Source organism: Xenopus laevis, chromosome 4L, assembly GCF_017654675.1.
Source record: "Xenopus laevis strain J_2021 chromosome 4L, Xenopus_laevis_v10.1, whole genome shotgun sequence".
NCBI classification, from domain to species: domain Eukaryota; kingdom Metazoa; phylum Chordata; class Amphibia; order Anura; family Pipidae; genus Xenopus; species Xenopus laevis.
In genome coordinates, this window is record NC_054377.1 from 103,470,967 (window position 1) to 103,592,862 (window position 121,896).

The 121,896-nt window shown below is 37.8% G+C and overlaps 2 protein-coding genes across 6 annotated transcripts; both read right to left on the reverse strand.

Moving 5' to 3' along the window:
• Positions 1 to 30,406: 30,406 nt before the first annotated feature.
• faslg.L (Fas ligand L homeolog) lies at positions 30,407 to 33,645 on the reverse strand. The gene is given in 4 exon segments (NM_001137578.1): positions 30,407 to 30,798; positions 31,826 to 31,882; positions 32,269 to 32,314; positions 33,394 to 33,645. Coding segments are annotated over 4 exon segments (747 nt in total).
• Positions 33,646 to 61,932: 28,287 nt separating this feature from the next.
• Positions 61,933 to 114,248, reverse strand: suco.L (SUN domain containing ossification factor L homeolog). 5 transcript variants are annotated; one of them, XM_041590550.1, is made up of 24 exons: positions 113,874 to 114,248; positions 99,917 to 100,022; positions 99,226 to 99,327; positions 98,872 to 99,014; positions 93,988 to 94,125; positions 93,199 to 93,352; positions 92,270 to 92,384; positions 91,381 to 91,502; positions 89,727 to 89,794; positions 87,822 to 87,929; positions 85,794 to 85,899; positions 81,367 to 81,387; positions 80,952 to 81,007; positions 78,570 to 78,661; positions 77,535 to 77,600; positions 75,672 to 75,752; positions 74,662 to 74,752; positions 72,329 to 73,453; positions 71,103 to 71,190; positions 69,926 to 70,030; positions 68,689 to 68,843; positions 68,137 to 68,228; positions 66,937 to 66,992; positions 61,933 to 65,253 (listed from the first exon to the last, which is right to left on the reverse strand). In XM_041590550.1, the coding sequence occupies exons 1-24, from the start codon at positions 113,921 to 113,923 to the stop codon at positions 64,810 to 64,812; spliced, it is 3,684 nt and encodes a 1,227-aa protein (XP_041446484.1). In that variant the 5' UTR covers positions 113,924 to 114,248; the 3' UTR covers positions 61,933 to 64,809. The 5 variants fall into 5 exon arrangements, with proteins under 5 accessions (XP_041446484.1, XP_041446483.1, XP_041446487.1 ...); XM_041590549.1 differs by having other exon boundaries at positions 61,933 to 65,256; XM_041590553.1 differs by lacking the exon at positions 81,367 to 81,387 and having other exon boundaries at positions 113,874 to 114,247.
• Between the last annotated feature and the right edge of the window lie 7,648 nt (positions 114,249 to 121,896).

Sequence of the window (121,896 nt, forward strand, 5' to 3'; positions counted from 1 at the left end):
TTGTGAAGAAAACGAAAATACTTTATCCAGCAGAGTACTATCAGCTGAAACGAATCCCGAGGGGCCTGCGAGTACATTTGCAACCTCCCCTGTTCTCGGATAATCTGGAGTATTGCAAGAAGTTTGAGGGCATTTTGAACAAATGTTCTCTGGACATAATTACTCTCACGATTGAGCAGATACAGAAAGAATTACTCACGGTGTCGGAACAAGTGAGTACACTTGAAACGCAAATTACGCAGATATCGAGCCAGGAGGAGTGGGCGGAAACCAAGTCGCAAATTGAGAGCATCTCAGAGAGGTTCCGGCTGGAGCTCGAGACCCGGAAGAGGGATAAGTTCTTGCGTGACGCAGAAGATTACAATAGTGGACGGGTATACCGGTGGATTCCAGGACGTTCATACGCTACTCCGTCCTTCTTTCGGGGCCGCAAGACGCAGGCGCGACAGCCACGTGGGGCACGCCGCGACGGACGGCAGGAGGTCGGACGCAGCAGTTCAGGGGAGACGTCCTCACAACGCGCTTCGGATTCCTCCGGGTCTTCGGCTTTTTTAGGCGACGACAGCGCTCCTTCAAGCAGCGGGGAACGCGAAGGGGGCGCCCCAGAATCTGGCGCAATAGCTGCGACCAAACCACGGCCGACGAGAGGCACTCACAAGTCAGCACCCAAGAAGGGACTTCAATCGTGATTAATATCTCCAAAAAGGTACTGACACAACCTGAACTGAATCTATTGCAGAAGGGTCTATCCTTTTGTCCATCAACTAAATTGGATACCTTTTCTTTAGACATTGATTTGCAAAGGTTTTATAGACTCTTACGTTTAAAGGTTCAGTTCATGGACAAGGATACTAGAGGGACTCAGACTACTGTTGGAACATTAACTCCACAACAATTTGATTTGTACAAAAAAAGTAAATATCTTCCCCCCACTTCTTTCCATCCAGTTGAGACCTTTATATCTCTGATGTCTAGGGATATTAATCACTTCATACAAGATCCTAAGGGGTTAAGAAACATGCGGTATACTAACAACTTAACTAAAATTGAACGGGAATCCCTTAAGGCATTAATGGAGGATAAGGATGTGATATACAAACCAGCGGATAAGGGGGGAGCATTAGTAATTCTAGATAAGGAATACTATATACAGGAGATAGTGAGCCAATTGAGCAATACAAATACCTATGTATCTCTTGCCAAGGATCCCACAGATGAAATCACTGGGTTAATATCTGAGGTACTGTCTCGTTATCTTGGGCAGGGTGTAGTGACTGATGATTTAAAGGATTATCTCACGAAGGAGTTTCCATGCATACCTGTGTTCTACACCCTTCCCAAGATACACAAGAATTTACAATCCCCACCGGGGCGCCCTATAGTGACTGGTGTTAATTCAGTCTTATCCCCTCTATCTATTTTTTTGGATAAGGTTTTAGCGCCTTTTGTTCAATCAGGCGAATCATATGTTAAAGATACATCCCATTTTTTACGCCTGATTCGCGACATTGACTTGGGAGAAGGTACGGTGCTATTAGCAGCATTTGATGTTAATAGCCTGTACACCTCAATACCGCATGACTTAGGCTCAGAGGCAGTGCGGTTAACCCTAGAGGGTACGCAGTACAATATGGCGCAGATTGACTTTTTCATGGAATTATTGGCTTTGGTTCTGCATAAGAATTATTTTTTGTTCCAAGATACATTCTTCCTCCAGGTACAGGGGACAGCCATGGGGTCCAACGTCGCCCCCACATACGCCAACATATTTATGAATTACTTTGAACGCAATTTTGTATATAACAATGAATTATACAGAAGGCATTGCATAAGATGGTGGCGCTATATTGACGATTTGTTGGTGTTGTGGAGGGGTGACGTTGGATCCCTTCTTGAGTTCAAAGCACACATAGATACCTGTGTTCCTACCATAAGGTTTACCCTTACCTACAGTGAAGAAAGGGTAACATTCCTTGATACTAGTGTGTATCGTAGGGGTAGGTGCCTTTATACGGACCTGTATGTCAAATCTACAGATCGCAACAATTTATTATGCTTTGACAGTGCACATCCGAAGGCTAACATTTCCTCTCTCCCCAGATCTCAAATGTTGCGAGTTAAATGCATAGTCACAGAGGAAGAACAGCTCAATATACGGTTGGATGAGATGACCATGAAGTTTACACAGAGAGGCTATCCTAGACAGATACTTGATCAGGAGGTAGCCAGAGTGAAAGATTTGGATCGTGATTCCATCATACAGGAAAGGACACGTGATATGTCCAAAAGGACACGCATACCATTTGTACATACTTACCATCCGTGTACTCGTAAAATTCACCATATCATTTACAAGCACTGGCCATTATTGCGTAAGGCTTATCCCACTATTCCTGATTTTCAGGAGCCACCATTATTATCTTATAAACGCACACAGAACCTTAGGGATAGATTGGTTAAGACAGATCTTGGCACCCACAAGGTACAGGTACAGAGGGTATTGGCTCCCCTAAGGAATGGTATGTTCCCGTGTGGGAGATGCAATCAATGTTCCAGTGTGATACGTACCAATGTGTTCACGCATCCACAGACAGGGAGGAAGTTTGAGCTGCGAGGACACTTCACATGCGACACGGAGTATGTAGTTTACATGCTCAAATGTCCATGTGGCCTTGCTTACATTGGGGAAACTATCCAACCCATACGTGATCGCATTAGTCAGCATAAGTCCACGATCCGGAAAGAGGTACTTAAGTTACCGGTTCCAGCTCATTTTCACTCAGCACGACATTCCGTAGCAACCCTCAGATTCCTTGTGCTGGAGTCTATTGCCCCCCCCACGTCGGGGGGGCAATAGACTCCTGCAACTCCAGAAACAAGAAAAATTTTGGATACATACTTTACAAACACTATACCCAAAAGGGTTAAATAGAGAGTACGACTTGCATGCTTTCATATAGTGAGGTAATTAGATAATCTATGCGGATAAGGTGTAGGTTGGGACACAGACACATCCTTAGAATATATGTGGTAATAACGTGTTAAATATTTCTGTTACATATTTTGTGGTTTATGTTCACACTATGATACAATGGACTAACCTATTGGCTGTTTCTATGTATATACCTGGATGTTAATGGTCTATTATTCTGATTTTGTTCAAGAGGTCATATACCACACTTAAAATTTATACCACCCCCTTGGGGGCGTGTTTACAGCTGTAACCCTTTATAAGGATGTGAAATCATTGTAACCTAGATTGCTTGATAAAGAAGCGGGAGCTTCGAAACGTTGCATATTCTTGCATATTTATGCTGGATAAAGAATTTTCGTTTTCTTCACAAGATAAGTTGTCTGGACTTTTTTTGTTTACTATACACTGTGTCCTTAATTGGACTAAGTCACGGACTGGTGCACACTCCACTCCATTTTGTTTGAATATATATATATATATATATATATATATATATATATATATATATATATATAGTATCTGTAGTGTGTGTGGCATAGTAAATTTGTAAATCCTTTCCATGTCAAATTGTTCCGGTTGAACATTAATTAACAAAAAAGCAATTGCTATTTTTCTTCCCTTGACAGTAAAATGCTAATTAATGATGGGTGAATTTGTCCCGTTTCGATTTGCAGAAAAATTTGGCGAAACTCGCGAAACAGCGAAAAATCTGTGAAACACATTGAAGTCAATGGGCGTCAAAATTATATTGACGCACGTCAATTTAGATGCCCGCAACAATTTTTATTCTCGCGTCTATTTTGTCCAAATGCATTAAAGTCAAAGGGGGTCCAAATAATTTTGATGCACGACAATATTTTTTGCCAGTGAATTTTCACTGCAGTTTTCGGCACCAAAACATGGTTGTTTGCCGCAAATTCGCACCTGCCGATTTTATTCGCATTCACTAATGCTAATTAAATGCATTTCACCATGTTCTTTTTACTCAGAATGAAGCATTTTCCCCCCATAATTGCATCCAATGGCGTCCAAATAATTTTGATGTGCGACAATATTTATGCGCACGACTATTCTGACGAGGGTGATGCAGCAGATTATTTGCCGGCGAACTTTCGCTGCAGTTTTCGGCGCCAAAACTAAGTAGTTTGCCGCAAACTCAGGATGAAGCATTTTCCCCCCATAATTGCATCCAATGCATCCGAATGTGATCAACTGGCCTTGTGCTTTGACACAAACAGTTTGCAATTGGACTGATCTATTTTTTAATAATGTTGTTAATTTTTTTTTTTTTAAAAGTGTTGAGAAGTGTGGATGCAGTCATTTTTGGTGCTTGGCATCTAAATATAGTCACACCCAATACTTTAGGGGCAATTTTATCATGAGTTTCGACAACTGCCACAGTGACAACCCACAAAAGTAATAATTAAAAGAATTCGATTTACATGGATTTCAACATCAATTCAATACAATCAGGGGGCCCCAAAATTGTTTATTGTGCCTGACCTTCAGAATATTACCAAATTCCCCTTCTGTTTGCCAACTTGTACTTTTTCTCTTGCAAATAATATACTTTATAAATCCCTTCATTCCATTTGCTGTGCGTATAGACACAGTAGCTCTAGTGGTGTTAGGCAGGCATATTGCCACTGTTTGAATGTTTTAGAGTAAATCCTTTAAAAGTCCGATTTTTCCTGTCAAACATATATTAACATGACATTAAAACTCTAACTAAACATTGAAAATATGATGGTTTCAAATTGGAAATTCTGTTTATGGAAAGTAAGAAGAGGTGACTCCCCAGGATTATGCAAATAGGAATATCAGTCCCTACTGAATAATCTAGAAGAATCGTCTGGAACCTGGCTGATATTCAATTTCATTTTTGGTGTCATTTACTACCCCAATACATCAGAATGTGCACAATTGGCCTTTACGCTTTGATGCTAATACATTGTAGTTTGCAACTGCACTGACGCATTTTGAAAAAATATTTTTAAAAAATTATAAAAAGTCTGGCTACGGTAATGGCTGTGGTCAGCACCTCTTTAAGTAATGGACCGTCCCAAAGCCTATTCTGCTGCTCAACTGCGTAAGGAATGAGAGAATCGCAGTAGAGACACACTCTGTGTGTGTTATAGAGACTATAAATGAACCTGTGTATAGCTGTGTAAATACATTCATTATTGAATCTTATAGGTACAGGTTGGCTGTGGGTTTTGCCTACAACCATTCTCTCTTTGCCACAAAGCACATTAACCCATACAGTTCCTTGCCCCGCTTCTCCATTGAATCCCCCACCGATTCAATGTCCTCTTTTACCTTTTCCCTTCTCATTCTGCTGAGTTACCCCCACACTCACCTCTCCTTCTCCATTAACCCTTTGCCTCACTCTATATATATCTGTATAGATAGAAATAGCTATAATATTATAATATATATTTTTCTGCCCAATCCACTGCTCCTGTCCTGTATCCACCTCATTGTTTGTTTGATTTTTTTGAATGACTTATCTTTTAACCCTTCTGCCACTCTGGGAACAAAGCAGCTTTCCCCTAGATTTAAATAGAATGTATAAACATAGATTCTATACTAGTGACATTTTGTTGTGCACAGCCTCTTCCTGCTGTTGTTACTCTACATGATGAACAGTAGAACCCCCATTTTACATTTTTCAGGAGGCCAGAAAAAATGGTGTAAAGACAGGGAAATGTATTATGCATTATTAATGGGTGGGGCCACAAAAAATAGGATAACATATGGAAAAACTTAAAATGAGGATATGTAAAATGGAGGCTTCACTGTTTGTATCCAGCTGTAACTAGAACTCTAGAGGAAATAACATTCTACTAACCGCTGGCTAGTAATTTTGTTAAGAAAATAGAAAATATCAAATGCTGTCCTGGCAAACAAAGAGTTTGTGTCACTAATATAATGGTAATGCTGTACATGTGCAACAATTGCTATTTTATCTATTTATAGAAAAGCTGTTTGTGTGGAAACCAAAATATGGGTACAAGTAATTTGTGTACAGGTATGGGATCCCTTATCCGGAAACCCAATATCCAGAAAGCTCCGAATTACGAAATGGCTCCCATAGACTCCATTTTATCCAAATAAACCAAATTTTTAAAAAAAGATTTCCTTTTTCTCTGTAATAATAAAACAGTACATTGTACTTGATCCCAACTAAGATATAATTAATCCTTATTGGAAGCAAAACCAGCCTATACGGTTTATTTAATGTTTAAATGAATTTCTAGTAGACTTAAGGCATGAAGACCCAAATTACGGAAAGATCCGTTATCAGGAAAACCCCAGGTCCCTAGCATTCTGGATAACAGGTCCCATACCAGACCCAAATTTTCTGCGGACGCCCATGAATGCTTGACAGCGAAGCGTGAGCATCAGCCCCAAAGGTTGTTCTCCAGGTGAAGTTTATTTTACCTAGCTACAAAAAGACATACCTTAACCTGGTAATCAAATATCATATAACAAAGAGTAAAAACTAGAAACCAGCAATGATCCCTGACTAGAATATTTGATACCTTTTATTTCTTTGTGCTTAGCAACTTCTCTTCTGTCCTTTAGTAAACCTGTTATACATTCCATTACCAGCCCAGACCTACACCATGCAGCTTCTAAATCAAATTCTAAATTCATATGCAAAGGTACAAGATTAACTGTTCTTAAATCAAGACAACTTCTTTGAAAAGCTTCTTTAAAAGATTTGATTTGATACAGTTACCCCATTTGTAAATATTAAATTTGCTTAATTTTCGCTTTGCAACAGTTTATTCATTTTGGGTACATGGTGTTGTTTTTAAGTAAAATGCAAAATGTGCTCTCAAATGACAAACGCTTTAGAAAGTGCAAATACATTCCTAGTCCCCTTATATCTACTAACACAGAGTACTGTGCCTGCAGCAGAAACAGCACAGGGATTGCATCTCAAGAAATGGTTGGTTTCAGAAGGAAATGCTTCAAGCGGGGGACCGGGGTGCATCTTAGAATCTACTGAATACAGTGAGGGTGTGGTATACTGCTGCTTTGCCTCCTACCCTAATTGTGCTGGTGTGAGCTAGAGGAATATATGAATTGTTGTTATTCTGAATCAATGCGGGAAGTAAACCTCCGACACATCCCACCAAGTATCCTCATTAGATGGGAACATACAGTGAAGAATCTGGGATAGCCTCAAATAGTTCAGATATCAAATAGGAATACAAATTATAAAAATGCACATGATTTTACCTGGATAGCTACAGTAAAAGACAGAATAAACAAAGAATCATGTCGTAGGGCTTAAAAGACCCTTTAATGGCTATAAATGGCTTTAAAATGCCTGTATAACACTGCTGGTAGCTGTTTTTGGAGTGTGCGCTTCCCTACAGGCCTTATATCTTTCTTTATCATGTGATCTTTGATATTGCTAGCTTCTGAGTATTATATGGAAGTCATAATGCAGCAGTGAGGATTTAAAATATCTTTATTTGGCATAAAGGCGAAAACCTGTAATATATATCATATCTAGAAGAAAAAATATCACACTTTAGAAACATACAGGCAGGTTAACTGACTTCTGATTAAACTGACCATAACGTGTAATAGGGACTTAGATTGCAAGCTCCACTGGGGCAGGGTCTGAGTAATGTACAATCTCTTGAATAGTTTGATGTTTTTTTTAAATAAAGGATAATTATAATATCATACATATGCACACACACACACAGCCATCCAGCAATACACAGTATCAAAGAGAGATTAGGGATTGATTTACACACCTTTATATGCCCTAAGAAAGAATATTATAAAACACAAATATAGATCTTCTCCAGTAATCTCGCAGATCTGAACCATAGTTATTTGTGTGTCAGGGTTGAATCAAACTTGTCCGCTCTGAAGAGGCAGAGTTCTTTTAGACAGACTCAAAGATTAGGAAAATGTCATCTTGCAGGTAAAATCATTTGCATGTAGATGTCATTTCACTATAGTTTAAGCAACAAGTGTGGGTGTTATGAGTCATACATTGCATGTGCTGATCTTTTATGCTGAGACCACACAGGGAAGCCCCAAGGACTAGCTTTAGTACAGGCATAGGCAGAGCATATCAGCAGCACTGCAAAAGTGCATCCTATTCTTATATTTTTATTGTCTATATTGTCTTATAGGCTTACTATTATTATAAAGCATAGCACACAGAATGATCCAGGCACACTTGAGTCCTGCCCACCAAAAAATTACTATTGTAGGGACCCAAAGGGTTAACAGTCCCTTTGCAAACCCCCTACTGGATGGTAATTTCCTAGCTGCTCCCGGTACCTGTATCTAATTAACTAATTGAGATTGCTTTGTTATTGGCCCATAGTGTTAGTGACCACTTTCTGTCACACACTTGCCTTGGGTGCCAAAAGCCCAGCCCAACCTTGTTGATTGAAAGGGTGTTTTTTCAACCTACTGGGGACAACCAGGGAGTGCTATTGAATTACTTTACAAGGTACATACTTATGGGTTAACGGATGAAAACTATATTTAAAAAAAACCAGAAGATAAAGTATGATATCATAATTATCCTACCACTCCATTGCTGGCATGGTTATTTATTTGGAGATTTCACTTCAGTCTCAATAAGTAAATCATGATCAACATTTGATCATGAAAAAAATAATTGCACCCCTATTATTTCCCCTCCAGACCCAGTGGTGGACACTGTAAGCAGTTTGAATTTCGATTATGCTAAAACTAGCTTTTGCTTTAAACAAAGATTATTGGATCAGTAAATCTCCCTAAAACATGTCCTTGTATCTGTTTTATTTTTTTGTTTGTCTGATGATCTGTACTGACTGCAATACCACAGTGACTCCTTGCGGTGAAGCAGAGTGTTAAAAATCAATTATATACATAACTGTTCTGCTTCTGTGGTTTTCCTCCCACACTCATAACATGCAGTTTATTTGGCTCTAGGCTCTTGATGGTGTGTGATCGGGGAACTTGTATTTTAAACTCACTAGGACTGAGAACGGTGTGAATTATTTATCTCTATAAAATGCTGCCACTATATAGGAATAATAAAAATACAAATATATAGTTAAGAGGTGGGTAGACCCTGGATTTCAATGGGGGTAGCAATTTGCTTTTTGTGTTTGTGCAGGGGAAAAAAAGACAGGTCCAAGAAGCGATCATACTGAGGTAGGGGGCCCTAAGCAAGGAGTGTACATCCAACATTGAATTGCTGCAGAGTGTGTGGCAATAAGAATTAAGAGCCATTCAGGCTCATGCTCCACCAAGATCTGCTAACAGAACTACAAGTACATTTAATTTCATGCCAGTTAGTGTAAAATTAAATACCTTATAATAAAGTTGCATCATTTAAACTAATGCTGAGCTTTACAAAAAAAAATCTATATGTAAAGTTTATTTATAAATGTATACGCCAACATTAACAGGGAATTGAATCCAAGATAAAACACTCCAATGGAGTTTACAAAGCTATGTAACCGTGTAGAAACAGGGACAGCTTGTTCAGCTGTTTAGAGCTTAAATATCTTCTGCAATTTTACTACCAATGCTGGTTTTTATGCACATTAACTAGACTTGATGTGGCTTTTTATTTTTGACTTGGGTATTTGAAGCTCATTCAAAACTTACAAAAAGACATTTGCAAATGCACCATGCTAAAATGGATGCAAAGTTGTGAGTAAATCAACCCTATTTCTTAAATGTACTTGTACTGAAACACCCTTTTATGCCAGGTGTTTTAAATGGCCGCAAGATAAAGAGGAGAACAAATTTTGGCTTCCAGAATCATTGATGCTGTAAAGAGACAGACAAAGAAGTCAAAAACTATGAACAGAAGTTGCAAAGAATGTGCATTAAAGAAGATGCTGACTTTCTAAATGTCATTAAAACACTTATCTGCTCTATAAATCAGCTCTGTGGGTGTGAATGTGAAGCTACTGTATGTGCATATACTGATTTTGACAGTCTCATTTCCAGAACAGAATTGGGAAGATGTAGATTACAATCTTTTCATATAATCAATACTGTGAGGCGGTGACTATTGCAAACTGTGTTATCACACTTGTAAGGAGGTGAAATTTAAAGGGATACTGTCATGGGAAAAAAAAATTTTTTCAAAATGGATCAGTAAATAGTGCTGCTCCAGCAGAATTCTGCACTGAAATCCATTTCTCAAAAGAGCAAACAGATTTTTTTATATTCAATTTTGAAATCTGACATGGGGCTAGACATTTTGTCAATTACCCAGCTGCCCCTGGTCATGTGACTTGTGCCTGCACTTCAGGAGAGAAATACTTTCTGGCAGGCTTCTGTTTTTCCTTCTCAATGTAACTGAATGTGTCTCAGTGGGACATGGGTTTTTACTATTGAGTGTTGTTCTTAGATCTACGTGGCAGCTGTTATCTTGTGTTAGGGAGCTGTTATCTGGTTACCTTCCCATTGTTCTGTTGTTTGGCTGCTGGGGGGGGGAAAAGGGAGGGGGGTGATATCACTCCAACTTGCAGTACAGCAGTAAAGAGTGATTGAAATTTATCAGAGCACAAGTCACATGACTTGGGGCAGCTGGGAATTGACAAAATGTCTAGCCCCATGTCAAATTTCAAAATTGAATATAAAAAAATCTGTTTGCTCTTTTGAGAAATGGATTTCAGAGCAGAATTCTGCTGGAGCAGCACTATTAACTGATTCATTTTGAAAAAAAAATTTTTTCCCATGACAGTATCCCTTTAATTTTTATTTTGGTGTAAATAGTTACGCAATGTTCCAGTTCAACCAGCAGGTGGTGCCAAGCCCTAAGTTTGGCATGGAGAAGAATTCTCCTCCAGGAGCCTATAAAAGGGAGTGCAGAAGTAGGCACTTCCTCTTTTGGCTGCATAGGGTTGGCACCTGTCCAGTTTTGATCTAGACAGCCCATTTTTTTGAAGGGCTGTCCGGGTCAAAACTGCCTGCTTGGTTTTTCAAATTAGGAAAAACTGGCAGGATTCCCTATGATTGACACGGCGTTCGGCCAATTGCTAATTGCCACATCATAACCCTGCCCCTGATGTCACGGCTCCGACTCAGCATTAGTGAAATTTCTTTATATCCTGCTTCAGTTCTAAAAATGTAAAACTAATGTACTACCACTGTAGTAAATTAAGGCCATGTGCACACTGAGCATTGGCTCCACTGCTCTCAGCCTGTGTTATGCACCTTCTTGTAGCTACACAGAGCACAGGTGGAGATGAGCCCAAAATACGCAAAGTCAGGCATTTTCAGGCTAATCTTCTCTTCTGGTTATTGTAGCTACAAGCAAACAGAACAAGGGAGCGGAGCCACTTCTCTCAGTCTGCAGAAAAAAACGCATGCTGAGAACAGCGGAGCCAATGCTCTGGGCCTAAAATGAAGCTTTAAACTATATATTCTTTAATAGAGGTAACAGGGTTACTCTATTTGTAAGGGAGTGGACCGTGATGTGTGCAAAAATGATTGAAATGTTTGTATGATAACTGGTTGTGTGAACGGAAATTTTGAAATGTGTTTGAAAAGGAATTAATGTGCAAAATGTAATTTTTTGAAACCACCACTAGGTGGAAGCAAAGGAAAAAGGGATTAAGTGTAATATTCACCTCCACCTCTAGAGGTAAATAGAGGCAAAGCCGAAACGTTGGGGCGATTCTCCTCTCAGGGCAGGTGTATCCGCTTCCTTTATCAAATTGCTGTTTGACCATATTTTGAGTGGTATGTATATTTGAATCTCTGTGTTTTTCTGGCATGTTTTGGCCTTGACTTATGTATGTGGTTTACCTCTTTTTAAATATATGATTATTCAAATACCACTTGGTCTATTTATTTGGAGTGCAGGCCCTTCTTGCTAATACAAATTCTGTGTCTGGCCTTGTATGGGGGCTTTCTTTGGGCTTAATTGCACCCATAAGTTAATTATATTATATGTATTTTATATTAGAGTGCCCTCCATCTGAGAATATTTACTATATTTCCCTGCGATTATGCCAAATCTCTTCGAGCAATTTATTAATTTAGTAATTTATTTGCAGTGATTCAAATGTTAGTGAAGGGATGGCATTTTGGAAGAAGTATTAACCCGGAGTAGTGCAGATTTAACTGCGAGCGACATAACTCCCAATGTGTGTGTGTACTGCTGGTGTTTATACAGGAGGAGGTAAAAATGTTTGTCAGCAGGGGAGCTCCATCTTAGGGTGGTGGCACATGGGGAGATTAGTCACCAAGCGGCAAATCTTCGCTACTGCGGGAGATAATCTCCCCGCCATGCCTTCCCACCGGCAAGAATGCGAAATGCCAGTGGGATGGCATATGTGACAATTTGTTTTCCGAAGTCGGCCGAAGCGATAAGTATGCCATCGCACCAGCGCATTCTTGCCGGCGGGAAGGCATTTCAGGAAGATTAATAGCCCAGCAGTAGTGGAGATTTGTCGCTTGGCGACTATGAGGCTGTTCTGTAAACAGGGAGGACGGTAATTACCCTATGAAGTCTATAAAAGGTAGTTGGCCCAAGTTTTTTTGGCTGATGAATGTGGGAAACTGATGATCCAAAGAACATGAGGACCAATATCTCAAATAGTAGCCCAGGTGGAGAATCTAGTTGAGCAGCCAAGGATCCACCAAGGAGGAAACAAGGGGTTAGTGCTCCTGCAGCACATGCCAGCAAGCTTAACAGTGACAGAACTGTTCCTTATAAACTGTTAAGACTAGTTCCTTATGAACTGCTAACACAGGACCACTTTGTTTGTGCTCAACCCAGAGCCAAACACCAATTGACTAGTCTCAGGAGGGTGACCTGTAAGGTGGCAATGTTAACTTCTGGTGCTGCTTAATTGACTTGCTGAGAACACAGTGATGGAAGGTCTAGTGAAACCTGTGAATAAATTATGTTATTGAGTTTACCTGCAAAACCTGTGTGGTTTTCCAATATACTCAATACTAGGTTTCCTGTAATGTTGCTGTGTACTACAAGGGCTTTATTTAGCCATTATTACACTTTATTTAACGGCAGTATATTACATTAGTACTTCATTAACAACTTATTGATGGCATGCTAAATTGCTTTTTCTGATCCTATCAAAGACCTACCTAGGACCTGAATAGACCCAGACCTGGTAGGTCAGTTGCCCAATACAGGTTTTAATGGCAGCAAATCAAACAATGGTTGGTCTAGTTATCTCTGAGGCTATGGGCACACAGGCTGAAGGCTCTGGCTTTTGTCAACTTGCATATTTTTTTGCAGGCTGAGAGAGCAGATCTGCTTCTCTCAGCCTGCAAAAATATGCAGGCTGACAAAAGCCAGAGCTTTCAGCCTGTGTGCCCATAGCCTTAAACCATTGACTGTAACTAACATCTGCACTGTTCCATGCACCTTACAATTTGAATTGGAATCTGAGACAAGAATTGGCTTTGTGTAACTAAATTTAGCCATAGATAGATATGTCTATCAATGGCCATTATGTTCTACACATAATGGGCATAACTGGGGTATCCCAGGGACATCCCTACTTCTCAAACTTCTAACCCTAAACTTGCAGCAAAAAAATAACCTATTGCCTGTTGCAGATTAATAATCTACAACCAGATAATAAGATATTACACTGAAACTCTAAGGCAAATTTATAAATCGTAGTTATACTAATGCTTTAGCAGAAAATGTTGGTGTTGGAACCCCCTGTTTATAGATCTCAAAAGAGCTTCTATCAATAGTGGACAGTGTAGTTATGTTCTAATGATTCTTCCAGATATTTTTTTCCAGTTATAAATTGATCATTATGGATGCTGAAGGATCAGTGTGGCAAAGGGGTAAAAAAAATACAGTATATATATTTGAAGTGTTTTTTTATTCAGTTTGTACTTTTGAATTAAAAGTTAACCTTATAAATATGCAACAAGTTGGGAAAATATGTAAACTATGATTTATTTTCCAACATAGTCCATTTTGTGAGTACATGACTGAGATTTACTATATCACTAGTTGTAATAACAATCCACAATATCTCCATTAAATTTCAATTCCATTTTACATTGATTCTATTTAGCGCAGAAACCCACCTTTCTTTAACATGAGTTTTTCTCTTGTTTCTTCTACTCTGTTTCTTGGGAAATACATTCATAAGGCACCAATGCTATAGATTTCCTAATCTCGAATGTACTCTATTTTCTGTAGGACGGCATCTCACTGCGTTGCATTTTCAGTGCCGTGTTGTTCCCGCTGGGGGAGGGTGAGAACTGGTGGTTAGTAAGTGTTGAAAGACAAGCACAGTTATCATATTGAGCAGACACCTACAGAAATGGAACATCCCTGTCAGCATGCAGCAGTCTACTATTTGTTCATACTCCTTCACATTTTTCCCCAAAAGAAGGGGAAAAAAAATACAAAAAGTGAACTGAAATAAAATGGAAATAGGTTTATTATCTATACTTGGTTATATTGTATATGTTTATATATATATATATATATATATATATATATATATATATATATATATATATATATATTTATATACAAACGGAATAAAATAGGACCAGAGGGTCCTGCTCAAAAGAGCTTTCAATCTAAAGGCTTATGGAATATTTGAACATATGAACATTTCTGATCAGTCAGGGGGCATTGAATATGCTTCTCTATACAGTTGAGTCTTTAGGGAGCATTTGAAGATTTGTATTGAAGATGAGAGATAGGTCATGGCAGGGAGTTCCAGAGACAAGCCAAAGATCGAAAAGGAGTCTTGCAGTTGGGCATAGAATGAAGTGAAGTTTTTCAAGTTCAGAAAATTGGTTGCTAAGGTCAAAAGTACCTTAGCAACCATGCATTGATTTGAATAAGAGACTGGGATATGAAAAGGAGAGGGCCTGAATAGAAAGATAAGTAATAAAAAGCAAAAAAAAACCAAGCAGTGCAATTGTACTTTTACAGAGCATTTATTTTAGACGGGATCAGTGACCCCCATTTGAAAGCTGGAAAAAGTCAGAAGGCAAATAATTCAAAAACTATAAACCAATGAAAAAGTTGTCTAGAATGATCCATTCTATTACATACTAATAGTTAACTATTAACTTTAAACATTTGTTATCATTATATTTCCTACACAAAATCCATTGATCAGCTGAGCCATGTGAGTGCTTGGTAAAGGCAAGGGCAAAACCCAACCTACTTCCCCTCTTACCCGTTTTCAAGGCCTAAACTACCACTTACACCTTTTAACATTCCTATGGAAATAAAGCATTGGCCACAGCTTTATTGTACATACAAAAATACAACATCTGAACAAATGTAAATGTTTACAACATGAGAATAATTATCACATAAACATATTAATGTGATAAAACGTAACGGACCTGTTCCCTGAGTCACTGGCAATGTATCCCCAAGTTGCACACTCACTGTACCAGCCACCAGACGTATATATTCCCAGCATGGTGGGTACGCAGGCCTTTGTGCCAGACCTCCATAAACAATAACACCCACATTGCTCTCAGAGAGGAATTTACCAGCAAATCCCATTACATGACCAGCCTGAATATCTTCAGATTCTTTTTACCCCCTTCACCTTCATTACAAGGGACCCGCCACAGTATGTGGACTTGCCTTCCTCAAGACAGCATACTCCACCACACCTGCAGGGCAATCTTAAGGCACTCCTGCAGGCCAAAGTTAAATACATAAGTACCCACCTCATGCCATCCCTGTTACGATATGCTACACCCTCTTCCAGCAACCTATGTCTAACCACCACCCCACCCTGGAACCTCACAAACTTAGACATCACAATTTTTACCTTCACCCGGATCTCCTGGATGATTTCTTTCGTGGGCACTGAACCCAAATCATTCCCCCTATGTGTAAAATCAGCACGTCTGGTATTCCCCACACTCTCCATAATCCCTCCACCTTTGGAAGGACTTGTCCCCACAACATACCTCCACATCCATGCCAATGTTCTTCCACTTGATGTCATGGCACCCCCAAATACCTACCCAAGCCTTGCCTGAGCTCTTTTTTCAGCCCACACCACATAGAAATGTCCTAGCACCCAAACGATGCAGCGCTCCTCGCCTATAAAGAACAATAAAACAACCGAACCTGATTGCCCCCAAGTCATACCCAAAATCTTAAATTCACACTAAAAGAGGCCTAACATGGGACCTAAACCTATTGGATTCCCAATGTCAGATTTTTTTGATTGTTGCTTCCCCGAGACACCACGTTGCCTCAGTAGAGACCCCAATCCCGAAGGAGTGGGCTGCATACTTCTTGTGAGGAAAACCCATGCCAGCCAAGCATTTCCAGAACACCATTATAAACTGGAATTAGGACAGCACTGACCCATCCTCGTGTACATGCAGCAACCTCCTGGCCTACCTGTGCACTTCTAAAAGACCATGACAACATTGCACGGGGCACGTATTAAAACACTTGACCTGATATAAGTTCACAATAAGCCCTTCACGGGTCTGTCTGTTTTTGAATTAAGAATAGTAATGCGTAAGCTGCATGTACACGAGGATGGGTCAGTGCTGTCCTAATGTGAATACCCCCCTCAAATATTTTTGACACACTCACTGTTTCCCCTATCCTAAATGCCCTTAAGAATGCCAAGAAAAGCTATCTTAAAAAGCTTGATTTCATAGCTTGACTTACCTATATAGCCACTATCTGATCTAATAAGCCCCCCAAAATTGCAAATGTGTCTGTAACATATTTGACTCTGTTCCTTCGTAGGCCCTTAACTACCTGGCGGACAACGAAGCAATGAGTAAAATATTTCCAGCCCCACATTTTGAATAAAAAGGACAATGCAACCATCACCTCGACACCTTGCTGATTATTGTATATGAGCAGTCTTCCCCCATACTGGCCAAAAACCATAGCAACATGTCAACGCTCTCTGTATCCCCTAGGGGCTTGGATACATATCTCTCAAATTCAGCCCATTGGTTCCACACCCTGCAATACGCCTCTCAAGTAGTTGGAGTCAAAGAGTTCCTCAGCCAACTAGCAAATGGGATACTCCAGAGATCCTCTGAAAATGGGGAGGGTTCCCATTGCTCTCCAGTAGCCAACTGCCCAGGCCCGGATTTGTGGCAAGGCCACAAAGGCGCTGGCCAAGGGCAGCAAAATTTTCAGAGACGGCATGCCGATCAGCAATCGGGCATCGGCAATCCTGTTAGTTTCTCCCGGCACATGTCGAGCCCTTAACCTTGATTATTGGCAGAGAAGTAATGTTGTTATTGGCTAAGACCACTGCCATATTGTCGGAATAGAAAATCACCTTCCTATTAGCCTATCCTGCCCCCCAAGTTTCTATCGTCACCACAATTGGAAATATTTCCAAGCAAGCCAAGATGTTTGTCAAACCAGTATTACGACAATTGTGAGGCTATTGCCCCACACACCAGCTACCCTGGAAAAAGGCACCAAAACCAACTGCACCTGAGGTATCTCCCTACTGGACTGAGACTCTCAAAGCCACAATGAACAACCATTAAATTCTGCCAAGAACCTTTGCCAAACTTTTAAATCCACTTTATGATGGGCTCGCCTACGGTTGAACATCCTTCCCATGGGTATGATCCTTCAGGCAAAGTTTTAATTCTCCCAAAAGGGACTATATATATATATATATATATATATATATATATATATATATATATATATGGTGTGTGTGTGACAAGACCAAAGACAATGCATATTGCGTATTGAATAAAATAAAAAAATAAAGTTTCACATATACTTTCATCAGATTTTGTTTTTAGATAAAAGGTATTTTCTAAAGGACTCCCTTACACCCACAACAAAGCATCAAAGGGTTTGAGTCACTAGAAAAAGTGCTTTGCTACAAAAAAACAGGGAACGTTCTGCTACGAGTGCGATAAAGACGGAATCCAAAATAAGTGATTCAACTGTACCAACCACCATCATACAGCTATGCAAATCTCATGTTGTTATAGACTTTCAGTGTTTCCATAATAAACTCCTCAATAAAATAAATGAATAGCAGGGCCTGCCTAGAGAAATAATTAGGAACCGATTTTTAGTGGGTGTCCATGAATCCAATCTTGCCCCTGGACTTCCCATGTGCAGTGAGGACATCCAATTGTTATTGTGTCTATACTGTTTGTATAAAAAAAGAAAAAGATATGGGTAGCATGCAATCAATATAATCAATACATTATATACAGTAATTAAGTGGAATAGCAGTAGAGGGGCACTAATGATGCCAAGTCTAGTCAAGACTTAAATGAGCTCATGCATTTAATCATTTGCATATATGTGCTTCCATGTGTCATTTTAATGATCTTAAATATTTACCAGATATGAAGGTGCAGCAGCTAGCCATGAATAGGTATGATGCAGCAGTTTTTGCAATTTATTGGAAGTCAGAGGGATTTCCTAGGTCGATATTCAGTTAATGTATCTGTTATTGATTTTTGAGCATCACAGCCAAAAGTGATATCTAGGTATGTAGCTGTACTTCCAGTCCATGATGGTTTTTGTTATAAGCAGAGAACAAGTGAGTTTAATTCTATTGCAAGAATACTCCTCCTTATGTGTTGGATTTTAAGCATTATAGAGATGTGATTGGAAAATACACAATAACACCACTAGGCATGTACTGTTGTAAGAAAGCTTTCATGGCTTATTTGTAATAGGAATGTGGGAACTACCGGTATTAGCTGGAACCCATTATCATTAAATCTCAGACATAAGTCAATGCCATTTCCATTGTGTCCAATTTATATGAACATTTTCTCACTTATGGCTGAATTTCTCAGGGACTCCCTCTCATCCATAATAAAACATCATTTCAGGGAACATGTTTCTGTGATTGCTTAATAAACTTTTTTGATCAATTTGCTTTTGTCTTTGCAGTAATAAGTAACAACCTTGTACGTCATGCTAACTAATGTAGACTAAATCCATATTGATGGCAAAAAATATTATGGAAAGGACCTTTATTTAAAAACCCAGCTCCAGGAGTCTCCTTGCTTTCGCATTATGCACATACTGTACGTGTGACTTCACATGCATGCGCATAAATGAGCAAGCTGGGGCCATCATAGCTGCCAACCCCTGGGAGCTCTATCCTTGTGCGGGCAGCATGCTACAAGTATTTTTGGGCAATATAGTATTGTTTCCCCCAAAAGGATAGCAGGCTGTATTAGCCCACACCTCTGGTTTCCTATGATAGGTGACCTTTAAGATTACTATGAATGTTTTATCATAAAAAGACAATAGGATTGCTTTGTCATTAACATTTCTGCTAACTTAATACTGCATTGTGTGGCCCCTTGGGAATCGAGTTTCTGGATAATAGTGCCCCTATCTGTAGCTTCAATACCAATTATTTTATTATAAATGAGCTGTGGCACACACTCACGGTTGCTGGTTGTTCAGCAACAGTCGGTCAGCTAATGGATAGTTGTGTATTGTATAGATTTTGTAGTTTTGCATTAGACATTTTTTATAATGTGATCATGGGCTTGAAGACCAAATTTTTATGAATATATTACTTTGGGTTTGGGAACAGTTAGGATACTACAATAGGCTAAAAATTAACTAAAACAAAGTCCTCCTATATAAATTATTATTGCCTGTTTCAGTAGAAATATATGGAGATCAAAAGACATTTAATTCAAAATACATGATATTTCACAGCATCCTGCAACTTAGTAACTGTATTCCACAATTACTGTATCAACATCAAAATGTCAAAAGTCAAAATCAAACTCTTCCCATAAGTCTAGCATCTACATTGACTAAGCAGTTTTATAAACTGTACTTCAAATCGAAAGAACTTGTAACCCCATCATACCTCAATGTATGGATCCCACCCACCTCTACTTCTGCATCAGTGCTGAGGGGCACAGAGTTGCTTGCAGTTTCTCTTATTTCTCAGCAGAGCCTCGAAAGACCACATAATGTGGGCTGCCAGGAAATTCAGACGACACCAAGCTAGCAATTTAACTGCAGGGAAACCATAAGCAATCACACTCGTTATACCTGCTTGATGACAGTTTTGCTATTTCCTGCTATTTACATAGAGTTTTACTCCACTCAACCTGTTTATAGCCTCATACCTGACTGTGAGCTTCTGGGTTCATTTTATTTAACAGAAACAGACAGTTTGAGGTTCTGAAGCTGTTGCAGAGCTACAGTCCCAAGCAAAAAATGACAAAGCCAAAGGTTAGGTCTAATGCAGAGCAAAGGAAAATATGAAATGATTAGGGATGTACCGAATCCAGGATTCAGTTCGGGATTCAGCAAGGATTTGGCCTTTTTCAGCAGGATTCGGATTCGGCCAAATCCTTCTGACTGGCTGAACCTACTCTGAATCCTAATTTGCATATGCAAATTAGGGGTGAGGAGGGAAAATGCGCGACTTTTCATTAAAAAACAAGGAAGTACATTTTTTTCCCCTTCCCACCCCTAATATGCAATATATGCATGTAACGATCGCCGCCCGGAGCAGGCCCAGGAGCTCCGGGCGGCGCATCCATCCTTGCCGGCGTCGCTCCCAAAATGGCGGCGCCCATGGCCGCCACGTGGGTAGCGGCGCCGGGCGATGACGTCAGCGCGCCGACGTTGGCACAGAGCGTCAATGACGTCGGAATGGCGCCAAATTTGAAAATAAAAACGCCAACTATAGGATTACTTTCCCTAAGCATATCCTGGGTTCCCTGTGTGCCTTATTGCCTTATCCTGTTCCTGCCTTGTATCCTGACCCCTTGCCTGGACTTTGGACTTCGTTGTATTCTGCCTGCCTGTGAACTCTTGCCTGGATCCTGACTATTCTTCGTTTAACCCTTTGGACACCGCGACCTTGTTCCCTCAAGAGGGCTTCCTCCTTGATCCTGACAACCTCCCTGGAGGGAGCTCCCAGCTCCCTGACATTGCATATGCAAATTAGGGTTCGGATTCGGTTCGGTATTTGGCCGAATCTTTCACAAAGGATTCGGGGGTCGGCTGAATCCAAAATAGTGGATTCGGTGCATCCCGAGAAATGATAGTAAAAACAAACATCAAAGCAGTTTTTAAGATATTTTGGAATTTTGCAAGCACTGTTGTGATGACAACAATGGAATGAATGAAATATAATTATAAAATATTTTTTACTTGATTGATTTAAAGCATTAAGTGCTTGAGTCTGTTCCAGTGATCCCCAACCAGTAGTTCGCAAGCAACATGTTGCTCTCCAACCCCTTGGATGTTGCTCTCTGTGTCCTCAAAGCTTATTTTTGAATTCCAGGCTTGGAAGCAAGTTTTAATTGCATAGAAACTAAGTATAGTACCAAGTAGAGCCTCTTGTAGGCTGCCAGTCCACATAGGGGCAACCAAATAGCCAATCACAGCCCTTATTTGGCACTCCAAGTGACGATTTTATTCTTGTGTTGCTCTCCAACTCTTTTTACAATGTGGCTCACGGGTAAAAAAAGGTTGGGGACCCCTGGTCTATTCTATCAGAACTATGACCAACCCGCTCCATCAAAGTAAATTTAATTGATATTATTGAACGTATAAGTCAATGCACCTATATAAAATACCAGAACCATACCTTAAATATTCATAATAAATCAGGTATTATTGTTGTAAACCAAACAAACATTATGGAACATATCATAAAGTGTTTGGACTTTACCATCAACAGAGAAAACTTAGTAGCTCCCACACATTTTCTTAAATGCAAATTCAAAATGCCAATAAATACAAATAAATTCAAAGAAATGTAATTCTGCTTCAGATGCAGCTTTCACTTGGATTTATGTTAAGCAATATTAGAATTGGAATTTAAAAGATAGTTATACATTATTTATATAGGCTCCAGTGGGACCTCCAGCCTAACCAAAATATCAGATATTATATATGAAACTTGGATACAGCCATTAAAACTTTATTAATGTTTTAAGACCTACAGTATACTGTATTCATGATTGTTGATGCAATTTATTAGATTGAATACGTGTTCCTTTAAGAACCTCTGGAAAATCTCTATGATAACAAAGCCTACAATAAAAACACAACATGATTGGTCAGTCATCATAGATGGCTCATAGATTATTAGTGTGAAAGGAGAACATGATTAATAATAGCTAAACAAAATGGTATTGCAGAGTATTCAGTGGGTGTGCATGAGAAGTGAAAAGCACATTAAGTTTGTGGGTGCATAGGAAACTTTATGATTAAGAGGTATTAAAGCAAAAGAATGTATCAGTGGAACCAAATACTTGAGTTAGAAGCAACAGGAAAGCTTGGTAGTGGGTGGCATTAATAGCAAATTATTTCTTCTACTTTACTATATAGTAGTTTAAAAAATTGCCATTTGGTTATAAGATGTTCTCAATACCCCCAGAACTACAGCAGGGTGCATGCACTCCTTGTGATCCAAAAAGTCTGAAAATTCTCTGGCATTATATCTATAAAAAAAAACAGAACTTTGTTACAGTTTGGCATTTTAGAATTCAATACAAACATGAGAAAATGGGAACTGAAGCGTAGCACATGACAGACAGCCTATATAACATATTTGCTTTCATTGCTGAATGGTCAATAATCTCTGTAAGGCACTGGGGTACGATATGAATACCAGGGCATAAAAATACAATAAAATTGCTTTAATAGCTATCTGCGGGTGGCTGAATAATTAGTAAATATGGATTTTTGCATGTTGGTGTTGGTAAATGGGCCCTTTTGAGTTAGAAAATAAAAGAAACACTAACCGAACATTGAAGTTTTATTGCTACTGACCATTGTATCCCTTACTATGAAGCATCTCATTGGATTTCCCTATATAGTGGTATATTTACACTTTCCGCCTATTTATCATGCTGTGTAAACAGTGGAGTGAAGCATAACCAGTGATGTTGCCCAAGGCAACCCTGTTGGCTATCCCCCCCCCCCCCCTGTTTATGCGTTCATGCATGTACACGCCCGAGTCATAATAGATGAGAAGGGAGGGAGGGGAGAGCAACAAAGGGGAAGGAATGGGGATGGGCAGGGGATGGAGGGAGGTAGGTAGGGGGAAGGGACAGAGGGAGGGGAGAGTGATGAGGGAGGAAGGGGAGAGTGATAGAGCGGAGGGGAGGAGAGAGGAGGGAGATGAGAGCAGCAGGGGAGTGAACCCAGACTATGGGTAGGCAAAACACCTTTAAACAGGTACCTCCTCAGTGCCCCCACATCCTTGCACCCTAGGCAGGTCTCTTCTGCCTACCCCTAGTTCCGGCCCTGGGCCCCTTTACCTAAACCTATTGGTTTTGCCTGTTGGACCAATGCATGGACCTTACTGTTGAGAAGTAGATGGGGTGTCACATATTGCACTATTGTACAGGTTCAGTCATTAGACCTGTATTTACCCCTCAACAGATGATCCTACATCATCAGAGCCAGTAAGAATTAATATTTAATTATAATATATATATATATATATATATATATATATATATATATATATATAACCAAAGGAATGGTGCACTCCGTAGACAAAATTAATACCTGGGTGCCAGCATGGGAAATAAGCATTGAAAACGGATTGCGGCACTCACAGGGTTTTAGTGAAAAAACAAAAAATTTTTATTATTAAGCCTCAAACGTTTCGATCCCCCACAGGGATCTTCGTTTTTGCTCCTGACGAAGATCCCTGTGGGGGATCGAAACGTTTGAGGCTTAATAATAAAACATTTTTTGTTTTTTCACTAAAACCCTGTGAGTGCCGCAATCCTTTTTCACTATATATATATATATATATATATATATATATATATATATATATATATATATATATATATGTAATTCAGTGCAATCTGAAGTATGCAACTAAACTACAATTAATAAATGATGTGAATTTAAGGATTGTATGAGTCCAATGTTAAAAGCAAGCCCGGACTGGCAATCTGTGGGTTCTGGCAAATGCCAGAGGGGCTGCTATAAGGTCCCATAGAAAGTCACTATTTAGTTGGCTGTGTTGGGTCTTTGTGTGGGCTGATTGGGCCTCTGTGTACCTGAAATGCCAGGGCCTATTTTAATTCTCAGTCCGGACCTGGTTAAAAGGGTGAGCTAGCAACTAAATTGTTACCTTTCTTTTGTGTGTGTGTTGATAGGAACAGATGGGAATTCTGATGTATGTTTTAGAAAGGGCACCTGCAAGCAATTTCCTATATATATATATATATATATATATATATATATATATATATATATATATATATATATATATATATATATATATATATATATATATATATATATATATATACACTTTGAGAAAGGCCCTGGACAGGGCCGAAACGTTAGTCCTATGCTGATCTTCTTTGGATGGATGGAGATATTATATTGATCGTGCACCCAGGCAAACAATCACTTTATTCGAGAGTGCTGGCTCTTTGCTGGTTATATATATAAAGGAACAGGGCAGTAAATAAGGACACACACAAATAAACCACCAAAACAAGGGCTTGCACATCATACAGCTACAGGATCTCTATGGAGTTCTTGACAACAATCTAAATGATCAGTAGTGATGGGCAAATTTATTTGCCAGGCATAGATTTGCGGAGAATTTCCGGATTTTCGCCGAATGCAAATGTTATTGCAAAACTGCCAAAAATGGTCGCATGTCAAAATTATTCGGACGGCCATTGACTTTAATGCATTTGGACAAGAGTCTCGCATTTAAAAATTGTCGTTCGTGTCCAAATTGTCACATGTCAAAATTACTTTGACGTCTATTGACTTTTTTTGGAGCGAATTTCTTGGAGTTTCCCAAATTTTTCAGTGAAGCGAAATTTGACAGATTTGTCCATCACTGATCAGCCGTTCAACGTTGATTTCAGCACTAATTTATACCTTCTCTTTCTTTGATATATATTTCCATGCACTTTTAAAGTGTCTTTTTGACATTATTCCTTCTCCAGGGTGTTTGTTTTTGTCCACCATCCATCACTTTTAAACCTTGAGTATATGGGTATATATTGTATATTGCATTGTATATATCTTATGATTAATCAATTCACCACATCTCTGCAAAGTTTCTATTTCACTAAAACCGTATCATGTTATTTTATATTAATCTCCCCCCCATATTTTGTCCGGAACGTTCGCCAGCACCGAAATAATGAGACTGGAAAGTATGAGCAGCAGCAGCAATGCTAAAAGTCAGCCAAAAGTGTTGTACAGTAGTAAGGTAGTAAAGATAAAAGCATTTTGTAGGATAAAAGAAAACCTCAGACGCGTTTTTAGCAATCTTCCTCCCACAAAAAAAAGATCTTTCCACAGAGATATCTTTAACCCTACCAACCTGTTTTTTAACTCTTTGTTCACACACCTCTATAGAGCTCTGTATGTTCCCATACAGAGCTTAAGTTTCTCTGTGGTCTTCCTAAATGGTATATTTGTATTTTCATCCCGTCATGAAGCATCTAATGCAGTTCCTCAGCTACGAGCTACTGATTATGCTGCACACTTTGGCACTGCAGAATATCCGTTATTCTGTTACTGTAGCCTACCCTATACACTTGGTGGGATACGTGTATTTGCAGAATTGTATAATTTAGGAGAATTTTACTTTATCAGTCATTATAGGACATGCCTAAGCAAATTATGATACATTACATGATGTATGAGATATTATGGTATATCTAGAGGTCTGTGGCTTAAAGTATGTGCATGTGGTCTAAAGTCGGCATAAGCCCCACTGACCATTTGATAAAAATGTTATTGGAAAATTGTAATCTGCTATATAGTTCCGTCATTTGTAGAACAGATTATTATGGTTTGTTTTGGAACTATTAACAAACTTTCTGAAGCTCCTTAGACTGGTTGGCTGTCTTTATGTCTCAGAATGTGTGGAGTTTGGATGGATTTTGAGGAAAATCAGAACATTGACTAGGTGCATTACCAAAGAAGGTCCTAGACACTTGCTGTGCAGTTTCAGCCACAAGGCAATTTGACAACCCTACCTGAAGAGCTGAGGTGTCACTTTACCAGGAATGACAAATATCTGCCCCTGGTAACTGAGTGTCCATGTTTTTAACTAGAATATCAGCTCTTTAGGTCTAGGGATGAGGCCTCCCCTCGATCCATTCCGACACAACAGAGGTTAACAATAAACATTAAAAATGCACAATGAAAAGCTTTAACCTCCTCAGGCCTAATGGTTGAGGATCTGGTATGTGCTCATCAAGCAGAGCCAGGCCAAATAAATGATGAAAATGTCTACAAGCAGATTTAAATATCCTACACAATAGGAATCAGTTAAAAGAAGAGTTCATACTCAGCCTGCCAGTTGTGAGAATTAGGCTTGAGATCTGAAAGATCGAGGGAAAATCCCCTAGAAATGTTTATTTTTGATGCACACATTGCACCTTTGTTTGATAATAAACAGAACATCTCGTTTACATATTACCAATGTCTATTACAATAAAGAAAGCTATTGCTACTACTCCTTTTTAACTTAATGACATAACACTATAATTTTTGGTGCCTTTAGAAGAAATTGTGAAATGTATTTTATTAGTAATGGAAAGGTTGTTTGCAAAAAGGAAGGAAGTGCTATATTTGCTCTCAGAATGCTTTTTAATGTAAAGGTCCTGATGACCACATCCTTAGAACATTGCGTGCAGGGACGAGAGGGTGAACTTGCAACTGGAGCATTTATTAAACTAACCTAATTACTACTGCTTAGTATTCAATTGTGTTTGATTGTATCAATTGCAGTAAAATAAATAATCAAACTTCCATTGAATTATACTATCTGCTAAAGGCAAACAATTAGACTAGTAAGCACTAATGCAAGTTAATAATGTTCGATGCTGAATGATCTAGATAACATTAGATAATGAGGAAGAAATTGTGAGACAATCTGGATAAAATTGAAGCTTACCTTATTTAGGGTCAGCCCACACGAGCAGATTCGGGGAGATTAGTCACCCCATCGACAAATCTCCTCTTCTTCGGGGCGACAATCTCCCTAAACTGCCTTCCCCCTGCCCTCCGCCGGCTGAAATAAAAATCAGCTGCAGCAATGCACTCGCAGCACTTCGTTTTCTGAAAACAGTTCGGGGAGATTGTCGTTCTGAAGAAGAGGCGATTTGTCACTGGGGCGACTAATCTGCTCGTGTGGACTGACCCTAACATCTAGCTAAAAGACATCAGACAGGCTTTGTGGTACAGACAGGGATTACCCCAATCCACAGACGTCAGTTGCCTTCAGTACATTTACCAGAGATTATATATAATTTGACTCAGAAAGACAGATTTTGGCGGCAAGACTGTAGAATCGGCATGCACGCACTCTCCTGTGGGGGGCAGGGAGTTGCGTGCAAATTTTGCAGGCGCTAGGACCCTGCAGCGCAAAGTTGGAGGGTGCTAGGACCCTGCGGCGCAAAATTGGAGGGCGCTAGGACCCTGCAGCGCAAAGGTGAAGGGCGCTAGGACCCTGCGGTGCAAACTTGGAGGGCGCTAGAACCCTGCAGTGCGAAGTGGCCTCTGGGCACCCAAGACAGAGATCCGGGCCTGTGGTGACCTATAGCAAGCGCTCTTTTCATTTTTAAATAAATATGCCCCTTTTTCCGTTTTAGATTTTGGTTTCTAACTTTTGTCTTGTCTTAGATTTGATCTGCCCAGACCAGTTGTTATATTTCTATCCATGCTTCTACTTTATATAGTACTTTAATATATAGTACCTTTAAGTTTGGGTTTGGTCTGGATCTGCCATAATTATTTCAGTTCAGACAGTATGTATTAAACAATTGCTTATATTTTCTGATCGGGGAGGACTTCCTGACAGAGTCTGCACTGCACTGCTGAGTCTGCGCTGTCTGGTGCCCACTGGGTAAAAAAAGGAAGAAAAGGGTGCTCCAGAATATCAATATAAATACAGTAGCTCACCAAGTATATCCAGTGGTCCAGGTGCACCAGCCCCAGACCCTCAGCTTCAGGGAGCAGCAAACCAGAATATGCAGATAGAAAAAAAACAGGCACTCAAAAGAATCCACAGGGCCAAAAAAAAACATTGTTTGTAAAAAATTATATTTAGTAGTAGAAGTTAAAAAACAAATATCTCCAAGGGCCCATGTGGCTTATTTTGAGTGCCGGTTAGCCCTGTTTTTTCTATCTGCCCACTGGGTACCCACCTATAGTTCCATTATTGGGTTTTAAAGCACAGCCTGGGCAGTTTCTGATCAAATCCCAACTACATCAGTAACTGCCAGGTTGTGCTTTAAAACCCAGCAGGTAAGAATTAGCCCATAGTGTATCCCACAAAAAGTTAACTGCCATTCCTTTCCAGGATTGCACTTTTAATCCTCCTTTTACTATTTGAAAATCACAAGAAATTTTTCCTCCAAAGGGTCACACATAGTGATGGTGTCTGAACATATTTTAATGTGTCTGACCTTTGGCCACCATCACTATACATACAGTGGATACATGCATGTGGCATGTATGAGGTTTAAAATTTGTGAATTATATATATTTTTTTAATTCGATAAGACCTTGAAATCTTATCTTATTTATATAGGCATATTTATCTTGAATCTTGAAAACTCAATCTACTAAAAATGTGAAAAAAACAAATGCAGTGAAATCACATTCCTCATTTTCTCCTCATTTTCAATAAGTCTACCAATTTTCGAAAAGATTTAAAAAATGCGAAAAAAAACTTTTTTACTTTTTTTGCACTTAATAAATCTTGAACATTCGAGTTTTGGAAACTCTAATTTGAATGTGTGGGTTTTAGCTTTAAAAAACCCTCAATTGGTCATAAGAACTGGAATTTGAACATAGATAAATCACTTAGTGCATGGCAAGCTAATGGGATCAATTCTGTGTCTATTAGAGCACTTACACCTACCCTACAGAAATGAGCCTTTAGTCTTGCTATTACCTATTTTTTTTATAGCACATAATATATATATATATATATATATATATATATATATATATATATATACTGTAAAGTCATATAGAGATTGGTTGTAATGTACACAGAGACAGCTAAGCTCAGCTGATTTACTATCTATATAATGAGTATAAGGTGTGTTTAAATAAAGAGTGCATTTTACCAAAGACTGACTGATATCTGAGTAGCTACAGAATGTACACCTAATGGATAGAAACAGTACACTCATTGTGTCTAACTTAAATATAAAACGTATAGATATCCAGCTTGGATAAATATATATATCATGAATGAGGGCACACATACAAGTGAAGTTAGAAATTGATGAATAAGCTAGCTCTTTTTAAACCCAATGATGTAACTTTGTTTTTATTAACATTATTTAATTTCAGACAATAAACCAGCAGAAAAAGTCATCAGTTCCCAGTAACACGTGGACAGATACTATCATACTAATTAACAAGAAATTAAAATGTTTATTTTCAGCTTTTTCTATCATCTGGAGTACTACTACACAGAGTACATCTTAAATAAATAATCACGTAAGATACATATCTATATATTTACAAAAACGGACACTTTTAGTGTCATTAAAATGGTATATCACTGATTAACATGGCCTCCTTTACTTCAGAAAACATCAGAAAGTAACTGTGACTGAAATTGATACTCCTGATACTGTGCTGTATTGTGAATAATTTAATCATCTCTAGGGTTGGTTTATTCCATTCCATGTATTAGTGCCCACGTAACACAAGCAAGTCAAACTGAAGCTCTCATTTTCTCCTTTCACATATCTCAATTGACTTCATGGCTTGAGAGCAGTTGGAAAGCCCAGCATCTTCTGTTAAATAGAATCCAGTTTCACCTTGCACTTTATCTCTGCTGTTTATTCTGTTTCCTTTTGAGCAAAAGGTGTTTTTTCTCCTGTGCAAAATGCTTTATGCTTTCATTCCTCTTTCTGTCCAGTCATCCTCTGGACCACTACAAGTAACGTGCATGATTGTTAGCACACGTGCCATTAAGACTAAAAATGTCAGATCTGCATTAGCTTAATATTTGGTTTAGTCTGTATGTGAAAGGTTTTGTGTAGTGAAGAAGAGTGCATTGCACCCAGCAAATGAACTGGCAGCAGGTAATATTTTATCAGTATGGCTTTATAATATTTGCCACTGGTCGTGTTGTTTCTGTTTTATTGATGGACTTCTACTGAAAATGATGCATGACTGGGTAAACGTGGGTTGAAAGCCATCTTGGTTTCTATTTTAACTACAAAAACATGCCGTATTGAACATGTCCGGTGAGAACTAAAGCAACGGACTCTGTCACTGAAAGCTACATGTATCACAACACCAAGGACAGTCAGTATTATTGGGTTGCAGAATTCTGGGAACAGGTTGCTCTGTATAACAGTTATATATCATGAACAGGTCATATTCATGAGGTTAAGTTTTACAATTCAGTGCTGGCCATTACATTATGTTCAGTTATAATTCCTTGGCACGTCCCAACATTGTCAGAGTTTGTAAAGCCCGAAGAATGTCCTGGATTCATCAAAACTGACAAGTTTAATATCTGAGACATTGACATACAACGTTTCTTCAGTGGTAAGGTTAAACAGAGCACCCAGATAGCTGTGTCTTCCCCATTTGTTATTGGAGGTGCAGTATTGATACTCTGTATTTTTCATCAGCGTGAGTTCTCCGGGGTACCTCTTGGACTTCTTGAAGACAGTATGGGACAATTCTTTACTCTGGCAGGAAGTGCTTCTGAAGTAAATAGATGTATAAAGGAAGTACAGGCCAGTCTGATTCACCACTAGGCCCCGGTTTTTGTATTGGATACCAGAGGTGAAAGCACGTCCAAATGTTTCCTCCCATGCTAGCGGCAAAGTGCTTCCTTCTTTACCTGAAAAAAATAGGTATTTTTAATCATAATAATAGCTACAGTAACGGGGCAGTCATCTGTTTTAATGCCTGCTCCCCCATCGACATTAACTGGGCAGAACCAGGAAATAATATATTTATGAGATTAAATTGGTTTCAGTTTCTTCTTTAGTGCAAGAAAAACAGCTATTTTTTAAATAGTTTTGTTCAGCACAAGCCTTATTCATTGAGTTCATACTGGAAAAAGGGAATATTGCCCCGTTAAAGGAAAACTATACCCCCAAAATGAACACTTAAGCAACAGATAGTTTACATCATATTAAGTGTTATATTAAAGAATCTTACCAAACTGGTCTATATATTTAAGTAAATCTTGCCCTTTTACATCTCTTGCTTTGAGCCACCATTTTGTGATGGTCTGTGTGCTGCCTCAGAGAGATCACCTGACCAGAAATACTACAACTCTAACTGTAACGGGAAAAAGTGTTGAAGCAAAATCCAGATCTCTGTCTGTTAATTGGCTCATGTGACCTAACGTGTATGGTTTGTTGGTATGTTTGTGAGCACAGTGAATTGTATGATCCCAGGGGACGGCCCTTATTTTTTAAAATGGCAATTTTCTATTTATGATTACCCAATGGCACATACTACTAGAAAAGTATATTATTATTAAAATGGTTTATTTACATGAAGCAGGTTTAACATATGAACTGTTTTATGCAATATCTTTTTATAGAGACCTACATTGTTTGGGGGGGTATAGTTTTCCTTTAAGCAGTTCAGTCAACTAATATTTCCATACCCCCAACATTCCCGCTGTGATGTACAGAAGAACCTTTTGAACAGGAAAGCGTACTACTGCTTATAAGGATGTAACATGCAACTGAAAAGTTAACAGGGACTTATATGTCCTTTGATCAGCTAAATTGCCCTGTATTTTGAAAGAAGAAGAAACTGGGAAAGACCTGGTTGCATTTCTGGTTACTATGTTTGAGAATTTAGAAGTTAAGAATACATTCTTGGCACACTAAAAAACAAACTCCGCCTACCTGTTACATGTGCAGCACATTTACTTTCTTTCTTCTCCAATGGGTGTTTGTTCAGTCCTGTAATGAGAACAAGAATTATTTTTCATTGGCTAAATCTCCCTGTTTGGTCCTATTTAATGTAGCTAACCAATGTAAGAACCAAGTGCAAAGTGAGGGTACTGCTGAGTGAGCCAAATGCTGATTGTTGCTGATATTACAGGAAGTCACACCGTGATACCACCGTAGCAGCCATAGGCAAGAAATAGATATTAGTACCTGACTGTTTCAAAGTGACCAGCAGGTTTTGCTTGCCAAATGCCACACCTTAAACTAAAAACGTTTCTCCATCTGAACCTTACTGAATGGCATATGCCACACTTTTATTTTATAGGTAAAAATCAACCATGTCAGAATAAGATTGGGACATAATCAGTAAAAACATGCTAGAACAAATTGTAGCTCACCAATCAATTTTTCCAAAGCAGGAGATAATTCTTTGTCACCAGAAATCTGGAAATAAAAAGATTATGATGATTATTTACATCTCCTAAAATCGTTATCAGCTATATTGAATCTGCATGTGAACTACAAATTCATTACCCACTTTACTATGAACATCTATACTATACTATAACTAAACTATAACATCCTTCTAATTTAATTTAACTCTAGTTCTCCATAGACATTAGTGCAGTTTTCAGGAGATAAACCACAAGTAAAGGAAAGGTATATGTTTACTGTAAAGGACAAAAAAATAAAGTTCTATTGAAAACATTACCAGCTCCTCAAATATATGAATTACTGGCAGGCAACTACAAAGACTGTTAAGTATTAACTGTTCCCTTAGGAAAACAAATTAATAATACAAGTTAAATTAAGTCAGTGGTTGGAACATGAGCAGAAACAAATGTCCTATAGTTTAGGGGACTCCAACTGACCGCTAGCATACAGAATAGATAATTCCATCCATACTGACACAAGTAGCACTGAAACATTATTAATACACTGACAAATGTGATGCAGGATTTAAACCTAAGGAGAAATAGGAAGGTCAGATTGTCAAGCCCGGGTTTAAGAAGTGATATCAAAATTATTTTTTCAGAAGTCCCAGACCCTAATAAAATAATGTCATGAAAAATGATGAAGAAATTAATATGAAAGAAGTTAGCACAGCCTTTAATTAGTTCACTATATTGAGTATATTTTAAATAATGATATTGTTGAAAAATAATTGCATTAATTAATTGCATTATTATTAACCACCATCATAACCACCACACTTTCAAAAGGCTGATACACATGGAGAGAACCAACAGTGTTTCAGGTACTTTATGCCCTTCCACCAAAAGCCCTGCCATGCAGTAGATAATCATGACATTGGGACAGTAGAGCCTATCAGCTTTCTGCGCATACAGAGGAACGACCAGAAATATGACTTTTAAGGACTGCCAGTGAGTTCCAAATGCAACCCCAGTTTAATAACTTGGTCATATATTTCATTATAAAGTTTTCTTTGCTTCCAGTTAAAAACACCGGCTAGCTACTTAACATTAAAATACAGAAAAACCTAAAATGAGTATATCACGCACCTCTTTAACAATGTCCAGTTCCCTTTGCAACTCGATGATTTTATAGGTGCCAAGACCAACTCCAAAAAGTGCCAGCAAAACCAGAAGAAACATGATCAGCAAGTAAGTACAAGTGCCATCTTTACGTCGTTTTTTCCTAAAGTCCGGGAATGGGGGTGGTAGAGGCATATTGACTTGGCTTGGCAATTGCGGGTTTCTACATGGATCCATCCAAAAAACGGAAGGCTGTGCATATCTCATATTCTGCTGCATAATGGGATTTGTCAATCTGAAACCAAAATAATATGCTGCTTATGTCTTTGTATTTGTGCTGTAGGTTTAGCTGCTCAGGGAAAAAAGTGTGGTTGTTTCATGTGCAAGTTCATTTATAGATTTTAGCTGTTAATCCACACCCTCTTCCACCCCCTTTCTTCCTCTCTTCATGGTTCAAATGTGTGAGTCAAAAAGCTAAAGCTTTCTCACTTGGTGATTCTCCGATATGAAATTCAGTAGTGGATACAAAGTTAGCGCCCTAAATCTAAAACATGAAGATTATTTTGGTATTGTGTTGCTGCAGGTCACTAGCACATGACCAATGTTGAAGTGAATTAAGAACTCTGTACACTGGATGGTACACTGTGAATGTGCTTTGCCCCAGGAAAAAAATAATGAGACAGACATCATTGGATCCAAAAAGGCATAATATTTAAAAGGCAGGCACAAAAAGCTTATAGACCGGCAAATTAAGAGAAATAGAAACTAAGATAAGAAACAGCATGTACATGAGGAGGTTTAAAAATTAGTGTTGAGTATAATAAGAGTCCTTTTCAAATTAAACATGAAATCCAATTTTTATTTTTTATTAAAGCATTTATAGCTGTTGTAAGCTCATTTAAATATCTCAGTTGTCAATCAAATATTGTATGCCCCTCCTCTATGCCTTAGGCAGACAATTACTTTCACTTTCCATTCAGCACTTCCTAGATGTCACTGCTCTCCCCACATTCCCCCGTTCTCTTCACCATTTAATCGTGTAGCCAGGGCATGGGGATGGACATCAGGTCCACCATTCTGGTGCACAAACAAGATTTTGAGATGATGCAAGGCTTGTCTTAATAACAGTGTCCACAAAATGGCTCCTGCCTGCTTGCTATAATTATGAATTCCCAGACTGAAGGAAACATGATTCAAATAATTTATATAGTGTAATTAAAGTTCATTTTGCTTGACTAATGTGATAAAATAGAATTTTGAATATTGGGTGATGGGTCCCCTTTAAGCCATTAATTGGGCAAACACATACAACAGCTGAAGCAGTGTGTCTTAATGGTGATTATGGCATCATTGGATTGAATATGGTGCCCACAACAAGGAAGCATCATAAGATTATTCATCAGATATTCAACAAAATAATAACTATAGTGCAAAATAAAATTAGCAAAAGGTGAACAAGAACATTTTAATAAAAAATAAATTTTTAACTTTGCATCTTCAAGAAAAAAGAAATATGATAGGGTAAATCATTCTGAATAAATGTTCTAGCTTGCACTATTGTGGCTAATCTATTGGCAATAAACCCTGTAAATCTCTGTAACTTACCTTCTTCTTTAAACACTAAGGGGCACATTTACAAAGCTCGAGTGAAGGATTCGAATTAAAAAAACTTCGAATTTCGAAGTGTTTTTTTGGCTACTTCGACCATCGAATGGGCTACTTCGACCTTTGACTACGACTTCGACTACGAATCGAACGATTCGAACTAAAAATCGTTCGACTATTCGACCATTAGATAATCGAAGTACTGTCTCTTTAAGAAAAACTTCCACCCCCTAGTTCGGCAGCTAAAAGCTACCGAACTCAATGTTAGCCATGGGGAAGGTCCCCATAGGCTTGCCTGCGTTTTTTTGATCGAAGGATATTCCTTCGATCGTTGTATTAAAATCCTTCGATCGTTCGATAGCATGATTTGCGCTAAATCGTTCGACTTCGATATTCGAAGTCGAACGATTTTAGTTCCTGGTCGAATATCGAGGGTTAATTAACCCTCGATATTCGACCCTTAGTAAATCTGCCCCTAATTAATTCCTTTTCTCTTCATTGGACACCTGCCCTTAATTTATGAGCATATGGACATATATGGGTCGGAGTCATTAAGAGTAATAATCCTGAAATCCTGGTAGAATGAGGATTATCAAATCTGATGGAAAATTTCCATAATTTGGCCAAAAGGAAGTGAAGAGGAGCGACAGCTACATTAAACTTAGAGGTGCGTTTGCTGTGGTTTTCAATGATCTTTCATATGCTGTTACCAGAAGTGAGTTTTCTTTTCTTCATGAGAACAATTCGAGTGACCTACTTTGATGGCTACAATGCGACTCATGAATTTATTTTTTGAGGTAAGTAATATATCACTAATCTCCAAAGTGTTGTCAAACCACCACCCACTTATTATGGGGTTTTCAAATTTACTCATGAACTTTTTTGATATATAGGCACTCCCATGATGTCATTTTCAGGTAGCACTTCAGAACTGAATGGGTGACATCACGCTTCTGTCATTCATTCAGTTACCCACAAATGCAACATACTGGAAAATTTCACACGCAAGCGATCATGAATATATTATTCTTATTTAAAATATCTTAAAATGTAGGAAAATCAAGACATGCATCACATATTTGCCAGTTACAAATTTTAACCTACTCACAATGCTAAAAATTAATTTATGGGCTGGCATGACACAATCACATTTATCAGAAACTTTGTGTTTATGGTTACCGCTAATTATTAATTTTATTTCTATTTTCAGAAGTAACATTGCTTCCAGATACAGTTTCCATTAAAAATGCTCCCTTTTTCCAGTGAGAGTTCCAGGCGAGATTGTGCCATGAAGATACAAAATGGGATGCCAGATTGCACTTCTCCATCTATCCCAAACGTCATTGCATCATATGGAATGGCTGGCATTCCAGTCCAGAAAAATATATTTAACAGAAAACTCAGCTGAATAGACTAGGGAAGCACTGAATACACTATTTTATAATTTGACCAAATCCCGAATCCTTTGTACAAGGTTTGGCCGAATACAGAACAACATCCAAACCCTAATTTGTATATGCAAATTTGGGAACAAGGGGGAAAGAGGGAAAAAAAGAGCAGAAAAAGCGTAAAAAAATTTAGATTTCCTTTTTGGATTCGGATATGGTTCAGCCAGCATGGATTCGGTCGAATCTGAATCCTGCTGTAAAGGCAGAATCTTGGCTGAATCCCTACTATAGACAGGGTAAATTGGCCTTGCGCTAGTGATGTGAGGGTCAGGGTTTTCCTGACCCGCACCCGACCCTAACCCGTCCCGCGTCCGTGCTTCCAGGGTCCTTTTATAGACCCGCGCCGACCCACCCTGCCGATGACGTCACAAAGGGGGCGAGCAGACGCAAAACTATAAAACCGGAATCCGGAAGTCAGAAGCCAAACTAGTCCAAACTAAGCTTACTTATTTTTGACCTTTCCTTCTCCTTTAAAGGAAAAAATATGGGCGTTTTTTCATTGCACCTTGGGAAGGCAAAATCACATGCATGTTTTGCTCAGTATACTGCCATACACATGCCCTACATTGTTAGACAAACTCCTATCCACTATGCTACAGCTGATTTTTCAATAGAAAAAACTCCCATGTTACCAATATCTTAAAAACATCTAATATTTTTAACATTACCTCTGGTCAACTGCTAATGGTATCTACTACTACATTATCGGGGGAAAGTAATTAAAGTCTCAAAGAGCAAAACAATTCGCACCAATAAGAATAAAAATCCGCATCTCACAATGTAATATTGTTCCTTAAACTGTCATTGTATTGCGAATTGTAATTGCGCACTCTTAAGAAGTGCTTGAAGGTGTCGTAATCTTTTGGAGCAAACATAACGACTTTTTCAGTAAGAAGTTTTATTACATTTACTGCGCATTGACGCAAACTATAAAATTCGCAAACGGTCTTCCACTGTCAGAAGTGGTCACTAGGGATGGGCGAATTCGTCTTGTTTCGCCACAGAAATTACTCCCATAGACTTGTATGGCGGCTTGCGAAAAAAAAAAAGATGCGTGTCAAAAATTTGTTGTCATCCATAGACTTTAATGGCCAGCGGTGACATTTCGCCGGCGGCAAATTTTTGGTGTACCGAAACTGATCAAATTCACCCATCCCTAGTGGTCGCTAAACGGTTTTCGTGTTTTCAAAAGATATATTAAATTTGTGCAAAGCAACATTTGTTTGCGCAAAGGCATAACTTTTTGCATTGTGATTAGTTTTTCCGTTACCGACTTTTATTACATTCCTTCGTATGTTGCTTACAAACACAGGCACAACTTATAATAAATCTGACCACCAACTAATAATTTATGGATGCTTTGTATCTCACATCAAAATAAATAAACCATATATTTATGTATATGTCCTTAATCAGACAATGGAACAGCAGATCCTTTTTTTTTCCTGCTTCATTTTTGTTTTATCGTGCAAAGCAAAACGAGCACCCGGGTGATATTTTGATGCAGTTTCCTGAAAATCTTCACTGACGGCAAATGTGTACGCTTGCAGCAGATCTGTATTTTTTTCGCTCATCACTATTAGTCATTTCCATCTTGCAATACCTCAGTTTAAAGGCACTGCAACCAATACAAGGCTTGTTTTAGGGTAGGGTACAAAGGGCATGTGCAGGCGAAAAACCTAGCTAAAGTATCAGAAACACATTTCCCTGAACAATAATTGCTGGAGCTCTTTCACAATAATAACTGGTGACTATACAATACACGGTCTCAAATAAAAGTTTAAACTGCATATCCGTATTTTTAGAAGATCTTTCTTTTACCGTCGCACCATAGAAACACAACCACCCTGAGCTCTATTGCATTTATTTAATAAGATCAGCCCATGCACCTTAATATTTATCACTCTTTCCTGTGTTGCATGAACCCTGGGTGACAGTCTTGAATTATTTTAACTTGCAGATATCAGATGTGGTTTAGCACAACATCATCTTGTAAATCATTAACTTAACAGCAAATTTAAGAAGTGTATATTCTCTCCATTTAACTTTGCACTCATATTTGAGTGTAACATTTCTGTAGTGCTTGCGGAAAAGAGATCACATTTTTAAGGGAAGGATGAGACCCCTGAGATATAATGAAAGAGCAAAGCAGGTTAAACCCAGAGAAGGCCTGCGGTGGGCTACGAATATACCTCAAGCCTGTCTAGAAAGGGCAGTGTTACTTCTTAGAATAACCCACTGTTTCCTATGCAAACGGAGCAGATGCACAACTACAAAGCAGCACTTTGGTTTTGTGAACTAATATAAACTTAATATGTAACATGTAGAGGAAAAAATGTAAAATGATTGTACCATACCACAGACTCAGCCTTTGGTTACTCAATATCACAAGTCATTTGCACAATGTTCCATTTTGCTGTGGTACAATACAAAAGCAAAGTAGCTTGGAGATGTGACATGTAAGACTTTTCCCGATCTCAACACTATCCGCAGAATTTACCCAAAATGAAGTATGCAGTCAAGGTTTTGTTTTTTTTTCTGCTTTCTAGTTTTCATTTAAAGTCAATTATTATGATTGCACAGGTGTTGTGGCCCCCTTGTTCCATGTCATTGTGTCTGTAGTTTATTTATAAATCAAAACGTTACCAGCCCATTAGAAAAACATCAGAGGCAGTTTTTATAAATGTTTGTAAAATGTATTTAAATGAAAAGCAGTCAAAATGCAGCTCTTCTAGCTTTATGTTCTTGGTTTCATTGTTTCTTGCAAGATTTGAAACCAGAACCTCCTTTACAGATATAGGCTCAGTTATCCAGAATGCTTGGGATCAAAAATACATTCCATAGCGGAAGCACTTACCGGCCATTAAGGATTCTTTGTGCTACACATACACTGTGATCCCACACAGTTGCTTTGATCTCTATAGAAAACCTATTACCAGCAATACGTTACTTCATTTACAGAGTGCCCACCCAGCTAGATGTCTAATGGGCATCCCATTGGGCCAGTATTTACGGTTGAGGCGAATTTGCTCCACGTGGGATGCCTTTCAACAGCAGGTCATGCAATTGTGGGTTCGTTTTTTAGAGAGAGGATGTAGCCCTGATGTGATTAGGTCAGCTTATGAGTAGTGATGGGCGAATAAATTCGGCAGGCGCAAATTCGCTGCCGAATTTCTGCGTTTCGTTGCCAAATAAATTCATGAAACTGCCACAAAAAATTGTAGGCGAGTCAAAATGTCTTTCGCGTCAAAACCTTCGCTTGTCAACATTATTTGGACTCCCATTGACTTTAACGCCGGCATTAAATTGACGCGAGCATCAGAATTGAAGAGGCCGTTGAAATTCGGGAAATTTGTGAATTTTTTTTCAGCAAAACGGGACAAATTCACCCATCTCTACTTATGAGAAAGTGTTAGCAAAGGATAGAGCCATGCTTTTGTCGGCAGTAAATGTGAAATGGTATAGGTTACAAAATAAGGAAAATAAATAGTGTAGGAATCACTCTGCAATACCTTTTTGCACAACTTTTAATAGGGATACTCGACATGTCCAACGTAGTATTAGGAAATATTGGGGAGAACTGTCTGTTGAAGGGGGTCATAAATCTGGTAACCTGTGTCTGTGGTTCCCAATTTGTAGGGGAAAAGTATGCGAAATGCAGTTACAGGTATGGGACCTGTCATCCAGAATGCTTGTAACCTGGGGTTTTCCAAATAATGGATCTTTCGTAATTTGGATCTCTGTACCTTAAGTCTACTAGAAAATTATTTAAACATGAAATAAACCCAATAGATTAGTTTTGCTTCCAATAGGGATTAATGATATCTTAGTTTGGATCAAGTACAAGGTACTGTTTTATAATTGCAGAGAAAAAGGAAATCATTTTTAAAAAATGTGGCTTATTTGAATAAAATGGAGTCTATGGGAGATGGCCATTCCTGTACACGTATATTGGAACATGTATCTGCGATTCAAAGGAAGGATTATTAATCTGCGTTGACTAAACGTGTTTGAAAAATATGGGGGAACTATGAAGATACAATTCCAAATGTTAGATGAGTATATTAAGTTTAATATTTGGAAAGGAGATTGAGATAGGAAATTGCTTGAAAAGGAGGCCTATTGTATGTATCAGCCGAAAAATACAGAAATTTTGGGGGACATGAATAGAGAATGGGAGATTTCATGTTTCTATTGAAGTTGTAACCATGATAAATATTTTTGACTTAGTTGGGTTGTAATAAATGATAGTCTCTTTCAGTAAAATTCCCCTCTATATTATATATATTCCGAATATGTACATAGGCCTTGTGTAATGATGGGTGTGGTCACTATGTATATGAAGGAATAAATTATATATGTATAGGATCTGGGGATATGAATGAAAGTGTATTTGAAGGGTTAATGTTTTTAATGGGTGGAGTTGTATGGGTCTTAAATAAAGTGAGGGGGAGGTCTGTCTATAAAGTGGATGGCCTGTATCATGGTCCAATCCTGTATGCTGACATGTTTTTAATGTTGGAGAATAAACCGTGATTTTTAAACAACTGATGGCTTCCTTGGTGGTCTGTGTTCTGTGTGAAGTATATGCCAGAATGCTTGGGACCTGGGGTTTTCTGGATAAGGAATCTTTCTGTAATTAGGACGCCATACCTTAAGTCTGCTAAAAATGTTTTAACATTAAATAAATCCAATAGGATTGTTTTTCCACCAATATGGATCCATGTAGCTCAGTTACCATCTAGTACAAGATACTGTTTTATTAATACAGAAAAAATTTAATTGTATTAAATAAATATGGGAGATTGCCTTCCTGTAATTTGGAGTTTTCTGCATAGTGGGTCATATCACGCTACATATAGGGAAGCTTCATATAGCTATACAAATTTATAGTAATTTAAAACTCTGAGCTGGTAATAACTCTGAGCTCATGATGGTTACTTAATGGACACAAATTAAGGGGTAAAAAAAATGTCCAGCCTCTTGAAGACACCAAAGTAACATCAAGTTTAACCATCCCAAGAGAAATTTGCTTAAAAGGGACCCATCAACCAAAAAAATTATTCAAAATCATATTTTATAACATTAATCAAGCAAAATAAACTTTAATTACCCTATATAAATTATTTTAATCTTGTTTCCTCCAGTCTGGGAATTCATAATTATAGCAAGCAGGCAGGAACCTGTTATTAAGACAAGCCTTGCGTCATCTCAGAATCTTGTTTGTGCACCAGAATGTGGGACCTGATGTCCATCCCCATACCCTGGTTGCACAATTAAATGGTAAACAGAGAGGGGGAATGTGGGGAGAACAGTGACATCTAAGAAGTGCTGAATGGAAAGTGAAAATAATTGTCTGCCCCGCCTCTATGCCTAGGTATAGAGGAGTGACAGACAATATTTGATTGACAGCTGAGATTTTTAAATGAGTTTACAACAGCTATGAATGCTTTAATAAAAAATAGAAATTGGATTTCATGTTTAATTTGGAAAGTACTTTTATTATACAGATTTTTGTGTCTGGGTGGTTAAGGGGGGGGGGGGGGATATTTCTTCATGACTCCAAAAGGCCAGCGAGACCAGTCCCAAGATCAACTGTGATTTTAGTAAAAAAAAATCCAGCCCTCTCTAGAAACAACTGTCAGCTGTCACTGTAATAAAATTCTAATATGCACCTTCACCTTTAAGTTAAGGTTTTGTATGTTGCAGAAAGGCTAATTGTAAGCAACTTTTCAATTGGACTTCATTATTTATGTTTTAGAGTTTTTGAATTATTTGCCAACAAATATTCTGGAAGCTACACATGTATTGCTATTGCTACTTTTTATTGCTCATATTTCTATTTAGTCCCTCTCCTATTCATATGACAGACTCTTATTCAAATCTATGCATGCTTGCTAGGGTAATAGCAACCAGGTAGCCAAAATTGCAAACTGGAGGGCTGCTGAATAAAAAGCAAAATCATTTAAAAACCACAAATAATAAAAATTAATTGCAACTTGTCTCAGAATATCACTCTCTACATCATAATTAAAGTTCATTTAAAGGTGATCAACCCCTTTAAGATGCTATCGGATCTACTGGTGAATAAAGCAGTTAATTTTATTGTCCACTTTTATATTTATGCATAGTTCTCATATCCCAAATTAACCCTTTAAGTGCCACCCCACGTAGAATCTACGTTCTGTGGGGATGGCACTTGAAATGCCACAGAACGTAGATTCTACGTTCTGCAGCATTTCAGGGTTAGGGAACGGAGGAGCGGCTTTTCAAGCCGCTTGCTCCGTTCCTCTTCGTTCCCCAGCCCCCAGGCAACGAGCAGGGGCCGGGAATGAGTGGCCCCTGAGGCGCGATCGCCCAGGGGCCCCAAATGCAGCAGCAGACACGTGCACACTGCGTGTCCTGCTGCTGCTTTCACTTCCTGAGCCGAAGCTCCGCCCCCTCTCAACGGATCTTCCTGGGTGATGCAGCATTTTCTTCCTCCAGCCCTGCACAACGATCTGGACCTGCTTCCCCCAGGTTAGTGCCCATCCACACACAGAAACACACACAAACACACAAACACACACTTATTTTCCCATTACACACTTACATTCACACTTACACACAATCACATACATTTTTGGGGGATCAGGGGGGTCACACACATTCACAGCACCCCCACACGCTTGCACACACACACAACATGCAATTGGTCAGTTGTACACACACACATACACACTTGCACTGTTGTGTATTTTTTTTTTTTTTTTCTTATCGCATCGTCTGTTTTTTTTGCTGAAAAAACTGTTTTATTGCCATTGCGAATAGCGTATTCGCTAATTGCACTGCGCAATACCTTTTGTATGTTATTTTGGTGATTATACTGCAATTTGGGTGATTTTGGTGCATTTTTAGACATTTTATTGCATGTTTTGCCATTTTATTACATTTTCAGCTTTGCAAAGGTGTTGTTCCCCTTTTTCTGTCTGTAAAACCTATTTGGCCATGCTAAAATTATCAAAAATTGATTCTGACTGCTGATTACAGTAGGCGAAAAAAAAAAAAAGCATTGATTTTTGCGGTTTTGTTGGATTTTAGGGATTTTTGTTACTTCATTTTGACCTTGGAAATTTTGTCTGCTATATAACCATTTGGAGGTCTCTGTGTACAAAATAGTTTGGTAAATCTTTTCATATCAGGCATCAAACTGTTCAGTACACTCCTTGCTTTCATATTTAGGATGACTTTTGCTGGTACGTTACAAAATGTGGGGTATATAATGGGGTAAAATGCAAGCTTTGTGACTATTTTCAGAATTTCCATAAAAAGCGTTATGTTTAGCATTGCTTTGCGGTTTTGTAGTTTGCAGTAGAAAATTGTAATTACCTGCTTTAGATTCGTCTGAATGTGTACTTTCAGAAAATATATGGGTTTCTAGGGTCTCCATACTGTTAGGGGGTCTTATGGTGCATAATGCACATACCAGGTGTTGTATTGTAGCAGTCAGAGTGTCATATGTGAAAATTCATATGTACTATTTTCATTGGGACGTCTCTGTATGCCACCTAGTTTGGTAAATCTTTTCATATCAGGCATCAAACTGTTCAGTACACTCCTTGCTTTCATATTTAGGATGACTTTTGCTGGTACGTTACAAAATGTGGGGTATATAATGGGGTAAAATGCAAGCTTTGTGACTATTTTCAGAATTTCCATAAAAGAGTTATGTTTAGAATTGCTTTTTCAGTTTGGTAGTTTCACAATAGAAAGATGTAATTACCTGCTTTAGATTCGTCTTAATGTGTAATTTCAGAAAATATATGGGTTTCTAGGGTCTCCATACTTTTAGGGGGTCTTACGGTGCATAATGCGCATACCATGTGCTTGTATTGTAGCAGTCAGAGCGTCATATGTGAAAATTCATATGTACTATCTTCATTTGGGCGTCTCTGTATGCCACCTAGTTTGGTAAATCTTTTCATATCAGGCATCAAACTGTTCAGTACACTCCTTGCTTTCATATTTAGGATGACTTTTGCTGCTACGTTACAAAATGTGGGGTATATAATGGGGTAAAATGCAAGCTTTGTGACTATTTTCAGAATTTCCATAAAAAGCGTTATGTTTAGCATTGCTTTGCGGTTTTGTAGTTTGCAGTAGAAAGATGTAATTACTTGCTTTAGATTCGTCTGAATGTGTACTTTCAGAAAATATATCGTTTTCTAGGGTCTCTATACTGTTAGGGGGTCTTATGGTGCATAATGCACATACCATGTGCTTGTATTGTAGCAGTCAGAGTGTCATATGTGAAAATTCATATGTACTATTTTCATTTGGGCGTCTCTGTATGCCACCTAGTTTGGTAAATCTTTTCATATCAGGCATCACACTGTTCAGTACACTCCTGGCTTTCATATTGAGGATGACTTTTGCTGGTACGTTACAAAATGTGGGGTATATAATGGGGTAAAATGCAAGCTTTGTGACTATTTTCAGAAATTCCATAAAAAGCGTTATGTTTAGCATTGCTTTGTGGTTTTGTAGTTTGCAGTAGAAAGATGTAATTACTTGCTTTAGATTCGTCTGAATGTGTGCTTTCAGAAAATATATGGTTTTCTAGGGTCTCTATACTGTTAGGGGGTCTTATGGTGCATAATGCACATACCAGGTGCTTGTATTGTAGCAGTCAGAGTGTCATATGTGAAAATTCATATGTACTATTTTCATTTGGGAGATTTTTGTGGGGTAAAAACACAGAAATATATATTTACCCCCCAAAACCATATATTTTTGGAAAGTACACATTCTACCGAATCTAAAATGAGTACCCATGCCTTTCTGCTCCAAACTACTAAGTCGCAAGGCCTTCCCAAAATTGACGGTTTTGGTGAAATATCTGAAAATTGCCTCAAAGCTTCGACTTCCCAGCACCATATTACCCATGTATCATTACGTACCAAGAAAAAGCACCCTAAATATGATTGCCAGGGTTCCTCCAAACAGTTTGGTGGCCATTGTTCATAGGTTTACCAAAGTATCTTGCATTTAGAGGCCCCAAAATGAAGTTAGCGCATATAAATAGTCCTGTAGGTAACTTCAGCTAAATCAACACATTGACTGCATTTTTTGTGGGGTAAAAACACAGAAATATATGTTTACCCCCAAAACCATATATTTTTGGAAAGTACACATTCTACCGAATCTAAAATGGGTACCCATGCCTTTCTGCTCCAAACTACTGAGTCGCAAGGCCTTCCCAAAATTGTCGGTTTTGGTGAAATATCTAAAAATTGCCTCAAAGCTTCAAATTCCCAGCACCATATCACCCATGTATCATTACGTACCAAGAAAAAGCACCCTAAATATGATTGCCAGGGTTCCTCCAAACAGTTTGGTGGCCATTGTTCATAGGTTTACCAAAGAATCTGGCATTTAGAGGCCCCAAAATGAAGTTAGTGCATATAAATAGTCCTGTGGGTAACTTCAGCTAATAACTTCATTTCGGGGACTCTAAATGCCAGATTCTTTGGTAAACCTATGAACAATGGCCACCAAACTGTTTGGAGGAACCCTGGCAATCATATTTAGGGTGCTTTTTCTTGGTACGTAATGATACATGGGTGATATGGTGCTGGGAAGTTGAAGCTTTGAGACAATTTTCAGATATTTCACCAAAACCGTCGATTTTGGGAAGGCCTTGCGACTCAGTAGTTTGGAGCAGAAAGGCATGGGTACTCATTTTAGATTCGGTAGAATGTGTACTTTCCAAAAATATATGGTTTTGGGGGGTAAACATATATTTCTGTGTTTTTACCCCACAAAAAATGCAGTCAATGTGTTGATTTTTCATTAGCTGAAGTTACATACAGGACTATTTATATGTGCTAACTTCATTTTGGGGCCTCTAAATGCCAGATACTTTGGTAAACCTATGAACAATGGCCACCAAACTGTTTGAAGGAACCCTGGCAATCATATTTAGGGTGCTTTTTCTTGGTACGTAATGATACATGGGTGATATGGTGCTGGGAAGTTGAAGCTTTGAGGCAATTTTCAGATATTTCACCAAAACCATCGATTTTGGGAAGGCCTTGCGACTCAGTAGTTTGGAGCAGAAAGGCATGGGTACTCATTTTAGATTCGGTAGAATGTGTACTTTCCAAAAATATATGGTTTTGGGGGGTAAACATATATTTCAGTGTTTTTACCCCACAAAAAATGCAGTCAATGTGTTGAATTTTCATTAGCTGAAGTTACCCACAGGACTATTTGTATGCACTAACTTCATTTGGGGGCCTCTAAATGCCAGATACTTTGGTAAACCTATGAACAATGGCCACCAAACTGTTTGGAGGAACCCTGACAATCATATTTAGGGTGCTTTTTCTTGATACGTAATGATACATGGGTGATATGGTGCTAGGAAGTTGAAGCTTTGAGGCAATTTTCAGATATTTCACCAAAACCGACAATTTTGGGAAGGTCTTGCGACTCAGTAGTTTGGAGCAGAAAGGCATGGGTACCCATTTTAGATTCGGTAGAATGTGTCCTTTCCAAAAATATATGGTTTTGGGGGTAAACATATATTTCAGTGTTTTTACCCCACAAAAAATGCAGTCAATGTGTTGAATTTTCATTAGCTGGTTACCCACAGGACTATTTGTATGCACTAACTTCATTTGGGGGCCTCTAAATGCCAGATACTTTGGTAAACCTATGAACAATGGCCACCAAACTGTTTGGAGGAACCCTGACAATCATATTTAGGGTGCTTTTTCTTGATACGTAATGATACATGGGTGATATGGTGCTAGGAAGTTGAAGCTTTGATGCAATTTTCAGATATTTCACCAAAACCAACAATTTTGGGAAGGCCTTGCGACTCAGTAGTTTGGAGCAGAAAGGCATGGGTACCCATTTTAGATTCGGTAGAATGTGTCCTTTCCAAAAATATATGGTTTTGGGGTGTAAACGTATATTTCTGTGTTTTTACCCCACAAAAAATGCAGTCAATGTGTTTATTTTTTATTAGCTGAAGTTACCCACAGGACTATTTGTATGCGCTAACTTCATTTTGAGGCCTCTAAATGCCAGATACTTTGGTAAACCTATGAACAATGGCCACCAAACTGTTTGGAGGAACCCTGGCAATCATATTTAGGGTGCTTTTTCTTGGTACGTAATGATACATGGGTGATATGGTGCTGGGAAGTTGAAGCTTTTAGGAAATTTTCAGATATTTCACCAAAACTGACAATTTTGGGAAAGCCTTGCGACTCAGTAGTTTGGAGCAGAAAGGCATGGGTACCCATTTTAGATTCGGTAGAATGTTTACTTTCTAAAAATATATGGTTTTGGGGGGTAAACGTATATTTCTGTGTTTTTACCCCACAAAAAATGCAGTCAATGTGTTGATTTTTCATTAGCTCAAGTTACTCACAGGACTATTTGTATGCGCTAACTTCATTTTGGGCCTCTAAATGCCAGATACTTTGGTAAACCTATGAACAATGGCTACCAAACTGTTTGGAGGAACCCTGGCAATCATATTTAGGGTGCTTTTTCTTGGTATGTAATGATACATGGGTGATATGGTGCTGGGAAGTTGAAGCTTTTAGGAAATTTTCAGATATTTCACCAAAACTGACAATTTTGGGAAAGCCTTGCGACTCAGTAGTTTGGAGCAGAAAGGCATGGGTACTCATTTTAGATTCGGTAGAATGTGTACTTTCCAAAATATATGGTTTTGGGGGGTAAACGTAGATTTCGGTGTTTTTACCCCACAAAAAATGCAGTCAGTGTGTTGATTTTTCAGTAGCTGAAGTAAAGTCCTGGACAATTTGGATGTGCTAACTTCATATTGGGGTCTCTAAATGCCAGGTACTTTGGTAATCCTATGCACAATGGGGATCAAACTGTTCAGTGGACCCCTGGCAATTATATTCAGGGTGCTTTTTCTTGGTATCTAATATAGTGTGTGATATGCGGAGCAGCAAAATAAAACCTTTGAAGTGATTTTTCAAAATTTTGATACATTTTGATAAAAAACGCTACGTTCAGACAAGCTTTGATGTTTGGTAGTTAGGAGTAGAGAGACACAGTTACCCATTTTGGAATCGGCAGAATGTGTACTTTCCAAAAATATATGGTCTTCTGGGGTAAACATACTGTTTCAGGATTTTGTGGCCTTGGAATCAAAAGTATGCCGTTTTCTGCCTTCTGCTTTCAAAATTCGGTAATATACTGCCGGTAGTTTTTGCTGTACAGATGTCCTAAATCTGCCTAAAACTATACATATTTGGTATTGGCATGTTCAAGAGACATGAGGCTTTCCAAATCAGTTGGATTTTCATGCGTAAAATGAAATATTTTTCAGGTATAAGTTCATATATTGTGAAAAATAGGAATTTTTCATTTTTTTTTGTATTTAGCACTATAAATCTTTTTGCAGAGGTGGAAATACAAGAAAACTCAGGCAGATTTAGAAAGCTCAGTTTCTCCCGAAAAAAACAATGTATAGTTTTCCTAGCTGAACTATAGGTTTCCCCTCAGAAAATGCCCCTAAAGTGAGAGAGCACAGAATGTTTCAAAAACGTCTGGCATTTCGCGTAAACAAATTGGTCAATTCTGCTGGCACTTAAAGGGTTAAGCTTCTCTTGTCCAGTGTAAACATTCCCATTGTGGCCAGTCTTGCTTCATAACTGCAGCCTTCCATTTTCTTATCAACGTTTATAACTAGACATTTTCTGTTATGTCCCTTGTAAGCACTAGAGACCAAAACTGCACTGCATATTCTAGATAGGACCTTATTAGTTCTTTGTAAAGAGTAAGAAGAAACCCTTTCTCTGAACCCCTTTCTTTAAATAGAAGACAAAATAAAATGCTGTCCTTTCCTGTTGTTGACTGGCATTGCTTGTTTCACCTATAGAAATGGTGTAAAGTGTGCTATAGATATAGTCCCATATAGGGACCAATCAGCAGGAAGCATTTCCTGGTCATTTGGTTGCTATGGGTAACTGCACCTAGGCACATTTATAGTCTTGTATTACATATGAAGGACTATAAGTCTATAATTTTACATTTATTTGCCACTGCCTCACAAGGAAATTCGGGGGACTTTGGAAAACGAAGAACTCCGAGTGCCATCCTGCCGGCAATTTACATTCTAGCCTGTGGGAAGGCAGGGGAAAGCAGTTCGGGGAGATTAGTCGCCCCCAAGAAGCGGAGATTTGTCGCTAGGCGACCACACCCCACCCCCCGAATCTGCCCATGTGTCTCTACCCTTAAAGAATAGCTTGCAGCAGAATCCTTCATTGTGCTCCCTATCAGTTAGTTGTCAGCCAATGAACTCAAACATGCTGATGGGAAAAAAGACAGGTCCGTTTTTTTTTTTTATATATCTTTCTCATATATATCTTATATCTCTACAATCTGTCATCTGTTTGCAATTATAACATGGTCTTTTAAAAACTGCCACACAAAGGCCCCTGGAGATATCAGCCAAATTTCCATACCATATTGATCCTTTGATAGCCAGCTTTAGTGTCAGGAAGTCTGGTAGAAAAAATGGGTATTTGCATATTTTACATATACAGTACTTAGTAATTATAAGCTCCCATGGAGACATACATTTGTTGCCTCTTTAATAAAGCAAATTCTAATTTTTTACATTGTACTTCTGTTTTCTAAGACGTTGGTTTGTTATGAGTTAGATATTTATTCAGTATTTAAAGGAGAACTAAAGCCTAACTAAAGAAGTATGTAAAAATATTGTACATTATGCTTTGGGCTTCTGTACCAGCCCAAGGCAACCACAGCTGTTTAGCAGTAAAGATCTGTGTCTCCAAAGATGCCCCAGTAGCTCCCCATCTTCTTTTCTGCTGATTCACTGACATGCTCTGTGCTGCTGTCACTTACTGAGCTTAGGGACCCACTCACAATATACAGTACACATAGAATAGAAATGTCACAATATAAGTCTGATTAGTAATTAATACAGATAATTACTACATGACAGCACAGAGCCCAGTGCAATTAGCATTAGAATTTAATAATCAGCCTTGTAGCATCAGCTTATGTTACAGACAAACCTCATTTTCTGCTGGATAATTATTCATTTTTAGGATTTAGTTCTCCTTTAACAACATTATTTGACCGGTTTGTCGTGTCACAATGATATGGTAACCTCTGTATGCTGTAAGTAGTTACATTTTAGCAGTGTGTATTCTTTTTATCTGTGCTGCGCTTAGTTTAAGGGTAGTGGCTTGCCTGTGGTTTGGAGTCTTTGATGTTCACAGTTTCCAGAGATAAAAGACATAGCAGCATCTATCACCACATTCGATTCATGAGCTAAGCCTCAGCAACTTGATGTTCCATCAGAAATGGAACAAGCTCCGCAACACCACATTCATGGGAACAACACATTTAAATATTTTTTTACTCTTACAAGTAGTAGTAGTGCCCAGATTTACCTTTCAGACTAGAACATGGGCTACATGAAATTCATCAGACTAAGTCTAGACCATCACACTGTAAGTTCGGTACTTGCTCAATGCTACAAACAAAGATATTGGGTTCCTATGATTCCTAATTTAACTGAGGGTGACAACTAGAACACTTCTAAAGAAACACATATTACTCCTGACTTTACCACTTTTGTCTCAACTATGCTTAATATTTGTGATCCCAAACCAGTGACTCGTGAGCAACATGTTGCTCACCAGCCCCTTGGATATTGCTCCCAGTGGCCTCAAAGCAGGTGCTTTTTTCAGATCCTGGCTGGGAGACATAAAAGCCTGGCATGCTGCCTCCTATAGGCTACCAGTGTACATAGGGACCAGGGCCGGAACTAGGGATAGGCAGAAGAGGCACGTGCCTAGGGCGCAAAGGCAGAGGGGTGCCAGGCACGTACCTCTTCTGACACCATCCCCTGCTCGGACCCTTGTTCCCTTAACCCGCAGCATTTCTGTGTCCTTAATCTGCAGCGGTACGGAATAGTGAGTGTGCGCATGCGAGATCCTGTTCTTCGACGCATGCACACTCACGGGTCCTTGGCTCTTTCGCACATGCGCACTTACGCTGCCTCGGGTCTTTTGCACATGCGCAGTCGCGCATCCTTGGCGAGAACAGTGGGGAGGCGACGAAGTCGGCTGGGTTGCCTGGGGCGCCCGGCCGACTTGGCCCGGCACTGATAGGGACTATCAAATAGTCAATCAGAGCCCTTATTTGCCATCCCCCAGGATCTTTTTTTCATGCTTGTGTTTCTCTCCAACTATTTTTACATTTGAATTTGACTCACAATAAAAAAAAAGTTGGGGACCCCTGCTCAAGATAATTAACTAGGTACAGAGCCTACTTCAGTGGAGGAATGTGCTGCCTTTTGCTACTACAACAAATCTACTTGCTTATGGTGACCTCAGATTAGAACTCTTCTCCCACTGTGAAGGCAAATCCTTCTTTCTCACAGGGAAAAACCTCCTAGAACATTTTGCCTTATCATTCATGCACTGCATGTGACTATCCCATACCCACTGGAAGTTACATTACTATAGTAGGGATAGCATAAACCTGACTGCTATCTTGTACTGTAGTGAAATACCATACTTCCAAGAACTTTAGTCGATTGTTCAAACCTGGACATACATTGCTAAAAAAACTGCTAAAAAAGTTTGGGTTGTTTACTGTCAAACTACAAGTTAATTAATAATTAAAAAAAACTCATCATATTAGTGAATAAAAAACATTAGCCTTACTCAGCATCACCTGAAACAAACGCATCTTTTGACTGTGAATTTTCACCGCAGTTCCGCAAATGTTGCTGGTGGCTAGTCGCGGAAATTCGGACAAATTTATGCCTGGCAAATTTATTCGCCCATCACTAAACATCAGTGTTATTAAGCAAACAGTTATACTCCAAATGAATGACTCCCTATAGTCAAAGTATAGGTCTGGTCTTTGCCATGGTTTGGCAATTCCCTGACCCGTAAACGTAAGACAAATAATGCAGTGCAATGGTAAATCGAGAGGTGGAAGACTGGAAAATGTGCTACTGCTTTCAGTGAGTGTTGGGCATAGTGAGATGAATCTGTACATTGTGCTCTAGTGATACAGAAATGAGACCGTTACTAGGACAAATGATAAATGCCAGGGTACTTACAAGAAATCAGTTTCTGTTTTAGCTGCTACTCACCACAGGTACAGGATATTTAAGCGTGTATGTGGTAGTTGCATTTTTAGGTGTTTCTCTCAGCAAGAATTGGCTTTTGTAATTTTTCCTTTTATGGTTTTGATGTACAAGGGAAACATATATGAATGACTATATGAATACGCAAAATGGGAGCAGCCCTTAATGAAGGATAACTTGCAAACACCACCTCGTCCCTCACATCTGTGTGTTTCTAGCAATATGTTTACCTACCCAGGGTCAGACCTTTGGGATGGTAGACATATGGAACCACATAGAAAAGGGGGACACCATATTCTTTGGGAATATAATGTTTTATTCTATAGTTTTGGACTCTATATCCACATTTTCAGATGGGAACTCTTGAAAAAAGTATTCATTCATTTATTTTTAGTAGGGATGCACCGAATCTAGGATTCGGTTCGGGATTCGGCCTTTTTCAGCAGGATTCGGATTTGGCCAAATCCTTCTGCCCGGCTAAACTGAATCCGAAGGGGCTGGGAGGGAAAACGCGTGACTTTTTGTCACAAAACAAGGAAATAAAAAATGTTTTCCCCTCCCCCCCCCCTTATTTGCATATAAATTAGGATTCGGATTCAGTTCGGTATTTGGCCCGAATCCTTCACAAAGGATTCGGGGGTTCGGCTGAATCCAAAATAAAGGATTCGGTGCATCCCTAATTTTTAAAACTATGGAAATTTGAAGGAGAACTTAAACCTCAAAATGAATATGGCTAGAAATATCATATACTGACCTTAGTAGATCTGCGTAGAGGTTCAGCATCTCTATAGTAGTAATGATGCAGGCCTTCAAGATGTCACAGGAGTATCCCATCTTGGATCTTGTTAGGAGTGTCTGCGACACGCACATGCTCAGTGTGCTTTTAGCAGCTGTTGAGAAGCTGAGCTTAGGGGTCGTCGTAAATCATCATTTCCTTATAATAAAAGCTGATGCTACAGGGCCAATTATTAATACTGAGCTAATTATGCTGGTTTCTGTGCTGCCATGTACCAATCATCTGAATGATTTTCTAATCAGTCTAATATTGTGACATGTATACTATATATATTCAGTATATCGTCCCTAAGCTCAGTAAGTGACAGCAGCACAGAGCATGTGCAGTGAATGAGCAGAAAAGAAGATGGGGAGTTACTGGGGCATCTTTGGAAGTCTTTACTGCTAAAGGGCTGTGGTTGCCTTGGGTTGGTAAATAAGCACAAAACACAATGTACAAATTACAACATTTCTTCCCTACTTCTTTAGTTAAGCTTTAGTGATGGGCGAATCTCTCCCGTTTCGCTGAAAAATTTGCAAATTTCCTGCAAAATGGCAAAAAATTCAATGAAATCAGAAAGTTCACGAAAAAAACGTGAAATTCGAACGTTTTCACAAAAAAATTGAGCAATTTGAAAGTTTTCACTATAAAATCGTGCAATTTGAACATTTTCACGGAAAAAAACGGAAATTGACGCTGGCGAATTTTCACCGGCAAATTTTTTTGCAGTAGATTTACCAATTTATTCGCCGGCGGCGAAAAGTGGGAATTTGCCGCAAATTCGTGCCAGGCGAATTCATTCGCCCATCACTATTAAGCTTTAGTTCTCCTTTAAGTAATTTCAAGGGCAAAGAATGTTTTAGAGCTCCATGACATTCAAATTCATCAAAAGATAAAGGTCTGTTTCATGTGAGCAACAAAGACGCAGAAAGGATGCAATGTCACTAAATAAACCACATGAAACCAATTGACAGTGAATTGGCACAGTTAAAATAAGTTACATCAATTGAGCCCTGCAATATAAATAGATTTGTTACTGTAACAGGTGATCCCCTTGTCAGTAGAGCAGTGTATTCACTAGAGGACTAGAATGATGTTAGCTTCTGTTAATAATCACTTACCCTTTAATGTGTATTCTACATTTTTGAAAATTCTTCATACCCCTAAATATGCCACATTTATATCTTTAAAAAATAATGCATGAATAATGGGTGTAGAATGGGCAGGGAGATCCTCTCTGTGCATATGTGCCTGGTCATGCCCAACACCATTACACGGTGGTGCAAATCATGAAGTTTTTCGTTTACATTCTGGATCTAGATTTCATTTCCTGCCTGCTCTTACAAAGCTGTGCCCTTTTTGCTATAAAAGGTCAGTTCTGGTTTTCTTTGCCCAAGCTGGCTTGACTCCCTGTTCCTTCACTCCTGCCTGAATTTCACACTACTTTCACTACTGCCGCCTGTATTGACAATTGGCTGTTTTGTTTTTGGGGAATGTAATATTGGTCGCTAGTGGAAAAATAGTTTGCAATTCCTTTGCAATGAAAATAAATGCTTGCTAAGTGAACAATTTTGCCTTTGGAACCCTTTGCCCCTCACGCGACAGTAGGATAGCGATTGTGAATTTTATACTTTGCGAAAGATCTAATAAAACAAAAAAGTTGTTTGCTCCAAAAGTTTATGCCCCCTTCAGGCAGGTGTTAAAAGTTTGCAATGCACAATTAAGATTCAAAACGCAATAAAAGACTAATGAAGAATATTACCTTGCCACATGCAAATTTTTATTTGCAAATTTGTTCTCTTTGCAAATTGTTTTGTCTTTTACCTGAACCTGATTTTAATAAATTAATCTCTGAAGTTTTCAGATTTGCTGTTGGTCTTCACTGAGAAAGTTCTGGGGCCCCAAAAGGGCATCAGTGAAAACCAGTACCAGCAGGGGCTCTCCCGTTCACAAAGGAGTTCAATTAAAGGAGTTTGTTGCCTCACAAGGTTCTACTGCAGCTGGTGGTTACAATTAACTTGGGCTTAAATATAGATCCTTTACAGGCCACTGGCTTGTGTACTAGAAAGCATTATGATGCCAGAATGGAATACGATTGATGTCACTGATAGAGTGAAGTCTGTCGGAGCCAAGAAAATCTGGAAGTTACAGCTTGTATCAGATGCAAAAGTGATTTCAGCATGCAGAATGGATGGAAAGGAGTTTATCTGGCAGCTCTCCGAGATCCGGATAAAGCTAAGGTTCTGTGAGTAACCAGCTTCTTCTTTCCCCCCCTCCTACACAGATATTCATACTACCACCAAGAACAGTGTCGGCTACGGTGGGCAATTGTAGTAATGGTGGTTTTGGGGATAAGGAACAGGAAAACGCTGGAACCCCTGAGGTATGGACTATGTACATTTAGCTGCCACAACTCCACCTTGATAAACAACATATGCCAAGCATCTCACTTAATGTGCTTATAGGGAAGCATAGGGTGGCACCCCTCTTGCATTGATCATACATGATGTTTTTATATATCATAATGTATTTATAAACATGGTTTTAAAAATGAATTGAGGCTGTGTTTGCAGGATTCAGTGCACCACAGACCACCATAGCAAATGTAAATGGTACTGAAAAAATCCAGAAGGTTGTCAATTGACTGAACGGAGTGCCGCTAGTTGGATCTTTTGTTTCTCTCCCTCTGATATTTAGATTTAAGCATTATGGAGGCCCTGAATAAAAGAATGGACAATCAAGACGATCCACAAGCACATCTTTCTCAAATCTTGCAGCACCTCTCATTTGGTTTTCAAAGGAGTTCATATTCCTCTCCCCACTGAGGCATATACTGTACATGTTTTTAACTAACTTCAGTTAGTTGACTGAAGTAAGTTGCTGGTGCTAATTAATCCTCAGAACCCAAGATCACAGCTCCAATTCATTTGAGTAGTGATCCAAAATCTTGTCTATGCTTCTTGACCCAATGCTAGATCCAGTTTAAACTTTCTCCTATCCGATTTTCTGAAAGGGCTAAGGTTGCCTATGTGATCACTTTGAAAGCTTTGGTATGGGTTGCACCTTCGCTGGAGTGGGATGTTTCTCTTGTCCATTGTTCTGTTACTTTTCTGTCAATCTTTTGGGAGATTTTGACACTCTGAGTCAAAGAATAATGATTAACCAGGGGTCTTGTTCTGCATTTGATGTCTGTATTTTGGCAGCTGAAGTATCTACAGCCTATGCAACTTGTGAGCTATTGGGTTGACATCCAAGGAAGGAACTTGCAGAAGGATCTGTGGCCTCTCTGTTTAATGTGGTTTCTATAGGCATTTTGTCAAATTCTGCCCTAACAGAATTTCAGGGAAATGCTTCAGCCTAGATTTAATGATGTTACCTCCCCTAGGCCAAGTTCATACACTCCCTAATAGTGTTTGTACCTGAAACTTTGTGTCTGCAACCCTCTCAAACCTGTTTGAAACTTTTGCCCGTTAAACTTTTCTGGAGTATGGAGCTGCAGGGAATTTTATATTCAAATCCTTGGGGAACATTGTGGTTTGTCTTCAGTTCCCCTGTGAATTCATCAAAAATTATTATCCTCTTCTCCGTATCTCCTAAATCTTTGAAAAAGAGTTTGAATGAATGGAACCATCCCGCACACAGCATTGAAAGAAAGTCTGGCAAGAAAGTAACCACACCTGCAGCACCCTTGTAGTGGAAAAATATAAAAAATGCAAAAATTTAAAAGGAGGTATTGGTACATTTGCTGTAACTAATCAGAAATTTAAATTCTGTTGCCGATAGCCACGTCTAAATAGACTGCTGCACAAGCAGTTGATGTGTGGCCAGCTATAGACTGGGCAAGGGAACTCGGAAAATAGATTGTCTGCAAGGCTGAAGGGTTTTTTTTTTTTTTTTTTACAGTGAGAGCTGTGAAGATGTGGAATTCTCTCCCTATTTCAGTTGTACAGGCTGATACATTAGATAGCCTTTAAAAAGGGTTGGATGACATTTTAGCAAGCGAGGGAATACAGGGTTATGGGAGACCGCTCATAGTACAAGTTGATCCAGGGACTAGTCTGATTGCCATTTTGGAGTCAGGAAGGGATTTTTTTACCCCACTGAGGCAAATTGGAGCCACTTCAAGTGGGGTTTTCTTTGCCTTCCTCTAGATCAACTCGCAGTTAGGCAGGTTAAACTAGAGTTAAAAAGAACTTGATGTACGTGTGTTTTCTTTTTTTCAACCTAACTTACTATGTTACTATCCAAGGCTGGATTACTTTCTTCTAATCATATATAATAGCTGCTTACTCCGCTACCCTGCAATATGCAAGGTTTATAAAGAATAGCTGTGTTTATAGGGAATGGGGGCCATCTCCGATACAATCAACACACATCATTCCATTTGCCTAAATATACATTTCCACATTGAGGGACAATAATAAATACACCCAGCAAGTTGTTTAGATTTATTTGGAAATTCACAGTTTCTAAATTGCACAATGTCTCTGGAGTCACAATTTTATTCACAACATAATTGTAAGCAGTAAAAAAAAAAAAAAAAAAAAGACCCCCCCAAAACTTTACTGAGTTTCTAATAGGCAGGGTTAAAACTTAAGGTTAGGGTGATCAGATAGTCTGCATATTCTGCTGAAATGCTCTGCAAGGAACACATGAATTTGTTGGGAGTCTACACAGTAATAAATATTGTACAGGCAGGACATTCCTACACAAATGACTTCCATGTTGTTGGATGATAAAAATTTAAGATACTTAGGGGCAGATTTTATCAAAATGTGAGAGTTTACCACAATAAAACAATTTCTAGAATTGTATTTCTCAAAGGTGAAAGTTAAGAGTTCACCATCTAAAATGAATGAATGAATAGAAAGCTGGCAAGTTTTTCTGTGGTAGTGACTGTCGGCAACATAGAGTCTACCTACAAAACTGGCAAAATGTCACTGACCGAGTCTAGGTTTCTGCATTCCATTCAAATGACTGGAGGAAATGTCAGTGTTAAAGGACAGTGCACCTTCAAAAATTTTTTAAAAAAAAACAGATTTCAAATGGAACACGCAGATATAATGCTCTAAATTGCCTTATGGTTAATAATGTCCCTTTGTGTTTCCCAGTAGCAGATCAATAATCTAGACCTGTACCTCTTTTTCCTGCTCCCGGGAAAATCAAGTTTTCACTCCAACTAAATCTTGTGAGCAATATTTTCCGTGTAGTGGCCTTCATGCAGAAAAAGGCGGAGATTTCATGGCAGCGGCTTCCTCCTGTAATCAAAGAAGCTAGCCACATATACGGACTAGAGACCGAATTCTGTCATTTGTGAGGAAACAACAGCAAGGAAAGTGCATATGTCAGTGTAACTTCCAAAGCTTCTCAGCTAGATTAGAACAAATAAAAAGTTGTCAATATTCCTAGCTGTTTTGTTTTTTAAAGAACAAGGAAAACAAATCACTGGATGAAGAGAAACAATAATCGTCTGCCCTGGCTAATGCACCTCTATTATTAAAAAAAAAAAAAGGACTTGCTATAGTCCTTTGAATCCATCCCACCCCCAGTCTGCGCTAAGAATACCCAGAAGAATATCAAAGATGGCGGTGCTGTAACTGACCACCCACCCGGCTGCATTTATTTTAGAGGCACACTGGCCTGGGCCAGAAGGTTTTTGCTCTAACAAATCCAAACCTCCAGTGATTTAAGGCTTCCCTGTCCCTTAGCCATTTCCAGAGCTAGTCTGCAAACAAAAGTATTAACCAATCTTAAAAATACAAGAACAGAATAAAGTTGTGGCCTTACTGTGCAACAGCAAATATTTGCAAAAAATAGTTCTAACTATAAATAACATATACAAAGAGCAACAATAAAAACCTTAAGAAAAGAGCTAGAAAATATTTTGTGTAAATAGTAGGGATGCACTGAATCCAGGATTCAGTTCAGGATTCAGCCCTCTTCAGCAGGATTCAGATTTGGCAGAATCCTTGTGCCTGGCCGAACCCAAATCCTAATTTGCATATGTAAATTAGGGGCAGGTAGGGAAATCACTTGACTTTTCCTCACAAAAAATATTTTTTTCTACTTTTGCCTTTCCTGCCCCTAATTTGCATATGCAAATTAGGATTCGGTTCGGTATTTGGTCGAATCTTTCACCAAGGATTCGGCCGAATCCCAAATAGAGGAGTCTGTGCATTCCTAGTAAATAGCAGACAAATCATTCTATTCCATACACACGACTAAGTGGCATGCCAAAAGGTGAACCATACAAGCAGGGAGCAGATTGGTGATGGACCCATAGTTATAATAATATAATTAGCGATTGAGAGAAACCATTGTGGGATTAAGCTTGTTATTCCTTTAAGTGGAAATGACTTGCTGCCTAAGCAGTCACAACCCAAGAAGATGCACATTAGAGCTAAACAGACAACATACTTTTTTGTTCCAAGAATATTGAAATATACATAACAGTAATTTGCAGTTACTAACCATGTTTCACCATGATAATGAGCCATAAAGAGCAACCACATGGTCCACCAATTCCATTTTTTCTTGTTATAAACAAAAAGCCTGGCTGATAGAGGTTAGGTTTAAAGCAGATATTAGATCAGAGTCCTGTAATTCCAAACTATTCAGTATACAAATAAAAAAAAGTCAAAACGGAAATGGCAGGGAGCGAAGTTGGGCCCCAGCCTAAGTGGCACACTTCCAAATGAAAGAATACTCAAGCAATACTAAATGTGTAAAAACTGGATTCAGAATCCTAATAAATTCATAATTGGTCCCCACTGCATACACATTGAAGGCCCAATCAGACAAAAGAATGGAACTCTGCATAAGGGTTTAAGGAACACACATTCCATAGGGAAGCGTTTCAGCTGTTGTGTATAGTGTTGTGTATAGTGTATAGTTTTTGTTGAGTAGAACAATTTCCTTAAAACAAGCACAACATTTTGGTACTACACTTTCATAAAAATGAAATTCAACTAAAAATGTACATATATAAATTAGGCAAATAAAGGCAAAGAGGTACAGATGCACAACCGTCATTATCATAAAGTATGGCTGCTGTCCTGAAAAAGACACACCAGGCTTCCTATATCAGGTATGTTTCAATTAGCATTGATATTCAGCCAATGTATCACTTTTCAGGCCCTGTTTAAGATCAGCTTGTGAACCCAGGACTTGTCTATGGCACTCACTGGGAGAAGACTTTTGCTATAGGACACCATGGAGCGATAGTCATGTTATCGAGCAGGAACTCTGGTGGCTTGGTTAATATTCCATATTTTTTCCAGATACAGATTTACCCCTATATACACCTGATAATTCACATACTGCACTTGTCCTATCATGCTATATATGAGCAATTAAAAACGGAGGATGATCGTCAATTGCTATTGCACCACTTTAAATGTGACCACAAATCATGACACGCCTCACTCACACCATGAGCACATACAAACTAGCAGTGAATATTCATTAAAATATATTGTAGTAGTAACTGACAGCACTGCATCAGTATTTATATGAAGATGCCTCTGCACAGGTACAGAGGGACCAATAGAATGCGGAAACATGAAAACTTAAATTTTTTTTTGTTGTTGAGTGAACTGAATTTGTACATTGGTAATTGTATGTTGAACCATATTTTAGTTACAAATAAATACAAAACTTGCATATTAAAATATACACTAAATGGTACATGATACACCAAAAGGACAATCAACCAAAACCCCTATCACTGGGCCTGAGTCACACCATTTTCTGACAATTATTACAATTGAAAACCTAGAAAGAATTGGCAGGTACATTTTGTACCCTTTTAAACCTCTATAGAGAACAGTTGGAAAGGCAATAACAAGCAAAGAGGGGATAAAAAAGTGGAGATCTAGTGAGCTGCTTTGAAGGGCACTGCCGCTCTCCATAGGAGGACTGCTAGTTGCCCGGTACACACGCCAAGCACTTCATGAAGATTCACGCGACCAAATAGCACTGGGAAAAGGGAGTTAAGTTCTTTGACCTTTTTGGTATGTGTTTGTTCTTCACGTAACAATAAAATTGCATATGGCTGCCCCAAATCTCACCTCCCCCTCCAATTTGAGCCCCCTAGGATGGGAAGTCAAGCAGTTTGGGGAACTCTGCAGTAAGGTTATCCCTGTACTGGATATAAGTATAAAACATAGAGGAAAATTGTCCCTTGGTAAGAGGTGGGTGCATGTGCCTTATGTTAAATGTAGTGCAATGCTTGGACACTCCAGAACCTCTGCTCTACAGATACCATTAGGCACTACCTCTGTCACAGAACAATCTGGCACTGTTCAGTTAAATATGCAAATATTCCTATAATTCAGAACACACTCATTCACAACAATATAGGGACCAGTTTATAAAGCGGTATCACGTGATTTTGTCAGTGATTTATGATCTAAAGTGTGTATAGCTCCTCCTGCATGATTCAATGTGTGCACCGCAATCCCTGAAATCATTCATTTACAATAACTTTATACTCTGTATAAAGGAGGGTCTAGCACCATAGCAGATGCCATTATTTTTATATCGCCTCTGATCTGGCCTGCAATATTTATGCTTAGAAATTTACACTGGGCTGATAATTCACTTAAAATAAAAAAACACAATAAATACCCTGGATTCAACACAGCAATGGCAGATAATCAGATGGCGGTGTGTATATTTACATGCAGTTCTTACACACAGATTTATAAATAGGCCCCACAGAAACCTACAATGGAGATCAGGCACCAGAGACCATCTGACTAATATCAGCAAATAAATATAAGAAAGGAAATCATTCTCCTACCTTTATTACCAAAATAGTATGAGCAATATCTGATAATGACCCATCCTTGCTACTGCTGCTTAGTTTGCTGAAGATGGTATACAGTCATGAAGCCATAGAGCAAACAGAGAAATGCATCCCATCTGGGTTTTGCACCACAAAGATAGCAGAGCATGTGTCATTAAGTTCCTATAAATGACCAATAGAAAGCATTTAAGAAGTCACACAATCTTGCAAACAAGTGCCACAGCCTAAACAATGTACCAAGAGAGAGAGCAGGGACAATATAAATCATCCCTAACACCCACACAATTTCTTTGTGGTTAGATCTCCACCAGAAGCCTCCGCAAGGATTAATATTTTGAAATAAATCAACATTTTCAATTGTACCTTCTCAAGACAGTATCATTTTGCTATTTAGATTTAGCAGTTCCTGCTTGTCTAATGTAGCCTATATGTATCTGTCATATAATATCCAAGCAATGCTTTACATTTAGAAACAAAGATCTGCAAATGCACTGCTGGTTACCAAGCAGAAAACATGCAGCACAAGGTAAATACTCATATACTGAATCCAGAGACTCGTAGATCCACATTAAAGATTGTTTTTGAGAATCTACTAAATTTCTTTTTACAGAATAAAACAAAAATGACACCAAGGAAGGATCCCATTGTTACATGACTTTTTAAATTGGTCGTAAATAGGAATTGAGAGTTGGCAAAATGACTGCAGAAACACAACCCCAAAAAAGAGGAGGGCTATACATTAAAAGGCAAAGTCAAAAGAGAACAGAACTTTCCTTAAAGTTAAAGCTGTGTGTTTATTGGTTGGTATGCTTTTAATGGACTTGGACAAAGTGTTGTATTTGAAACAGTAATTCTATATGCTGTGGCAAAAGCCAGCTAGACATAGTTTAGTAGGAGGAAGGGGCCAACCATATTCCAATTACTATATTTATCATTGTGCATAAGCAACATAACGATGGCTAAATGCTCACAAGTCTGTGGCTAACTTACATACAAACCATGTGGATGATGAAAATGTAAGACTTGGGGGGTGCAGTGGGTAGTTAAAAAAATGCACAAAAACTTGGCAAAAATCTTTGCACTTCCTATTTTAAAATCATAAGGACTAGCAGTATAATGAATTCACCTATGTTCCGACAGCGCAAACAACTTGGAAACAGAAATCGAAGGACCTGCATTTGAATCATAAAGCCGTGTTAGTATGGGAATTGGTAGAGGCTGGTAGAGACATTATAACAGATGGCTAGCTGCAAGTCTCCAGCATATAACAGATGGCTAGCTGCAAGTCTCCAGTATATAACAGATGGCTAGCTGCGAGTCTCCAGTATATAACAGATGGCTAGCTGCAAGTCTCTAGTATATAACTGATGGCTAGCTGCAAGTCTCCAGTATATAATAGATGGCTAGCTGCATGTCTCCAGCATATAACAGATGGCTAGCTGCACTGCATGTCTCCAGCATTAAACAGAAAGATGGAGATGAAATAATACAGAATTATGATCACTAAAGGAAATTTTCCATTGAACACAAAACATTGTAACAAAAGTGACTACACTTATAAATAAAGCTGCACTGCTCCCTAAGGGCAATGTGACAACTGGCGGGTTTGGAACCCAAACAACATCATCTAGTAGCAAATGAAGGTTACTAGAGGCAGTTAGACTATATAAAGCATATAGAGATATAGTCTTGAGGATTGTACAGAACTGGACAAATAGCATATTTTATTTAGTACCTAGTTGAGGACTACGCCTGTTGCAATTTGTGACCTGTGAGCAGCTTTATCAATGGTACAGTACACTTCTCCTGCAACTAAACAGCTGATTGTATTCAAGGAAAGTTTGGCTCAGAATGAGTGCATCAATGTGAACATGCCAACATACATCTAATTTGGCTCAGCATCACCTTATAATTCAATTTCAATTGCTAGGAAATAAACAGCTTTTCGACCACTTGCTTCTATTGATCATCACTTATTAATGATTATACTATTCCGCTGACTAAAAATTTAGACCCTTCTGTTCTCAATTGGTGGTTGAGGGAGTCAGCAATGGCATGCCAATTTAGTAGCAGAGACTTTTGGCATTCTACAGAGGTATAAAGTTATAAATATAAATACTCTAGGTATTTCCTAACAAAAAAAAAAACCTACACCACTTAATAAATGCAGACATTGTAAAAATTGAATTTTTGCACCGAAATCTGTTTCAGTGTTGCTCTAGGAAATGGCCTCATATGTTGTAGTGCTAAACTTGGAAAGAGTGAAAAACGAAACCATAAAAAACTTATCTGGCATACACACTTGATGCTTTTCCTACCAGTTGCATTATAAATAGACAGAAGGCACATAAATATATAAAGGTGCAAAATACAGGAAAAAGGGTTAAGTATGGAAGTTAAGTTGAGCTTATGATTTACCCAACAAACTGGGCATCAGAATATTCTTTCCCCCAGTAATTAAACTGTGAAAAATCTACTTGGTTGAACAATTTGTAAAATGAAACAGATTCCACAGGCTGTGTTTGTAACTTCATTATCACACAAGTCAACACAGTCATTTGAAGTTCTGCACATCAGTAGCTGCATCTTCTTTGCATTACTGGAAAGTGTAAAGGGTTATACTGTGCCAGCTTCTGTGTGGTTAGACACGGCCAGAAACAGTCGTTACCCCAAATGTTCCCACTGTTAGGTCTTTGTTGGTTTTGATAATGTCATGCAGACTTGGCATGGACCCAGATTTAGTCTGTATTAATGATTTGATAAACTTCCCTTGGTCCTGTAGTTTTGAACGCCTGCGCTTTATGGCTCTTTTTTCAGTTTTTGTCTTCTGCAGGGTCCCATTACAGAGGGATGTGCAGGCACCTATTCCACAGAAGTATGACTCCTCTGACTGAGATGATGTTTCAGAGCTTCCCTCAGAAGGGGGACCCTTGTAGGATGAGTGATAAACCTCTCCTATATTTGCAAAATCCCTCTCGTTTGGGAAAGGCTTCTTTGTTTTCAGGTCACCATTTGGGAGCACTTTCAAGGGATCGATAGGCTTCAGGGTTTCAATTTTTTCACTTTTATACTTGCAACGCTTTTTCTGCTGAAACAAAATGAATTGGACACATTAAGTTGCGTATACAAGGCAAAGCTAAATATAGCATTTTATAGCAGGAAGCTTAAAAAAAAGGAAACTAGTATTTTGGCACAAATGAACAACCATTTCATAAAAGCGAAAATGATTTTCTTTCAGGAGATGGCTGCTACTGGCTGTCAATCACTGACAACACTTTTAAGCTTAAGCACTATTATTACTGTTACAGCAGTTTAAAGGAATTGTTCAGTGTAAAAATAAAAACTGGGTAAACATAATAGCCAGAACACTACTTCCTACTTTGCTGTTCTCTTGGTTTACACTGACTGGTTACCCTGGTTACTAGGCAGTAACCAATCAGAGACTTGAGAGGGGCCACATGGGTCATATCTGTTGCTTTTGAATCTGAGCTGCATGCTAAGGATCAATTGCAAACTCACTGAACAGTTATGTCCCATGTGGCCCCCCTTCAAGTCACTGACTAACTCAGAGTTAGAGAGCTGAAAATCAGGAAGCTGTGTTCTGTTCTGATATCCAATGACTCAGACTTTATATATTACATTTTTGGCAAACTAACTATATTAGAAACATTTTTTATTTGGCTCAGCCTATATATTTACCCAGTTTTTACTTGTACACTGAACTATTCCTTTAAATGTGCATGAGCAGAATAAATACAATTAGAAAACTAAAGTAACTGTAGTAGCGAAATCTACTCAGAAAATATATTACAAATATGTAACTTTGATGCTCTTTTTGTCAGGTGTTCCTAAGTGATCTTTCACATTGATTTCTGCTGAACCCTCTGGTTAATAGCATGAACAAGATGTTTCAAGGGTCAAATTGAAATTTTCAAATTTTGTTCTGGTCAAAACTCTCAAATTTGACTAGGGAGTTATTCAAATTCAAGACTAGAGGTTTTCAAAGGATTCAAATTTGATTTTCGAGATTTATCATACTCTGGCCCTTTAAGAACTCGAATTCGACTACAGACAGGCTGGGGTGTGCTAAAAGGGCGTTTGCATGTCAGAAGTTTTTACTGCAACCAAAATCTTTATTTATGTGTTCAAGGTTGAAAGAGAAAAGACAGGCTCTAAAGCAGCACAGATTTATTGCTAAGGACCATAGCACATGCACTGCTTCTAGGACTTTTTTTGCCCAAATGTTTTAATTGCTCCACTTGCCTCCTGGAATCATTTGCCATTCATCTTGATGAGAACCTTCAAGCCAACATGATGCAGTCATGGATTAGGTAATCTTACCTAAATAAGAAGTCAGCTTTTCCGAGGTACACCACCTGCGCGTGCAGGTTTAGGTGACTAAACTAAAACTAAGGCAATTGTCTGTTAACTGTAACAGGCAAGCTTGTTGCATATGTGGGAAAGTGGAGCACTTTTAAAGCTAGCTTACACAAAATACAATTCAATCAACACAATAACAGAGCAAAGCTGCTTATTTTGAAGAATGCAGTGGTTTATGAACAGTGGTTTCAGAAGCTGAAATTCCTCTTTAAAACCTACCTATTCACCTTACACTAGATTGCATGAACAAAACAGTCAGTAGCTTGCCATTCTTATCCAATATAGAGCCCTACAGTGTTTATAGATTTTAAAGGGCCACTGTCCTGAATATAGAAATATTAAAAGTTATAGCATTATTTAAATGTGATGAAAGACCAATAAAACATACCTTTTTCTCAGGTGAAAATTTCAGTGGTTCCACAATATACAAGTCATCTGGATCCACTAAAGAAACAGTAAAATATATTTTTAGTAATCAAACTAGGAATTACTTTACAGAACAAACTTATGTAAGGAAAAATCAAAGCACATATTTCAGTACTGGATATTTTTGTGGGCCCACTACAGAACCTGGTACAGTTACAACTGCAACTCTGTGCACTGTGCCATAGAGCAATGCACTTGGATGCAAAAGTTAGGAGAAGAGTACAACGAGCAGGATATCTGCATAAAACAAAAAGAAAGACAGTGGACATCTGAGAAGAAGTAGTCCAGAAGGAAAGATAATCTGGGAAGAAATAGTTCAGAAGGGAAGATAATTTGGGAAGGAGTAGGAATAAGGCAGAGAGCATGGACGTGTAAATAACAGAGGGAGAGAACATAAGTAATGGATTGGAGGCAGAGATGAGACAACAAGGATTTTAAAAGGTGCTATACCACCAAACTATACCTTTTCTCATTTACTGTAGAAATGTAAAATATTACATGGTTTTACCATTCAAACCACTGCCTGATTATTAACTGGTTTACAGTCTGACCAACACAATACCACTGTCTAAAATCTTACTGAAAGTCAATCAAGAACATATAGAACATATATAATAAATAGTGAAAGATTAATTGGCAGAGATTGGGGCTGCTTGGGACAGTTAGTCGGCAACAGGCTTAGTCCCCCCTAATTACAAGAGACTATTATTGGTTATTGTTCACCACAACAAATTAAGGCATATAATATATCAGATGATCTAACCACACATGTTTTGTCATGAGAACCAACACTGTGAAAACTCCCAAGGTTGTGAGATTTGGCTCACAGAAAGCCTGTAAGTTTTTCAAAACTACACATCTGAAAATATAAACTAAAACTGATGAAGAGGCTAATAATTAATAATTTAACACAATTGTAGGGGCTGAGGTGGAGACATTTATACCCTACTAAATCAAAAATACAAAATATTATGGGGGGCATTTTAGTTCACTTTTAGTTTTGTGAAGATGAACTATGGATTTGATATGAAGTAGCAAATATTCTGTACAAACAAGTTTAATGTACTAGTCTTAAATGTATTATTTATAAATATTAATAATATAGTACATCATGCAGTATTAAGATGAACAAAGTAACACTTGATAACACCACAGGAGTTACCTTCTTTGCTGGAGAGCTGAAATGATTGAGAGCGGATTAAAGGAAACGTGGTCCTTCGTTTAAGATTCATGTCATCATAGGAAGAGAAACACCTTTATTAAAAAATAAACCAGATATGATTTGTTCTGTATTTTTTATATTTTAAAAACATCTATTTCACAATTTGAATGTGACAACTACAAAAGTATTTGTTCCTAACTGTGGTTTTTACGTACAAACTAAAAAAAATTATGTACAACTGTGCATATTGGGTTTCGGTTTGGTCTTTGGTATAGAGTACTAAAAATCAAATCTATTTATATGTTGCTTTGCTTCTGGTTTATTTAGTAATATATACTAAAGATCAAGCTCAAACCAAATATTCTATACAAAATATATCAAACAAAGGACAACTATGACTATGTCATACAAGTACACATACTTATTTTTATACTAAAAAACATCCAAAGCACTCAATAACTAAGTTGCGTTGCATATTTGCAACAGCAGTTAAAAAAAACAGATTAAAATTGACAAGGTAGATTTTAAAAAAATGTGAACAAGCACTTTTACCTTTTTGGACTGGGATAATTATTGCTTTTTGGTATATTAGAGAGATCATCTTCACTGAAATGTGAAGAACTTCTACATCTCTGGAAACAAGTTATTATCCCCAGGATAACACATAAGACGAGGGAAATAACCAAATAACTCTGACGGTCAGACACCTGCAAAGAAAGAACAAAGTAAATGTTTGCATTTGTTTCATTACATTTATGGTTCCAGATACAGCTTCTTACAAGCTATGAAATGACATGGAACATGGCACTAATAAACCTTACATGAAAAATATAGGTATTTTGCTGTGCTCTAAAAATGAGCAACTTAGTTTTTTCTGGATAGAAAGTATAATAGCTAATGTACATCACTGTTTAAGATAAATCCAATCACTATTGCTTACCGATTTAAATACAAAGCTAAAGCGGGGACTTTTATTGCTATAAACATGCACCCAAACTGTAATGGATGATTAACTATTCTATTTCCACAAACAGGTTACATCATTGCTTTCGTACAGTTTGAGATGTATATGGTTAAGGAGTGTTATTCTTCAACTCAAAATTATTTGTCTAATGCAAACAATGCAACTAAACAGTTTTGTACATTGCAGATTGATGACTCAATTAGATCAGGTAAAATCTGTCTGACTCAAACCATGTGTTTTGTTTAAAGTTAAAAAAAAAAAAGCCTGTTAGTAGAGGATCTTATAAACATAACTTCATATTTTATTATATACGTGTGTGTGTGTGTAAAAAAAAAAAAAAGTTGCACCCAGATGATTCTAATTGGTATTCTAGGACCCCATGCTGGGCTTTTTCTCCTTTAAAGACTCGGTTAAGGGCAGAGACAAATGTGGAGATTTGGGAAGATTAGACGCCCAGCAACAAATCGGCTCTTCTTCAGGTGACTAATCTCCCCGCAATGCCTTCCCACCAGCTAGAATCTAAACCGCTGGCGACTAAATCTCCCAGAATCTCGATGTGTGGCTCTGCCCTAAGGCTACCTTTCCATTAGCGCACTAAACCACTCAGTCTTGCCCCAGCGATCCTTTGTGCTGCCCCTTTAAATTCAGTGTTTTTACTTTTGGCTTGACATTTCTAGTTTATATAAAGGCGTTATCCACCCAGATTAAATTTTCAATCTTGTCTACCTCTCAATTATTATCAATTAATCATAGAAACAAGCAACTAATCTACTATTTTCCCTTATAACAAAACTTGTAAGATGTCTTGAATTAGTCAAAACTCACCTCTCTTTTAAGTTCAACAATACTTGCTGACAGATTAGACACCAGTTGGCTCATATTAAGCAGCTGTGCTTGCAACAACTGAATAGATTCGGTCTGTCTCTGATCCTTAAAAATAGTTACACAGTTTATATATTCAATTAATCATTCTTAGTAAGATTTCAGATACAAAGAACAGCTATAAATACTGATAGTATACAATATTAAGAGTTTATACCAGAGATGGTTCCCAATTATCTACTTTATAGTATGTAAAATGTCCTGTGTATCTGTAGAACATACAAACATGTATCATTGTAAGGGGAAGTTTTTTAATTAACTTATACCATCTGAAGGTCATTGCACTCCTGATAAATTGATTAGCCATTAAAGGGATACTGTCATGGAAAAACATGTAATCTGTTTCTCAAAAGAGCAAACAGGTTTTTTTATATTTAATTTTGAAATCTGACATGGGGCTAGCCATATTGTCAGATTCCCAGCTGACCCCAGTCATTTGACTTGTTCTCTGATAAACTTCTGTTTGTCTTTAATGCTGTACTGCAAGTTGAAGTGATATCACCCCTCCCCTTCTCCCAGCAGCCTAACAACAGAACAATGGGAAGGTAACCAGATAACACAAGATAATAGCTGTCTGGTAGATCTAAGAACAGCACTCAATAGTAAAAACCCAGGTCCCACAGTGTCACATTCAGTTACATTGAGTAGGAGAAACAACTGCCTGCCAGAAAGCAGTTCCATCCTAGTGCTGGCTCTTTCTGAAAGCACATGACCAGGCAAAATGATCTGAGATGGCTTCCAACACACCAATATTACAACTAAAAAATACACTTGCTGGTTCAGGATTGACATTTTATATGGTTGAGTGAATTATTTGCAGTGTAAACAGTGTAATTTAGAAATAAAAACTACATCAAAAAAAATCATGACAGAATCCCTTTAAAATTCTATCAACATTCTAACATGTGGGAATTTGTCCTTATTTATTCCAGCAATAGACATGTGAAACAAGACAAACAATGGCAACCTTTTCTTAATTTGAAAAAAAAAAACCAAATGAATAAAAATGGAACACAACAAAATGATACACTTTGGAAGCTGCCCTTATAACAATATGTTGTACATTGACAAGGCATAATACAATGACAGACAGAATACAGCTAATCAAACACAATGTTACCTGCTCTTCTGCTATTTTTGAAGTATTTTGAAGCTTTAAAATTGTCTTGTTAAAGGCTCTCTGCATTTCTTCCATCTGTTTTCGGTATCTTAAATTAAAAAACAAAACAAAATGCAAATGCCAAATTAAATTAACTATATCAGTTAAGCAAACCTTTTGAGAAGTGCATTCATAAAATATTCAATATCTGCTGCCTTCTTTATGTTTCAAGGCTTTGTGGTAGTGACTCTAGCAGTCGCTCAAGGCCTGTGGCAAATGGGGGAGTTTTGTCTGTGGCTGTGCACTGGCTGAAAATAGCTCTCGCTGCATCCAAACTGATATACGGGAAACACTATCGCACAGGCAAAAAAGCTGCAGCTGAGGGAAGGGGGGGCTTTGTTTATATAAAGGGCTTCTCAGTTGACTGCCGTTTTGTTTTGACAGGAAGATGTTTCCCTGTTTAGTGCAAAAAATAAACTACAAACATTTTTTAATTAAATTAATAGTTCAATCAATATGGCTTATGCCGAGCATTCGTTTTGCCTCATGTTGAAAATGTCTCTACTTCAATATTCTTGTAATAACATAATTTTTTCTGCTTTTTCTAACAATATACTCTGAGCTGTTCCTATATACAAGTTTGATTGCTGGTATTTGAGGCTGCTTACCTTCAAATAAAAAAAAAAAAAAGGAAAAACAAAACTAAGGATGCACCGAATACAGGATTTAGTTCGGGATTAGGCCAAGATTCGGCCTATTTTTGGCAGGGTTCAGATTTAGACAAATCCAAGTGCCTGGCCGAACTGAATCCAAAAAATCATGTGACCTTTTGTCATACAAACAAGGAAGTCAAAAATGTTTTAACCATGTGCTGCATGCCCTGTTCGCTTTCCCCATTGTATCCCTAATCCCTATAATACTGCATCCCTGAAAAAACCCAAATAATTAAGTTCTTCAATTTCTTTAAGAGTATTGTATCAAATATTAAAATCTAAAGGTCAGGTTAAAACTCTAATTTTACTACGTTGGTCACTAATCACAAATGAAATTTTTCTCTGGCATTACTAAAAAATGTACAGTGTTTATTCTCTTTTGTAATATTTTAATTATCAAAGCTGCACCTAATGTATTAACTTTTTATTTATGCTAAAAACAAACATAAAAATCTCACCAAAACATAAGCAGCATTTAAGTACTGTACACATGTACAATGCATTTGTGTTGACATATAAAAAAAAACACCTCACCTTTGACTAAGTTCTTCTAAATAGCGACTACTAAGGGACATATTGACTTCCAGAGATTTAATACGGTTATTTAGTCTCATGAATACAGATTCTTTTTGGTTGGATCCGTGGACTTGATTGCCATTTGTGTAACCCAAATCAGTAGAGTTTTGTAGCTCTGCATAAAAATCTGTTGTTGACCTTTGCAGGGCACCGGTGACTGAATCATCTACTGTCTCTTCTTCCTTTCTGTCAGCTGTAGTTTGTGAGTCAATAGTTTGGGTCACAACTGGCTTCTGTGGCTCCTCCACATCATTATCAACAGGGACAGTGGTAGCTTCCTGGGAAACAATGGTCTCAGTAGTCGTAATATTTACATTATCCACATGGTCTTTGATATTTTGCTCTACTGTCTCATATATATTAATATTTTCCAGGCTTGCAGTGGGGGTCACAACTTGGGCAGAAACCTCACTTGTTTTAACGTCTGTAAGCTGCACTTGCAAAGCCTCTGAGGACAATGATTTAGAGGCTGAACTAATTTCAGCTTTTGTGGTCTCTAGAACAGGTGTAGGCAATACAGACGTATCACTTGATGTTATATGTAACAGAACGGATGGAGAAATAGTTTGTGCTTGACTTGGTTCCAAGACGATGGATTCAACATTGTTGTCTAAAATATTGCTTGAAAAAATGTCCCCTGTATTCACCAAAATAAAATCTATGCTTCCAGTCATTTTGCTTTCAGAGGGGTCAGAAACAGTTTTCCCAAAGGAAGCATCAACTGTAGACGGACTTGCCATAGGTTGGTAAGTGTGCTCATCACTATCCTCTTTTCTCTTGCTTTCAGAGGTTTTACTTCGCTGTCTGTGAATAGCGACTATAGCAGAGCACCATCTGTAAATGTATTCTGAGAAGCTGGAGATGCAACAAATGGTTGCCAGTTCACTGCAGTATATCTGTGTCTCATATTCATACCAGGAAGTCTTTTCTTCCTCCTGCTCATCGCTTTCCAAAAGAGTAACTGTTGATTGCCCAAGCTGTTCTTCCTCCTCTTCTTGCACCAGCTGAACTATGGGGCTCTCTTTTGTAGCTTCCAACTCAATCACAAGTGCTGATGGAGCAGTTAAACTTTCTGTTTCAGGCCTACAACATCAAATGGATATTAATGCAAAACAAATACTCTATGAAATATTTCATGTCTCCCATACACACTGTTTACATGCATATCTGTTGACCGCTGACTACCCACTTACCACTCCCACACACTATACATAGCATTAACTTTTTGTCACCCTTAGCCACCTTGTTTGTAACTATCCAGCAGATCTGTTGCTTGCTAACCCAGAAATCTGTATATACAGTAGGTACTGGACTGCACATTAGTAAGAGTTCACAATAAGAATGTCTTGTGCCACTTAGCACTATAAAAACATTGAACACTTAATTAAAACCTGATTTGAAACTGAGCTCTTCTGACTCCCATTTTGTGTAACAGATGACTCAACTGAGATGGCTAGTACAGCTTATATACATTCCTATACCTCTTTCCTTCTCCTAACCTTTTAAAATGCACGCAGTCAACTATTCCACCTACTCTGTACAAATGTACCTGTTTAAAATGCACGCAGTCAACGATTCCACCTACTCTGTACAAACGTACCTGTGATTTACAGACCTCCCAACACCATATCCACTGCTACTGTCCTACTTGTTTTTAATTTCGCTCTGCACTGACAATTCTGGAGGAAATTCCATGTCAATGTAGACTTCTCCACTTTAAAAAAGTCTCTAGTCAAGCCCTAAAGTGCCAATATACACCTATATACCTTTTTTGCAACATAAGAAAAATTATGGGGGGGGGGGTGTTCCATGCATAGCTTCAGCAAGAACATAGAAAAAACATACTGATCAATACCATATAGAATGGAAGAAATCCTTAGATGTCTGCTACAACCGGCCCTGCATCTAAATAACTTAGTATATACCAGCTCAGTGACTAAGTAAAACCAAAAAAATAAGTGTTTTATATGCATTTACATATCATTTGATTTTACCTTGCACTGGTAAAAAAAAAAAGTGTGTTTGTGTTAGAACCACCATTATACTCTGTATAAATAAGCTGCTGCGTAGCCATGGGTGCGTGGGTCAGTTCTTACACAGGAAGATTAACAGGGGTCAAATGCTATGCATGGTTCTCTACAGGACTATAAACTGAAAAACTGTCATATAAAATTGGATATTTGTCGCAAAGAAATTGTTTATTAAGTGCTGAATGAACAGATACAAGTTTAAAATATACACAACATATTTTCACTTTTTAATGTTGCTTGTTTTTTAAAGATTAAACTTACGTGATCTGAGTTGGTGTTTCTTCAGATGGCTTCGATTTATCTATATTCACAATTTCTGAGGTTAGATTTTCTGCCTTGCTTCCATTTTGTTCTAGCAATTGTGCATAAGCAGAATCTTTTGTTAAACTCATTCATTAAACTCAGCATGTATCATCAATGTTTTGTTAATGTGCTATAAAAACAAACACATCTGTGGACATACATCAAGCTACATAAAGCAATAAGCAACCATAAAGTCATTATAGGATAAAATACTATGCAGTGAAGGAACATGTCAAATCATGCCCTAGATCTGGTATTATGAAGATCATGGAAACTTAAAAATCTACAATTTGCTTTAAAGTTGCAATCCCAGAGGAAGCAATGCCTATAAAGTAGATTTTACAGCAACTGTTTTTGTTGTTTTCATTACAGACCTGGCACATCAATAGATCAAGTAATTTGTCTAGTTACGAAACATAACCAGTTGTACTATGACAACACAAAATGGATGATTTCTAATTGAGAATTAAATGAAGCAGTTAACAACTATGATAGTTTAGGTTAAAAAGTACAAAACTAAGAAACACATCAAGAAAAGTAATAATCTTTATATTTTGAGCTTGACCAGAAATATTAAAGATCAAGCTGAATTAATTTTAAATAACTCACCTGGATTTATGTCAAAACAGATTGCATTTTGTTTGCAGTTTATGGCTGCTGAAATGCTACGGAAGCAGGTAAACGACAGTAATCTCCCTGTATTACACATATTGTGATGGACAAATCACTAAAAATAATTGGATAACTGAAAATTGCAGGAGATAGATTTTCCTACCCATGAAGTTTATAAAAACAAAATTTGAAAGTAAAGCTTATTCCACTGAAATGTAACTTCATGCTGATATATTTATATAAGATCACTTTGACATCCTAGCCAGAATGGAACATCATGATATTATTTTATAGTCCTGTACTTAAAAATTTACAATTTATGTTGTAATTAAACATAAATATTATAAAATAACTACCTTTCCCTTCAGAGCTTTTCTCCTCTGTGTTCGCACCAAGCATATTAGCAGCAAGATTATTCACCATGCTAAGAATGGCATCTGAAGAGAATGCAGGGGAACACAAGCATATATTATTTTTCTGCAGTTATTTCCATGTAACCACCACAGAGGGGGTTGGTCTGTCATTTACTATTCACCAGACATTTACCAGATTTATTTTCAAGGGCAATTTATGCTATCTATACTTCAATGTAACCTATCCTAATGAAAACGATGAATATATTGGTTATATTTCATCTAAAAAGCAATAAGTTCCATTCAGAGTTAAAGCAATTATCATACTTCTCAGACCAGACCAGGGAACGAAGTATGATCTTCAAAAACGAAAAAGTATAAGAGTTATAAAAAATATTTTATATATCAGTACAACAAATACATTCTGAGCAGATGAAAATGTGAATGCTTGTGGAATTGGTTTGGTTTATGGAATGAAGACAGAATATTATAAACGAATTAAGCAAGATCAGCACATTATGTGCCAATGATCAGTGTCAAGAGTAAAAAACATTGACTTTATATACTGTGCTGAAATTTCTGGCATGGGCAGGAAAATGAAACTTCTGAGAATTCTGGCTAAACAGTGGAAAGAGATTTGTGACAATATCACATTATTATACTATTTATGAGTGGTTTCAATGTAGGTTTTAATAACTAACATATGCTACTATTTTAAGACAGATTTGAATTAACAGGTGACTATACAATCTACACCCTCTCCATCAGAGAAGTACACAGCAGTTTAGAATGAGCAAAAGAACATGCCAAGCCAAGTATTTAGATTTTTTTAATTTATATTTTATGTCTGCGTATTCCTTCGGCTCATTGCTCTCCCCCTTTTCAATGGACAAAATGCTAAACATTTCCTAACTTTGTTGGTAGCAGGACACCAAGACAGTACACTGAGCAATAATTTAGCAAGAACAGGTTTGATGACATTGAGCAGCTTAGCTCACAGCAGCATAGAAGCATGCCGTAACAGAACAAACATAATTGCAGCACAGTTCAAACAAAGATTCTTAGTAGATTGTTGGGAAAATAAAATTATCATACACATCAGTGCTAAAAGCCCTCAGACCCATGGATTATTAACCTTGAGGTCAGGCACCTCTAAAACTTCAACTTCTTTTACTTTTTCTAATTAGATACAAACTGAAATAAAAATGAGTTTGTATAAAAAGATCGGTATTCTGCAGAATGCTTTACCATACCTGTCTAAACAGCTCTAGAAGCTCTCTGTTTGTTTAGGATAGCAGCTGCTAGATTAGCTTGGTTTTACATCACTTCCTGCCTGAGTCTCTCCCTGACCACTCATAGATCTGGGCTCAGATTACAGCAGGGAGGAGGGAGAGGAGCATGCCATAGCCCTGGAGGTTTATGCTGAAAACAGGAAGATTTATACAGAAGCCCATGTATAGAGAATAAATGGAAAGAAATGCTGAGTTTCTTTTGACAGAGGAAACAGAGCAGCATTACTTTGAGGGTTTACTGGTTTATTTATATAGACCTTTCTGATAAAGCTTACTTCATTTTAGCCTTTCCTTTCTCCTTTATAACCCTGTGAACTTTCATTCATATATTCTTTAGCTGCAGTTTCGGCTGAGACAACAGCCTTTCTCAAAGTGTTTATACCGTGTGTATGACACTTTTTTCACTTTGAGAAAGGCTGTTGTCAGCACTTGTCCACAATAAATTTTCTTTTTCTATATTAAGACCTGTGAGTGCGATCTCTACCACTTCTAATATATATATATATATATATATATATATATATATATATATATATATATATATATTTATATATATATATTTCTTTACACTTACTTGTAGCTGAACCAAGGAGATTTTTAGAAGATTTATCATCCCTTGTGTTATAATCAATTGGATAATCTGCAGAACAAATGAAAGAGTAAAATAACTATAGTAAAACTAAATCAAGTTCAAACATCAAAAATAGGCAAAATGGTATGCTTGGTATGGGATCACCCATTCGGAAACCCACAAAGCTCAGAATCACAGCATTGCCATCTTGCACATTCCATTTTAAATGAATAATCCACATTTTAAAAAAAAGTTATTTAAGGGATCCCATAACTTTCTAACAAAATGTTTTTGAATTTGGTGAAATTAGATAATATATAGACTTTTTCATTTTACTAGCATACTTTTGCTGATCCACCAAAACAGAAAACTTTGGCAGGCAATCTGCAAAATTAGGCACCAGGATGAAATAAGGGTTCAAAACAACAACTGGGTAAATACAATATGTGACACGCATGCAACATAATTTTCTTCCAAAAGTGAATTTACCCCTTTCCCTGGCAGCAGATTAAGCTGGGGTTACCACCTGTCCCCAGCCACCAACACTAGATGAATTGCCCCTGTTAACAGGCCATGGCTTGTAAAATATATCCCCTGGAATCCCTGTGACAGTCCACCACAGATGGCAGAAGCTGTTCCCTTCATTTTGTATTCTGTATATACACCAAGAGGATGATTTATTAGTAATCAAGGGTCTGGACTCGGTAAAATCATTAAAAAAAATGTGGGCAAATTTTTTTTTTTTTTTAAAAACGAAGGAAAAAAAGATTATTTATTTAAAATAGCTTTAGGATCTATTTAAGAATGTAATCAGCCCCACAAAGACATGAGCATGCCGAAATACAATAACTAGTGGCCCCATCATGCTCTAAGCAAGATATGGGAGGAAATATAGCCATTATCCAGTATTCTGCAATGGGGTCATAAACACTCCAAGAGAAAGCAAAACTGCTCACATACCTAAAGTGAACATTACATTATTTGAAGCCATATGTTTCCTTTTTATTATGATAAAGAGATTGGATTTGATAAGATTACCTTCATCTTCATCATATAGTTCTGGACGCTCTGAGCTGTACTGAGAGTCAACAATTTCTTCATACTCCTCCACCATACTGGTGCCAAAAACCCTGAAAGAAAAAAATTACTACTAATATGTGCCGCAATATGAAACGTCACTCATACATTAAGGGGCAGATTTATCAAGGGTCGAACAGTAAATTCTAGTTAAATTTTCAAGTTGCAAAATTCACAAATTTGAGTTTTAATCCCCCTATTTGAATGTAAATTAGAATGTGAGATTTATCACACCTCGAACATGAAAACAGTGGTTTATGTACAAGTCAATGACAGAGGTCCGTTGAGCCATTTGATGTTAATAGCATTCTTGATATTCAAGGTTTTTTTCAGGAGAAAAATTAGATTTGTACTAATCGAATACGATTTGAATTTTCGGGTCGGAACTATTCGATCGAATATTAGCCATTCAAATTTTTTCTCACATAACCTCCCAGTCGAATTGTGAGTATATTCGAATCTGCAAAATTTCTACAATACAATATGGGGTTGATTATCCAGAAACTCAGTTTTCTTGAATGTTCTAAAATACAGCAATTAAATATCAGACAGAACCCTTTTTACAAAGCAAACCAGTCAAAAAAATAAGAAAGTTTATTTATCTATAATAGTAAAGGTAGCTTGTATTTAATATTATCTGAAGCTAGCACAAGTTCACATTGATGGAATAACAGTTCTAATAACTTTTCCAGTAGTTCTAATTATTGGTACTTTACATTACACAAAGGACTCCTCATTCAGAAAAACTCAATAAGTCTGGATAATAGTTCCCATACTTGAATAGTCCTGAAAAAGTAATAGTACATGCTTGCTTTATTCCTTTTAATCAAAGTACTGCTACAGCCAAACTAGCTCCTATAACACTTGGGTTGTACATTTTTAAAAATACCACCAAATTCTCTCCATTATACCAAATCGTAAGTTAGAATTGAAGAGTGTCATAACAACACCAAAACATGTACTAACAATACAAATACAATACAAACTTTTATGGAGCCCGGCGTTGTCTTTGGGCTCCATAAAAATGTTTATATGATCTTACTGTTAAAGTTATACTGTACTGTTAATACAACTTGGTCCCCTAAATATCACATAATCAGCCCACCAGACATAAAATGTTTTTTATTAACACTTATTTATAAAGTGCCAACATACTATAAAACGTATTTACATCAGACATACAGGTAACATATAAAAATAACATATCATTATCATAGGCTTCAAATGAGATACTGATAGTGGCCAGCTCTTCAACTTCCACAGGATATCATTAGTGACATCCTTCTTGCTTCACTCCTGACCAGCAATAGGTACAACTCATTAGTTCAAGACCTATAACATGAACTCTACCTTGAATATCAGCACGATTGATTTTAAGATCTACTGCACTTAAAGGTAAGGACATAAATAGGGAATAAAATAATGGTAAAGGCACGTGATATACTAAATTGTAGAATAATGACTGATGGACACATACTTTCCCAAAGCATATTGTGGCATATATGCATTAAAACATCACTTCATTTTTTGCAGAGATGTATACAAACAAATTAAACCCCCATATGTAATAAAATGTACTAAGTTTTTCCAGGAGCAGTTACTCAATGGTAAAACACTACTATAGTTTATATAAACAAACGGCTGTGTAGCCATGAGGGCAGCTATTCAAGCACAGGATACACAGTTGATAGCAGATAAATTCTGAAGAATCCCATTGTATACCACAGAGCTTATCTGTTATCTGCTGTTTATGGCAGCCCCATGACTCCACAGCAGCTTGTGTATATAAACTATAACAAAGTTTTTGAAGCAAACACACCAGATGTACCAGTGCAGAGCATCACTTCATACTATTTATATTTCCATTACTTTAAAACACTGTAATTTTTGGGTGTTACTGTTCCTTTAAAGACAGATCAAAGGTGCCCAAACATAATTCACAAAACTGAGGGGGCTGTCTGCAAAACCAAGTGAAATATAACCTACAAGTAGGTTTAAGAAGATTTTGATGGTATTAGTAAACAGGAAAGATTAGATAACCTTGTGAAATAGAAATCAGAAAAAGAACACAATATGCTTCATTTGAGTTTAGTCTTTTATATCAGTAAACAGAAGGTGAAATTAAGAAGAAGAGACAAACAGAGTTATTGAAGGTGCTGAAAGTAGGGTAATGACTGACCAAGAGTATTTATATACTAAAAGTAGGGTGTGTATGGTTTCAGTTTCTGTGAGCTAGTGTTAACCCAAGGTGAAATAACTTTAGCTATAATCACTGAATTCTGTATGGATGCACATACAACATGAATCATTTATTATAATTTACAATTATTATACTTAATTTACCTTATGAGGCTTAAGGGGCAAAAGTGTTCTGATCCAAAATGTGATATCAGCTCCACCTAAAAAATAAGATGAAAAATAAGGAATACACATACAAATACTGAAAGACCTTTATCTAGAGTCAAAAGTACCAACAAGCAATTATGGAGTTGCTCTACAAATAAAGCTTCTCTTGTTATTAGGAAAGAGCCAAATACAGGATTTGGTTACCGATTTGGCCAAATCCAAGCATATTTGGCAGGATTCAGATCTGTCTGAATACTATATATTGTGATTTTAAAGTTCTGCATAACTGAAAACATGAAGTTTTGTGAAGGATTTGGTATTTGGCCAAATGCAGAAATTCTTGATTTCAGTGCATCCCTACATGCCATGCACTAGTGAGCTGCACAGAAAACATTCAGAGAGGTTTGCTAACCTTTATGTACTTGATGAACATCTGAAGCAAGAAGGGTCAGGAAACGAGAAAGAGAAAAAAAAAGTGTCAGTTCAGAGAAGATACATGCAAAAAGCTACATCATCTAAAGAATCATAGCTTAATATGCTTCTTAGAGGAAACCAAGTGTATCAAGTTGCAGTAATTCACAGGTATATGCCCTGTTATAGCCCTAAAGCATAGACACACCCACCCACCCTAGTATAATCCTTACCATTGTCACACACACCCTTTTTAAATTATATACAAATGTTGTTATAATTATACAGAACTTTAATTCTGCTTAAAGTCTCCTGTGTATATCAGTGTGCATTGGATCTAAAACTAGCCATAAATAAGCAGATTTAAAGGAGAAAGAAACCCAGTCGGCACAAAAACCTTCCCCCCCCGTGTGTTGCCCACCCTCCCTCCTCCCCCCTTGCCTACCTGTCCCGCTGGGTAAATGCCCCTAACTTGTTACTTACCCTTCTGCTCAGGTCCAGTCTACGGAGTTCACCGACACCATCTTCTTCCTGCTTTGTACGGCGCATGCGCAGTAGGAGAATTTCGCCGGTACGATCTACTGCGCATACGCCAAAAGTCACAAAGTCACAAACTTTGTGACTTTTGGCGCATGCGCAGTAGATCCGTACCGGCGAAATGCTCCTACTGCGCATGCGCCAAAACACCGGTCAAAGCAGGAAGAAGATCACGTGGAAGAAGATGGTGCCTGTGAACTCCGTGGACTGGACCTGCGCAGAAGGGTAAGTAACAAGTTAGGGGCATTTACCCAGCGGGACAGGTAGGCCAGGGGGGAGGAGGGAGGGTAACACACGGGAGGGGGGAGTGTTTTTGCACCGACTGGGTTTCCTTCTCCTTTAAGCAGCAAGACTTTGCTCCTTTTATCTGCTTGTGAATGGGCCCTACCAGACAGCCTTTCCTGCAGATATTTGCTGAAAATCACGCAGAGAGATTGGGCCACCTCAGTGGGTTGATGTGGCTTTCTTTCAATGGGCCTGCATCGGCTGTGTTTATGATCTGATCATTGGCCTGGGTCATTTTAAGTAAAAGTAAGTAAAAGGTAAAGAGATTCATTAACTTTTGTGGGATTATTATTGCACAACAGGGGAATATAATGTAATCAAAATCTGGCTGCCTCCATTGCACTGTGTGTTTAAATAAATCACTGCTTATTAAATGACCTATAGCAGAACAATAACATATTTCATTTAAATTATGTCACTAGTATTTTAGATTGAAAGAATGCTAAAATATATAGAAAAATCTGAAAATCTTGTTAAAATCGTTTTACATTTAAGTTACTAAAATGTTACTAAAAATTATTTTCACACATGCCAAAAAAAGGGGTATGTTTTTAAAAGACACCTGTTACCCAATTCAATAATTCATATCTTGTTAATCTAGCAAAATAAACTTTACTTACACTAAATAAATTCTTGAAATCTTGTATTAGCCTTCTTCTTAAACGAATGATAGCAATAAGCAGCCATTACTGCTATATCTTGTTAAATTGATGGCATTGTATGCAAGAATATAGTGCACAGGATGGGGGATGCGAGGAGTAAAAGGGAACTGTAATATGTAAATTGATTGCTATGCTAGTGGTAAAGTAGGGAAGGCAATAGTCATGCCAGGTTAAAAAAATTCAAAAAATGAATTCATATTTCAACTAAAATGTCTTTTTATTATAGAGATTTTCATTTCTGGGTGACAGGTTGCCTCAAATACACATACTGAACATACCGAAAAATACTGAGTATCTCCCACAGAAAATGGAAATAAAACACTAATTATATTTAGTTTCTTATTTTGGGACTAAGTTTTATTGGAGAAGAGAAAAGAAAGTACAGGTATCAATGCAAATGATTAGGGATATCAATTATTGATCAGGTCTTAAGGAAAATTGCAATAAGCATTAGTAAACTTTTTGTACTAATTTATTAAATGATTTTATTGCATTAAAGAGTAATTAGAACAGGGACAGTCATTGTGCTTTATGGCAAAATCAACTCCTAAAAGTCCCAATTGCTCATTCGCACTAGTAAAACTTACTGCAACTTTATCCACTCAATTATAGTTTAGTAAAGAAGCACAAGCTTTAAATGGACAAATAGTTAAGAGGAAGAAAGATGCAAGATGTATATAAGTTTGACATAAGAGACATTTAATTGACAGCTCCACCCTCAAAATATGCATAAAAGATAAGCTTTGGATTCAAAATTAAGAAAATTACAGATTTCAAAATGTAATTTTGTAGAGTTAAGAGTAGAATGAAAGCATGCAAAAATCAATTTACGACATGGACACGCAATTTCATTTAGTTCCTAAGAAAATATATAAGGAGGAAAAAAAAGTGCAATAATTGTCCAGACTGCTGTCACAGATCACAAAAAGGGCCATTAATAAGAATCTTGAATGCAGCCTTTTTTCTGGATAAATTTGTCCACAGTTAAGCCAATGAGAACTAGTGTTGTACAGGCTAGCCCGAAACTCACTGCACCTATGGATCCAGACCAGCACAGCATACCTCCAGCAGGTTGCAAGTGGGTGGCAGGCTTGCACACCAGTCCTCCTTTCACTTATATTTCTGCGAAGGCCCTGCCCCCTCCAATGATGTCAGTGGGATAGTTGGCACAGGTAAACAAATGATGATAGAGGGTTGGAGTCCACGGTTTGACTTTTTTTTTTCTCAGATCCCCTGAGTTTAGAAGCAACAAAGATAAAGCTGCCGAGCAATCACACAGTGCTCGTCTGTCTCACTGCTCCCCTTCTCTTCTGCAGGCACAAAGGAATTTCAGCACAAAATGCAAAATTGCACATTTCAGCACCAAAATCTGCCGCCTCTGTCTGCATCCGACCGGTGCAGAGGAGTGGGGAGCAGCGGATTCTTGGCCTGCCTTTCTCAGATGCCGAGATCCATATCGTATGGCCTTAGCCTAAAGGCCTCGCTTAAAAACAAGATTATTTTTTCTGTTTCAGTGTCAGAATCAGACCGTGTAGATTTGAATTAGAATGCAATTATTCTTGTTATCGGCAAGCAATCCCTTGATTTTCCTTTCAATTCAATATTCTGTGAAGCACTTTATGCAGAAGCCCCTAGAAATTTAATATGATGTAGAAAGTCTCATTCTGTGAAAATTCAAGTCATTTTCACAATTTGCTTGAGAGTTTTGATGTTTTTTTGAATTTAGTATTTTTTTGTTTTAAATACCCTAGTTTTGCATTTTAGGTAGTTTCTGGTTGCAATGGTCAGAGACTCCTGCAAATATTCAGTGTCTGAATAACATTAGAAAATGAAAAGGAGAGGGTGCAAACAAAGAGCTAAGTTACACACAATGAAAAAATGGCTTCCCAGTTCATCAGTCAGGCAAAATCTTACATTTCTTTTTTCAGGAGCTTGAAAGGGGTCATGCATTTTCCACAAGTGCAGTGTGCAAAGTGCAATTTGTTTTTCTTTTATGCACAGCACAAGGTTTTTTGCCATTATACCAGGGACACTGCAGCCTCAGTGGGATGATGAGTGGTGCAGTCTGTCCATCAGCTCTAAAGTAAAATATCCTGTAAATAGGAAAATTCCCAGGGCCACCGTTTTAGTTAAAACATGCCTTTACAAGACCTTGGTTCCTTCAAACTGCAAATTTTCATATTAACTGCAGCACTGTTTAAAGTTAATCTACCATGTGCCGAATCTATGTCAGTTTTTTCTTTTCTATTATTTTTATAATAATGTTAACACACGAAAATTGCATAACCCTCAAAAGCATTACATCATGAAAATCAAAATAAGTAACAATGTTACAGAAAGTAGCAATGCACGCAGCACATAGTCTGTGTAAGTTTTTCACCACATCAATGTTTATATCTAACTAAATGTATTGAATAGATTTATTGTATGCATATTTATTACAATTGGTGCCTCCATGACACCTTGAGGTACTTGAACAGTTTAAAAGGCCTGTTAGGCTCAAAGAGCCAGCTGCAGCTTTCCCTTTAGCAGATTCATAAGGAAGACGGTAGCAGAGACATTTTTGTATATATATGCATGCTGGCCAAATGTAGAACACTGCAAGCTCTTGCAAGATAGTAACAATTTTTGTGCACATGGCAACGTGTCCGAGTTAATTGATATTGACTTCCTGGCTTTGGAACTATTCAGGTACTACCATCTTTTACAAAATGCTGTAAATCACTGTGCAGTATACCTACCCACCGGAAAAATACCCGTCAAGGAGGCACACAGTAAACTTCTAAGGCACAAATTAATCAATTTTACCCTTAGCAACAACTTTATAATGGATACATATGTGGCATTATGAGGGATAGCATCTGAGTGCCTAACGTATGTCTTGCACACCTCATAAAGTAAACCACTCACCATGTGACTGCATAAATATTAAAAGAACCCTCACCTTGACATATTTTGCATACATCTGTTCATCCAGTGGAAAACTTTGAACATTTCTTTCATCTCTTGCATGGAAAGTACCAAGCTTCACCCATTTATTTGTGGGATACCTATAAAGCAGAAGGTTAATTTAATACATGTGAAATTTGTAGTGATTGTTTGAGTGACACGCAAGTCAACTTGCTATGTGTCTCCCAATAATGAATACAGCATTGATGAAAGAAGGCAGTGCTCCATTCATGGGTGAAGTGCAAGTCTTGTGTTCTATTCTAGGCACAAATACCTGAGAATTTATGGTAAAGTGTGAAGCACGTTGCCGAAGTGCAAAAAACATGATGGTTTGCACCCAGTTTTTGCACACATTCATACTGGTCTGTACTTTTGTAAATGAGCCCCCTTGATATTAGTTTTGGGTGTTGTAAAGTTAACATATGTATAAAGTATGGCACATACTTTATATCTCATTTTTTAGCACTGATCACTTTATTTTATTGAGTTGGCATTCTTTCATGGCATTATCAGGTTTTGGTTTTCCACACAATACATTTAAAAAATAGCAAACACCTACTTTGCAGCAAACCCAGGCATTGCACAAGAAGAAGAGCATGTCCAAGCTGCATAATGCAGACGTTTCATGATTTATGAGTGTGGTAAGAAAAAGAGTATGCCAGTAATTGCGGTGCATTCAATCAGGGTCCTATTTATCATGCTGTATAAAACAACGGAAACAAACATCACTGGTGATGTTGCCTATAGAAAACAAAAAGTAAAAAATCTGAATGGTTGCTTAACTTGCAGGTTACTGTTGAAATATAATTGCTTATTGGTTGCTATAAAAAAACATCACCAATGATGCTTTTCATCAGTTTTACTCACTCAATACATGTAGTCACTCAATGTGTATTGCAAGTTTGGTACATGATGAACGAATGGCACAAGTAATTTCAAACTTGTTCTAAAGGAACAAAATATTCCTGGTCTATCAAACTATTTGCTGACTGTATGTGACAGACATATTTCTGTAATTCCTAATCATGGGGTATTGAAATGTTCTTTTAACAAAACTGTGCCTAAGACACACTACTTGCCAACACTCTGGGAGCAAAGAGCCAGTTAACACTCATGGCAAGGTAGAGGCAGTGTGATCTTTCAAGAGGCTGGAGTTCCATTTACATTTGTGCTCCAGCCTTAAGGAAGGACTGCATCGCCTTCACTCCAGTGTGACCTACAGAAGAATTGGCCCTTCTTCAAATATTTGCCTGGGCATATAGAGAATATTACAGTGCTGCATGACTAGTACTACTACTAGAAAATCAATTCATACAGGAGCATGTCAGTATCATCTTGATTTAAGTTGTGAATGGGTGCATCGTTTGCCATTATTGGGTGAGCACTCCAATGGCAGTAGGCCCTTTATAAGAGATCTGCCCATTACGGTATGTGTGCAGCCATCTCGTTAACTGCACTTGTGTTCCTTTACTGCATAGGATCAAGCGGCTTGCTTTGAGTGCTACACATAAACAATGATATTCCAGTGCCTCCAGCTGTAAAGCACATTCTCCTAAAATATATATGCCATCCATATTCTATTGATTGCTTGGAGAGCTCATATTAGTAAGAAATTGTAGGAATCCCACTTGAAGGAGAAATAATTACTATTATAGAGCCACTGAACATCTTGGCTTTTAAGTAAAGGTTCAGTTCTCTGGTACTGTTTTCTTTAGTTTTCTGGTGCACCACAGAGCAATAGTCTTATTCCACATAATTTTTCTCTTATTGCCCCAGGCTGATGCATGAGCAGTGAGTGCATGAACTGTGCATGTGCACCTGGCACAAAGAAGGAATTCGACCGATCCATGGTGCTCACTCACATTTGGCACCCCCCCCCCCAGTGATTTCACTTTTTTCTTTAATGCATATAATATAAATAATAATAATGGAATGTAAATTATGAAAGTACTCAGAAAAGGACACAAACAAACATTTTTGTTCCTTATAGAAAATCCATTAGTTTAATACTACATTTTTTCACCTGTCACTTATAGAAACCAGGAAATCTTTTGGAGTAGAAGAAAAGAGCTCGTAGTTTGCTATATCAAGTTGCTTCACTTGGATAGGCTCACACAGTTCAATAACAAACCTGTTGAGGAAAAAGAAAATTCTGCTTGAACTTTATATATGTGGATAGTAGAAGTTTATTAATAAACTGTAAGTACTTGTTTACCCAACTAAATTGCACAAATCCTAATTTAAGATAGTAAACAAAAATGTTTTTGCATTGAATGAAATTAATAATAAAAGTGCACCCCCTAACATATTATCGGAAAACCAAGGGGTATAGGAGGGTAGGAAACCAAGTGCAGAATTTACACAGTGGAAATTAAGCATAAGGAGCTGATTAACTTTCAAAGGGGACCTGTCACCCAAAAAAAATATTCCAAATCCTATTTTATCACGTTGTCAATAAAAATGAACTTTAAATACACTATATAAATTATATGAATCTTGTTTCATTTCGGTGTGGGAACTCATAATTATAGCAAGAAGACAGGAGCCATTTTGTGGACACTGTTATTAAGGCAAGCCTTGCATCATCTCAAAATCTTGTTTGTGCACCAGAATGGGGGACCTGATGTCCATCTTCATGCACAGGTTACACAATTAAATGGTGAAAAGAGGGGGGGGGGGATGTGGGAGGTGCAGTTACATCTAGTAAGTGCTGCATGGAAAGTGAAAGTAATTGCCTGCCCCATCTCTATGCCTAAGGCATAGAAGAGGGACAGGCAGTATCTGATTGACAGCTAAGATTTTTAAACGAGTTTACGGCAACTCCGAATACTTTCATATAAAAAAAATTGGATTTCATTTTCAATTTAAAAGGACTTTTATTTTACAGCTTTTTATGTCTGGGTGACAGGTCCCCTTTAAACTTTCATTCAGGCACATGAAAACAAAAAGTTGAAATACTATAATGTTGGAAATGGAAAGAATAAAAGAGGTAAATGCAGTTATTGCAAAAATAGCTGCATTGTATGTATTGTAGCTTCAGTTTTATTAAAAAATAATACCATACCTATAGTAACATAGCCAAAATTAGAAATATTTCCATACACAAGTACTTTCTTTCCTTCAGTACAGATAGACCACCTGAATGATCAGAAACAGGAAGTAAAGAGCAGCTGTGGCTCCTCTTAACTTCCTTTCTGCCAAAGAAAATGTTCTGTTAAAACAGATAATCCCCAATTCATCAGGATTACAATATACGTAGAAATTGTCACCCAACATTTCATAAATGTCCAGATGGTGAGGCAATATGGTTGTATAGCTAGGCTTGTACAGTTAGATTTGGATGATTCAGTGGATGATTTAGTTGGTGTATTCACTATTCTCATGGCTGATGTAAAAAAGAAATATAGAACTTCCCACACCAGTCAGTTGAACTGAAGAAGCTGCTCGGATGAGTAGTGAAACGTCTTCATTGATTACTCAGCAATCCAGTTGTTTTAAAATTTACCTTTACTAGATATACCATGACCTGGATGAATGAAAATCTTCATAGTCATAGATAAGGGAAAGAAAACAAAACAATATACAGTATGTTCAACACCATGTAATGGGTGGTCTGTTCTCCTTGTAATGCACAATCCCTGATGAGAGAATTTTACAGGCTGGTCATCTTGGAAGAAGAGCAATTAATTCTTCTTCTTTACAAAGCACTTGTAGAACCACACCAAGAATATGTCTTCTGTACACAACAATGACATATATGTGGTGTGGCTAATACAAAATGAATGATGTATGCAAAAGTTACACCCTTAATAACTATTCCATGTCCAGGGGAATTCAAAATACCACTCCTTTTCACAATGTGATTAGAAAATGTGCAATATATTTTTTTCTTAGGAGAAAGAACGGTCAGTTACTGATTATAACTTACCAAATTTTTGTGCTACATGGATTTAACATATACAGGTCCATGTTTTCTATTAGTATCGCAGATGTGCTCTGAAACAAATTACAAAACAGAGTTAGTCTCGAGAAAATAAATGTTCATAACTGTGAGTATTTGCCGCAAACTGGAAACGTGTTCAATGGAGTGATGAACTGTGATTTTACCATCTGACTGCCTAAATGAAGTCAAGGTTTGGCAGATGCCAGGAGAACACTACGGGGCACATTTACTATGGGTCGAATATCGAGGGTTAATTAACCCTCGATATTCGACCATCGAAGTAAAATCCTTCCTTCGAATGTCGAAGGATTAACCGCATTTCGTAAACTATTCGAAGGATTTTAATCCAAAGATCGAACGATTTTCCTTCGATCAGAAATTAGTTAGAAAGCCTATGGGGAAGGTCCCCATAGGCTAACATTGGTGCTCGGTAGGTTTTAGCTGGCGAAGTAGCAAGACAAAGTTTTTTTTAAAGAGACAGTACTTCGACTATCGAATGGTCAAATAGTCGAACGATTTTTAGTTCGAATCGTTCGATTCGAAGGTCGAAGTGGCCAATTCGATGGTCGAAGTGTCCAAAAAAAATACTTCGAAATTCGAAGTATTTTTCATTCGAATGCTTCACTCGAGCTAAGTAAATGTGCCCCTAAATGTCTGAATTCTCAACATGGCTGTAAAATTTGACGGAGGAGGAATAATGGCTTGTATTTTTATAGCCATACATAAATAGCAGCAAAATTAGACTTTGCTAATTTTTATTTGACGTTTAATAAAAATAGGTTTAGCATGTTAGCTTAGACTCTATTTACTCATGAGAAGGTAAACATCAAAATATCGCTTTGTTTGCATACAGACTAACTTCTGAAGCATGGCAGAGATTATTGAAATTATTTTACACAAACAAAGTGATCCCTTGGAACTTGACTTTATCCCACAGCAGAAGCAGAGGTCTGACCTAAATCAGTAGATTTAAAGTGATTCTGGAAGGAGAAAAAAGAACCCCAATTGCTTCTCACTCGTTCAGCAGTCTCTCGATTAATAACTACCTATTAAATATTTTGTGATTACCATATAGTAATCACTAACCAGTTAGGAGTATAAAGTGCTTAATTATGAATTTACTTAAATTGAACCTTAATTCAGTTAAATTAAAGTGCAATATAGTTCATTCTATTGATTGTATTATAAATTAAAAAGTTGATGATAAATACTTGTTAAAGTTAATTGTACAATTTAGCACTTGCACTTTAATGTAACTGAATTAAGGTTCAATTTAAGTAAATTCATAATTAAGCACTTTATACTCCTAACTGGTTAGTGATTACTATATGGTAATCACAAAATATTTAATAGGTAGTTAACATAACCGAGAGACTGCTGAACGAGTGAGAAGCAATTGGGGTTCTTTTTTCTCCTTCCAGAGATTATTGAAATGGCACACAAGACGACTGCAGGAGTTTTACCTGCCTTTTTTTTATTTTTTAAGTAGCTTGAATAAAAAAGGCAAAAGATGGATTTACCTTCTCTAAGAACTGCCTTCAAATGTGGCAGTGCACATATTGGAGGGAGGTGGCACTGAAAAGCAATTTGGGTTTTCTTGAATATGGACAACATAAATATTAATGCATGTTTACATTACCTTGGCCTCAGGGTTGGCAGAAAGTATTTTTGCTCCACACTCCACTGAAGCATAATTGTTACGGTTTTTTTGGACCTTCACAGCATGCTGTCCTCCATTAGATGAAGGGTGCATTGACTGGCCTAGAAAAATATATATTTTTTAACTTAAGCAAAGTATATGTTAAGTATTAAAATGTGCTGACACTCATGTGATAAAGCACAAAATTTGCCTTTGATTTCTAAGTACACAACCTTCACAAGAAGATGATTGCCCTCTAAGGGGCTTGTGGAATGATCACTTGACTGTCACTTAATTCCAGAAATGGCTTTTGTTAATACCAAAGTAAAGATAGAAGGAAATAGGTCAAGCAAAGGACATCTGTTGTACAGCATAAAGACCCGTCCAAAAACATGTGTTGGAATAAATAATATGAAATTAATATCAAGTTAAAAAAAACAGTTGCTTTCTTTCTGCACATGAACAAAATGGTGTACATCACATTTTTGTTCAGTAAAGAGAAACAGTTGGCTATGGGAACAGATTTAATCTTTGCTGGATTAGGAGAGAGTGGAAATCAGAAAGATTACATGTTTCCTCTCCTCCCAGCAGCTGCATACAACTTATTCACAGTAGCTGACACAGCAGTTCTATTGCAAATTAAACATTTTCTCTACAAAAACAATTACAAAATCCACTGTACTATGAAGTACCTATCGTAGCTTTGCTTTTAATATACAAACTCTGAAAGCCTAATGGGAATTTGGCTAGATCTATCTATAAAATAAATATAAATATAAATATAAATATATATATATATATATATATATATATATATATATATATATATATTGTGAACAATGTGCATACAGTGCCACTATTATTCATTTACAGTTTCAGTTTGACTTACTTTTCTCTTTTTCAACTTCCATAACTTGTTTTTTCCATTCATCAAATGTTGGAATGTCCTTTGTACCTCCAGGAGCTACTAAGTCTACACCTGTTGCTTCTTTTTGATCTGCTTTCTGGAAGGTCAACAAACATGCCGAAAGTGATTCCAGAGGCCTCCAAGGCTTGCATATATAACTAACTGATATCCAATAAAGGCATCAAAAGACATAAGGGATGCACCGAATCCACTATTTGTTATTCGGGCGAATCCCTGAATTCTTTATCAAAGATTTGACCCAATACCGAACCAAATCCTAATTTACACATGCAAATTAAGGTCAGGAAATGAAAAAAGTGGAATTTTTTTTTTTACATCCTTGTTTTGTGATGAAGTCATGTGATTTCCCTTCCCCACCCCTAATTTGCATATGCAAATTAGGATTCGGTTTGGCCAGGCACAAGAATTCGGCCGAATCCTGCTGAAAAAGGCTGAACCATGACCCAATCCTGCACCGAATCCTGGATTTGGTGCATGTCTAAAAGACATCCATTCTCCACATTTTAAACCTTGCAACTATTAAAAAAAAGTTGATTTCGATCTACTAGCACCAATAAAATGAAATGCTTAAATACAAAATGTCTGACTTTTTATTAAAGCAGCTTTTGGAGTTTTAAAACGTATTAAAAATATATTTACAAAAATGGCAGGAGCGAGCCTCATATGCTTAAGTTTTAAAGTTCCAGTGATATTCAATTTTGCTTATGCTTTCCTCATGGTACATTCTACACCCAATTTTGCTTCTATACATCCTGAAAGTCATGAATTATTGCAGGACGTACTTTTGAAGTGACAACTGTATGTTATTGCATATCACAATTTCCCAATACAGGATATAGCTGGTACTAAAATGAAAAGCACAATTTGGCAATTAATGTTTACATAGCTACCTTTTTTTCTGTATGCTCTGAAGAACTGATAGGTAATTTTTGCTTTTCCTTTTCAGCTTCTGGAGTTTTAGACACATTTTCCTCCTGTTCTTGAGATGTTGCTTTTCTTTCACTGTGCTGAACGGAGATGTTTTCAGTATGATGACCCACAAGCCTGAGAAGAAATATAAAAAAGACAAAAAGAAAAATACAAAACATACATTTTTTATTGCTATCAATGCATTTATCTGTAAGCAAGCACTAAAGATGCAATACTCAAAAATGCAGTATTTAGAAAAAATTGGCAAACCCCAAAGCAATCAAACTAATATGGTTACATGCTGTCTTTTAAATTATTTTATTTTTATCATACTTCCTGCAATGAGCCATTACTTTGCATTAAAATTATAAATGACGCCAATGGTGCAACTGAAAATGCTCAAGATGATTGTGTTGCGAGACACACATCTAATTTGAAGACGGTTATGCACAAAGTTAGAGTTTCCATTCCTCATACGGATTTGCAAACTAAAATGCTTTACTATATAAGACAAATAATAGAGGGAACTAAAAGGTCTTACAGACAGACAGACCCGGATATCATAATCCTGAAGGCTTTTCAGCTGCACCTCTGCCTTTTCAGACTTCATGCACATACACAATATGCACATTTATAAATGCAACACAAAAAGCGAGAAGAGCATATGAGCGGTTGGATGCTGCATGGGTAAAGGAGCTTTCGACAAGTTACCTTTTTCACGCGTTTGAGCGCTGTTTGATTATGCAAGTTCAGCCTACTTCAATACTCACCTTGCTGGTGGTTTGATAAAAGATGGCTCACTCATAGGGTCAACCTCTACCGCCCCCCCAATGTCGCAGTCAGATTCTGACTGCCCAGCTTCACTAAAGCTGGCTACAGGGAGAGCGTCACTGGAATTTTCTACAGCACTGAAGGAAAAGAAATAACATGCTTTTTACCTTTGATGTGTTTCAAGAAATGAATCAGACCAGAAAAATATTCTAGGTGGAATGGGGTGAGGAAACTACTATTAAGTTTCATATATTCCTGCAATGACATCTACAAGATTAGCTACAGTGGGCCAGGGTTCTAGGCTATATCGATAGCGTAGCTTCTTTAAACCACTTTCTTCCTACCTGGGCATAGTTCTCTCTGCATCAGCGTATGTTTTAAACATTATCTCACGGCAGCACAGAGCGAATCAGCCCCCAGAACAGGCGGATGCCAGATTATACCATCCAGTTACTGATCCACTTGTGGTAATGTGAGGTTGTGCAAAATTTTGTAAAACAGCCCGAAGACAAACATGCTATCAAGGTGTTAATTGCACAACCTTGACTAGCCTTGGGCATGGATCTTTGAGATAAAAATGTACTGAATGATTATATTCTAAATCACACAATTTGTCCTAGAGACAAATTGTGGCAGTTATTGCAGATAATCATCCAAAAAACCACTCAGCGTGCCTTATGTGCTACAATTCCCATTGTCAGGAAGAATCAATTTCTTACAGTTTTCAGCATTTTGAATAATGACAGCTTATCTTTAGCTAAAGTGACAAAATACCATGTTCCACAAAAACAATAAACTATCTCTTGCATAGAAGACTATCTTACAATTTGAACCTGAATGGAAACCAAAGAGACGTCATATAAATAACTGAAAAGAAGCCACTAGAAGCTAATGATAGAAAGTTTTGATTGCTCAGAAATTTAAAGGTGTTGAACAGGAGTTTCGTGAATGTGACTTCACATACTTTCTTCAGCTAAACAGAGCAAACAGCAAAACTGAAGCTATTCCACGTTTGGTACTTGTGAGGTTGTTATTATTATTATTATTATTATTATTATTATTAATAAGGAAAAGCTAGACAGAAAACAATTATGCCTTATCTGAGCTCTGGTAATCAAATTATCTTTGATGCAAGGACCAACTACAGAATAGCTATAGTTTCCCTGTTTAGCTAAATAAAAAAATAAGATTAAAATAATAAGCACGTGTATGTTTGGGCTAAGCCCTTTTTTTATTAATTTCCTATTAAAAAGGGGCTATTAAGGTGTTACGGTATAGAATCTATATTCTGGAAACCTGTTGTCCACTAAAACCACTAAAACCATCATTGCCATTTTCTATTTTGTATCCTATTTAAATAAATTTCTTGTAGGACTAATTAGCTTTTCCCCTTGATGGCCAATCAAGTCTACTGGTTTTTAATATTTTCTAATATTCAGATGCATGTAACTCCTAACTAATTCAAAGAGTGAGCCAATTAATTCAAAGAGTGAGCTTTCATACTAGTTGAAGGTTTTTTGAAAATACCAATTCCACTGTGTGACTGGTAGCTTAGCAAATGTTAAATAAATCTTATTCATTCAAATTTAAGATATTCTTCATATGGTCAATCTGCTCCATGAAGGCAATGCAATAGTGAAGGGAGCTTTCCATTGCTATAATTTTAAAGAGGTCCATGGTATTTGTTGAGCTTAATAGTTACAATGAGAATTGGGGAAATGGCCCAACAAAATTAAACATGCTGCATTTTTATATGCAATGAACGTACAGACTGGGATATAAATGGAATAATAAATATTAGCTATGAACTCTGATATCTGCAGACATATTTCTTGCCTTTTCAAAGCCTGGCCCAATCTACTGCACTCAATGGAAATATTAATGGAGCAGTGCACTGCAGTGAAGGCACACATCTATATGAATTTATTATGGTTTCAACGTTCCCTCTAGTTTACCTCAACAAGAAGACAGGAGCAAACAGAAGTCATAATGTTCAGCAGTAGCAAACAACAGTGTAGGCAAAACAGGTGGGTATGTTGGCCTGTGTTAACCCTTTGCTTGATATATGCCTACTAGTGTCTGAAATGATGGTCTATAACACAAAGTGCAGGTTTGCAGCAGCAAGAAAGCAGGCATCACAGTCAGTAACACAAAAGGAGTTGTTCATATTTAAATTATTTTTTAGTATGATATAGAGAGAGACATTCTAAGACAATTAGCAATTGTTTTTTATTTGTTATTATTTTAGGGGCTTCAGTTATTTAGATTTTCATTCAGCAACTATTCAGTCAAGAATTTCAGCAATCTGGTGGTTAGGGTCCAAATTTCCCTAGCAACCATGCATTGCTTTGAATAAAAGACTGGAATATGGATAGGAGAGGACCTAAATAGAAAGATGAGTAATAAAAAGTAGCAATAATAATAATACATGTTTAGCCTTATATAGCATCTGTTTTTGAGATGGGGTCAGTGGCCCACATTTGAAAGCTGGAAAGAGTCAGAAGTAGGAGGCAAATAATACAAAAACTATAAAAAAAAGTTTTTATGAAGACCAATAGAAAAATTGCTCAAAATAAGTAATTTCAGTTAATAAAAGTTAATTTAAAGGTGAACCTCCCCTTTAAACCTTGCAGCCCAAAATTGAAAGTTGTTTTCAACTGCTGGCCGTCACAGTATGACCACAGGGTAAAGCATTCATCTGTATTTACACTTTGATTCATTTCCCCACTGTCCTGCCCCAACAAGATTTAGCACAAGAGATCCAAGTAGTTGTTCTACAGTATGACTTGATGCATAGAAGGAACTGGATGCCCTTTATAAAATTAAACTTGAATTATCAACATCAGTTCTCCAGTAATAAAATATTAACAACATAGAAAACATTTTAGGAAATTCAGAGCAAACATTTTGACTGCAGTTTCAGATTTTTTTTTTTTTGACATGACAAAATCACTTAATGGAAGAATTTAAATATTTATGTTTTTGGCAAATCATACTATTACATAAACAGCTTGTGTTTTACCATTAGACATATTATAAATATAGGCAACTTTCATTGCATAAAACATCAGTTCATGTGAAAGTCAAACCATAACACTACACATAGCACATATCCAAGAATAATGGGGGAGTAATCTCTTCTTATGTACTAGGGGCTATTAGAATCTAGATCAGGGGTGTCCAACCTGCGGCCCAGGATGGATATGAATGCGGCCCATCTGCTCCATCTGGTTATCCAACTGGTATTGTAGTTCTTTTTGTGTATTTTCTTTACTTTTACAAATCATAAGTGTTTGTGTATTTCATGTATAGCCCCAGACAATTTTTGTTTTTCCAATGTGGCCCAGCGAAGCCAAAAGGTTGGACACCCTGATCTAGATCATTAAAATCTGAACACATTGGTAGGGTTCAGGTTCCCAGAAACCATGCCTGCTGCCATACAGAACACTGTAGAACACTTATACGGGCTTTCAAACATGACCTACAAGCTGGATAATGACTTCATTCTGACCCAGGCCATAAGTAATTTTTAATAGCTATTCTAAACTGTTATTTGCATGCCCCCCCCTCCTGAAACGCCATACTTTAATTACACAATTCGAGGTGGATTTCTTGTACCGACAGATAGAAGTAAATCCCAGATGCCGACTTTGCGGCCATCATTTTGACGATGTACGTCACATCCTGTGTCTATGTTCCGAAAGTAAGCATGCGCAAAATTTATTTCACCCCCACAACCCCTCGCGTCATGCTTTCAACGCTCCTGAACACTTGTCTCACTTGCCTGGGGGATATACAGTAGCTGTTTGTACATGAGCAGAGCTTGGATGATTGATTCTGCGCATGTGCAAGCCCTTATATAGCAGATTTGGATTGGCTTTTCTTTTTTACCACAGGTTAAGTCGTATCTCCCTGGTTTCCATTGAGGGCTGACTACTACCAAATGATAAAGGTTGATGGGTTGTCCCAAGATTAAATCTCTAGTGGAAATTTCTAGGTCACCCTTAGTGACAACTACTCTTACTACTTGACTATAAAATATATTGAAACTGAAAAACACAGTGCAATAATTTTAGGGAATTCATCATATCCAAAAAACTAAAGTGCTATATTATTGTACACTCTTACTTTGTTTTGCTGTTATTGAATGTTATATTCAACTTTTTTCTCTCATTATACTCCATTTTTTACAAGTATTTATAATCAAAAATGTCTAAGGGGCTATGACCCTCTCTGCATGTAGTGATGATACATCAAGCATTCTCTTCAGCACTTCTGATGACAGCAATCATAATGACCCTGAACAGTGCTCAGACCTCCCACTGATGTACATAGAAAGTGGCAAGTGCCAGCTATGAAGAGTTTTGGTCTTATAGCAGCAAAACAAAATGCCCTGTTTGGCCATATACCATAAAGAAAATGGATACTGTTCCAATATGAAAACAGTTTGCTGAATGGATCAATTTAGAGCACCACATGGTAAATATTTTCTATTAAGACATTCTCTTATTTATTGATGTTATTGGTTGTAACACTGAAATTTTGCACCAATTAATTGTCCTTTTCAACAATGTGTGCATGCACATTATAAATATCATTATTTTTTTTTTATAGTGCCAGAAAGTTACACAGCACTTTAATATAATTAATAAAAAAACGGGGTCATACAAATGTATACGTGTATAGAAATATTAAATATACACACACACACACACACACACACACACACACACACACACACACACACACACACACACACACACACACACACACACACACACACACACACACAGAGTGTAGCATTTTTTAGCTAAAGTAATCCATATAAAATTGAAATGTGTGACAACTTAAAAATTACTTGTTTTATTATAATGCAGACTTACTCTGACTGAGGAACAGAAGGAATTGAGGTAGATGAACTAGAAATGTTTTCAGTGTCAGCCGCCAGACTCAAAGTTCCCTTTACAAGGTCTTTAGCGTCTGTGTCAACCACTGGAATTGTTTGAACTTGCTCCGGATTTTTGACCTAAAGCAATAAGAATATTGTATTAGCCGACAACAAAATAGTAATATTAAAAATGTGTCACTGTAATTGTATTTTTCCCTTTTTTGTTTTACTTATACAACCAGTAATGAGTTTTTTACATATATTTTAAAAAGATTTCATTTTGAATGTGTTTCAGTACTTTAATCTGGTTACTTGCAGGGTGCCTTTCAAACTTGACAGAAATGTTTACCTTTTCATCTTTTGCACAGTCTTCCAAATTAATATCTTCTACTTGATTTTCTGATGCAACTGTTTCCATTTGCTCAAGGGGTTTTAGCATATCCATTTCATCCTTTAATGTGTAAACAAAAAAAAAACCAATACAATACTAAAAACACATCCTGAATCAAAGTACTCCACGTCTGTACAGTACGGAATTAAACATGATGGTATTACATTATGTGTCTACAAATAACAGTATTATATTACAGTGCAAAGGTGGATGTGCATGAGATGTGTACTTCATAGCGCGGAAAAAGAAAAGGAAGGTATTTTCCCTGATTAAGAAGGATCACCATGAGCCATGGGTTTTACTTGCAGCAATCCAAAGCTTAAGCAAGGCGAGGCATTTTAGGAGATCGGTTGCCCACGGTAGTGATCTACAAATTACCTTGTGTGCCAAATGTCCTAATAGCATTTGGATGTGCTCACTATGATGTCCCAAGTTAAGCTGCACTTTTCAGAACTAAGGGAGCTGGCTAAAAAGCGTTTTTTTCCTTCACTTTTGACTGTTTTTCCAATACTGTAGTTTGAAGGGGTTGTTTTTACCACCGTTTTTACCAGTGCATAATATGTAAATGCATAATAATACTTTTTAATTTTTTTGCCACATTTAGAAAATTGTCAGGAACATTAGAGCTCAAATCATGTAAAAGGCTTACATTTTGCTTTGTTGTCTCGACTTCAATCACCGTATAATCTGCATTTTGTTCACTTGGTGAAGGATGTACTGTGTTCTCGCTGCAACACACGTGATGATATGGATACCTATGAAGAAAACGGAAAAACAAAGAGCAAATTTTAAATGTTAAAATCTTTCAAAAAGTGTCATGAAAATAAACAAAATTATTTTCCTCAATTATGGCTCTCAGGTAGAACAGGCTTTCTGACTACACTGCAAGATAATAGCCACATTACAGCCATATCTATATTATAGATTGGCACAAAGCCGGTCAGTTAAGGTGGCCATAGACACACAGATCCTATCATACGAATTGAGGATTCGTACGATTTTCGGAACGTGTGTGGCATGTGCCGACATCTTTCGTCTGTCGGAGATCGGTCGTTTGGTCGATGGGTCAGGTTTTATTTTGACCCGACCGATCCCACGGCACATTGTAATCGGATCGTTCGGCCACACGGCCGAACAATCAGATTACACCCGATATAGCCATGTTTGTTAATGGCATATCGGGGAAAGATCCGCTCGTTTGGTGATGTTGCCAAAGAGCGGATCTTTGCATCTATGGCCACCAAGACTATAGGAACTCTATGATGCCCATATACCCCCACATGTGGGCGATCAGTCCGCATTTTGTTTGTGCGTGGCATATCAGTCATTATTTGACTGCCAAATGATTATTTAGGGTGACACATAAAGACTATACAGTAGAAATCTAATTATATGATGAAACCATATTAGAAGCAGTTTTTATCAATGGGTCCCTGGATGCCCAGTTGTGCACAAGAAAACTTCCTATATTCCATAAAGGGCGTTTCAATCTGTGACATGGCCAGTCATGCCATTTAGCCAGATGGCGATCCAGAAGAGCTAAACTGATGCATTTCCTTATAAAATTCTTTATTAACTTAAATTGATAATTAAACTAATTATTTAATTTAAAATACCTCTGACATTTTTCTCTTGATATTTTAGTCCTAGAAATAAATAATTCATATCCTATGCTATGGGTTAGCATAAAAAAACAATTAGCATTACCTAATTATTACTTGGGCATTTCCATAAAAATCTATTGATCCAGTTAAATTTGTGGCCTCATTTTTAATCAAAAGGGAGAGACCTTGTGGTCATGCACCATTCGTGGCATAACAGACACTCTTTATTAATTAAGCTAGCCTATGTTTACTAATGTACATATAACTATATGTAATGTAGCAATAATCTGCATAGATAAGAACGTCCGAGATGCTATACTAATATAAATGCTAATGTAATGCAATGACTGGCTTGGAAAATTATGGTTTAGAATTGCAATATCCTGCCTGGAGTTGAACCAGGGACCTGGTGTTTGAGTTAACACTGCTCTGTGAGCAGACAGGTAAGGCCCTGGTTAACTCCCATTGCTATACTAATTGCAAGTAGGGCATGGCTTTATTTACTTGTTCTCAATCTGGCTCCAGGTGATTAGTGTAAACCTTTAGGCTGCTTATAAAGACCCCTGCTCTGCACTGAATCATTGCCCAATATAAGTCTATTGTCAAAGTTCCTGGGTGCGCTTACATATTGTCTGATCGTTGTTCTTGACCCTTGCCTGTTGTCTGACTACTCTTCGGATTCTGATTGTGTACCGTGTTCCTGTTTGGTTTGACCCTGGCCTGTGACCTCGACTACTCTTCTGCTCCTGATTTGGTACCATATTGTCAGTTTGGTCTTGGTCTGGCCTGTCCCTTGAACTTGCTCCTTGATCCCCATCCTGTGTACTACATGAGGATGATTTCAGAAGCGCGCAGGGCAGATTAAAACGGTACAAAAATTATTGAAATAAAATATAGATAATATATTATAAGATAAATATAAATAAGACCTGAAACTTGCATACCCGCATCGATACCTGCATCCAAAAATCCTACCCGCAGGTTAAGTGCTTTTTTTAAAACACAGCTACCAGACTCTAGTCAACTACAGCTAACAATACACATATCAATAATATCATAACAAAAAAATAAAAATATTATTATAAGGTGTCTGATGGCCCCCCCAAACCCTGAAAAACATCTGTGTGCTATGGATATCAGTTGGTTTGGGAAGTAAGCAGGCTAGAAAATTCCATCTGCCAGTGCACCATGTACACCAGTTCCTGGTGCATCAGCAGCCACAGCTCCTTTTCACTTCATACCATGTGTGGCCCCTCATGAACTGTCCTATTGTTCGCCTAATGGCATGGGACTGTCAAGGTTGTTGTACGATGACATATGCTTTTTACTGGATATGGGGGGTGGAGCAGTTTGGGTTCCATGGATTTGAAATGTCGTGGCCTATTCTAAAGCTGGCCACAGACGAAAAGATCCGACCTGCCACTAAACATTCCGATCAAATAAAATACAAAAGAACAGATCAGCCGATGTTCTGCCCCTGACAGCAATCATATGAAAGTTATGTCTGACCAAAGCTAGTGACAGTCTTCCTCTGAAAATCGTACGATCGGCAATACATGCAGACATATTATAGGCAGCCAACAAATCTTCTAACCTATCCGATTGACCAAATGACCGATCTCCGCCGGACGAAAAATGTCGGGACTCTCCACCCACGGTCCAAAAATGGTACGAATCCTCGATCAGATCTTTGCGTCTATAGCCAGCTTAAATCTCAGCACAGTACAGCACAAAAAGTGTATTGTCTGGAAAAGTCCTACCAAACCCTTACAGGCAATTCCCATGAAAGTCAAAAAGGGCCATTTCAGACATTTTGAAAAAACATTTGGTACGGCTCACCTCAAAATTTACCATGCCTTTTTCCACTGAAATAAATGGTGCCCTATTTCAGCTATGTGATGTAACTACAAGTATAGGATATATTATCCAGAATGTTTGGGCCTGGGGTTTTCCAATAATTTTAATCTCCATAATTTAAGTCTACAAAAAAGTTTTTAAACAGTAAATAAGCCCAGTAGGATTGTTTTGGCACCATATGGATTAATGCAGCTTAGGTTCCATCAAGTACAAAGTACTGTTTTATTATTATAGAGAAAAGGAAATAATTTTAAAAAATGTGAATTATTTGCTTAAAGGAGAAGAAAAGTCCTGTTATACTTGGGGGTGCCAAAAGTTAGGCACCACAAGTGATTAACTGTTTACACTTCAAATAATTTTACTCTACCATGTAAAATGTCATTCCTAACCCAACAAGTGTATTTTTTTAGTTGTAATAGAAGTGTGTAGGCAGCCATCTCAGGTCACTTTGCCTGGTCATGTGCTTTCAGAAAGAGCCAGTGCTGCACTATAGAACTGCTTTTGGACAGGTTATTGTTTCTCCTACTCAATGTAACTGAAGTAATCGCAGTGGGACTTGGATATTTACTACTGAGTGCTATTCTCATATCTACCAGGGAGCTGTTCATCTTGTTATATTCCCATTGTTCTGTTGATAGGCAGCTGGGGGCGAAAGGGAGGGGTAGTGATATCACTCCAACGTGCAGCGTGGCAGTAAAGAGTGACTGAGGTTTATCAGAGCACAAGTCACATGACTGGCGCAACTTTGGAAACTGACATGTATGGCCCCATGTCAGAATTGAAAAAACCTGTTTGCTCTTTTGAAAAATGCATTTCAGCACAGAAGTCTGATGGAGCGCTATTAACTGATGCGTTTTGAAAAAACACATTTCTCCATGACAGAGTCCCTTTAACCCTCTTGGAACAGTATTCACAAATGCAGTAAACCACAATAGAAAAAAATGCCCCAATGACCTGGATCAGAATGAAAAAAAGCGTGACTAACATGACAGCATAGGATTTGGAGTTATTAGTTAGAGTGACAGGCACCCTTTAAGGTCCCCATTGAAATTCACACAAATTAGAGTCCATTTCATCAAGAGCCAATAAACATGTCTGCTAGAGAAAACCCATGCATACCTGGAGAAACCTGACAGATAAGGGTCCAGATCAGAATCAAGCATCAGAACCCAGCACTGCAAGGCAGTTTGAAGCAACTGTACTACTCTGGCTAACAGGGAAAAAATAGTAGTTTCAGTCTTGCCTAGAAACATGGATTGAGTCAGGCATATCAGACAGGCCTCTGGAACCCTGCTACAATTGCTTCAGATTGGTCTGCATGTAAAACCAACCACCTGACAGAATTAGTATATGGAAAATATGCCAGTGTATACAACTGGCTTTTAAATCCAAAATCCTTGAGATACCAGTAAGTGCCAGAGAGACATTCCAGTCATTGATATTCAAAAGCTAGTAGCTAGTGTCTTGGCTGCCTTCCTCCTTGCTTGTTCAATTTACTACATGGCCTTTGGTATAAATTGCACAAAATAAATCCCCAAACATACACAGTTTATCAATTGCTTTCAAAAATCTCATAGGTTTATGCTTTTTCTTGAAAATCTTAGTTGTCTTGCACCTGCAAACACTTCTATTCTTATTCTTTCAGTTCTACCAATGCTAAGAAAAGGTCCTGTATTTAAGAAAAGAAAACTATTTTTTTATTGAAAAATTTGCTAGACCAACTATACAGACAATTCTCTATTAAAATATTGGGGGGTAACTAGTATCACTGATTGAACAGTAAAGTCAAGTGAAGTCATTAAGTCAGGGACTATGTAGACAAAGCTGCCACTACTGATGAAAGTGCACTGTACAAAACTGGAGATGGGACATTTGCCATGTACTATCTGAAAACAGTACATTTTGAAGAGGCAAATTAACCCTTTTAATGCATTGCTGCAGCTAACTACAATCATAAGTACCAGAACAGAAGCTGGGGTTTATTTCAACGCACAAGATGATCAGAAACGGAAATAGAGGGGGACGGGCCCTGGCGCAGGACGCGCAGCCGGGCCTCCCGCCCCCCTCCGTAAACTCGGAACTGGCCGGGATATGCACTGCCCTGGCCCGCTCGTACCCCTGCTCCCCCGGTAGTTCCGCCCCTGAAGATGATTGCTATTATATATTGTTAATAATACTCATTTTATTTTAAAATCAACAGAAGTGCAACATTTGACATCATTACACGATTAAGTATCAAAGTGTTTGTGTGTGTGTGTAGAATATAGATACAATCAAGAAACTACTTTATTTAACAAATCGAGCTTTTGATGCTCACGGGGGTCTTTATCTTGATCTTTCGCATAATGGTGAAGTGCTCAAACCTCATGTGACAAATTCCTTAGGATCAGGTGCGTGAACAATATTAAATCCGACCTGCCACGGGTCAAGGAAGTCATATGCAATAGTCCAATATACTGCAGCACACTGTCAAGTGAATATCTTTTCAGCAAAGTGATTTTATTGTCTGCTCATATGTTTTGAGCCAATAAAATCACTTTCCTGAAAACATATTCAATTGACAGTGTGCTGCAGTATATTGGACTATTGCATATGATTTATCTTGATCTTTGACTTTGGTGAGAGTGATATTGCCAAGTAAGACATGGCCCACCTACATTCCAATTTATGGGTATTGATAAGGTAACTAAACCCAAAAGAGCGGGTGACAGGTCAAAATTGTTGCTACAAAGGGAAACTTTTTTTGAATACAGAATTTGAACATGGTTTCCCAAAGGAGTTTTAATGAATACTGTTCATTTGTATAATTTTTGAACGATTGTTAGTGTTGTGTTCTTAATATGTTTGATATATATTTATGATTGTAACACTATTTAAATGTAACCGATGTTTTTATTTATTTATTTTTATTTATTTTTTTAAAAAAAATGATTAATTTCGGGGTTTCACTAAGGACAATGGAGCATGCTGGGAAGGATATGCCTGATCTTTGGACTTTTTTCACATGGGGTGGTAACTTGGCGTGGCGAGTCTATATATCCCTTGTTAATTGTAAGTTTAAGTATCTTGCTAAAGACCCCTGTGATGGTCGAAACGTCGATTTGGTGAATAAAGCTTTAAGTTTTACAGTTTTAAGTTCTACAGTCTGGTAATTTTTTCCCTATGGGACCAGGCTGTAAATGATATCCTTATAAATGGCGCGTTCTGATGCAATGTTTACAGGGGGTCCCCGGCTGGCGAATTTGACGCAGCAACGTCCGAATTTGACGCTGCTGTGTTGAAATTGAACGCCGGTGCGCCCGATTTGGATGCCAGTGACCAGAATTGAATGCCGACCCCTCCCCACCCGGCATTTCACACAAAATGTAGATTATAATGCATAATGTACCCCCTACTGAAATTTATAAAGATATTAGAAGTCACCTCGGAGTTATGTGACCTGTATAAAAGCACTCGTGCTTTTATTTGGTCACATAACTCCTCGGTAACATAATATCTTTATAAATTACAGTAGGGGGTACATTATCTATTACACTATATATATATATCTATATCTATATCTATATATATATATATATATATATATATATATATATATATATATATATATATATATATATATATATATAAATAAAAAAGTCTGACAACAAATGTACAGTTATTATCAAACAGTATTTCTTCTGATTAATTTAGTATAGTGTAGCATATTAACATTGCCACACACCTAGTTGGACTGTCACATTAGCCCTATGCTATTTTCCTATTATTATTTCACAGTACCCACCACCCTTCCCTTTCTAGTAGCAGTAACCTGGGATTTTCCAGATAAGAGATCTTTCTGTAATGTGATCACCATCCCTTAAGTCTGATAGAAATCAATTAAACATTAAATATATTGAATAGGATTGTTTTGCCACAAACACAGATTGATGCAGCTTAGTTACGATCAAGAGCAAGGTTAGGAAAACTAGATAATATCATTTTCATACCAACAGGAATGCAACAGAGAAAGATTAAACCCTATTTTTAATGCCTTTCGATAGCTTAATTATATTTAGTGCTAGCATACTTCCTATATGCTTATCCAAAAGGTCAACATGCAACTAAAATAGTACAGGTATCCAATAAAGCTTACATGAGAAGTGAAATGCCAGTGGACATGGCATATGAAAATGCAGTTCTAAAAAACAACTTGTTTACATTTATATTTGGGTACTGGTATAGTATATATTATCCAGAATGCTTGGGACTTGGGATTTTCCAGATAAGAGATTTTTCTGTAATGTGGCTCACCATCCCTTAAGTCTGCTAGAAATCAATTAAACATTTGGGGGCCGATTCACTTAGGGTCGAATATCGAGGGTTAATTAACCCTCGATATTCGACTAGGAATTAAAATCCTTCGACGTTGAATATCGAAGTCAAAGGATTTAGCGCAGATAGTTCGATCAAACGATCGAAGGATTTTAATCCAAAAAAAGTTAGCCAAGCCTATGGGGACCTTCCCCATAGGCTAACATTGACTTCGGTAGCTTTTAGATGGCGAACTAGGGGGTCGAAGTTTTTTTTAAAGAGACAGTACTTTGACTATCGAATGGTCGAATAGTCGAACGATTTTTACTACGAATCCTTCAATTCGAAGTCGTAGTCGAAGGTCGAAGTAGCCCATTCGATGGTCAAAGTAGCCCAAAAAAAACTTCGAAATTCGAAGTTTTTTACCTTCGAATCCTTCACTCGAAGTTAGTGAATGGCCCCTTAATATATTGAATAGGATTGTTTTGTCACAAACACAGATTGATGCAGCTTAGTTAGGATCGAGAACAAGGTACGGTTTCATTATTACAGAGAAAAAAGGAAATGAGAAAAATAGGTATAATTTGCCATGATTTTTTACCCACAGTATTTTGTTTAGTGGTGCATCTTGCAAAATGTTGTGCCCACCAATGATATGGACCAATGCAAGCCAAAATAATGTATGTGCAGAAGCAGAACACTGCATGTAAAGAGAAAATATACTTTTGACACGAGATCATTCAACTGGGCTTATGTAAAAATGGTGCATAAACACTATATCAAAAAAAAAAAAAAAATTATATATATATATATATATATATATATATATATATATATATATATATATATATATATATATATATATATATATATATATATATATATATATATATATATATATATATATATATATATATATATATCTTGAGAAAGGCTCTAGAGGGGAGCCGAAATGTCGATTATTATGCCATAAATAATAAAGAGAATTCTATTATATACAAGTCCCTGGAGTGCGCTACCAGTTTTTCTTGTTTCTACATTTCCGATCCCAGGAGCAGCACCCGGGCGGATGATTAAGGAGCCAATTGGATGAGTGCGGATCTGTTTGGTTGGTATATATATATATAATACACAAAAGCCATGAATATCCTGTAAATTATATCCTTATAAACGGTGAGTAGTGATGTCATCAGTTATAAACGGTGAGTAGTGATGTCATTTCTGTCACATGACTTACTAAAATTTGTGTATTATAATAAATAAAGTACCCCCAGTTGTAAAATATGAGGATATTATAAGTTACCGAGGAGTTCCATGACCTGTATAAAACCACTCGGCCTTCGGCCTCGTGTTTTAATATGGTCATGAAACTCCTCGGTAACTTATAATATCCTTATATTTTACAAGAGGGGGTACTTTATTCACTATATATATTTAAACAAACAAGCTGAAATGCCGCTTCTCACCTTTCTTATTGTGTGTTGGTTGATTGATTTTGGCCCCATCTGACCCTAACCTAGTTGATACAGGTCTAATCTTTGCCCCTGCTGAGCAGACTCTCTGAGTTTTATTAAAATTAGTTATAATTGATACAATAGTTGCTAATATTTTACAGATGCTATTGAGAAATGTAAAGTGAATGTAGCAAATTGTAACAGTTCAGTGTCTGTGCCTGGATTACAGAGTTGCCAGACCAAAACAACAGAGACAGGAGCAAATTTAAACGTCAATTCTGAAAAAATGGTCAAATAAAAAATGGAAAGTAACTGTAAAAATCTTTATTTCTGAAAATAACTGAACTAAAAAAAGTGTTGGGAAGGTGAGAGAGTGGAGAGTTCCATGACCCATAGAAAAATTGCACCTACAACTAAATGCCTCTACATGGCTCTGAAGTGCCTCACTGATATAATATCCTTATATTTTACAGTGGTACATTTTTTTATGTATTTTTCCAGTTCAGTTGAATATTTCAAAAGACAGGCAGGGATTGCCAAAAAAACATCATTGGCAAGCCGCATTTTTACTGTTGCTCAGGCAGACACAATTAAACCGTAACCCCTCTGAAACAATAAACAATTGCACTGAAGGTACAGTTCAGTTTACAATTACCTTGTAGTAAGATTTGGACAGTTTTATTTTTCACCAATCTGATATTAAAAATATTATCTTGGTGTTTTAACACACTAAACCTTTTAACATAATCAAAATTTTTTACACTAATCAAAATGGAAAACTTCATTTTTTGAATGTTTTTATCACTAAACATTCCTTCAGTCTGCCATTCAAATCACGGCCTGGTTGCTGGGTGAGGTGGGACCCTGGATTACATGTAAATGTATTGTAACAGAAATTTATCAACCTTTTGGCTCGGCTACTATGCCAAATTGCAAATTTCTTTTGGGTGAAAACGCTTTTAGGGCAATGACACCTTTGCACTTGAATATGCCCTTCCATTGTGTGAAAATTATAGGATGGCATTTTAGTCTTTATAATGAATGCACCTAAATTGAAGGGTATTTTTGTGTGTTGTGTAATCAGAACTTTTCTACAGAGAACAAAACACCCACTTTGTTTTCGCCAGTAAGTTTTGATGCCTGAGGAACTAGGTTCTGAATGCTGCACTTATGGTCTGGTGTTATGTTTCTTCCACCATCTTTCAAAAGTTTACAGTTTGCAATTTAGAAATAAACCTCATGACAGACAGAGAATTAATCATGAAAGTGTACAGTAAGGGGGTGATTTATTATTCTACCTCGAATAAACTCACAATTTAAACAAACTGAAATGTTAGGTTATTTATGAAAAAAGCTGAATGTAAAAAATTTGATTGAATACGATCGGAGATTGCAAATACCTCAAATTTATCGAGTTTATAGGCTATAAAAAAATAGAATACCTTGAATTTATCGTGTTTACAAGTGCAAACAAGTTTTAAGGTGGCCATACACAGGCAGATTAAAGATGCCGTCATCGGTCCATTAGACCGATTCAGCAGCTTATCTGCCTGTGTGTGGGGGTTCCCGACGGGTCTTCCCGATCGATATCAGGCCAAAAATCGGGCAGATATCTATTGGTCAAGTTTGATTTTTTTCCACGATCCAGGACCGCATCAGATAGTTGATGCAGTCCTGTGACCCGTCAGTGCCCATTTGTAGCATTGTAATACGATTGTTCGGGCCCAGACCTCACCAAATGAGCGGATCTAATAGTGTATGGCCACCTTTAAGGTGGTCATAGAAGCACAGATAACATCATATTAAACTATTTTTCATAAGATATTCGGTGCATGTATGGTGGGAAACGAACTGAACAATATCGACAGAAGACTTGGATATCAGTTGGCTCGCCAATCAGACTGGACGGAAAATTTTGATCGGGTGCCTTTGAAGGCACCCAAACATAGTCCCATTGTTAGTGCTGAATCATCAGATACAGGTAGAATTGTATTGTTTCTATCTGTATATCTGATGATTCAGCTCTACACGTGTGTATTGAAACGAACGATCTTTTCCAAGAAAGTTAGCAATTATTACATCTATGGCCACCTTAATACAACCAAAAATCATGAAGCCATAAAACGTCTTCAAATAGTTACAGCCATTGACTTTTACATGAATAAGACAGGTTTTAGCTGGAGTACTTTTGGATTCGGACTTTCAGCAGCTTCTGGGCCTATTAATCTTGAAACATCAGAGTTTTTTAGTAAAAGTAGCTTCGAAAAAATCAACAACAAACTCAACCTTCAATAAATAACCCCCTAAGTGATATTTGTATTGTTTAACTTAAAAATTACAAAATTAAAGCTTTTGGGGCTGCTTAGATCTCTTGTACAGGCATGGTATTATACTGAAACTAAAATGTCATAATGCAATACGCAAGCACAGAGTAAAGAAATGGTTATAAATCTGACATGTTAAACCAGTTCTTGTACACATACAGATCAGTCATTTTCCTGCTTTGATCAGTGGCTGATACTGTACTACACTCTGTTACTACAGCATTAAGAATGTCATTAGAGTTCAGCATTATGTCTGATAAACCTAAAAATCTGAGATAAAAGGGGTTGTTCACCTTTGAATTAACTTTTATTATGATTTAGAAAGTGATATTCTGAGACAATTTGCGATTGGTTTTAATTTTTTATTATTTGTGGGGGTTTTTTAAATTATTTAGCATTTTATTGAGCAGCTCTCCAATTTGCAATTACAGTAATCTGATTGCTAAGGTCCAAAGCACCCTAGCAACCATGCATTCATTTGAATAAGAGACTGGAATGTGAATAGGAGAGGGCTTCAACAGAAAAATGAGTAATAAAAAGTAGTGATAACAATACATTTTAGCCTCACAGAGCATTTGCTTTTTGGATGGGGTCAGTGACCCCCATTTGAAAGCTGTATAGAGTCAGAAGAAGAAGGCAAATAATTAAACTATAAGAAATAAAAAGTGAAGGCCAACTGAAAAGTTGCTTAGGATGAGCTATTCTAAAACATACTTTAAAAGTTAACTTAAAGGTGTACCACCCTTCACCTTTGAATTAACTTTATCTTTTATATGGTTTTAATTTATTTACCTTCTTTTCCTAAGGCTGGCCATAGATGTTGACAGATGTCGGCCGAAAAATCGTAAGATCTATGATTGTTCGAATCCCACTAACCGCACGATAATTTTGAAGGATTGGTCGGACTTCCCTAAAATCGGTCGTTCGGCAAGAAGAATGGTCGCGTCTATGGGGAGCTTAACTCACTGACCCAATTAAAAAATATGCTCTGTGAGACTACAGATTTATTATCATTGCTATTTTTCTATTAAAACCCATCTTTCTATTCAAGCCTTTTTCTATTATTGGCACTTATCTAAATCAGTGTATGGTTGCTAGGTAATGTGGACTCTAGCAACCGGATTGCAGACATTGCCTATTTGAAAGCTTTTGAACAAAAAGCTAAATAACTCAAAAACCACAAATGATAAAAAATGAAAACCAATTGCAGATTGAAAGTTCATTTAAAGATGAACAACTCTTTTAAGTCTTAAGACTAGTTAGATGAGAAGCAGTGGGCACAATGAAGAAGAGTGGTAATGGAGCTCTGATACTCCCAAGGCAACAGGTAATACACGTTCTAGCAAAATCAATGCTGTTGGATGTCAGGATTCATTCTAGTACAGGTCTGTAAGTCAACTGGCTTTGATATATAGTTTCAGGAGCCAGAGCCAACAGAGTAGAGAATATAAGTAGCCTGACATACTGCTTCCAATTGCAATTACATTTACAAATAAAGTAAAAAAAAATTAAAAAAAAAAAAAAAAAAACACTGAGAAGTTTCAATCAATGTATACTAGAAACTTGTTTATTTTTAATTTAATATTTTCATCCCGTTTAGTAAATATATGATTTTGCCAACCCCGACATCACTTAAAATGAGACCAACTGCTTGCATTCATAATAGCATTCCCTGAAACTGAATACAATGGAATGCTGTCAATGTGACTCAGCAGCAGTTCCAAGTTCTATCTAAGACAGTGCAGACATTCATTAACGAATAAGAATCTAAATCAAAAGAATAGTATTACATTTTAAAAATACGTAAATATAAAGTTTACAGTAGATTTCAGGTCTGGCAAAACCAAAGAGAGCGGATTTTGGTTAACCACAACATAACTAAAAATAGAACGCTTTCTTAATTATAGGTTGGCAGAAATTATATGAGCAAATATTCAAAATGATTTTTCATCATAGCAAGATAAGTCAACATAAATGCACATAGTGCGATAGCTAGGAGCTTGTGACCCACAATGTGGAGATCTTCCAATTATAATACACAGCTGTCATATAGGGAAAGTCTTATGGAAACTATTTCTGATGGTATCTTCGAACTAAACATGTTGCTTGCCTATGCTTTAAAGCTCTGTCAAAACAAAGGCCAAGGAGTATTCTTCAGGCACAAACAATAAAATACACAATAAAAACTTTTCTTAAGATGGCCATAGACGTAGAGATCCACTTGTTTGGCGATGTTGCCAAATGAGTGGATCTCTCCCCGCTATGCCCACATTGAAGTGGGCGATATTGGGCTGATCCAATCGTGGGCCATAGGGCCCAACGATCGGATCGTAATGGATCCCATACGGGCAGTCGGATCAATGGACCACATACACGCATAGATGCGGCCGTGATCCAAGTGGATTTTTTAACCTGCCCGATCGAGATCTGGACGCCTTTTGGTCAGATATCGATTGGGGAAGCCTGTTGAATAGCCCACATATGGGGCAATAAGTTTCCGACTGTCGCCAGCTTTTAACGGCCGTGTATGGGGGCCTTAAACTAGCCACTGCTTTGGCATGATGACATTTTTTTAATTCTAGGCAACTTCCAATAAACTACTGAAAAAGGTTAATGGTTATGTAACTGAGGGTCACTTAATCAGCTGGCTGTTGCTACATTGCTTCAAGAGTGACAACCAGCAGTGCAGAGAATAGAAGCAGCTACTGCTGCTTTCAGTAAGCAATTACAATTAAAAGTGACTGAAATTCTTTGAACGCTTGTAATGAAGGTATATTAAACGTTGCTTAGGGTTACAATTTGGTTGTGGATTTTAAGTGGAGATCTCCTTTAATTGCACCTTATGTGAAGACTGAACTGAATGTGGCATTATAGTGATGGCAGAGGTACATTAATTCTACGCACATGCGACACTAATTAGAGGAGAGTTCAGCTACAGGGCAGGAGACTGCCTTTAACACAATGTAATGAGTGAGCCCCTGTGGATATGACAGCGAGTCTACCTGTCAGCCAGTAACAGAGCAATATGGGTAGAGGCGCGTGAAAAGACAGGCGCGGGGCCCTCTAACACTCACCATGAGCCAACCAGAAAGAGGCAGAATAGAATAAACACCCGCTTCGTCATCTTTCCCGTCCGTATTGTTTCATCCTCGCTGGCATTTGCTGGGCCCTTTAAAGAGTACCAGCCACCATTGAAAGTGTTCCCGTATCTGTATTGCGCCGAGGAGAGCCGTGCCACTGCTTTCCGTACTTCCCCTTCCAACAAGCACAGCCCACACCACGCGACAAACCTCCAACGCGGCCGATACCCTACGAATGCCTCCAAATGCACAAGATAGCTTAGGTGGAAAGAGACGCGTCACTCAGTCCAAAGGGAGCGAATCAGATCTGGCCTGGACTACCCTCCCCCTTCAACTGTATTGGTTTGGTCCAGAAAGGATGCCTCAGCTCTTTCAAACAACAAGGCCTCTGTAATCAGCTGGGGGCGGAGACTCGTGTAGAGCGAATCGGAATCCGGGCGCCCCTGGCAACTATTGTGGCCTTTCCTGTTTCTAGAGAAAAGGTGCCGACAGCCAATCGTAACGCAAGATGCGACCTCTTCCGATTGGCTGCCAAGCTTTGACTGCTCAGGCAAAGGCTGGAGAAACCCGGAAGCCTGGCGTTGGGAAATCAGGTACCCTCTTACTAGCAGCTTACTTTTGAAGTGGCAGCTGCCCACCGGTATATCTGTGTGACTGTGTGCCTCTCTTTACATTCCCACTAGCCTGCTTCCTGTGCTCTGCTCTGCCGGTACCTAAACCCAACCAGGCCATTGATTGTTATTCTTTCCTGCAGACAAGATTTCTCTTCTCTAGAAATCCTTTGGATCTCGTACTGCTGCCTCCTTCAGTTTTCCTTTAGGACAGGTGACTTCAAGGCTTTGTTTGGGGCAAGAATAAGAGGAACCCATTTTGCAGTTGCCTCTCATTGGATGGAATTATCCAAATGACTGCGTGGTGGGCAGGGTAATACAGTATTAGTGTACACCCCTTTTCATCTTGAGCTCGAGGTATAGGACTTGTGCTGAAAATACTTATTGCATATTGTTTTATTAAAGGAAAACTATACCTCAAAATGAACACTTAAGCAACAGTGTACATCATATTAAAGGAGAATTCAACCCCAAGTGCAAAAATCCCTCCCCTGCATAGCCTCCCCCCGGGCAAATGCCCCTAACTTGTTACTTACCCCTCCTTCTATCTAGGTCCTCTCCAGCGGAGTTCACGGCAGCCATATTCTCCTGTGTGATGATCTTCCTGCCTCCTACTGCGCATGCACCACCAAACGCCGCTGAATACAGGAAGAAGAGTGCTCGGGAGAAGATGGCTGCCGTGAATTCCGCTGGAGAGGACCTAGATAGAAGGAGGGGTAAGTAACAAGTTAGGGGCATTTGCCGGGAGGAGGGCCTATGCAGGGGAGGGGGGGATGGATTTTTGTGCCTAGTGGGTTAAATTCTCCTTTAAGTGGCATATTAAAGAATCTTACCAAACTGCTCTATATATCTTGCATTGAGCCACCATTTCATGATGGTCTGTGTGGTGCCTCAGAGATCACCTGACCAGAAATACTACAGCTCTAACTGTAACAAGTAGAAGTGTGGAAGCAAAAGACGCAACTCTGTCTGTTAATTGGCTCATGTGACCTAACACGTATGGTTTGTTGGTATGTTTGTGTGCACAGTGAGTCATATGATCCCACGGGGCGGCCCTTATTTTTTAAAATGGCAATCTTCTATTTATGATTACCCAATGGCACATACTACTAGAAAAGTATATTATTAGGGAAATGGTTTATTTACATGAAGCAGGGTTTTACATATGAGCTGTTTTATGCAATATCTTTTTATAGAGACCTACATTGTTTGGGGGGGGGGGTATTGTTTTCCTTTAAAGGAGACATAGGATAAATGGAAAAAAAACTAATTTTGTAGGCAATTATAAGTAATATATGATGTTGCTTTTACATTGTGCTAAAAAATAATATTATCTTTAAAAATAGCCCCTTTATTGGAGCTCCCTATAGATGTTCTCTGGTCCCTGTCTGTGTTTCGAATGAGGGGTGGGTGTGTCCTAACAGTCTTTGCTAGAAGCACAGTAGGAGGGGGACAGCCTATCACTGCCCTGCAGTCACAATAGCACAGACATGCTTCAGTTACCTATCAGGTCTTGCTAGCTGCTGATTGGTTCCTGTCCTACAGTGCAGTGAGCTGAGAGCCACGGGCTCCCCTGCACAGCCTGGGAATTCAGGGAGCTGGAAGTGGAAGAGAAGAGAAGGATTATTATTATGTTTTTTGCAGAAATATTCAATAAATCAGCCTGAAACACTACTTTTTTAAGCACAATTCTTATATATCTAAATGAGTATACTGCACTGGTACATTCTTGTTTTTTACACAATATGCCTTCTTTAAGAAATATCTGTGGGTTTTTTGTTTTGTTATTTCTGCCACTAGGCAAGGATATAAAAACATTTTCACTTTAGCACTTCCTGCTACTGCTTAGCAGAAAAGAATACAAATAGTTACCAATCCACTGAGAAGCCCTCTGATAAGTCGAGTTGCTCAAACACTGCAGCTTAGGCAGGGCTGTGGAGTCAATGCATAAATCCTTCATCTCTGACTCTTCAGTTTATGGTACCTTCAACGCCTACTCCTCTATTTTTAAAGGAACAGTATCACCAAAAACCAAAGTGTATCAAAGTAATTGAAATATAGGGGTTATTTACTAAAATCCTAATTTATCTCATATTTTATTAAAAAAACCACAATCAGCACTGCTCAATATATTGGCCCTCTGAAAATACATGTTAATAATAATAACCAAACTCCCATGTCTGATTTTAGCTTATTAATTAATAAAAAATCTAATTGGATCGCGGAAAAACTCAAATCAAGTGAAAATTCAAATCTCTAGAATTTTTCAGGCATTTTCCCCCCAATCATTTTTTGAGTTTTTGCCTTGAAAATCACAAAAATGTCAGATTTTCGGGTTAAAACCAGTGCAGACCATGAAATCTTCAAATTGAGATAGGTGCCTCTCCCATTGACTTATGCAGGACCTTGATTGGTCTGAGATGGCAGATTTTTGGGTTCAGGCTTTTTGCAGCAAATAAAAATATATTTTTTTCCTCTAAAATTCAAGTTTTCTAGTGAAAAGAACTCAAATTTTTCAAGATTTCACAACTCGACCTCTAATAAATAACCCCCATAATGTACTATTGCTCTGCACTGGTAAAAACTGTGTGTTTGCTTCAGAAAGACTACTATAGTTTATATAAACAAGCTGCTGTGTAGCCATGGGGACAGCCATTCAAGCTGGAGAAAAGGCACAGGTTACATAGCGCATAACAAATAAAACGCCATTGTATTGAACATAGCTTAACCAGTGCATGCTAACTGAATATTATGGGGCACATTTACTTAACTCGAGTGAAATTCAAAGTATTTTTTTATTCTATTCCTTCAAAGTATTTTTTTGGCTACTTCGACCATCGAATTGGCTACTTCGACCTTCGACCTTCGACCTTCGAACGATTCGACCTAAAAATCGTTCGACTATACGACCGTTCGATAATTTTAAGTACTGTCTCTTTAAAAAAACTTCGACCACCTACTTCGCCACCTAAAACCTACCGAGCATCAATGTTAGCCTATGGGGAAGGTCCCCATAGGGTTTCCTAGCTTTTTTTGATCGAAGGAAAATCGTTTGATCGATGGATTAAAGTCCCTCGAATCGTTCAATTCGAAGGATTTAATCGTTCGATCGAATAATTTTTCCTTCAATCGTACGAACAAAGGAAATGCGGTAAATCCTTCGACTTCGATATTCGAAGTCGAAGGATTTTACTTCGATGGTCGAAGATCAAGGGTTAATTAACCCTAGATATTCTACACTAAGTAAATGTGCCCCCATATGTTAATTACTTTAGAACACTTTTTTGGTGTTACTGTTCCTAATATAATTTCCATATTGAGTAAAAGAAATTAAGTAGATTCTAAAACAATAGCAAAGTTAACCTACATAAACCAACCACAATTGGAAAACCTAAAAAACTTGTATTATTAGAACCTGGCATATAGCTGTAGATTAGCTGTTAAAGGAGAAGGAAAGATACGGTGGCATTTTATTGCCAATAGATTAGCTGCAATAGTGCAAGCTACAATGCTATATTTATTCTGTAGAATGTTTTACCATACCTGAGTAAAAAGCTCTAGAAACTCTCTGTTTTTTTAGGATAGGAGCTGCAGTATTAACATGGTGTGACATCACTTCCTGCCTGAGTCTCTCCCTGCTCTGGGCTCAGATTACAGCAGAGAAGGGAGGGGGCGGGGGAAGAGGAGCAAACTGAGCATGCTCTTGCCCAGGGCAATGAGGTTTAAGCTGAAGGCAGGAAGTCTGATACAGAAGCCCATGTGTACACAATAGAAGGAAAGAAATGCAGTGTTTCTTTTGACAGGGGACTCAGAGAAGCACAACTTTGGGGGTTTACTGGTATATTTAGATGGACCTTTCTGATAAGGCTTACTTAGTTTTAACCTTTCCTTCTCCTTTAAATACAATCCAAAAATGAACTAAAGTATTGTTCTTAGAAACAGAATTGCTTCTCCCATATCCTTCTTTATAGAAGCTTATAAATCTACCCAAAATTTCTTCTGACTGCAGAGCTCTGTGCTTAGAGAATAGGTGACAAAAACACAATTTTAGGAACATATGTTCTTGGAATATATGGATTTTCGTAATTTAAAAAGAACAGGCAGGATGCATTTTCAACTCAAGTCTTATTTATTGTATTGCATATTTAGCAAATGTGCTTTAGATGTATACTGATCCTTTTAATTCTATGTTTGTCACTTAAATCAATTAAACTTGGTAGAGACCATCTGTCTGCTTGGAACAAACAATTTTAGTAAATGGACTTGCAGTGTAGTTCTGGTTTTTAGCTATGCATGCTAGCTCCACAGAAACGGTGGGCTGGGTATTTCAGTGTCAAATGTGTGAACGGAAACTTGGTTTCTGCCTACAATGAATAGCTGCAGTCCAGAACAAGATAATGATGTATTCCCAATAATAAAAGTACCCACTATAGTGCTCATTATAATTATACCCCATTTCAAACTTTTAAAAATACACTTGAAATTAGTTGCTTAATTAGTTTACTTTGACCTGACTTTATTATTTTGACTGAACAAAATGGTCAGACAGCATTCAACGATTGTGGCCTCTGCAAAGCTCTTCCTTTTGCTTCTGCTATGGGAAAGTAGGACCATTCTCTGGAGTATCATCTGTGCAGTTGGGGGCCGTGCAGGAAGCCAATGCACCTTCTAATTGATAGTACAGTAATTTAACTTTTCCTTATTTTATTTTCACATTATCAAAGCTCTGAATTTTTCATATTTATTTTCAATTCTATTCTGCTCATCCATCTTATTATACAATAAATATGCCTCCTATCCTTTAGCAAATTGTCTCTTGATTACTGTTAAGTCTGTTCTGGCTTTTTCGGCAAGTAGAACATAACTACCTATAAAAAAAAAAGCTCAGTTCTACGTGGCAGTGCTATTATCAGGTAGAGGATTGAAAACACAGGTCACTTTGATCTGCAAACACAATATTTCCAGGTCAGTAAATCCCTGCAGCTACCATTGCCTGCATCACACCAGAGTAAACACAATTCAGAAGATTAACATGTTCACTAAAACTGTTAAAGCATATACATTTTGTTTTAGGTATTCTATTTAATATAAGATTCTTGTACATGTTATTATACATGTTCTGTAGGGAATTCCTTCTGTCTTGACCATTTCTTAAGTGTGAACAGAAGTATGAAATTCCACATTTTTTTGAGTTTATATTTTTGATATTAGGCTTCAGTTCCCCACCCACCCTATTCCTCCTGCTTCCCGGCACCTGCTGCCCTTTTAGTCAGTGATGCCATGCACAAGTGCCCCTCAAATATACCCAGTAATCTCCACCTCCCACAACGTGTCACTGACGTCTGACGTCAGGCACAATCATGCATGTGACCAGCGCCTATGGCTTTCTTCGCTGTTCACTCCGAGGGTTGCAGAAATTACCACGGAGTGAACAGCGAAGAAAGCCGGCAGCGCCACTCCAGGGAAAATACAGCGCCCTATTTGGACTACATGCTATTGTTTTTATAGTGAAAACGTGAGTGAATTTGATTTTAAACTATTATTTTAAATAAAACAGGATTACACTATCCTTTGTTTTCTACTTCTCTCCCTGTCTTGGAGTCGGGACACGTGTGTAGCTGAAACCGGAAGGGGAGCCTTTATTGTATACGCTATCAGATTCTCTTTTGGTTTGTGAGTAGAAAATTCAGCCATTGGTGGATGCACACTGCGGTTTTGGGAACTTAAACCTAGAAATTTCACTACTAATAACTGTTAATAGTAACTAAAAATTCTGCTGAAAAGGGAAACAGCGGAGAATAGACACCCATAAGATAATTGTTAATGAACACCGGGTGACATCTCATTTATTAAATATACTGCACTATATTAGTTTCTAACTTCTGTTGCCATAGGCGCGGGTCTCATATATTGTGTATTGGAATCGTTTTGGAACAGCGGAGAGACTGTAAAGGGATCGGCAAGGAGGAAAAACTTAAAGGACTGACTATTCCACAAAAATCTTTTTTCTTTGTTACAATCATGCATGTGCCATCGTCAGTCTCTTTATGTGGACCATTGGTCACCACTTTGTCAATTAACAGGAAAGGAAGTACCACCTTGCCGAGCAACCTCCGCTCCCCATCTTTGCCAACAGAGATAGGAAGTCGCCAACCAGTCTTTATATATTAATGAGATACTGACACCAGAAATTAAACTATTTTCTTACATCTATCATAATATAGCCTTCGAAAGCTACTTATAACTTTGCCATAAAGTATTTGCACAATGCTTTTACATTATCTGTCTGTGTCCCATGTTCCTGTATGCAGCAACGTAACTAGAGGGGGGCATGACGCGCAGCCGGGCCCCCCGCCCCCCTCCGCATGGCCGGAACCAGCTGGAATAAGTGGTGGGCAAGCTCCCGGGGGGCCCTAAGGGGGGTGCTCCCCCGGTAGTTATGCCACTGCCTGTATGAGTGGGCTTGCTTATATGTGCAGCAGGAGTCCATCAGAATTAGAAACTTAACTGATAGGCTGAGATGGGACAGTCTGGTTGGCAAAATAGTCAGGTTTAGAAACTTTAGCTAACAATTACATGCAAAACAAACTTCTCGGCAAAAAACGATCAACATGACCTATAGGTAACTTTTAATGTACATTCATATTTTAATAAGTAGTTTTTTAGTGTGAGTATAACTTTAAAGTCCCATAGTTCAATTATCAACAGTTTGTTGGTCTTTTCCTTTTTCAATCCGACCAGAGGGGGTTGGAAATTTACTTGGGTCTAAAGAATTATAAACATGTAAACGTTAACGCCATAAGGTTTATGGGGCACTTGAGCACTGTATCACTGACAAAGGGGGCAGCAGGCCTCTGAAACATTTGATTTGTTCTCCGCACAATAAAACTTTTTGGCGGTACGTTGGGTACACTGCATCAAAATTTGGAGGCGCGTCTTCTTTTTTCTTTTTGCTGTTCTTATAATCTGAATCTAAGCTTGTTCCATTTGTTCATTTTAAAACATTTTAAGCCTTTATTACTTCCATTGCTTACAAATGATGTACAGTCAAAAGAACTTCCCATTGGTCCACATTTTGTTTCCTTTATTGTCCTTTGAAAAAAATGCAGCAGTCAAAAAATGCAGTGGTAGTGGTATCCCTGCTATTTGAAAGCCTCTATAAGTACTCTTAAGTTTTATTTTTTTTGTTACATGGGAGGGTGCTAGCCTTTGTTTATTGAAGTGAAAAAAAAGTTGTACCATTGGCAAATCTTTAATACAACCTGACTATTTGAAACCAAGGTAGTATTTCCATTGAGGAATATTAAATGAAGTTCATGACTACATCGTCCATCTGACCGAGTTAAAGCAGTTATTTGTACCACTAGACTTTGATCGTTGCATTGGCAGGTCTCAGAGTGTGTCCG

Coding starts and splice junctions, on each gene's coding strand:
- suco.L (XM_041590549.1), bottom strand. CDS start 113,923: ATGACGAAGCGGGTGTTTATTCTATTCTGCCTCTTTCTGGTTGGCTCA. Junction 81,388..85,793: donor TGTATGCAAAATATGTCAAG/GTGAGGGTTCTT, acceptor TTCTTGCTTCAG/ATGTTCATCAAGTACATAAA. Junction 65,257..66,936: donor AATTTTCACCTGAGAAAAAG/GTATGTTTTATT, acceptor ATTTTGTTTCAG/CAGAAAAAGCGTTGCAAGTA.